This window comes from Lithobates pipiens, unplaced genomic scaffold (assembly GCF_037356315.1).
Source record: "Lithobates pipiens isolate NorthernLeopardFrog02 unplaced genomic scaffold, aLitPip1_a1.2 Scaffold_3, whole genome shotgun sequence".
Lineage (NCBI taxonomy): Eukaryota > Metazoa > Chordata > Amphibia > Anura > Ranidae > Lithobates > Lithobates pipiens.
The window spans coordinates 249,703,449-249,847,627 of record NW_027507790.1 but is presented as its reverse complement, the minus strand read 5'-3'; the positions used below and the strand labels follow the sequence as shown (position 1 = coordinate 249,847,627).

Genomic DNA, 144,179 nt, shown 5'->3' with positions numbered 1-144,179 from the left:
TTACCTACCTGACCCCCTCTAGCCCCCCGCCATGTAAGACGCTACCACTCCCTTACCTGACCACCACTCCCCCACCCTCAACATGTATGCCAGGCTCTGCGGCCCCTCTTGGGGGCTAGGGATGGTCATGGTGGGTGTTGGTGGGTAGAACAGAGGGAGATCAGGGAACATCGGTTCACCCATCATCCCTCTGGGGACTGAACCCACAAGTGGCAAAATGTAAAAGGTCAACTTATACTAAATCCATAAAATAAACTTCAATGGAAAATCGTAATACCATTGACATCAATGCAAAATCACATCCTATTGACTTCAATGCAAAAACGCCCCCTATTGACTTTGATGCAAAATCAAAATCCCTTTGCCTTCAATGCAAAATCACCCCTTATTGATTTCAATGCAAAATCACATCCCATTGACTTCAATGTGAAATTGTGTCCATTGACATCAATGCAAAATCAGGTCCATTGACTTCAATGCAAAAAAATGAGCCCTGTTGACTTTAATGCAAAATTATGTCCCATTGGACATCGATGCCAAATCGCCCCTTATTGACTTTAATGAAAAATCTCATCCCATTGACTTGAATGTGAAATTGTGTCCCTTGACATCAATGCAAAATCGGGTCCATTGACTTCAATGCAAAAAAAGCACCATATTGACTTTAATGCAATATCATGTCCCATTGACTTCAATGCCAAATTGCGTCCTATTGACTAATGCAAAACCATGCCCCATTGGACATCAATGCCAAATCGCCCCTTATTGACTTTAATGAAAAATCACGTCCCATTGACTTAAATTTGAAATTGTGTCCATTGACTTAAATGCAAAATCGGGTCCATTGACTTGAATGCAAAAAAAGCGCCCTATTGACTTTAACCACTTCGCGCCCAGGCCAATTCGGACATTTCTCTCCTACATGTAAAATTCCAAATTTTTTTGCTAGAAAATTACATAGAACCCCCAAACATTATATATGTTTTTTTTAGCAAAGACCCTGGAGAATACAATGGTGGTCGTTGCAACTTTTTATCTTGCACGGTATTTGCACAGCAAATTTTTGAACACGTTTTTTTCAGAAAAAAAACAGTTTCATGCTTAAAAAAAAAAAACAGTAAAGTTAGCTCAATGTTTTTACATAATGTGAAAGAGGAGGATACGCCGAGTAAATAAATACCCAACATGTCACGCTTCAAAATTGCACGCACTCGTGGAATGGTGCCAAACTTTGGTATTTAAAAATCCCCATAGGCGACGCTTTAAATTTTTTTTACTGGTTACATGTAATGTAAATGTAAAGTCCACAGCTACAAATACAGTAGCTGGTGACTTTTAATCTATGGACACTTACCTGTCCAGTTAGGCCGCAATGTCTTTTCAGATCAGCTGTTGACTGTTTCAGGACCAGTATCAGAAACTGGCATTGAATCCATTTGGATTCATGGTCATATCCCTAATGTGCATGCGCAAATCGTGATGCACTCTCCAAATATCATGGGGGCAAAGAAGGAGGGAGGTTCTAATGTTTGACGTACCAAACCTCGGCTATGACAGATGGAAGTGGAAATATTTACCTGTCAAAAAACAGTTGTGGGAAGGCAGATAAGTGTAGCTATAACTCCAATTGGAGCCTTGCAACTTCACAGCTAGTTCCCCAATATGCATGCTTGAAGCCTGTTGCGCTTTGACAATGGAAATGTTGCATGTAAAGGAGGAGGGGGGAGACAAACCTATTGGATAGACCCAGGGCAGAACTTACCATTGGGCTTGAATGGGCTCCAGTCCATGGGCCCCACCCAATAGGGGGCCCCGCCAAGATACATAGCCGAGTGTACCCGGCTCGGCTCCGCTCACAGTTACTGGGCATGACTGTGAGCCGAGCCGAGTACACTTGACTACTCTCGGCTCCGTTCGGGACTGCGAGAGGACCCGAGAGCCGCCGAGATACACAGGACTCTGTATCTTGGCAGCGCCATTTTTAAACTTCGAGACTGCAATGACAAGCCTGCAAATGACAAGGCTGCAATGACACTGGACAAGGCTGCAGATGGATGGGCAAGGCTGCAGATGGACACTGATAAGGCTGCATTGATGGGCATTTAAATGTAATTTTTTTCCTTCCTAAACGTGGGGTGTGTGTTATACGCCGATAAATATGGTAATGTATAGAAGGTAGGGCCCGAAAGTGACTCAAGCCCAGGGGCCCCCACCACCCTAAGTCCTGCCCTGGATAGACCATTTCTCGTACCAATGTTGACTGTGAAGTGTGCTCAAGGAAGTAAGACAGTTAATCCGTTGTTCAATTTAAATAGCCCTCATTTTATTGGCGTAGGCATCTAAGGGATGGGGTAGGTGACAGGAGGAGGACATTGGAAAGGGGTGGTTATTTTCTGACGGCATTCCTGTAGGCATTACAAGTGCAATTTCTAAGTGTGTGTGCCTCCATAAAGAATTTTAAAATTGACAATGCTCTTGAAAAGTAGAAAATATCTTTTAATGTAAAAAAAAATGTATTAAAGAGGAAGTAAATGCTAAAAAAAAAACACACCCTGTAAGGCAAAGGCATAATGAGCTAGTATGCATAGCATACTAGCTCATTATGAATAACTTACCTGAGAACGAAGCCCCCGAAGCAGTCCTCCGTCTTCATGTCCGCCGCTGACATGGATTCCGGAGTGACTTCTGGGTCTCGCTGCTCCGGCGCTGTGATTCACCGGAGCAGCGATGACGTCACTCCCGCGCATGTGCACGGGTACCGACACTTGCGGCATATCGCCGCGATCTGCAGCCTGCCCAGTGCGCCTGCGCTGCTGTCTACAGCGCATGCGCCGTAGACAGCGGTGGCTGTCTTCCGGTAAATATCTCCGTATAGGTTTAGGAGATATTTCTTGGACCTACAGGTAAGCCTTAATCTAGGCTTACCTGTAGGTCAAAGTTGGTTGTAATGGTTTACAACCACTTTAAAGCATGGTGCAATACTGCCTCAGATTGAAGTTGAAACCCCCTCTGTTAGCAACTACGTGGGAGGAGAGTGTAAGCATTATTAGAAATAGCTTGAGGTATCATGAAGTGTAACATGTGTAATTATAAAATGAAATAAAAAACGAACCATGATGAATTACTATCAAACATTATTTATTTAAATAATAAAACAAACAAAAAACAAGCCATCTTTATTTAAATCAATTTTTGCCAAACAAGAATAAATATTAAATGAAAATTCTTAATAAAATGTATTTTATTTATTAACCTATAAAGGATAAATATGTAAAGAAAATATTTTTTGGTTTATGCCACAGAGACAAATGTTGCTTGAGGAACTATGGTCACAATATCCAGAGCCAGAAAACGATCCAGCATTTCCATGTAATCCATTACAAAAGATTTTCATGCTGCAATCAACATAAACTCAAGAGGAAGGTGAAACAGAACATCTTGGGAATACGAAATGGTTCAAGTGCAGAAAATGCATTCCAATGCAATATCCAATATTACTGATAATCTATAAAATAAAAAATAAATAAAAAAAGAGTGATGTGTTGGCAGTGTATAAAAAAAATAAAAATTGTTATCAGCTGGTATGGCGACATTCCTAGACTCCAGTACAGGTGTCCTAATATTAAAAATCAACAGCTGTAGTCTGTGTAGCTGCTGGCATTTACATTTCAGAAAAAGGTGGGCAGACCTCCGCTTTAACAAAATTAAAAGTTCCAATATATAGGGAATTATTTTTTATGCAACTGTAATCATTTTTTTTTTTTTAAGACGATTGCGGAAGACAGCTTATAGAACATTTACTGCATGGATCTATGGCTATTTGGGAAAGGGAAACTGGAGAGTCATCCCATCTTGTGCTGTTAATGCAGTACAAAACACTTTCCGGATCACAAGGATTCATATGTCGGATTCATGTATTCAAATGCTTATGAAGCCTCACAACTGGCCTTAGAGTAACATTAAATTTAAATTATTTTATATAATTTGTTTTACATTATGTTAAAAATGTTATAAAAAAAATAAAATAGTAAACTGAATGAGAATATTTATACCTTTTTTCATGTTTGATTTTATACTTAAAAGGTTGTTAGATACCACAAACCAAAAATGGATATCCTAGTTTAATATATATATATGTGTATATATATATATATATATATATATATATATATATATATATATATATATATAATTATTATTATTATTATTATTATTTTTTAATTATTTTTCAATCTTAATTCTCTAAAAAAAAACTTTTTTTTTTGAAGAGTTTAAATATAAAAGACAAAAGACAGAATTTGTGTGTGTGTGTGTGTGTATATATATGTATATATGTATATATATATATATATATATATATATATATATATATATATATATATATATATATATATATATATATATGTATTGTAGCAGATCGTCCCAGAGAGAGCCAGGAAAAGTCCTGTTCGGGGTTTATACCTCTCCCAGGCTCCTCTCGTACACGTTCAGAAATCTGTGATCCATGATCCAGTTCGGATCTTGATCCTCTTCCCCAGGCTAATTTAAGCTCACCTGAGCAGACAGCCTTTGCTCTCTGCCTGGGACATACACACACAGTTGGTCTATGAAGAGAGTAAGGTTGGTAAAAGCTGTTAAACAGTTTTTGTAGAGACTGACAAGCTCTAGGCTTGTTCAGCCTGGTAGTGAGGGCCTGCAAATTGTATAGTTAGAGCCGGGACACGGCTAGGATTTGTGTTTTTCTATTTTGTCCTTTATTTTGTTTTCTGGAACACTGTACAGCACTTGTATTTGGACTTGTATATAACACAAATAAACACAGCACTGTTTGTCACTTCATCTCTGGATTTGGTATCTGTGCCTGAGAAAACTGCTCATCCCAGGGAGCTTTGTACCTGCTACCTGTCCCCCAGGTTACATATGGTGGAGGCTGCGACCAGCTGTAGTAAGTTACTACTTAAAAGGCCAGTACCTAGAGTGACTAAACGTGGAGGAAATCCTAAAACAATTGATGATATCCAACGCTGCACAACAACAAGCAAACGCTGCACAGCAGAAAACAAACGCTGAACTACGGCAAGCCAATGCTGCACAACAGCAAGCCAATGCTGCACAGCAGAAAGCTAATGCTATCGCACAGGAGCAGTTGCAGAGGCTGTTTGAACAGCTAGCCACTGATGCAAAAGCGGATAGGAAAATCTTGGCTGAGGTTGTAGAGATGCTAGCACAGTGGTCACCTGCTAAAGTTTATGATGTTGGAGATAAGCCCTCGGTTATCCATGTGGGTCGCTTTCTTTCTAAGATGACTGCAGATGATGATCCAGAGGCCTTTCTGCTAACGTTTGAACGGACCGCTAGGGAAGGTTGGCCTAAAACCCAGTGGGCAGGTCTGGTTGCTCCCTTGCTTTCTGGAGAATTGCAGAAGGCTTACTATGATTTGGAATCAGCAGAAGCGGGAGACTATGAAAAGGTCAAACAGGAACTTGGCACGACTTGGTGTCACTTTGGCAGTTCGAGCACAGCGGGTCCACAGCTGGTTCTTTCAAGGGGAGAAGCCCCCAAGATTGCAGATGTTCAACCTAATTCACCTGGTGAGGAAATGGCTACAGCCGGAGTCCCTCTCTGGGCCACAAATAGTGGAGCGTGTGGTCATGGACCGGTTCCTGAGGTCACTACCAATTCCCCTGCAGAAGTGGGTGAGTCAAGGAGACCCCCAAATCGGCGGACAACCTCGTGGAACTCGTTGAAAGGTTCTTTGGTGCAGAAAACCTGGTCACCACCCCTACAACTGCGCGGACTTTCCACCCAAAGCCACGGTCTCCCCAGGCAACTGGTAAGACTGTTCCAGGGGAAGTGGGTGGTAAAGATGGCAAGTAGGGGGAGGAATTTTGTTGCCAGGACTGAAGTTTGGCGTCCCAAACAAGGGAAGCCATTGCCTGTCAGCAAACCAAACTGGGGAAACGTCAGGTGTTTTCGTTGCCAAGAACTGGGACATGTTGCAGCAAATTGTCCATTGACAGATGAACCGATGCAGTGCGATTTTTTTATTTATTTTTTTGCATTAGGAGACAGTCTATGTTTGCAGCTGTTTCATGCACTGCAGCACCAAATATGGGAAAACCAATGTGCCAAATGTCTGTTAATGATAAGCCTGTTACAGCCTTGCTGGACTCTGGAAGTCTAGTGACTTTGGTTACAGCTGAAATGATTGAACCTGTGAATTGTCATGCAAAAAAAATTGCTGTGACCTGTATTCATGGGGATACTGAAAGGTTATGTTAAGCATCCATCTTGTTTCTGCCAGCCATCCTAATATTGTGTACAGAAAGTGTTGCGCTAAAGAAAAATGTGAGAGATGTGTTGAATAATGACTAAATAACACACTCATTTGTATATAAAAATAACCAACATCCAAAACAAAATGAGATATATACAAAAATATATATAAAAATGCGAGAAAAAGATGTGAAGAAGTCCTTTGTTAAAAGGTCATAATAGTTGTGCTCGCCCTTGGTGCAGACAAAAGAATATTGAAATGTTCATTTCATCCATGATATATTTGATCCAGAGAAGAACACCCTGGTGCAGACACCACACGAAAAAGAAGGATGTAAGCTTACCGACTCCCAATGACCCCTATAAGCATACGCTCCAGGGGTCGGAAACGCTTTCCAATTGTATCGATAGAAGATCATCCAATCAGGAAAGATGGGCTTTAGATATTGATGCTAACTGCTCTCTCGTTCAAGCTGGATTGGACACGGAAGCAATACTCCCAGAAAGATCGCACCCTCATTCATGGGATCATAGTGGACAAGAAGAAATGGGGCCACATAGCATAATTCCGTATAGTAAATAAATTTAATGAAGTAAAATCACACTTACATTGGAGAAGTGAGAAAAGCGCTTTTACAGATAATAAGCAGCAGTAGAGTCCTCCCGACACGCGTTTCGTCTCATTTAGACATCGTCTGGGGTGTCACTTCACTGCTGCACAACTTACTTTTATACTTGTGATGATTGAAATCCCCTCCCGGTGTCACTACAGGCCACTTCCGGTTTGAGTCCCAAAATGGCCGCCCCGCGTGCGTTCCAAGCCTCATAATCAAACCCAGGAAGTGAATAACCCAATTAGTAACAAAATCTAATTGTAGGTTTGACCTCAAAAAAAGAGAAATGAAAATAGAAAGGGGGGGCCATTGGTGACTGAGTGACCTATATTTTGGAGAAGCCACATTTGTAATCTAACTACCATATTGAGCTTATTCCGTACAATAACGAGCAGAGGAAACTACATGGTGTTGTTATTGTAATGACCCGGAAGTGACGCGGGCAATAGTCCGACGTCACTTCCGTTTGGTACAGTCAAAGAGTACTGGCAAAGTGCGATGTAAACACATGTGTGGGCAACGTCGCGGCGTCATTTCCGCTTCCGGTCTCTCGGAGCGCAAACAATCCGTCATGGAATGCAAATCAACCCGGGAGGTGGGACCTATAACAACTCGAGCCAGAAGAGGCATATTATAGGCATGTTAGAATTGTTTCCACTCAATGTGCGCCGGGAGGCGCAACCACGTAACCCAGGCCAGGAAAAATAAATAGCCAAGTTCGCGTCACTTCATTTATCATCGTGGAATACAACTTATGATGCCTAAACAAAAGGTTGCCATACATTGTAAGATAAGCTATGAGATTTCCATGTAGGATGCAAAGTGGGAGCATATATCCTCACATGCATCCACATATGTGCATAAACATGAGAACTCAATAGCTATATCTATCTAAAATAAAATAAAGCACCTTTTTAAATTTCAATACATCGAAAAATCAAATAAAAATAAAAATAAAAAAATAAAAAAGATCCACCGATCTTTGCTCATAAAAAGGAAGCATAGACAGCCTGAGCTATAATTTGTATGAAAAAAATCGAACCTATATTGGTGTTTATATATATATATATAAACGTTCTTTATAATCATAAAACTCCATATTAACCTCTCAAGGCCAGGAATACTTGCCTGTCTTGAATATAACCCATTTCATTTAAATACAGAACAAAATCATTTTTGTAGCCTGTGTTAACAGGGAAATACAAAACAAAATCAATTTTTGTAGCCTGTATTGACAGGGAAAGGAGGTCAACCATCCATAAAAACAATATACAAACAAAGTAGCAAAAAACTTAAAATATAAGAGAACCAAATATACAAGAAAACGTTATAATGGCTCCAGAACCAAAAAATGTATAACTCCGTCAGTAAAGAAAAAATTTTTTAGACAAGAAAAAGAAAAGATTTTTTATCTCATAGTTATTCTTGACATAACGTCATGATTCATTGATGAACGCATTAATGTCCCATTCTACGTTCAAACCGAACGGAAAATGGGTACGGAGCTCATGAATCCAATAAGTCTCTAAACGGGACACTCCCCTCATCAGAGCACCACCCCTCCAAGGGGGCACATATTTGTCTATGGCCACAAATTGGGTTCCTGTTAAATTGCTGTTATGGAATTCCCTATAGTGTCCAGGGACTGTGTGCTTAGAAATCCTCCCTTTAACTAGGGAAATGTGTTCACCCACTCTTACCGAAAACGTCCTTGTGGTACGCCCCACATACTGTTTACCACATGGACAAGTTATAAGGTATACAACATAACGAGTATTACATGTACAAAAAGTTTTTATCCTATATATCTTATTTGTTGTGGTTGATTTAAATTCAGTAACTTTATGTCTGCCCAGTATATTATATTGGCAGACTGTACACTTTTTGCAAGGGAAATAACCAGTCAAGTCATAAAAAAAAGATGGACGGGTAGGCGGATCAATAATATTTGGCGCAATCGTACTTTGTAAGGACGGGGCTTCCCTATATAGCACCTTCGCTCTCTCTGGTAATCGAGGGCCCAATATTATATCATTTTTGAGTATATCCCAATGTTTGTTTACTATGGCCTTAATTTGTTTATGTTGTATTGAAAAAGAAGTTAGCATGGCCCATTTGAAGCTATCATTCTGTTCCCTTGGAGGTTTCACTACAAGGAGTGAATTTCTATCCACCTGAGTCACCCTATCTATTTCAGCCTCTAGGCCTTCAACCTTGTAGCCCTTGTCTACAAACCTCTGTTTAAGAACTTCTGCTTGTACCTTAAAAGAGTCAGTTTGGGTGCAGTTCCTACGGAGCCTCAAAAACTGGCTTCGTGGAACGGAACACAGCCACGATTGGTGATGACAGCTATCTAGGGGGATAAAACTATTGCGATCCGTGGGCTTAAAATAAGTTTCAAATTCACATTTTGTATTGCCCAACTTGATCACCAGATCCCAAAAATTAATTTTGGTAGTACTCATTTCATAGGACAATTCAATGCCCCTATCATTGTTATTTAAATGCTGAAAAAATTATTGTAATGAAAATGAGGAACCACTCCATAGGAGGAGGATGTCGTCTATATAACGTGCCCAGAAAACTAATGAAGGATTCTGTTGGGCATGGACGGCATCCTCCTGCCACTTGGCCATAAAGAGGTTTGCCAAACTAGGTACGAACTTAGCACCCATGGCTACACCTCTCTGTTGAAGGAAATATGTCCATCAAACCAAAAGTAATTGTGTTTAGTGGCAAATTCTAGGAGTTCCACAATATAATCGCACTGGGGGTCCGTCAAAGTGTGTTCCTGATTTAAAAAGTGACACACCGCTTCGATGCCTCTCTCGTGTGGTATACATGTATACAGTGATGACACATCAGCATTTGCGATAATAAAGTGGTCCTGAAGCTGAATATTCTCTAATTTCCTTATTGTGTCGCCAGTGTCCTTGAGATATGATGGAGTGCCCTTAACCAGTGGCTGTAAATAGAAATCTATATAACGCCCAATTCACAAAGTAATTGAATTGATTCCACTGACTATGGGTCTCCCAGGTGGATTGGTTAAATTTTTGTGTATTTTTGGTAAGTAGTAAATCGTGGGTATTCGTGGGGCTGTGGGTACAAGGTAGGATTTTTCTTTATTATTTATAAAACCCATTTCATGGCCCTTACTAACGAGCTCTTTAAGATGTTTTTTTATACATATTTGTAGGATTATTCTGAAGTTTTTTATAAGTACCGGGTTCATCTAGAATTCTAAACATCTCAGTTTTATATTGTTCTCTGTCAAGAATGACGATGCCGGGGGAATGGCCTGGACCGGCATGGCGTGAGGAGCATTGTGTGTGAGCTCCGCTGGATTGATATCCGTTTACTCCTATCCTGAGGCTATTTCTGCTTTAATTTGGGTTGCTACAAGCCCCTGATGGTGCATCTCCCCCCTCCTCCTCCGCCGCGCCTGACCCTGATGCTAGAGTCTTGGAAGCTATCCTGGACTGTAAGAGTGCTCTCATGGGGAAAATAGAAGAGGTGAAGGTGGATGTATCTCTCCTCCGGCAGGATATGCAGAAGCTGCATATCCGAGACGGAGACCCGAATTAGCCGCGTGGAAGACGAGCTGCCCCCGCTCCAGACAGTCACCGAGCGATTGCAGCACCAGCTCTCCACGGTCCTGGCGAAACAGGACGATATGGAGAACCGCTTAAGGAGGTGCAACCTACGCTTTGTCGGCCTACCCGAGGGGGAGGAGGGCAACGATCCTCCCGCATTTCTTGAACAACTGCTGACCACCTCCTTTGGCCGTGCGGAGTTCTCTTCGTCCTTTGCGGTGGAAAGGGCCCATCGCATGCCCGCAAAGCCTCCCCCCCAGGACCTTCATTGCAAAACTTTAGAATTTTCGGGACAGAGATGCTATCCTGAGATTGGTGAGATTGAAGGGCAACATCCCCTACCACAACACTGAGCTCAAGGTTTTCCCGGATTTCTCGGCCGAGGTTCAAAAGAAGAGGGCACTCTTCACTGAAGCTAAGCGCCAACTGCGCATACATCACTACTCATATGCCATGCTTTTTCCGGCCCGGCTCCAAGTTGCGGGAGAGGACAGGGCCCACTTCTTTGATACCCCGGAGGCGGTGCTCGGATGGCTGGAGAGCAGGGCGGCACCGGCGCGAGAGGCAGCCTAAACATTCGTGATGCTGTTGGGCATCGTGACAACCAGTTTGATGGGGAAACCGGGGTATGAGGCAGTTTGGTTCCTGTTTCCCGGACTACACCGGCAGACTGTCCTCTGGCAAGGTACTGTACTTTTTTACCACCCCGTCGCCCACGGTGGCGAGATGACCTAGTCCGGATGTTTTCCCTGCTGATGGACTGGCGGCCTCCCCCCCTGATCCCATCCTACACCCCTGTTCTGCTTCCCCGATCCTCTTAATCCTGGATGTATTGTGCCTGCTTATGACAATTGAATGTTGGTCAGTGTATATGTGTGACAGTGGGCTGGGTAATCTGTTGTTTTTTTCTGTGTTGTGGGTGGCGGGAGGGGGTGCTGACTTCTCTCTCCTAGTATATTTTTGAGATCTCTGCAATGAGTAGTTTGAAATGCCTTACTTGGAATGTTAGGGGGATCAGGGCAAAACAGAAACGCAGTGCAGTTCTGACCTATCTTAAAGCTCAGAGGGCAGATATAGTGGTCCTGGTGGAGACCCACCTTACTGGCCACCTGATGCTGACGCTTAAGAAACCCTGGGTGGGTTGGGTGTACCAGGCCCCGTTCTCTGCTAACTCCAGGGGAGTAGCGTTGCTGGTGTCCAAATCTGTGCAATTTTTACTTCTCCTGCTTAAATCAGATCCCGAGGGGAGGTTTCTTTTTTTACATGCCCGGATTAATGGTAAAGAACTTCTTCTTTTGGCTATATATATACCCCCTTCCTTCCAATTCACTGTCCTAAATGAGGGCTTAGCGTTTATGTCCCAATTCCTCACTGTCCCGGCGGTGTGGCTGGGGGACTTCAACAATGTTGCACACAGGGATCTAGACAGACTTGTGTTGACTCCCCCACCCACGCTGTCACCGGGGCTTACAAGGTTTAGTAGGTTCTTCCTGGAGCTTGCTCTGGTGGATACCTGGCGATATAGTTTCCCCACGGGCAAGCAATACTCCTGTTTTTCGGCGTCGCATTCTACTATCGGATCGATTTTATTTTTATTTCCCGCTCCCTCCTCCCCTATTTGGGGGAGGTAGGGTTCAATCCACGAGTACTTTCGGACCATGCCCTGTATTGGGTCGTGTTGCGCCTTCCGGGCCCTCCGAAGTCCTATTCTTGGAAACTGAATCCTTTTTGGTTGGGAGTAACCCCTGGACTGGAGGACGCGGGGTCGGAATGGGAACTATTTTTCAATGCGAATCGCGGTACGGCCCCTTTTGCGTTGGTCTGAGACTCGTTCAAAGCTCATGCTCGACTGTTCATGGCCCAACAAATTTTGCAATATCGCAGGTCGTCTGCTGGGGCATTACTTCGGGTGGAGCACCAACTGTCTGTCGCTGAACAGGAGTTTGTTAGAGACCCGTCCCCGAGTAAGGCTGACTTTCTCAGGCTGCAATCCAGGGTGGTGAACGGCTTGCATATTGAGAAAGCAGAGCGAAATATATTCCATATCAAGCAAAGGGTGTATGAGTGCGGGGAGCGGGCTGGTCGCTTGTTGGCCTACCTGGCGCACATGGACCAATGGCTCCCCACGGTGGTCTCCTTGCGTGGCTCTGATGGAGTGATGATCTCCGATCCTGACGCGGTAGCTGAGGAGTTCAGGGCATTTTATGCCTCGTTGTACTCCTCGGTAGCCACCGATGCTGGAGACGGGGTGGATGGGCTTCTCGGAACTCTTGATTTACCCTCGCTTACCACCGACAATATCGCGGAGGGGATGTCCCAACTGAACGTGTCCAAAGCCCCTGGTTCGGATGGGCTCCCCCTCGAATTTTACCTTAAATATGCTGACACCCTGACCCCTAGGCTGCAAGAACTGTTTTCTCACATATTTGAGTCAGAATCTCTTCCTCCCTCAATGTGTGAGGCTTACATAGTTCTTATCCCCAAACCCGGGAAAAATCTGGAACTCCCCGAGTCTTATAGGCCTATTTCCCTGCTTCAGTTAGACATCAAGATCCTGGCCAAGGTCCTGGCTATCCGTCTGAATACGGTTATCCTAGACCTTATCCATCCCGACCAGACGGGGTTCATGCCATCCAAAAACATGGCTTACAATTTGCGGAGGCTCCACATGAACCTGCAGGCGCAGCACGACCTGGTGGGGGCTAGAGCGGTGGTGTCTGTGGACGCAGCCAAAGCGTTCGATTCAGTGGAGTGGCGGTATTTTTGGAGTTGTCTACGGCGCTTTGGCTTCGGACCCCGTTTTATTAAGTGGATTCGCCTTTTGTATAGCGGCCCTTGTGCCAGGATCTTGGTTAATGGGCGGGTATCGCCCCCCCCCTTCCTCTTTCTCGGGGTACTAGGCAGGGCTGTCCCTTATCCCCACTGTTGTATGCTATAGCGGTGGAGCCACTTGCGGCGGCCCTTAGGGGGCACTCCGGTATCAGGGGGCTTGAGTGTGGCAGCCTGGAGGAGAGGATCAGCCTGTATGCGGATGATATGCTGTTGTATTTGGCGGATACAGGCCCCTCCCTCCGGGCGGCTCTTGAGACAATCCAATTATTTGGAGCACACTCAGGGCTTAAAATTAACTGGGAGAAATCCCAAATTTTTCCCGTTGATCTGAGTGCCCCCTCTGAAATTGAGGCCTCTGCTCCCCTCCTACGGGTTAGTAAGATAAAGTACTTGGGCATCTCTGTCACCAGGTCCCCAGAGGACTATATAAGACTAAATATAGATCCCTTGGTAGCTACCATGAAAGCCAAAATTAAGGCGTGGGCTAAGCTCCCATTGGGCGTTATGGGCCGAATAAACCTGGTGAAAATGGTTATTTTACCAGGGTTTTTGTACGCGTTTTGGCACTCCCCTGTTTATTTGCCCCTGAGGCTGTTTAAATTCATAGAAGCCCTGCTAAACTCCTTTATTTGGGGCTTGCAGCGGCACAAACTATCGTGGCAAGCATTGAAATGCCCTGGGGATCTGGGAGGGGCGGCCCTGCCGGATTTTGCCCTGTACTACCTGGCGGCCCAGGTGTCCCACTTCTACCACTTGGACAAACATGACAAAGACAGATATTTGACATTTATTTGCCCTAAGCGTGGATACTCGATCACCCATCCCTTCCAACTGCTATTTAGAGACCATGCTTCAGCGGAGTTTCGGGGGAATCGCAGAGGACTGCTTTACGCACACTGCAGGATTTGGGAGGTGGTTGGGAAAAGGTTGACGCTTCCTGAGACCCACTCCCACACCCCGCTTTGGGATAATCCCGGCATAGGCGAATTGCGGCTGCTTCCTGGCTACTCGATATGGCTCACGCATGGGATTGAGTATCTCTCTGACTTATATCGAGAACGGGTGCTGAAATCATTTCAGGAGCTCAAGGAGGAATTTGCTCTCCCGAACTCCATGCACTACAGGTACCTCCAACTTCGCCATGCTCTTCAGGCACAATTCGGGCAATCCCCACCCAGGGTACGTAGTCTGGCAGTAGTGGATGTGCTCTTGGGGCAGGACCCACGCAAATTGATATCTAGTATATACAACCTTCTGATTAGACCCCCAGCGATTGCATTGACAGAGGACCTTAGAGGGAGATAGATAGAGGATGTGGGGGAGCTTGAGGATGATGAATGGGAAGAAGCCCTGGACAATGGCAAAAAAGTCTCACCCAAACTCTCGGATCGTTTCACCCACCTGAATATTCTACATAGAACCTACTTGACACCGACACGCATTGCCAAATATAAACCTGACTACAGCCCCCTTTGCCCCAGATGCGGCAGCTCACAAAGCTCCTTTTTCCATATCCTGTGGTCTTGCCCGGTGATCCAGTGTTACTGGTCTCACATTGTCAGATTTATTTACAACAAAATGGGATCGCCTCTGATGCTACGCCCCAAACAATGCCTTCTGGGAGTTTTTCCCGATCCGGATTCGGACAAGTACCACAAGATATTTTTGCACGAATCTCTATTTATGGTTAGGTTACTGGTGGCGAGAAAGTGGCTACAAGTCCAGCCCCCCACGCCTCAGGAGTGGGTGGCTGCGATTAATAATGTACTCCCATATAAGAAAGAACTTTATGCCCATAGGGGTTGTCAGTCTAAATACGCTAAAGTTTGGGACGCATGGTTGAATGATGCCGCCACGTGTAATGAGCTTCCCTCGTAGGAGCTAGGTGATCCAGAATAATTGAGCCAGAGGGGGTCGGGACTGCACTGTGAAATGATGGCACTGCAATCATGGGCGTCCGCAGCAGGGGGCAAGGGGGGTCAAGTGCCCCCCCCTGGAATCCCCAAGGTGTTGCCACTGCCGCTGCCATGCTGCATTATTTTTTTTTCTGAGTCCGCTCTCTCCTGTGTATCACAGCGCTGGATGGCTGTGTTCGGCGGCCGCTCTGTAACACAGTCCCGCCCCCCCAGACCATCTCGTGTGATAGTAGAGAGAATCAACGCTCCGCCTATCACATGAGCCGGTCTGGGGGGGGGCAGGACTGTGTTACAGAGCGGCCGCCGAACACAGCCATCCAGCGCTGTGATACACAGGAGTAGATGCCCATGATCCGTGCTACAGTGCCTGGATAGGAGGATCGAGGGGGGGAGGGGGGCTGCAGTGCTCTCCTCCACCACCGCACTCTCCTGCCCCCCCCCCTGCTCTTCTCTTCCACCACCGCACTCTCCTGACCCCCGTGCTCTCCTCCACCACCACACTCTCCTGACCCCCCCCCCAGTGCTCTCCCCCACCACCGCACTCTCCTGCCCCCCCCCCCGCTCTTCTCTTCCACCACCGCACTCTCCTGACCCCCGTGCTCTCCTCCACCACCACACTCTCCTGACCCCCCCCCCCCCAGTGCTCTCTTCCACCACTGCACTCTCCTGCCCCCCCCAGTGCGCTCCTCCACCACCGCACTCTCCTGCCCCCCCTGTGCTCTTCTCTTCCACCACCGCACTCTCCTGACCCCCGTGCTCTCCTCCACCACCACACTCTCCTGACCCCCCCCAGTGCTCTCCTCCACCACCGCACTCTCCTGCCCCCCCCCGCTCTTCTCTTCCACCACCGCACTCTCCTGACCCCCGTGCTCTCCTCCACCACCACACTCTCCTGACCCCCCCCCCCCCCCAGTGCTCTCTTCCACCACTGCACTCTCCTGCCCCCCCCAGTGCGCTCCTCCACCACCGCACTCTCCTGCCCCCCCCCCTGCTCTTCTCTTCCACCACCGCACTCTCCTGACCCCCGTGCTCTCCTCCACCACCACACTCTCCTGACCCCCCCCCAGTGCTCTCCTCCACCACCGCACTCTCCTGCCCCCCCCCCGCTCTTCTCTTCCACCACCGCACTCTCCTGACCCCCGTGCTCTCCTCCACCACCACACTCTCCTGACCCCCCCCCCCAGTGCTCTCTTCCACCACTGCACTCTCCTGCCCCCCCCCCAGTGCGCTCCTCCACCACCGCACTCTCCTGCCCCCCCCCAGTGCTCCTCTCCTCCACCCCCGCAATCTCCTGCCCCCCGTGCTCTCCTCCACCACCGCACTCTCCTGCCCCCCGTGCTCTCCTCCACCACCACACTCTCCTGCCCCCCCGTGCTCTCTTCCACCACCGCACTCTCCTGCCCCCCCCCCCGCTCTTCTCTTCCACCACCGCACTCTCCTGACCCCCCCAGTGCTCCTCTCATCCACCACCGCACTCTCCTGCCCCCCCAGTGCTCCTCTCCTCCACCACCACACTCTCCTGCCCCCCCAGTGCTCCTCTCCTCCACCACCACACTCTCCTGCCCCCCCAGTCCTCCTCTCATCCACCACCGCACTCTCCTGCCCCCCCAGTGCTCCTCTCCTCCACCACCGCACTCCCCTGCCCCCCGTGCTCTCTTCCACCACCGCACTCTCCTGCCCCCCCTCCCAGTGCTCTTCTCTTCCACCACGCACTCTCCTGCCCCCCCAATGCTCTCCTCCACCACTGCACTCTCCTGCCCCCCCAGTGCTCTCCTCCACCACCGCACTCTCCTGCCCCCCCAGTGCTCTTCTCTTTCACCACCGCACTCTCCTGCCCCCCCAGTGCTCTCCTCCACCACTGCACTCTCCTGCCCCCCGTGCTCTCCTCCACCACTGCACTCTCCTGCCCCCCGTGCTCTCCTCCACCACCACACTCTCCTGCCCCCCCCAGTGCTCTCCTCCACCACCGCACTCTCCTGCCCCCCGTGCTCTCCTCCACCACCGCACTCTCCTGCCCCCCGTGCTCTCCTCCACCACCGCACTCTCCTGCCCCCCCAGTGCTCTTCTCTTCCACCACCGCACTCTCCTGCCCCCCCAGTGCTCTCCTCCACCACTGCACTCTCCTGCCCCCCCATGCTCTCCTCCACCACCGCACTCTCCTGCCCCCCCCCCAGTGCTCTTCTCTTCCACCACCGCACTCTCCTGCCCCCCCAGTGCTCTCCTCCACCACCGCACTCTCCTGCCCCCCCCCCAGTGCTCTCCTCCACCACCGCACTCTCCTGCCCCCCCCCCCCCCAGTGCTCTCCTCCACCACCGCACTCTCCTGCCCCCCCCAGTGCTCTCCTCCACCACCGCACTCTCCTGCCCCCATGCTCTCTTCCACCACTGTGCTCTCTTCCACCACCGCACTCTCCTGCCCCCCCAGTGCTCTTCTCTTCCACCACTGCACTCTCCTGCCCCCCCAGTGCTCTCCTCCACCACCGCACTCTCCTTCCCCCCCAGTGGTCTCCTCCACCACCACACTCTCCTGCCACCCCCTCCAGTGCTCTCCTCCACCACCACACTCTCCTGCCACCCCCTCCAGTGCTCTCCTCCACCACCACACTCTCCTGCCACCCCCTCCAGTGCTCTCCTCCACCACCACACTCTCCTGCCTCCCCCCTGTGCTCTTCTCCACCGCCACGCTCTCCTGCCCCCCCCCCCAGTGGTCTCCATCACCACCACACTCTCCTGCCACCCCCTCCAGTGCTCTCCTCCACCACCACACTCTCCTTCCCCCCCCCACAGTGCTCTCCTCCACCACCACCACACTCTCCTGCCCCCCCCCAGTTTTCTCCTCCCCTGTTCTTGCTGCTCTCCAGCTCTCCCCATCCTTCTCTAGCCACCATCCCCAGTGCTCTCCGCCCCTGTTCCCCCCAGTGCTCTCCCCCCCGTGCCCTCCACTCCCCCCAGTGCTCTCCCCCAGTGCTCTCCTCTCTCCCCCTGTTCTTTCCCCTCCAGTGCTCTCCCCTCAGTGCTCCCCCCTCCCCCCAATGCTCCCCCCCTGTTCTTTCCCCCCCCAGTGTTCTTCAGCTCTCTCCATCACTCTCTAGCCCCCCACCCCAGTGCTCTCCAGCCCTCCTTACTCCCCACCCCTGTTCTATCTGCCCCCCTGGTGCTCTCCAGCCCCCCCCCCAGTGCTCTCTACCCTCCGTGCTCTCCAGTCCCCCGTCCTTTTTGGCTCCCCCTTAGCACCCTCCACTCCCCACCCCTGTACTCTCCTCTCCTCCTGCATTTTGCGCCCACCCATGTGCTCTCCACCCCCCATAGTGCTCTCCAGTCCCCCGTGCTTTCCACCCCTGTTCTTTCTGGCCCCCACTGGTGCTCTCAAGCTCCCCCCCATTGCTCTCCACTCACCCCTGCTCTTTGTTCCCCCCCCCCCAGTGCTCTTCACCACCCCACACTCTTAGCCCCCCCAGTGCTTTCAGCCTACCGTGCTCTCTACCCCTGTTCTTGTTGGCCCCCCCAGTGCTCTCAAGTTCCCCCCCAAGCGCTCTCCGCTCCCCACCCCTGTGATCTCCACTCCCCCTTACTCTTTTCCCCCACCCATGTGTTCTCCAACCCCACCAGTACTCTTTGCTCCCCCTTCTCTCCAACTCTTTGCTCCCCCTTCTCTCCAACTCCCACTCAGTGCTCTCCACTTCACTCCACTTGCCCAGGACCAGAGGGCAGGCAGACTGGGGCCAGAAAATGAGGACGGCTGAAGGTGCAGGTGGCCAGGGACCACTCGATCTCACAGCAGACAGATCCTCTGGAAGGAGCACCGTCCCCATCCAAAACGAGAACAGACCCTGCCTGCTGCTGGCCGTCATGGATATCCTGCTGGCATGCAAGGTACTGTACCGAGCATAAACAACACACCTTCCCACAGACAGGGACTGCAGACTGGGACATGGGGCACAGGAGGGGCTGCAATGATGTGCACAGTGAGACTGCATTCACGGCACAGTAAAGCTGCATTTTATAGACACGGTGAGGCTGCATTTGATGGACACAGTGAGGCTGCATTTGATGGACACAGTGAGGCTGCATTTGGTGGGCACAGTGAGGCTGCATTTGATGGGCACAGTGAGGCTGCATTTGATGGGCACAGTGAGGCTGCATTTGATGGGCACAGTGAGGCTGCATTTGGTGGGCACAGTGAGGCTGAATTTTATGGGCACTGGTGAGGCTGCATTGAGCTCTTGCATCAAGTCTGCAGTCTCTGTCCATCTCCTGTAGCATGTCTGAAGTCTCTGAGGGAGTCTGGAGAGGAGTCAAAAGTGGGAGCACCGCCGGGATGGGGGTCATGGGAGAAGTCAGATTTGTGTGGACTGTGGATAGAAGACTATAGGATAAGACCTCCAAGCTGGAGCCGACTGACTGAGCCCTGCACAGTGCACCTGAGAGGAGGTCAGTGAAAGCACCGCCAGGCCAGTCGGGGGTCACTGATGTAAGGGGGGAGTGAATACGATAATGTACGGGGCACTGATATAAAGGGTTTCCTCCTTATATTAGTAACCCACCCCCCTTACCTTAGAGTATTCTTTCTGCAGAAGGTGGTTCCCCCCCCCACGTTCAGAGTTTCTGGGGTCCCCCTTGATGATTGATCACTTACCACTATTAACTGGAATTTGAATATATATATATATATATAAAGCCCTATGTGATTTCATATTTATATCTAATACTCTCTTCATCAAATGTGCTTTAAAATGCATGGTTTTTCCCTTTCATGAACAAGAAAATAATGACGTTATGCTGTTGGGCTGGTATAATAATGCTGTTGGGCTGGTATAATAATGCTGTGAGGCTGGTATGAAATTTTTTCCAGGGCTGGTTTTTGAAAGCATGGGCATCCGCAAGGTTACTCAGGTGGCTGCGTACCATGCCCATATAGCCTAGAGAATGTACATCTTTTTACATTGCAATACATCTGTTGTGGCCATATTTTTATCTTGATGAAAACAGCCTATACAGTGACAGTATGAGATCAAAATATGGCCACCACAGATGTATTGCAATGTAAAAAGATGTACATTCTCTAGGCTATATGGGCATGGAACACAGCCGCCAGAGTCACTTCCAATACAAAGTGAAGATGAATTATCTGTTATATAACACATATGTATTACCAGTGTAAAGATTTTCATGAGATTGTCGAAAAGGGGCGGAGCATGAGTGGCCTTGAAATGATGCCCCCCCTTGGAAAAAGTTCTGCGGACGCCCATGACTGCAATGTACATTTGCTTGGTAGAATTGGAGGTCCCCTGATGTAATGCTCCCCTAGTTTAACCTTGTGGACTTGCTTCCCCTGCTATGTTTTTTATTCGTTTTTCTTTTTTTTACTCGTGTTGATATATTGGGGACCCGCGCCCCCCTGCCACACAGCATGTATTCTCCTTAATTTTCTCGCTGTCATAATCTCTGTACTAACCATTGTCTGTACATCCTTTTTCGTTGTTTTCAATAAACCACCACGTTATTTGTAAAAAAAAAGAATGACGATGCCACCGCCTTTATCGGCAGGACGTACAACAATGTCTTTTCAGTCACATAAAGACCTGTAACCATTCCTAGAAAAAGGAAATCGATGTTTTTGTTTTACTGGTAACTTGTCTAAGTCTTTAAGGACCAAGTCCCTAAAAGTCTTGACTGCAGGAGCTATGGGTACTGGAGGTGTAAATAGGGACGAATTCGCCAATCCAGAGTGGACGGTTCCCGAAGTCATAGCTCGGTAATCAGTCCGAAATGGATTTGTAATTAAATACCTTTGAATATTGACCTTACGTATGAATTTGTGCATATCAATTAGACATGTGCAAAAGGAAAAAATTTGTTTAGTTTCGTTTCGTTTTAATTCGTTAATTCATTAATTTCGTTTAGTTATATTCGTTAACTTCCTTAAATTCATTTTCGGATTTCGTTTAGTTTTCTACCGAATTCGAAAAATCGGCCACATCCGAAATTATTTCAACATGATTCGACATTATTTCAACTGCATTCGAAATGTTTTCAACATGATTCAACATTATTTCAACCGCATTCGAAAATATTTTGTGACCCGACTTTAGGGCCATGTATCTCGGGGTCACTTGGTGCTAGAAACTCCAAATTTGGATATTTGGTAGTGCTAGTACTATTGTGTTTGCATACCAAATTTGGGGTTTCTAGCTATAAGTGACCCCAAGATATGTGGCCCCAAAATCGGGTCGCAAAATGCCATTCTCTGCTCTAATAACTAACATTTTGCGACCCGATTTTGGGGCCACGTATCTCGGGGTCACTTATAGCTAGAAACCCCAAATGTGGTATGCAAACACAATAATACTAGCACTACAACATATCCAAATTTTAAGTGTCTAGCACCAAGTGACCCCGAGATACATGGCCCTAAAGTCGGGTCACAAAATATTTTCGAATGTGGTTGAAATAATGTCGAATGCAGTTGAAATAATTTCGAATGCAGTTGAAATAATTTCGAATGCGGTTGAAATAATTTCGAATGCGGTTGAAATAATTTTGAATTATGTCGAATTCATTCTAATTCATTCGTTATATTTCTTTCGTATTTGTTGTAATTTGTTATTTTTTTATTCGGACATTCGGATGCATCCGAATGTCCGAAAGATGCAAAATTCGGCCGAATTTCGATTAGTTACGAAACAAATTGCACAAGCCTAATATCAATGAACGTATTGAATTTGTCCAACTTATTTGGGGGGGCATATTTCAAGCCCTTATTCAAAACGGACATTTCCTCAGAGGAGAAGGTCTTAGTGCTTAGATTAAAAACATCTTGTTCTCCTACAGCCTTTTTCTTTTTCCTCCTCTGTATTCGCCTTCCCCCCGGCACCCTCTCTTGGGTCTTGGCCCCACTTTCTTGTATATGGGTCCTTGTGAAAACCCTGATTGTCATAGTTGTTATGTTGGCTTTGCGTATATGGGGGAATAGTATATTCATTGTATGCGGCCTCTGTGTCCCGTATGTCCCTAAGTGGGGCAAATCTGTTCTGTGTGTATACAGTATTAGTATTGTAGTATTGAGGGCCCCCTGGTTGAGGATGTGAATAAGCTCCATCTCTTGCTGAAGGGGCATGATAGGTGGAGTTATCATACTCCCTTTGTGGAGCATTGTGAGTATGTCCTCTCTGTTGACCCCTCCCACCCCTCTTCCCTCTGAAGTTACCTTTTCCTCTCTGGGGGTTCTGGGGGGTACGGGGGCTGGAATATTGATTTCTTTGATATGGAGTATGGGGAGTCCTCTCAGGACCTCTTTGTACTGCCTCACTATATAATAGAGGAGGCCTGATATCCATAGGGGCAGGGAGACCAGATGAAGAGGCTCCCTGTGAATCCATATTGTTCTCTGTACATGTTTGAGAGGTATTTTGGAATGACTTCTGCCATCCAAATACTAAACCAATTTTATAATCATTAACATCCCTTGAGTATTTATTTTGTTTTTTATATTTCTGTTCCCTGTCCTTTCTCCAAATGGCTCTGTAGATTGGATGAGAGGGACAGATACTCAGGGGAATTCTTATGTATGACCAGTTTCTCTTTGATCTCCTTGATTTCCCTATCCAGAACAGCCAACTGGCTGTTCTTTTTATCGATAAGGAATTTCAAGAGATCAACTCCTGTGTCGTTAAAATACTTGAACCAGGAGTCTAAATCCTGTTCCCCTTGCTGCGGATATACATCCCATCTTAGGCTACGTGGGACCATATGCTCAGCAATGTATTGCTGGAGAAACACTAGGTCCCACTGTAGATGTAGTTCGGTGGTCATAATATTTTTCAATCTCATAAACAGCCCACCTATCTCAGTGTGAGAACCCATTGCTATAAAAACACCATCCGTGTTCACCTTATGTGTAGCGCAGTATTCAAAAATATCCATTTTCAAATGGTATGTGTAACAAAAGATTGCCGCAATGTGTATGCAAAAACCAAAACAAATGCAAGAATAAACAAAAAACACTGCGCTATCCTAACATGAAGGAGCAGCAAACACACTAAATTGGATAAATTCAGTTCAGCTCGTAAGTGTACAGAAAGTGTTGCGCTAAAGGAAAATGTGAGAGATGTGTTGAATAATGACTAAATAACACACTCATTTGTATATAAAAATAACCAACATCCAAAACAAAATGAGATATATACAAAATATATATAAAAATGCGAGAAAAAGATGTGAAGAAGTCCTTTATTAAAAGGTCATAATAGTTGTGCCTGCCCTTGGTGCAGACAAAAGAATATTGAAATGTTAATTTCATCCGTGATATAATTGATCCAGAGAAGAACACCCTGGTGCAGACACCACACGAAAAAGAAGGATGTAAGCTTACCGACTCCCAATGACCCCTATAAGCATACGCTCCAGGGGTCGGAAACGCTTTCCAATTGTATCGATAGAAGATCATCCAATCAGGAAAGATGGGCTTTAGATATTGATGCTAACTGCTCTCTCGTTCAAGCTGGATTGGACACGGAAGCAATACTCCCAGAAAGATCGCACCCTCATTCATGGGATCATAGTGGACAAGAAGAAATGGGGCCACATAGCATAATTCCGTATAGTAAATAAATTTAATGAAGTAAAATCACACTTACATTGGAGAAGTGAGAAAAGCGCTTTTACAGATAATAAGCAGCAGTAGAGTCCTCCCGACGCGTTTCGTCTCATTTAGACATCGTCTGGGGTGTCACTCCACTGCTTGTTTGGACCACCAGGAATCACAATTAGAGCCATCTTAATATTCACAAACTTCCATTTTACAATATGTACAGTTTGAACACCCCTTTAACTTCTCAGATAACTGTCTCAACATGAGATTCTTCTAACTCATTTGTTCTCACACACTTATCTAAAACTTTCACACATTTTCTCAGCATTCCTTTAGCTACTGGAGAAATCATGTACTGTCTCTTATCTTTTTCTCATATTATTTTAGCCAGCTTAGAACAAAGAACAATAGCATTTTGTCTTGACCAGCTGTAATCGTCTTGATGTCTACTGCGGATGTCTTGTTCTGTGTGACGTGAAATTTACTATATCAATCACTTTGTGATAACTCAATACAATTAGTTCTCGAAGGACGCCATGGTGTGTGTGTAGTTTTATTTGTCCTTTGAGAATTGATTCCAGATATATCTGAATTCATACAATACATTGGATCTAAGGTCTGAGAGGTTGAAGGGACCACCCTAGACACAGGATTAACCCTTTCAGCACTGGGGGCTTGTCCCGGGATGGATGTTTATTTACCCTTAACCGAATTGGAAAGCTACTTTTAACTGATTCGGTAAGTTGATTCTATTCTTATTGAGTGAAATTGACTTGCCGGGGTCCGGGTGTCAGGTGTGTGACTTGGCTTCCATCCCACAGAGATTGCTGTTGGGTTATAGAACCTCTCATAAGTATAGATAAGTTGACCGGTCATGACCTTAGGGGTCGTATAGTGTTTTGGGGACACTTGGAAAGGTTTTGGTGACCTTAGAAGAAAAGGTTTTGGTGACCTTAGAAGAAAAGGTTTTGGTGACCTTAGAAGAAAAGGTTTTGGTGACCTTAGAAAAATTTAAAGAGTACTCTAGAGTTTTAGTTCTGTTCGGGACAGAACTGGTGACTGATGATCAATGTATTGTGTAAACTTGTGTAGGATTGTATAACTGCTTTGCTTTAAAAGTATCACGCTGAATGAATTGCGCTGAGTGTGTATACTGTATGTGGACTGCTTTTTTGTTTCCAGAACCAAAAGGCATACTTGGTGAGTAGTATTCCCGGAGGTTATAAAGTTACAATTTGGGTAAAGCTATTTTGGGAAAGGTAAACAAATTAATGTACATTGCAAGTTAAATTCATAGGTGGTTTAAATTTGTCTGAAACAAAACAGCAGCTCCATGAGCAAGATTGTGTGTTTATTGTATGTCCGAAATACTCTTGAACTTGTTCCAAATTTATTCTGTTAAAGACTTGAAGTGATTGTAGCTGTATTAGTATAAAAAAGTATCACGGACAGTACTGATATTTTTTGTTACAGGAATCTAAGTTGAGGTATTGTCTAATTGTCTGATTCACACCGTTGTCTGATTGTATGCAACACTAGGTGGCAGTCAAGCACGTTAAATTGTTTTGTTTTCATAGGAAAATCAAATGGAGCAATACCTAGTTAACCCTTGGGTGGATCATATGGCAGAATGGACAGAAAGCCAGTTTGGGTATTCTGACAACTTTGGATCCATTATTGATCCAGACTTTCCTGAGTAATCTCAAACCCCATTTAGTGGTCCCAGTCAAACAAATGATTACTGAATGGTCAACACTTTCTAGAACTGGCTTTGGCAAAGCTCTTTCACAGAAAGATGCAGCAGGTTGTTTTGATATACCAAAGCCGTCGCCTGTCTCCACACAACATTTCCAAGGGAATACGAAGGGGAACTTTAGAGGCAGAGGAAATTTTTAGATTCAGCAGATTTAAAGGCAGAAATGGAAGAGGGACGAGTCGCTCTACAAACAATGGATGTTTCAATTGCGGTGCTGAGGATCATTGGGTGAGTTAGTGTCCTCACCCCACCGCTCCTCAGACTCCCGATTCCAGCTGTGTCCCTAACCAGACACAACAACCACAGACATCCATCCAACAAGGTCCAACATTTCCAATCAAATGGGGAAATCAACAACAATGATGGGGCCCGGAGGGTAGTGTCCCAGCTTTTCCTTTTGTCTCAGATGATTTCACTGACAGTCTAATGGTTGTTATTTCAATAAATGGGAGACTCCTCCCCTATCTCGTTGATAGCGGGGCCACTAGGAATACTATTTGTGAAGATCATTTCAGAGGCAAGTGGGAACCAGCGGAACCCTCTTTGGGAATTAATGGAATACTGACAAAAACATATAGGACCCCACCCCTACCGATAGAAGATGATGAAGGGTACACCATATGCACACATTCTTTTAGGATAATACCAAGGTGTCCTGTAAATTTGTTGGGAAGAGACTTGTTTGGACCACTAGGAATCACAATTAGAACCATCTCAGAAGGAGGTCTAGACATTTCCTCAGATAAAATCACTATAGTAGCATGCAAACCAGGTTTATTGATGCTGTCACAACAAAATAGTGAAGAAGATTTTGAGGATATAGACCCCCAGGTCTGGTCTACATCAGATCTGGATGTAGGACTTGTTTCATGCACACCATACAAGGCCACTCTCAAAGAAGGTGCATTTCCTATCTATCACAAACAGTATCCACTCTCTAAAGAAAAGATGGATGGCATGGTGAAAACGTTTATGCAGGATGGAATCCTGGAGGAAATTATTTCTCCATACAACACACCTGTTAACCCTGTAAAGAAGCCAGATGGCTCCTTCAGATTTGTACAGGACTTGAGGGCCATAAATGACCTCATAGTCCCAATAGCACCCATTGTACCTGATGTTCCATCACTACTGTCCTCCATTCCAGCAACAGCTAAATGTTTTACTGTAATTTGATTTAAAGAATGCTTTTTTTCTCTGTCCTTGTAGACAAGGAGACAAGGCCACTCTTTGCTTTTACTGTGTCGATTAACCAACACAATCGCCAGTTTACCTGGTGTAGAATGCCCCAGGGTTACATAGACTCACCTGTGGTCTATTCTATAGTACTCCAAGCCACCCTCAGGCCTTGGACTGCCTCTCATGGTTCTGTACTGTTGCAATATGTTGATGATCTTTTGATTTGTAGTTCTTCAGAGGAGGAGTGCCGAGCTGATAGCCTATCCTTATTGAAATGGTTACATACGTGTGGTCACAAAGTGTCTAAGAAAAAATTACAATGGTGTAAACAGGAGGCTGAGTACCTAGGGTTTGTGCTGTCTCCGGGAGTTAGGAAAGTCAGTCACAAAAGAACTGTTGCTATAGTGGGTCTGCCCCGCCCACTTACCAAGAAAGACCTGCTAACCTTTCTTGGAATGATTGATTACTGCTGCCAATGGATACCTGACTGTTCTTTTTTTGACAATATATTGAGACAAGCAACCCTCTCTGAAATGTCTGATATTGTAAAATGGTCTGATGAAATGTTAAATGCTTTTACCATGTTGAAAAGTGCAATGGTTACCAGCCCGAGCCTCGGCCTCCCTGATTTTGGCAAAATGTTTCACTTGTTTGCTAGGGAAAATTGCAGAACCATGGCAGGAGTACTGGCCCAGGAACATGGTGGGAGACTGCGCCCTGTAGCTTTTTTCTCAAAGGTGGTTCCAGTACAGGTGCAAGGCATGCCTGCTTGTCTCAGAGCGTTGGCTTCTTGTTCTATGGTTGTAGAGTTGGCAGCACCATTTACCTTGGGCCATAACACTACTTTACACACCTCACACAACGTTACCACACTCCTCAAAACTTTACATACTCAGCATATGTCAATACAAAGATTGAGTGGGTATGAAGTCATCCTCCTGTCCAATCCAAACCTGAAAATAAAAAGTTTAAACATAAACTCTGGCCCAGCTCCAATTTTGAATGCCTTATTAGGTCTTAAAGGAAAACAGGATGACTTACCACCACCTCATGACTGTACACAATCAATACATCAGGACACTTCACCTAGAGCAGATATACTTTCAGTACCAATTCCTACTGCATAAACAGTTTTTGTTGATGGCTCTTGCAGCAGACCAAGTGATAATGTCTATCATGCAGGATATGCTGTTGTCCAAATGCCAGATACTGTCCTCGAGGCCAATCCAATACCCTATCAGTCTGCACAAGCTGCTGAATTGATAGCATTAACCCTTGCATGCCAGCTGTTTGCAGGAAAAGAGGTAAACATTTACACCGATTCCAGGTATGCTCATGGTGTGGTCTGGGACCATGGTGTAATATGGCTTCGCAGAGGATATGTGGCAGCAGATGGAAAGAGCATCTCACACTCTGACCTAGTCACAGCATTACTAGATGCAATTCAGTTGCCTTCAAAACTAGCTATCATGCACTGTAAGGCACTGAGGCAGCAGGCAGGTAAAATCACCTGGTTGTATCCAGGATGGAAAATATGTATGCCCTAGATTCAGGCTTTATGCAGACTTGTACAACTAGAGGGGAGTGCTGGGAGTCCTATAGGGGAAGAGTTAAGGAGCCCAGCTGAAGTAAGTGGGCTCATTAAGACCTCTACAAAAAACCCCAGCATGCTTAGGGAGATGCTCCATCCTGGAACCAGTTTTGTGTTTGTATAGACTGGGGAGTGTGACACCTGTTCTGTGTGGTGAGTTAACGCCTGTGTGGCAAACCTCTACAACAGAGACAGAGACAGGGACTGGTGCAGCACAAGGCTGCACTCAGTTGTTAGACAGGGAATCTATGTGTGTAATTAGAGGTCAAGCTGACCAGGATTTATTTTCATGTTTTTTTTTTTTTTTTGTTTGGCTGTTATATTTTTCACTGCATGTAGCACAGGCATGTCCAAAGTCCGGCCCACGGGCCAATCGCGGCCGCGGCCCGGTTTTGAACGGCCCGCCTGGTTATTTGGACATACATATCTTTTGCGGCCCCCGACGATCTCCCAGCGCCGGGGCCACAAAAGATATATATGCTTCGGAAGGTACAGGGAGGACAGGACCGAGCGCCGTACACAGGAGAATTTCCTGTTTATGGGCGGCCTCTGTAATAGGAAGTCCTTCTCCTGCACTGCCATTGGACGACTGTTCTGTCCATCAAAGGAGGCAGGACTTTCTATTAAAGAAGCCGCCGTGTAAACAGGAGATTCTCCTTTGGCACTTGTCAGTGCATTCCTGGCAATGGTGCTGTGTTCCTGGCAATGGTACTGTGTTCCTGGCAATGCTGCTGTGTTCCTGGCAATGGTGCTGCGTTCCTGGCAATGGTGCTGCGTTCCTGGCAATGGTGCAGCATTCCTGGCAATGGTGCTGTGTTCCTGGCAATGGTGCTGCATTCCTGGCAATGGTGAGGCATTCCTGGCAATGGTGAGGCATTCCTGGCAATGGTGCTGCATTCCTGGCAATGGTGAGGCATTCCTGGCAATGGTGCTGCATTCCTGGCAATGGTGCTGCATTCCTGGCAGTGGTTCTGCGTTCCTGGCAATGGTGAGGCATTCCTGGCAATGGTGAGGCATTCCTGGCAATGGTGCTGCGTCCCTGGCAATGGTGCTGCGTCCCTGGCAATGGGGAGGCATTCCTGGCTATGATGGGGCATTCCTGGCTATAATGGGGCATTCCTGGCTATGATGGGGCATTCCTTGCTATGGTGGGGCATTCCTTGCTATGGTGGGGGCATTCCTTGCTATGGTGGGGGCATTCCTTGCTATGGTGGGGGCATTCCTTGCTATGGTGGGGGCATTCCTGGCTATGGTGGGGGAATTCCTGGCTATGGTGGGGGCATTCCTGGCTATGGTGGGGCATTCCTTGCTATGGTGGGGGCATTCCTGGCTATGCTGGTGGCATTCTTGGCTATGGTGAGTGCATTCCTGGCAATGGTGGGTGTGTTCCTGGCAATGGTGAGGCTACATTCCTAGCAATGGTGAGGCTACATTCCTGGCAATGGTGAGGCTACATTCTTGGCAATGGTGGGTCTGCAGATGTGCACTGATTAGGCTGCACTGACCATTATTTTGCTTCACAGTTCTTTATTTAAACATTTTTTTTTTCCTGAAACTTCCCTCTTAAAGTGAAGGTGCGTGTTATACGCCAATTAATACAGTATGTACAAATACACCAAAGCTCATCTCTTCTCACACACAGCCACAAAGGCAAGAGAATTATTGTTGGGCAGTGTATTAGTGCTCGACCGAATTTTAACGGTTCAAAGAATGTCAGGCAAAATGGTCGGCCCTTGCGCATGTTCACTTCATCAAATCCGGCCCTCTTTGAAAAAAGTTTGGACACCCCTGATGTAGCATAAATAAACTGCACCTTTTGATTTTTTCCACCTACAACGCTGTCTGCTGTGCCTGATTTTGTGTTGTGAACCCATCCAGGGGGTCACACACACCCGCTGCCAAGCTAACCCCTCACAGGCACATACAGGCCAAATGACTGATAAAGCCAAAGGTAATGCACTAGCTGACAGAATAGCTAAAGAAGCTGCATCTACACAAAAGGCAGACATTCAAATGCCCATGCTAACACCTCAGCCATGTTCCCTGAAAGAGACACATTGGCTCACAGAACTGCAGGCTTTTGCCACCCCTGATGATATTGTGCAATGGAACTGTGATGGGATGGTACAAAAGGATCCTACAACAGGATTAATCTGCAAAGAGGGGAAGTTGTGTATTCCTGTTGCTAGCGCCCCCCTGTTCATTGCACAATACCATTTTACAATATGTACAGTTTGAACACCCCTTTAATTTCTCAGATAACTGTCTCAACATGAGATTCTTCTAACTCATTTGTTCTCACACACTTATATAAAACTTTCACACATTTTCTCAGCATTCCTTTAGCTACTGGAGAAATCATGTACTGTCTCTTATCTTTTTCACATATTATTTTAGCCAGCTTAGAACAAAGAACAATAGCGTTTTGTCTTGACCAGCTGTAATCGTCTTGATGTCTACTGCGGATGTCTTATTCTGTGTGACGTGAAATTTACTATATCAATCACCTTGTGATAACTCAATACAATTAGTTCTCAAAGGACGCCATGGTGTGTGTGTGGTTTTATTTGTCCTTTGATAATTGATTCCAGATATATCTGAATTTATACAATACATTGGATCTAAGGTCTGAGAGGTTGAAGGGACCACCCTAGACACAGGATTAACCCTTTCAGATACCAGGAAGTACCCTATAACCACTGTTCGGTTTAAAACTGCCTTAGGTACGGTGACCCATCAGGTTGGACTTGTCCCCAATTTGGTGCACAGGGCCATCATTGGTAGGGACTTCCCTAAGTTTTGGGAACTGTGGGATCGTCCCGACCCGGTCGCAGTGCCTGACTCAGTGGCAGAACCAGAACTCCTGGCCACTACTGACAAGGTGGGTACAGGGGATTCCTCTCAGGGCTCCCCGGGTTTTCCTCTATCGGTTATGGCAGGAGAACTGGAGGAGTCTGAGGAAGTCCCCACCACCAGTAGAGCTGGACAGCCGTCTGCTGAATCCGAGCCTACGTTGGAGTTTGCTGACCTTAATGTGCAGAAAGAAAATTTTGGTACTGAGCAAAGAAAAGACCAGACCCTTGCCCGGGCCTGGGAAAATGTAACAGTGATTAATGAGGTACCTGTCGAACCAGGGGACAGGCCCTGTTTTCCTTATTTCAGCAGCAATGAGGATTTATTGTATTGTGTATGTAAAATGAATGATGAAGTGGTTGAACAGTTGGTAGTCCCTAAGCCTTACAGACGGGTGGTGTTGGAACTTGCCCATGGGCACTTGCTAGGAGGCCATTTAGGGGTTGAAAAAACGACTGGAAGGGTGTTGCGTAGGTTTTACTGGCCCGGGTACAGAAAGATATTGAGAATTATTGTCAATCCTGTCCTGTGTCAGATCTCAGCCCCACTACCCCACTTCCGAAGTCCTCTAGTGCCATTACCTATTATCGAAGTCCCCTTTGAGAGGATTGCCATGGACCTTGTGGGTCCACTCCCCAAGTCTGCCCGGGGTCACCAGCATATCCTAGTAATCATGGATTATGCTACCCGTTACCCTGAAGCGGTTCCCTTACGCACCGCATCTGCTAAAAACGTTGCCAAAGAGCTGTTCATGGTGTTCAGTCGGGTGGGCATCCCTAAAGAAGTCCTTACAGACCAGGGCACCCCATTTATGTCGCGAATAACTAGGGAGCTCTGCAAGTTGTTTAAGGTGACACAGTTGCGAACCTCAGTGTACCATCCTCAATCAGATGGCTTGGTGGAATGCTTCAATAAGACGTTAAAGAGCATGATAAAAAAGGTTGTGGACAAGGATGGGAAAAACTGGGACTTCCTGATACCATACTTGATGTTTGCCATCAGGGAGGTTCCCCAGTCCTCTACGGGGTACTCTCCATTTGAGTTGCTTTATGGGAGACACCCTCGGGGACTTTTAGACATAGCCAAAGAAACTTGGGAGGGAGAGCAGACACCCCATAAAAGTGTCATTGAGCACATCGCTCAAATGCAGGAGAGGATTGCAGCAATCATGCCAATGGTAAAAGAACACTTACTACAGGCCTAGGCAGCCCAACAGAGAATATACAACAGGGGGGCCAGACTCCGGGTTTTCGCACCTAGTGACAGGGTCTTGGTGTTGGTTCCTACTGTTGAGAGCAAGTTCCTGGCTAAGTGGCAGGGTCCCTTCGAAGTAATTGAAAGAGTTGGGGAAGTCAACTACAAGGTGTATCGACCAGGAAAAAGGAAGCCCGAGCAGGTTTACCATGTAAACCTGTTAAAGCCCTGGAAGGATAGACTGGCGTTAACTGCGAGGTCCATCCCGGTAACGCCTAAGGGTACTGAGTCCCCTCTGATCCCTGAGGTCACAATTCCAGATACCTTGTCATGTTCCCATAAACAGGAAGCTAGAGAGTTCCTGATAAGAAATAGAGAGAAATTTTCAGAGTTACCTGGCATGACTTCAGCAGTTCAGCATGATATTGTTACTGAACCTGGGATACGTGTCAAGCTCAAACCATACAAAATTCCTGAAGTGAGGAGAAAAGATATCAGCAATGAAGTTAAAAGAATGTTGGCGCTAGATGTTATTGAGGAATCCAATAGTGACTGGTCTAGCCCCATCGTGTTAGTCCCAAAACCGGATGGCACTTGGAGGTTCTGTAATGACTTCAGGAAGTTTAATGCAGTGACAAAGTTTGACACATACCCAATGCCCAGAGTAGACGAACTTATAGACCAACTTGGCAAAGCTCTCTATATTACCACTTTGGACTTGACAAAAGGGTATTGGCAAATACCCCTGACTGGTAGCGCCAAAGAGAAGACTGCATTTGTGACCCCGGAGGGTTCATTTCAATATAAAAAAATGCCTTTTGGGTTGTAAAATGCCCCCACGACATTTCAGAGGGCCATGGACCCCACCGACGATATGCAGCGGCCTATTTAGATGACATAGTGGTATATAGCACTGACTGGGAGTCTCACTTGCCTCGTGTCCAGGCTGGCCTTGATTCCCTCTTCAAAGAAGGTTTTACGGCAAATCCAAAAAAATGTGCCATTGGTCCAGAAGAAGCCAAGTATTTGAGCTACACTATTGGCCGTGGTGTCATAAAACCTCAAGTGAGTAAAATAAAAGCAATCCAGGACTGGCCACGTCCTGCAAACAAGAAGCAGGTCAGGGCCTTTCTTGGCATTGCGGGGTATTATAGAAGATTTATTCCAAATTTTGCAACCATAGCTGCCCCTCTGACAGACCTGACGAAAGGTAAAGACTCTTTAATGGTGAAATAGTGCTCAATAGCAGAGGAGTCTTTCCAAGTCCTGAAGAAGGCTCTTTGTACACAGCCAGTTCTGTACTCCCCCCGATTTCTCTAAAGATTTTTTGGTTCAGACGGATGCGTCTGATGTTGGTATCGGGGCAGTACTATCGCAGGTACACAATGGGGAAGAACACCCTGTGGTATACCTAAGCAGGAAGCTCAATGACCATGAGAAAAAGTATGCAGTCATTGAAAAGGAATGTTTAGCCATAAAGTGGGCCGTGGATGCACTCAGATACTATTTGTTAGGGCACCAGTTTGAGTTAGTAACTGACCATGCTCCCCCTGAAATGGATGGCCCAAAAGAAGGAGACTAATAGACGGGTGAACCAGTGGTTTTTGGCTCTACAGGATTACTCCTTCACCGTAAAAAACACAGGCCAGGTGTTGAGATGGGGAATGTAGATGCCCTGTCCCGTGTTCACTCCTGTTGGGCCACAGGTGTTCCAACCCTGGGGTTGAAACAAGGGGGGAGGATATGTAGCAGAGCGTCCCAGAGAGAGCCAGGAAAAGTCCTGTTCGGGGTTTATACCTCTCCCAGGCTCCTCTCATACACGTTCAGAAATCTGTGATCCATGATCCAGTTCGTATCTTGGTCCTCTTCTCCAGGCTAATTTAAGCTCACCTGCGCAGACAGCCTTTGCTCTCTGCCTGGGACATACACACACAGTTGGTCTGTGAAAAGAGTAAGGTTGGTAAAAGCTGTCAGTTTTTTTTTTTTTTTTTTTATATTTTATTTAGTGGTATGCGACATACAATGCATAGGTAACTTCACACAAAATGAAATATAAACAATTACAAACATGTGATCACATAGCATGGGTATCTGGGCCAACGGTAAAGATTCAGAAGAAAATAATACATGTGCACCATTGTGAACACGGCAAGAACCCGAATACCCAGGATGTGTAAAAATGAAGATTCAATACCTCGGGTTCCCCCAGCACCCAAAGTACTATAGGTATGAGCCCCGATACCCTTGGAGAATTTTAGTATCTATATATAGGGGAAGAGTATTGCACAGTGGTTAGTTAGGGTCGGGACATACCGATGTTTTTCTTTTTTTTGTGGGGAGGGTTAAAATGGGAGATAGAGAGACTAAAAGAGAAAAGGAGAAAAGAGATTAGTTTTGGGATGGAAATTGTTGAGAGGGGAGAAAAGAGAATTAGGGGGAATTTGGATAGAGTGGGGGGGTGGGACTTCCCCCCAGGGAGCAAGGGACATCTCCGGCCCGCTAGTCCGTTCGATGTTCATGGTTTGGAGCAATAGCCACTGGCAATCGTAAGGAGCGTGCTATGTCTCGCGGAGGTATTCTTCCGAAAAGTGAAACTGGGTCCAATAGAACCACCTGTTCCCATGTTCCTCCATTTTATCCCGAATTGTGGCAGTCAGGTCTTCCATTCGCTCAATGTCGTTCACCCTCGCGAACCACTGGGCCACTGTGGGAGCGGATTGCTGCTTCCACTGACTTGGAATGCAGGCTCTAGCAGCATTGAGGAGGTGTTTAAGTAGGGATTTGTGGTAGTGCTTTTTTGACGTGGGAGTGAGATTAAGGAGTACGGCTGCAGGATCATTGGTCAGTGATATGTCTGTGAACTTGTGGATAAGTCGTAGAACAGGCTGCCAGAAAGTCTGTATTTGTGGGCACTCCCAGAAAATGTGGAGAATAGTGCCTGCTTGTTGCTCACAACGCCAGCAACGGTCAGATTGACCGGGGAATATTTTGGCCAGCACAGACGGCGTGCGATACCAACGTGTGATCAACTTGTATGAAATGTCCTGGTATTTGCTGCAGAGTGATGATTTGTGGGCAAAAAAGAACATACGTTCCTTCTGCGGAGTGGTAAATGTAGTTCGTAGGTCTCTTTCCCATTTGGCTAAAAAGGGAGGATCTGTGGAGGATTGTGTGTGCGTCAGGATTTGGTAGGACCTAGAGAGGGTACCACGAATAGGGCCATTGTCCAGGCAAAGTTCTTCAAAAGGATGGCGTTGTCTAGGGAAGAGCGAGTGTTTGGGTAAGGAACCGAGAAAGTGGGCGAGCTGTCTGACTCTCCAACTATCCAACGTAATGGGTGCCTGCTCTAACCTTATGGTCCCTGTGGGTATCCATCCTGTGGGTCTTAGAAATTGGGCCGCTCGTATAAGCCCTTTTGTTGCCTGCCTGGTGAAAGCTGGATCAGACAGGCCAGGAGGAAATCCTGGATTACCAATGATTGGGGTCATGGGGGATGGAAAGTTAGTCAAGTGGGAAAGATGAAAAAATTGTTCCATCTCGGCGAGCGAGGGGCCGAGTAGCGGATGAGAAGTCACACTGGGCTCCAATGACCTGCCCGCCCAGGGCAGACCAGCCAATGGAGCCCGTGCCATCTCCCGCTCCAGTGAGACCCAAAGCTTCAATTCCCTGTGTCGGCACCAGTCGACCACCCGTGTCATGTGCGTCGCTGTGTAATAAAGAGCAGGGTCTGGGAAGCCAATACCTCCCCTCAGCTTCGACCGAAGCAGCATCGCCCGACCAATACGCGGGTGTTTGCCACGCCAGACGAACTTAATAAAAATGGAACGAACCGCATGAAAGAAAGTCTGGGGTATCTTGATGGGTAGGGCTTGTAGCAAATATAGGAGTCGTGGCATTGCGTTCATCTTCAATACGTTACAACAGCCGAACCATGAAAGGGCAAGGGGATCCCATCTTTTAAGGTCCGCGGTGAGCGTCGTCAAGAGAGGTTGAAAATTCAGGGAGAAAATTTCCTTGAGGTCTGCCGGTATTCTGGTGCTCAGGTACTGTATAGATTGGGTAGCCCACTTAAACGGGGAAAAAAGGTTGCAAACCTATCAACGTACGGTCCGATATGGAAACATTTAGGGCTTCTGACTTTTGAAGATTGACTTTAAATTTGGATAAAGTACCATATTGTTTTAATTCTTGTAGCAACGAGGGCAAGGATGTTATAGGTTTTGTGATATAGAATAAGAGATCGTCTGCGTACGCTGCTACTTTGTGATGGTAGTGGTCCGACTGGACACCACTGACATTCGGGTTGTCCTTTATGTGGCGAAGAAATGGCTCAAGTGAGAGAACAAATAGGAGAGGGGAAAGTGGGCAGCCCTGCCTGGTACCGTTGGAGATCGCAAAAGATTCAGAGTCGATCCCGTTCACCCTGACCGTAGCTGTAGGGCTAGAATAGAGAGCAGCAATCCAGTCCAATATTGATTTAGGCAGTCCGAACGACCGTAGCGTTTCCTGGAGAAACACCCAGTCTACCCTGTCGAACGCCTTTTCGGCGTCAGTGGACAGGAGTAAGAGTGGGGTGTCGGATCTCTTCGCTTTCTCTATAATGTTAAGTGTCCTGATCGTGTTGTCTCTCGCTTCACGGGACTGTATAAAACCCACCTGTTCAAGAGCAACCAGGCGCTGCATAAAAACGTTGAGCCTGGTGGCAATGATTTTCGTGAGAAGTTTGATGTCGCAGTTTAAAAGAGAAATGGGCCTGTAGCTGGCACACAACAACGGGTCCTTTTCAGGCTTAGGGAGAACCGAGATAGACGCTCGCAGCATGTCAGGAGGAACTTAATTTCCCTCCAGAATGGCGTTAAAGGCTGTGATGAATTGGGGGGCTAAAGACGTCTGAAAGGTTTTGTAATACATGAGCGTAAAGCCATCGGGCCCCGGAGCCTTCCCCCGGTTGTGTGTCCGCTATGGCAGCTGTTCTTCCACGTGGAGAGGTTGGGATAGTAGTTCCTGGTCGACCTCAGTGAGCATAGGGAGCTTGGCCTCTCGGAGATATTTCTGAATATTGGAAATATAGGAGCCCGAAGGGTTTGCTGCCTGTGCCGGGTCTAAACTTGTAAAGCTTTGAGTAGAAATCTCAAAAGGCAGCTGCAAGGTTTGGAGAGGCATGTATCTTGGTCTCTGCAGGGGTCAAGAGAGCAGGAATGTACGATTGTGCCCGTTTGACCCTCAACGCATTGGCCAGCAGGCGACCACACTTATCTCCGTACTCATAGAACGAACAGCGTGCCTTCAGCAGGACATGTTTGGCCTTATAGAGAGAATGTTCTCTAATTGCCTCTCTAGTCTGGAGCATCTCTGCTTCCAGTGTGGGGTCGGGTCGCACTTTATGTCGCTGTTCCTGACCATGGAGTTTCGTTAAGAGATCCGTCAAAGTTTTGGCGCGGCGTTGCTTGGCTGCATGGCCAAGTTTAATAAAGATCCCCCTGATGTAGCATTTGTGTGCTGCCCAGACAGAGAGGGGGTTAGACACGGAGCCGGAATAATTCGCAAAGAAGTTACGCAGTATTGCGCTGATCTCAGCCGCTGTGTCGGGGTCCTTAAGGAGTGTTTCGTTCAGGCGCCACAGTGGCGTCCCTGGGTATGCGTGTGGTAGTGTCAGTTCCAGGAGAACCAGTGCATGATCAGAAAGCGTTATCTGACCAATCTCTGCTTTAGAAGCTAAAAGGAATGGTAGAGTGTTGAATTAGGAAAAAAATCGATCCTGGAGTAAGAACCGTGGGTAGGAGAGTAAAAAGAAAAATCCCATTCTCGTGGGTGGAAAATTCTCCAAATATCCACCAGCTGGTGACCATGGAGCAAGTCCTTAAGAGTCCGCCTTGCGCTTTGGGTTAAGGAGGATGAATGGACCGAAAAGTCTTTAGCGGGGTAAGGTAAGATTAAAGTCCCCTCCCAGAATGAGGGTGCCCTCACAGAATGTCTCCAGTGTTGTTAGGAAAGTTCCCAAGACCTGCGCCTGGTTCGTATTGGGTAGGTAGTAGTTTGCAAGGGTGAACGTGTGAGAATCAATTCTGCCCTTCAGGAGCAGAAATCTGCCCTCGGGATCTCGGAGTTCATCTAAGAACTGCCAGTGTAAAGATTTGGATAGTAGAATGCTTGTCCCTTTGGATTTAGAGGAGGTAGATGGACTATGGTAGACCACCGGAAAGTGCCTGTCCGTTAGCCTTGGAACTTTGTCAGCCCGAAAATGCGTCTCCTGGAGAAAGACTATGTGCGCTCTATGTCTCCAGAGTTTGGACAAGCAGCTGGATTGCTTTTCAGGAGAATTTAGTCCTTTAATGTTCCATGAAAGGAACTTAAGAGCCATGCAGGCAGAGTTCCCGCTCCCTGGGTGGGGGGTGGGGAGTGAAGGGGAAGGGGGGAGAGGGGTGAGTGAGAGGAGAGGATAGGGAGGAAGCTAGATAGCGACCAAAAGCTGGGGGAAAGAGGGAATCAGGAGAAAGGATGGGGACTAGCAAGAGGTGGTACTCCATGGAGGAGAGCTACTGCCACCAGGGCAGAGTGTTCCTAATGTGGGAGGTGGTGAGGCACAGTTAAACACGGAGCCCCGGCCATTGGGACCCCCGCAGCAACTGCAGAAAAAGAACAACATAACAATACAACAGCACCAACATGGAAGATATTACGTTTAACTGAAATCCCAATTAGGGAAACCAAATATAACACATAGAAATTAGAGAGTGGACAACAGAACATCTAACCAGTAGTAGTTATCAAAGGCATCAATTTCAGCCCTAACCCACCCAGTATCCCAAGGAAGACATGGGTAAAAATATGAGAGTTAACCATCTGGCTAACATCTCCCACTGGACAACCCATCGACCAACATCAAATTCCCTATTTTTATGCTCCACCCGGGGCCCCTCCCACCTCCTGGCCCTCCCTGTGAAGAGACCCCGCCCCCCCTGTTAGGGAGCAAGGGGCGTCCCCCCAGGGGAGGCCTCCCGTAGATGGCCAGCACTGGTGTTCGCAATGCCCGCCGAGGAGACTAGTAGGCCCCCCAAAAGGCTGAGGAATCACCCCGATGCGCCCAGAATTGTGGGGGAGGGTGAGAAAAGAAAAGAAAAAAAAAAGCGGGGGAGCATGAGCCATCTACCCCCACTCCTATGGCCTCTCCCCCGATCCTGAGTGAACATAGGGTATTATACTGAGTTGGGTGGTCCAGCGGGGCGGCCCGGCAGGAGAAAACAAAGAACAGGAAAAAAAAACATGCTTGCCTCGGAGTAGTCCTGGTTCCTATGGGTAATCCGCGAGCCACAGCGAAAATGTCTATAACACTGTCTGTCCCTTTAGTCAAAAGGAGGCACCCGATTACCTGGTTCCACGAACTCAGAGGGCCGGTCCACAGGGGTCTCTTTGCGGCCCTCTTTGCGTGCGACGGCCGGACCTGGCTCCACGTTGCCCTCCGACCGAGGGACGGCGTTGTGTGTTCAGTTGAGTGTTCACTAGAAGCCAATTGGGAACAGCAACCGGGTCCATTTCAGCGAAGATGAACAGGTGTGGGAGCTCTGATGGATGTCACAGGGCGAAGGTCTCAGTCCCCTTGTGTACGATTAGGTGGAATGGGTGGCCCCACTTGTACGAGAGACCTTTCTCGCTGATGCCGTCTAAAACAGGTTTTAGCGTTCGCCTCATCAACAGGGTTCTCCGAGAGATATCTGGGAGCAGGTGGACAGCAGCGCCATCAAACTCCAAAACTCCCACCCGCCATGCCTGTCTCAGGATTTCTTCCTTGAGATTAAAGGAGTGCAAGCAACATAGGACATCCCTGGGCCTATCAGGTAAGTTAGGGTGAGGACCAAGAGTTCTGAGTACGCGGTCCAGGGTAATAGCTGTGTCTTGCAGACGGTCTAAATACCGGTTGAAGACGGCGGTTACCGTCGAACTGAGGCCAGATTGTGGGATAGACTCTGGGATACCCCTCAGGCGGATATTCTGTCTGCGACTACGGTTTTCTAAATCGTCAATAAGCAATTGTAGTTGAAGATATTGATCACTTATTACCATCTGTGAGGCTTGGATTTCTTGTACACTTTGGGATAACGCTCCCTGCTCCTGTTCCACTACTGTGACCCGTGTGTCTATGGCTGCGACTTCCTGCTTAATGGCCTGCAGCTCCCCCCTCATGGCCCCCTCCATTCTAGTGGCCAGGGTTTCAAATTCATTCCTGGTGGGGAGTTGTTGCAAAAGAGCCCAGAGCTTGTGTGTGGGATCAGCCTGCAATGTAGCCTCCAACTGCTGGTTATGTGCTTCATATGTACTCACTGTGTCCTGCAGCCTTGGGATCTCTGTAAGACCAGAATCAGGGAGGGATGTACTGGCACAAGGAGAAGCATGTCCCAATCCAAACAGCCCTTCCTCCAGGTCGGGTGATGTGGCCAGTGATCTCGGAAGGCAGGGAGATAGATCGCTGAGGGGAGAGCAGGGTGGCATTGTAAGATCATCTTCTTGCTGTTGCCTGCCACTCAGGATCGCCATCTCCCTTACCTTGAGCCACTAGTGTTTTCTTTAACAAACTTGTTTCTCTATTTTGTTGTTATTTATGTCCTTTTAGAGAAATAAATTAAATTTGAAGTGAACAAATTGTTGGTCCAAGTTTTGTTCAGGGAAACTAAGGCCGCGTACACACGAGAGGATTGTCCGTCCAACTTAGTCCGCTGAAACGTGTTTCAGCGGACAGTCCGCTCGTGTGTGGGCTTCAGCGGACTTTTTCAGCGGACAGTCTGGCGGACTAAGTCTTTCGGAATTTCCGTAATATTGTCCGTCCAACTTTGGTTTCAGCGGACAGTCCGCTCGTGAGTAGGCAAGTTGGACGGACTAAGTATGGCGTATGCTCAGAAAGGATTTACACGGCCGAAGGTTGCATTGCAGTGTATTGGACGTTGTATTTCTAGTCCCGTCGTACGTGCTGTACACGTCATCGCGCAAGCTTTCAGCGGACTGTCTGTTCATCTTGTGTGGTCAAGTCCGTTCATTCAAAAGTAGGACGGACTGTCTGTCGGATTGTCTGACGGACTTAGTTGGACGGACAATCCTCTCGTGTGTACGCGGCCTAAGACTTTATTTTAGTTCCAATTTTAAAAATGGGAAAAAAATAAAAATATTGAGTATCCACTAATCAGAATATCCAAATATTAGTTGTATTTAAATTCAAATTTTATTATATTTAATGTGAAGCGGAGAGAGAGAGTGAGAGGAAGGAAAGAGAGTGAGAGGGAGAGGGGGAGAGCAAGGAGAGAGAGGGTGAAAGCAAGGAGAGGGGGAGAGCAAGGAGAGAGAGAGGGGGGAGAGCAAGGAGAGAGAGAGAGGGGGGGGAGAGGAAGGAGAGAGGGGGAGAGGAAGGAGAGAGGGTGAGAGGAAAGAGAGAGAGAGGAGAGAGAGAGAGGGGGGGAGAGCAAGGAGAGAGAGAGAGGGGGGGAGCAAGGAGAGAGAGGGGGGGAGAGCAAGGAGTGAGAAGGGGGGGAGAGCAAGGAGTGAGAAGGGGGGAGAAGGAGAGAGGAGGAGAAGGAGAGAGAGAAAGGAGAGAGAGAGAGGGGGAGAGAGAGGGGGGAGAGGAGAGAGAGGGGGAAGGAGAGAGAGAGGGGGGCAAGGGGAGGGAGAGAGAGGGGAAAGGAGAAAGGGGAAGGGGGGGGAGAGAGAAAGGAGAGAGAGGGGAAAGGAGAGAGGGGAAGGAGGGAGAGAGGGGAAGGAGGGAGAGAGAGGAAGGAGGGAGAGAGAGGAAGGAGGGAGAGAGAGGAAGGAGAGAGAGGGGAAGGAGAGAGAGGGGAAGGAGAGAGAGGGGAAGGAGAGAGAGGGGAAGGAGAGAGAGGGGAAGGAGAGAGCGAGAGAGGGGAATGAGAGAGAGCGAGAGAGAGGGGAAGGATAGAGAGAGAGAGGGGAAGGAGAGAGAGAGAGAGAGAGGGGAAGGAGAGAGAGAGGGGAAGGAGAGAGAAAGGGGAAGGAGAGAGAAAGGAGAGAGCATTTCTCGTGGTCATCTTCCAGGACGGCACACCTGAGAGATAACTGGTTCACCTGACAGGAAACACAATCAACACAAGAGGTTAAAAGGCCCCTTCCTTCCCCCTGCACTTCAGTTCTTGATTGTGTTTCCCGGCAACGAAACGTTTGTTATTTTTTTGTCAGACCTGAAGCTGATAGCGTACGGTCCCCCCCCGGGAGCTGGATGCCAAAGTCAGGGAGGGCTGCGGGTCCAGCCTGGGGGCTGGGGGTAGCCCCTTCTCAGGGGGGGAACCCCAAATGCCCGGTGGTATCTCCAGTAAAGAGCCTCCCGGGTACAGCAATGTTGCCCGGATCTCTTGTGGGTATATGCCTCCTTCCCTTACCTTCCAACCAAAAATGGGTATTTGGGTGATGAAGGAACCGGAGGGTCAGTAGGAGTCCAGGGCCGCCGGAGGGGGTGTCATTTTTGTCTGATGGCGTCATTTGGAAGGCTAGAAACACTCCTAGGCAGGAGTGGGTACTCTGGACGGGTGGAGCAAAATGGCGCCGTTGCTATTTCCGTTTCCAGGTAGCATCCCTTCCGTTTCCGGTCCACTCCAAAATGCCGGATCCGGAGACACTAGAGGCCAACGGGGGCTACTTCTGGCGGCGGGACTCCAGTAAAATGGCGCCAAACGGTGTCCTGGCCATAAAAATCCAGTGGAGCCAGGCGGAGGTCCCACAGGCCACTCTCACCTCCTGGATCCTCTCAATCAGGGCTTCTTGTAGAATGTTTGTGATGACGTACTGGAGCATGGGCGAAAAGCGTCAACATAATTTCCAGTCTACAGTCTAGCCATTGACGCCATTTCCTGTATAGCAATTCTTGTAGATTGGAACCAGCTGAAGTCAGGATGGAAAGTAAGGAGGACATAGTGGTAGCTGCATCCCAGGAGGGGACCACTCTTTAGTAGGGGGTGGGTTAAGAGGGGAGTCTTACCCACACCCCTTGGGGGGAGGGAGAGCAGGAGGAAGAATACAGCCTGCTAAAGTAAGTGCTGTCTTGTCTTTTGTCTCCTTAGAACCCAGTGGACCTGCTCAAGGGGCCCACAAAGACAAAGGCAAACACCGCCCTCCCCCTAGAGCAAAAAGGTGTGGGAATTGTAATGAAAGGCTCCCACTAGTTTACACAAAACCTTTTTGTTATAGATGCATCATTAAAGTGTCGGGTAAGGAAACCTCACAGGTTATGAGGGACTTCCTTGCAGTCCAGTCAGAGATGCTGACTACGATCCAATCCCTGAAGACATTTATTGCATCTAAAGAAGAGCCTAGCACTAGTGGCAGAAAAGTTCTGTCCTCTAGGGAGGGTACTTCATCTCTAGGGGGTACGTCTGACAGAAGTCAGATATCTTGGAGACCTCCCTTTTCTATCACTTCTGGAGTAGAGGAGTTTGAGGACCCGGAGGGGTCAGAGGAAAGCTCTTTGGAAGAGGGGGAAAACTCAGACTCTGTAAGCCAGGACAGTCCTAGACTTAGGCATCTCTTTCCTGTTGAAGGCATGGGACAGTTACTCAATGCAATCTATGCCTCTGAGGACATCCCGGAGCCCCCAGTACAGGTATCAGCCCGGGATAAGATGTATAAGGGGTTAGGGAAGCCTCGGTCCAGGGTTTTTCCAGTGCATCAAACCCTTAAGGAAGTGATTCTGAGGGAGTGGAAGGAACCGGATAGGAAGGTCCTTAAACTTAAAACCTGGAAAAGAAGGTTTCCATTTAGGGAAGAAGAAGAGAAGTTTTTCAAGACCCCAAAGTTAGATGCGGCCCTTTCCCAGGTCTCTAAGAAATACGATTTGTCCTTTGATGATTCGGGGAGTATTAAAGACCAAATGGATAGAAGGGCCGAGGCGCTTCTGTGTAGAGCATGGGATGCCAATGCGGCAGCCTTGGCTCCCGCTTTGGCATCTACTTGCGTAGCTAGAAATGTCAACGCATGGCTTGACAGGCTCTCGGGCCACGTCTCCAGAGGAAATAATTTCAAGGAAGTTATGGATTCTCTAGAAGTAATAAACAGGGCTGTAGCATATTTATCCGATGCGACAGTGGAAGTGCTTAGGACCACGGCGATCTGGGTCGAATCCTGGCAAGGGGACCATATGTCCAAGTCACGATTCTGCGGGTTACCCTTTGAAGGCTCCCAGCTTTTTGGTCCTGGACTGGATCAGCTCCTGTCACGTTCGGCAAAGAAAAGGAAGAAGTTCCCGGTTAAAGCCAAAAGAGAGAAGGGCAGAAAGTTTTTTGTGCCCCTACTAATCAGGGCCAATTTAGGGCCAGAAAGGACACAAACAAAAGGTGCGGGAAAGGAAAGAGCAGGCCACCCTTCTGTCTGCTCTTTCCTGGACCTAAGGACACCAACAAACAGTCAAAGTGATGCCAGCGTCAGGGTAGGAGGGAGACTTTCTCGATTTGTCTCTCAGTGGAGAGAGATCTCAGAAAGCCCCTACATCCTACAGATTTTGGCAGAGGGATATTGTATGGAACTTCTCTCCCCTCCCCCTCAGAATTTTACTCTGACACATCTCCCCAAAGATCCGCTGAGAGCAGCAGGATTGTTGGACAATTTGCAGGGATTGGCGGACCAGTAGGGGATCGTCCCCGTTCCACCGGACAAGCTCTTCCACGGGTTTTACTCCCATGTATTTACAGTCCAGAAACCTTCAGGGAAATGTCACCTGCTATTAAATCTCAGGAAACTGAACATGTTTCTGCGACAGAAGAGCTTCCAGATGGAAAGTATTTATATTGTGCGCAAGCATCTACTGAAGGATACCTTCATGACCACAGTAGATCTGAGGGACACATACCTCCACGTGCCGATTGCCCGGGAGTAAGGTTGAGCCGAACACCTCCCGGTTCGGTTCGCACCAGAACATGCGAACAGACCTAAACTTCGTGTGAACTTTAGAACCCTATTAAAGTATATGGGACTCGAACTTTCAAAATCTAAAGTGCTCATTTTAAAGGCTAATATGCAAGTTACTATCCTAAAAAGTGTTTGGGGACCTGAATCCTGCTCCAGGGGACATGGATCAATGCAAAAAAAAGTTTTAAAAACGGCCGTTTTTTCAGGGGCAATGATCCACAATGGAAGGGTCCCCCTCTGTATGGCTATTCGAGATACTTGATCCAACGGGTGCATATATGCACATAAAACGATCAGAGATCCAGGGCTATAAAAAGGGGGAAAAAATCCAAATTGACTGACATTGGTAAAATCCAAGAGTTTTATTTTATGGCATGACAACATATAGCAACAAGAACATATAAAAAGTGCTTAAAACATAAAAATAGCAGCCGGCCAGCTCAAACAGTCAGCTCGCCCGTGCAGCTACAAAGACTAGCCTACTCAAGGTGCAAGCTGATTCTGATAGCACCTTGGTGGCCCAAGAGGACTTGGTTTGCTACTCTGAGAAACGGGTCGGTTGCTCCTCCTTTTCCTCTCCCAATCAGGCAGGATCTCCTTCGGCAGGGGCCAGTCGTTCACCCCAATCCGGGGTCCTACAATTTTACTGCTGGAGGTCCTACCCTAAGGTAGGCCTTGAACTTCTTGTCCATCCTCTCAGGTGTGCTGTCCTGGAAGATGACTAGAGAAAATTGACAGTTGCTTACCGGTAACTGCTTTTCTGGGATATCTTCCACTCTTCCACTACACACTGTGTATTTGTGTGTGTGTATATACTCTGTTATATTTTGTTATATTGAAATATATTGTACTGTCGTCCTATGTTGGGATGACAGCACAATTACTGTAACCACCTACTGAAATATTTTACAGTAAACAATATTTCTGGTTAAGTACTATCCAGTTGTGTGGCGTACTGTTTTCACCACCAGGTGGAGCCAGCGGATCCTGAGGGTACAATACAGGCACTTTGCATGGTTGTATATTGTACTGTATTACATTCAGGGCAGCTGTTAGAAATCATGGGGCCCCGTACAGTCTACCTGACGGGGCCCCCTTCAACCACCCCTGGCCCCACCCCTGACCCTGGCTTGAAACAAAATGCAGGTTTGTTGCCATTTACATATGCATGTGGAGCCAATGCATGCATTTTCAATTAATAAGCACGAAGTGGGGGGCAGTTTAAAATGATTTTAAATTGTATTTTATTACAAATAATAATACAATTCTTACACTGTATCTTTACATTACTTGTGATAGTATGGGCCATGACAAGTCCTCTTTATGGAGAGATATGAGGTCTTTTAGACCCCATATCTGTCCTCTGGCCTCCAAAGCATCTGATCAAACTAAGATCAGTTTGATTAGATACTTGTTCAAGCCAGTGATGACTTCTTTACATAACCGGCAGTGACAACATCCTTGTCACTTCCGGTTTCTGACGTCACACAGTGGGAAGAAAAATATCCATCCCTCTCACTGTGTCCCCGGAACCGGATGCTACTGGTCACATCTTAAAAGCAGTAAAGGTGGTGATGGGACCCCCTTCTACTGCCTGTAAAAGTAATCCAGTGGCTTCTTAGCTTCTTGTGCAGAATTGCTGGGACTAAAAAAAATGATATCTTGATCATTGCTGTAGTGATGACCAAGATATCATCCTTCTATCCCAGCGATTTACTGGTACGTTGCTGGCAGGGCTGTCTTTAAGGCAGGGCAAAAGGGGCAGCTGCCCTGGGCCCTGTCATTGTTGTGGGGCCCAAGGCAGTTGCCTCACACTTGCCAACTATCCCAGTTTAAATTCCCTTGTACATTGACGGTTTAGTCCTGTGCTGTGTCCCAATATCTCAGTGTGAAGTGCTGCTACTAATGCTGCTCAGCCCTGCCCTATTGTTGTGTACAGATGACTCGCCTGCAGAACCCTGTGTTTACATGTAAATAACCGGCATTCATATGTAAATAGCTGTGGCTGGGGGCATGGATATGTAAATAAAGGCAGGATTCATATGTATGAACCAGCTATGAGTAAGCTTTAGTGCAAAACGCGTCAGTTGTTAGCATCTTTTGCTGTGATGTCATTTGCTGTGTTCCTAAATATTATTTGAATAAAGCATCGTTTTAGCTTTGGAGTGAGGCCGTCCAGAGTTCTGTCATTATCGGCATTCATATATATATATCATGCTCCCCTGCAGTGAGATGATGTGCTGTAACCTCTATCAACCAATCAGTGTGCAGTATTACTGTACAGTAATCTCTAGCAACAAATTAACAAGCAGAAATAATTTGCTGTAATCTAATCAGTGAGTCGTAATGTGTGCTGTAACCTCTAGCAACCAGTCAGTAAGCAGTAATAATACACTGTAAACGCTGGCAACCAATCGCAACTGCTGCCTGATCTGATACAGTAAGTGATTTTAAGTTTGGCTGCTATTTATTGTATGCCCCAGAGCAGGTGGAGAGTGAAATTGCATGGGGGGGGGGGGGGGGGCCAAGAAATTTTTTGCCCAGGGTCCAGTCAACATTAAAGACGGCCTTGGCTATCCCCTAGGCTGAGATAGGTGTAGTTTGTGTGTGTGTTTGGGGGGAGGGGGGGTTATGTGTGTGTGTGTTTTTTTGTTTTTTTTATCTATTATTTTCTAATATTGTTATATCTGTTCTTTGTATTTAGCTTTTGTATCTTATATATATATACATATATATATATATATATATATATATATATATATATATACATATATATATATATATATATATATATATATATATATATATATTTTTTTTATTTTTTATTTTTATTCTTCATTGCAATTATTTTGTTTGAGTATTATGATTATTCTATTATTGTGATCAGTGTTGATATAACCATCCTGTAGGGCATTGATTACTCAGCTCCAGATCACTATTCGATGTGGCCTTCATTAGGTTGGGGTCCATATTTTGGCCATATGGGGGTGATCTGGTAGAGTGCTTTCCTCCGACCTGACCCCGTCGATTTATCGCCAGCCGCCTTCCCTTTTCCCCTCCGGCCGGTCTGCCCTATTTTTTTTTTAGGGGGTCATACGAACACCCGGGCACCGATTAGGTATTATACCTCGGTGCCCATTTTGGCTGCTACTGTGCCTCCCCACGGTTAGATTTTCCATCCTAAGGTTGGGGAGTACCTTCCTACAATTTATACCACTCAGTCACATCTATCCATTCTTGACGCTCTCCCTGAGCCATTGCTGAGGGATTTCCTTGAGTCAGCAGCGATCGTGCATCGCTGGCCGAACTCAAGCTCCTCCTTCTATAATCTGGCTTCATGGGAATTGTAGTTTATTCTCACCTTTTCATCCTCGGGCGCATGCGCGTTGCTTCCTGTGTTGTCCGCATCAAGCCGGTGACGTCAGACGCCAGCTCGATGGAGGGCGGATACTTAAGGCAAGCTGTATTTAGTCCCTTTTCACAGACACAACCGGAGGGTTATTTATGTGCTGCCATTCATTGAATATTGGTAAGCTGTTTTTTTGTATCTACTGCATCCTGTGTATATTAATCATTTTAGTATTACACCTGGTTTTCCTATCTTCATTACGGATGAACTATCTGCAGTTCAGAGTGGACCTGGGGGGACGATTGATTTCTCCAGGTTCCACTTGTTAGTAAGCATCTACTGTACTTTTCTCTTTCCCCATAGTGTCACAGTGTTTGGTTTATATCCCCTAGGACGCCTGTGCCCCACTCGTTCTGTGCTGTGCGATACAGATGGGTGTCTGACTTCAAATAAATTCACTGATTGTTTTTATTGAGTAAGTATATTTTCTCTCCTTGTATCTCCGAATTTGTCAACCCTTTTTGTCGCCTGATCCTAATAAGTCATTAATTATTTGCCCCTTTTTACTTCAGTAATTGATGGAGGCTCTATGCCCAGTTAGGTTTTTAATTCATGTATTGAATTAAACCTTTATATTTTACTTTTGTGGGTGAATTAGCCATATAAAGCTTATTAAGACAATACCTTTGTCCCTTTTATTATAATATATTTTTCTCTGTTTTTAGCTTGACCTTTACTTCCCTCTATGCCCCCCTGTTTGGCGACTTGCCCGTATTTTTGGGGGTTTGAATGGCGGACTTATTATATCTCTGAGGGTCCTTTTATCGCTGGGGTTTTGGCTGAGGGTGAGCGCTCACTGTTAAAGTTGGTTTTTCAATGTTTTATCTCTGAATAATATATTTTCGTGTGCTTTATTTTTTGTATTCTCTGATGATATCTGTAATGCACTCATATTCTTCCTTTTGATATATCTATTAGCTTGCACATCCCCTGAGGAAGCCACCGGCGAAACATGTCGGGATAATGTGCACAGACCATCTCTGCCATAGATTCTCTGGACCCCATTGTTACTAAATAAGCTTTTGTATTCGCTTTTATTCTATGTATTTCAATAAATTTGTTTTTGCTTAATAAATACGATATTGCTTTTTGTATATATATAAAAAAAAAAAAGCTATCTTTGAGTCTCTGTAAGCACCGTGAAAATCCCATATTTCTCCTTCTGTACTGTTCAAGTGTTTTTTCTCTGGGATGTGGTGCAAAATTAGTATGGGTGTTTCCTGGTAATTGGACCAATCATAATTTAGGTTTTTAAAGTAGTTTATTAGACAGCTCCGGGGGTCTTCTTTCGACTTCAGGGGTCTTCTCGCCGGGCTCCTCCGCTATCTTCTGCTCTTTTGCTAGCAGAGGAGCCCGGCTTTCTCCTTCGTCGTCATCGCCGTCCGGTGGTGTTCTTCCGACTTCTCCACGCTTTCCGGCCTCTTCGGTTCTTCTGCCGGGCTCCTCCGCTATCTTCTTCCAGCTCTTTTACTAGCTTTGGCCCGGTCTTCTCGTTCATCGTCGTCGCTGTCGCCACCGCCTTCTTCTTCTTCCGATGTTGACACGACGCTCTCTTTCGCTGTAATGACAGGGACGCATTGCACGGTGACATATATAGGCAGAGCGGGGTCTACAGGTGATGTCACATGGTGACCCCACCCCTTATGATGTCACAGTCCCGGGGGATGCTGGGACATAAGGGGTGGGTTCACCATGTGACATCGCCCGGTGACCCCGCCCCTTATGCCTATATAAGTCGCTGCGCAGCGCATTCCCGGCATTATAGCAAGAGAGAGCGTCGTGTCAACATCGGAAGAAGAGGAGAAGAAGAAGGCAGTAGCGACAGCAAGGACAACGACCGAGAAGACCGGGCCAACGCTAGTAAAAGAGCTGGAAGAAGATAGCGGAGGAGCCCGGCAGAAGAACCGAAGAGAGGGAGAATAGGCCGGAAAGCTCTGAGAAGTCGGAAGAAGACCCCCGGATGGCGACGAAGGAGAAAGTCGGGCTCCTCCGCTAGCAAAAGAGCAGAAGATAGCGGAGGAGCCTGGCGAGAAGACCCCCAAAGTCAGGAGAAGACAACCGGAGCTGTCTAATAATAAACTACTTTAAAAACCTCTGTAGTGTGTTTTTTTTTTATTGACACATTTTCCCTCAGGTGAATGGGTAGGGGTACGATTTACCCCATACCCATTCACATAGGGTGGGGGGCTGGGATCTGGGGGCCCCCTTATTAAAGGGGGGCTCCCGGATTCCAGTAAGCCCCCCGCCTGCAGACCCTGACAACCAACGTCCAGGGTTGTTGGGAAGAGGCCCTTGTCCTCATCAACATGGAGACAAGCTGCTTTGGGGTGGGGGGGGCGCAGGGGCCCCCTCTCCAAAGCACTCCCCAATGTTGCGTTTCAGGAGGAGGGGGTGCTAGCTCGTCCCCACCCCCTTTCCTGACGGGCCGGGCTGCATGCTCGTATATGGGTCTGATATGGACTTTGGGGGGACCCCTAAGCCGTTTTTCCCGGCGTAGAAGTTACCCTTAAAACCCATACCAGGTGACGGGGCTCGCAAGGTGTCAATCTCACCGATTTAAAAGCAGCGACATTGACTTCCTTCACTAGTCCTGTCGTATCTGAAGTCACGTTCAAAATGAATGGACTTTAGTTAGTGTGTGGGCTAGTCTGGTCATTTGGAACGTCTGGCGGACTAGCACACAAACGGGCAGATTATCCTCCAGAAATCAGAATCTGGTGGACAATTTTGAGTCAAGTCTTCTTTCAAAGTCCACCGGACTTTTGGGAACAAAAAGGTCAGCCGGAGCCCACACACGGGCGAATAGGTCCCTCGGATGGTCCGATCGTGTGTACGTGGCATAACTGACAACTATAAAAATTCACAAAGGATACATTTTGTTTTTTATTTTTCTTTAGTAGATTGCAAAAGTTTTTCAAAAACATACATTTTGCATAACTTATTCCGCCGTGAGCATTGTATATTTTTACATAGGAAGTCCAGTATCTCTTTCCAGCTGTGTTCCTGGGCTCTGCAGTGTGGGAGAAGCTCTCCTCCCCAAGTGAGTGGAAGTGGAAAGAATGGAGATTGGGACACAGGGCAAAAGGGGGAACCAGGGGGCTCTAGAAGATGGCCTGCTCCAGGGTAACTTTGTAAATACACGTCTTTCTTGCTGTATTTGTGTGCTCTGGCTAATGCTTCCTTGGCAAAAAATAAGCTTTCATAATTCTGGTCATTTTCACCCACAATGAAGAGAATAGGACCTCTGGCCTTCTCTACCGGAAAGATGGAATCCTGGTGTTCAGGCTTTCTTGGATCTGCCATTGCACGGGAAAGGTTGAGGGTCCCTCTGTCTGTGAAAATCAATTTTTCTGTTTGATATGGAATTCCAGGAATGGAGAGATCACCATGGGTGAGAGTGTTGCCATTGACAGCATTGGTTCCATTAATACAGACAGTAGCAGCCACCTGGGGCAAATAAGTTCCCATTGCCAAGCCCATCTCAGCCCCTTTGCATATAGCGATTACTCCAACTCCTTTTCCAGAAACCTAAGGCAATAATGGGTACATGAAGAAATACAAGACAATTAGAATATGACAGACCCCGTTTTACAAGTTTAAGTACTAAATAAAGAATTTAAAAAAGTTTAGGTAGCTAGCACTTTGGAGTTCTTGGTTCAACATTTCATAAATGGAGATCAAATATGTTAAGCCTCAAGATTGCGTAAGTCCGTAAAACAGCAAAAAAAACAAACGGTACCAAAAAATTAACATAGGTGATGTTTAAAGCTCATCAGTTTAGAGTTAACAGCAAATGATGGCCCTAGAATTTTCACTCTCATCCTAGTATTCGTTCCTTTATTTTTGTACATTGTGTACATCCAACCGTATGTGCACGTACATGGGGGTGCAGGTTGGTAAATATTAAATGTGCAAAAGAGGTTGGAAGGGGATTAGCACAGTGCTTACAGATAATAATAGAAATCATACATACAGTGCTGTGCAAAAGAATTTGCCCCCTTAGTAATTTTTTTAAATTTTTTTGCATATTTCTCACACTTTTTAATATTACACAAAGATAACCTGAGTCAACTCAAGATGCAGTTTTTAAATTATTATTTAATTTAAGGAAAACAAGCTGTTCAAACCTGCCTGGCCCTATGTGAAAAAGTAATTTCCCCCTCCCATGCTGAATCATGAATGAACTGTGATTAACCACAATTTTTTGGACAGTTGAGTTAAATTTTACTTGCCATACCCAGGCCTGATTACTGCCAGACCTGTTGAATCAAGAAATCACATAAATAGAAGCTGTCTAACAAAGTGATGCACACTAACAGATCACCAAAAGCCAAACATCAGGCCACAATCTAAAAAAAAAAAATCAAGAACAGATTAGAAAGTAATGTACATGTATCGGTCTAGGAAAGGTTTCAAATCCATTTCTAAGGCTTTGGAACTCCAGTGAACCACAGGAAGAGCCATTATCCACAAATGGAGGTCATTTGGAAGAGTGGTGAACCTTCCCAGGAGTGTCCAGCCTACAAAAATGATTCCAAGAGCATGACAACGACTCATCCAGAAGGTCATAAAAGAAACCAGAACAACATCTAAAGAACTGCAGGCCTCACACTGAAACATGATCAGTGTTCATGGTTCAACAATAAGAAAAGAGACTGAGCAAAAATGGCATCCATGGGAAAGTTCCAAAGGTCAAAGCCACTGCTGACCAAAAAGAACACAAAGGCTCATCTCACATTTACCAAAACTCATCTTGATAAGAGTTTTAGGCAAATATTCTGTGGACTGATGAGACAAAAATGTAACTTTTTGGAAGGTGAGTGCCCCATTACATCTGGCATAAAACTAATACAGCATTTCATAACAAGAACATCATACCAACAGTCAGACATGGTGATGGTAGCATGATGGTCTGGGGCTGCTTTTAAGCTTCAGGACCTGGACAACTTACCATAATTGATGGAACCATGAATTCTGAGCTCTACCAGAAAATCCTAAAGGAGAATGTCCGGCCATCAGTTTGGGACCTCAAGCTCAAATGTACTTGGGTTATGCAGCAGGACAATTATCCGAAACACAACAGCAAATCCACCTCCAAATGGTTGAAATTGCAAAATGTAGGTTTTGGAGCGGCCTAGTCAATGCCGGACTTAAATCCAATTGAGATGCTTTATCATGACTTTACACAGGTCATTCATGCTAGAAAACCCTCCAATGTGTCTGAATTAAAACAATTCTGCAAAGAAGAGTGGGCTAAAATTGCTCCACAGCAACGTGAAAGACTCATTGCCAGTTATCGCAAACCTTCATTGCAGTTGGTGCCACCACGGGTGGCACGACCAGTTATTAGGTTTAGGGGCAATTACTTTTTCACATAAAGACAGGCAGGTCTGGACAGCTTTTTTGCCTTAATAAATTAAACCATCATTTAAAAACTGCATTTTGTATTTACTCAGGTTATCTTTGTGTAAGGCTCGATTCACACCTAAACCGGCCACGGATCACACAGCTAGGCTGTCCATCCCTGTTCTCCATTTCACAGATGAATCAGGGCCGAATCGTTGCCTGAATTTGGCCCTGAAATGGAGGCAGAGATGCAGCCGCAGTCGTCCCGGAGACACATGAACCAGCTCCATAGCGAGCCGGTCACATTCTCCTGTTATGCGAATGAATATTAGTTGGGACCTTAGATTGTAAACTCCTTGAGGGCAAGGACTGATGTGAATGTATAATATAAATGTAAAGCGCTGTGTAAACTGACAGCGCTACATAAGTACCTGTAATAAATAAAAATAAATCTCATACATAAGTGCATTTATCTTATTTATATGACACATACACAGTCACACTCACTCCAAGTCCACATGCTAATTGCAATGGGTATATAATAAAAAGGCACAAAACAGGTGCACAGAATCATTGCAGCAGTGTGTGTCGCTGATCAAGTGTGATTCTTCATTCGATCTCTTCATTCTTTTTGAACATCTTCAACATAAAACAAAGTCTAGCTAAAAACCCTCCTTCCTGCTGTGGACGGAGACATTATTTAGATATGCAGTTACCATGGTGCTGCACATGATTGGTATTCAGTATCGGAATGAGGAGTAACTGAGGGTAGGGATGTACCGATATATCAGTCGCCGAAAAAACCACCAAAAAAAGCTTGTGATTTTAACCCGATTATCATTGCCGTGTGACTCAAAGAAACGCAGATGCATTTTAGATGCATTTTTGCTGCGTTTTCAATGGTGGATTCCGTTACACCACAATGGAAGCGCAACGGACAAGTGTGAAAACATACATAGAATTTAAAGGGATGCGCTTTTTTTTTTTATTGCAAAAATGTTTTGAAAATGAAAAATGAAATGAAAAAGATGATTATTATACAATTACATATATAAAAAATAAATATATATATATATATATATATATTATACAGGACACCAAGGTTGGGTCCTGGACGGGTGCTATGTGGCGCCTATATTCGGGAATCATGGTAGGCCTCAGGGGGTCACCCAAAAATGGGTGACAAATTCCGGGGATAGTTTCGGGAGAAGACTGATTCGTGGTCCTCTCTATATTTTAAGAGAGATAGTTGGGACCCGGAATTTGGGAGGCTCTGAAGTGACATTTGGGTGGGAAAGAGCCTCCCTCCTTGACCACAGGGATTCGGCCCACAGGGGGTTAATGGCCTCCAGGAAGACAGACAGCCTATAAGACAGGAAGCAGTAGAGAGGTGGTGGTGAGGAGGAGAAGGAGATGAACACCTGTCTGAGGAGCTGTCTGGCTGTGTTGTTATATTTGCTGTTTTGCTGTTTTGGAGGCTGCAAAAAGATCTCTGCAAGGACTCTAAAGAAACTTTTTGGTGAAAACCTGTCTACAGAACTGTAGGTGCTTTTCTTTTCGTATTTGTGCTGAAGATAAGCGGACTTTAATTTAAGTTTTTTATATGCTGAAGAAAAGCTTTATTTTTGATTTAAATATAAATAAATATATTTTGGTTTCACCTTATAACGGTTTATGCACTTAATCCTGCGGAGCTAGTATCCCCAAACTTCACAACTGGTGCAGAATGCGGGCAAAAGTGCATTTGCAGCCGCAAAAAACGTTTAAAAGAGACTGTGTACAAATTGCATGTCTTGGATGAAGCCAGCTCAGACGCTGCAAGCAACAGGCAAAGACATGGAGGAGGTCATCAGGGCTTTGGCACAAGCCACCGTGACCCAGCAGCAAGCCACTGTGACCCAGCAGCAAGCTTCAGCAGACGCAAACCGTCGCCATGAGGAAGTGATGGCTCAGCAGCAGAAGGCCCTGGCACAGGCCATAGCTGCACAACAGGAAAGCACACGGCTGCTAGCCGCCCAGTTTACTGCTCAGCAGGAGTCCACTCAAGCACAGGTGGCTGCCTTGTAGGAGGCAGTACAGCGGCTGGCTCAGGGACGTGAACAAACGGCTGTCGCCGCTGGCAACCAGGTGTCCGTGAGGGCCAGCCATTTTTTACAAAAACTAACGCCCAGTGATGATGTAGAGACCTTTCTCACCACCTTTGAGAAGATAGCGGAGAGAGAGGGGTGGCCTCGTGACCAATGGGCCGGCATTATATCCCCTTTCCTCACCGGTGACCCGCAAAAGGCCTATTTTGACCTCCCAGCGGAACATATCAGCAACTATGAGCTTCTGAAGGCAGAGATCCTGGCCCGCCTAGGAGTGACCACAGCTGTCCGGGCTCAGAGGGTGCATCGCTGGCGGTACAAACCTGACCGACCACCCAGGTCGCAAATGCATGAACTGGTTTAGCTGGTTAAAAAATGGCTGCAGCCAGAATAACTGTCAGGCCCACAGATAAGAAACGAATAGTGATGGACTGGTACCTGCGGTCCCTGCCAGATGACCTACAGCGCTGGGTAAGCCATGGAGACCCCGCAACCGCTGACCAGCTGGTGGAGTTGGTTGAAAGGTACACCATCATGGTGGAGGACCTGCTTGGGCCTGCCAGGCGTAGGGAACCCACACCAAGGGCAACCAGACCAGCCATAGCACCTAGGAGAGAAGCCCTGCCAGATGCTGGGATCCGCAAAACCGCATCATCTGCTACAGAACCTCGAAGGGTGGTTCCTGTCCCAAGAACAGGAGACCTACAGTGTTGGTGATGTCGGTCCTGGGGGATGCCCACTTCAGGAGGAGCCTATGGACTGCGGGACTGGACTGCGGGATTGGTCGGAGAAGCTCCTTCTACGTGCAAAGAGTCTGCACCACTCACCTGGATCCAATTGCAGGACAGTTTGAGTGTGAAGTGTGGGTGAACCACCTTCCTGCCAGGGCGCTACTGGACTCTGGTAGCATGGTAACATTGGTACATGACAGGGTAATTGGGAGACTTGGGAGACTATGGAGACCATACCTCAGTGACCCAAGAGGTCAGGGTAGTGAGAAGTCTAATACATGACATTATAGTGGGACGGGACTGTCCACTATTTTTCGAACTGTGGAGCCAGGTACAGATGGGGCTGCCAGGACAGCCAGGAGAGTCTGAGGAACCTGGGCCTGAAACCCCCACAACCCACCCCACTGATACAGAGATACCCATTATTGATAATGATACTGAAGAGAATATTAAGTTGAAGGATGTATCTGTTTCAGATTGCAAAACCGAGTTAAACTCTGAGGGGGGGGGGGGGAAGTCTCCCCGTTACAGGTTATGCTGGGGGAGGATGACAAGGAGCTCTCCCCATTGCAGTCACCGGTTGAGGAAAGTGAAGGGGAAACATCCTCAAGGCCGGTACACCCAGATCTAGATGTACCCAGGGGTGCGTTTGGCACCGCCCAGCTGCGGGATCCTACCTTGGTCAATGCCCGAGAGCAGGTTACTGTTGTGGATGGGGTCCCACAAATGCCAGGAGCAGATCAGAGGTTTCCTCATTTTGCTTTAAAGGAGGACTTGGTTTATCGAGTGGCTGAAAGCCGTGGGGAAACTATAGAGCAGTTGCTGGCTCCCTAACCGTATAGGCGGATTCTACTCGATCTAGCCCACAATGATGCACTGGGAGGACACTTGGGGGCAGAGAAAACAGAGGCCAGGATAACCGACCGGTTTTACTGGCCAGGGGTGAAGGTTGAGGTTAAAAGATATTGTGCATCTTGTCCCGTTTGCCAGTTAACTGCCCCAGTGCCCCACTATAGAAGCCCTCTGGTACCCTTGCCAATTATTGAGGTTCCATTCGAATGGATCTCGTGGGACCCCTGGTAAAATCGGCAAGGGGGCACCAGTATATATTAGTCATCCTAGACTATGCAACCAGGTACCCAGAAGCAGTTCCTTTAGAGCCATTGCCCGGGAACTATTTCAAATGTTTTCGCGAACTGGTTTTCCCAAAGAGATATTAACAGACCAGGGCACCCCTTTTATGTCAAAGGTGATGGCGGACCTGTGCAAACTGTTTCAAATTAAGCAGTTGCGGACGTCCGTCTATCACCCGCAGACCGATGGCCTAGTGGAGAGGTTTAATAAAACTTTATAGACCATGCTAAAAAGAGTCGTCCAGAAGGACGGGAAGGATTGGGATATGTTACTCCCTGCCCTTTTGTTTGCCATCCGGGAGGTTCCACAAGCGTCCACGGGCTTCTCCCCATTTGAGCTAGTGTATGGGCGACGGCCTCTGGGGTTGCTGGATCTGGTAAAGGAAACGTGGGAAAGTGAGTCCTCACCACACAAAACCATAATAAAGCATATCTCTCAAATGCGAGAGAGGGTGGCTAAGGTGATGCCGCTGGTGAGGGAGCACATGCAGAGGGCTCAGGAAGCCCAAAGAAGGGTGTATAACCGGTCTGCGAAAGTCAGACAGTTTCAAGTAGGAGACCGGGTGGCTGTCCTAATACTCACAGTGGAGAGCAAGTTCTTGGCCAAGTGGCAAGGTCTGTTTGAGATGGTGGAAAAAGTGGGGGAGGTAAACTACAAGGTATACCAGCCAGGGAAAAGGAAACCATACCAGATCTACCACGTGAATTTGTTGAAACCCTCGAGAGACAGAGACCAGGTATCCGCGGTGGTAGCGGTACAGTCAGGAGACCATGCAGGGATCGACCTGGTGCAGGTGGCTGCTACCTTAACTAGACCCCAAACCCAGCAAGCAAAGGAGTTTCTTCAAAGAAATAGGGACATGTTTTCAGGGTTGCCAGGACTCACCAATGTCAGCGAGCATGACATTGTAACTGACCCCAAGGTAAAAGTTTGGTTAAAGCCTTACCGTATCCCAGAAGCTCATAGAGTGGCAGTGTCTGAAGAGGTCAAAAGAATGCTCAAGCTTGATGTCATCGAGGAATCGCAGAGCGAGTGGTCGAGTCCAATCATGTTGGTACCCAAACCCAACGGCACTCTTGGCTTCTGCAATGATTTTAGAAAACTGAATCAAATCTCCAAGTTTGATGCTTATCCCATGCCACGGGTAGATGAGCTCATTGAGAGGTTGGGGCCTGCCAGGTATATTACCACGCTGCACCTCACGAAAGGGTACTGGCAGATTCCCCTGACCAAGGAAGCTAGGGAGAAAATGGCCTTCTCTACCCCAGAAGGCCACTTCCAGTACAAACGAATGCCGCTTGGTTTACACTCTGCCCCCGCTACGTTCCAAAGGGCCATGGACAAAACTTTGCGTCCACATCATCGGTACGCTTCGGTTTATTTGGATGACATCGTCATATTCAGCCCTGATTGGGAGTCACATCTTCCCCGAGTTCAGGCAGTCGTAGACTCCCTGAGAAGAGCAGGATTCACCATAAATCCAGAAAAATGTGCAGTTGGGGTGGAGGAAGCCAAGTACCTAGGGTACATTGTGGGTAGAGGGCTGGTAAAGCCCCAAATGAGTAAGGTAAAAGCCATACAGGACTGGCCCCGTCTCCTAACCAAGAAGCAGGTCAGGGCGTTTTTGGGCATAGTTGGCTACTACCGGAGTTTTATCCCCAACTTTGCCACCATTGCTGCTCCCTTGAATGACCTGACCAAAGGCAGAAAGTCGGTGATGATAAAATGGAATAAGGATGCCGAAAAAGCTTTTCAGAAGCTTAAGACGGCATTGTGCCAGGATCCGGTGCTTGTGGCTCCAGACTTTAATAAGGATTTTGTGGTACAGACAGATGCTTCAAATGAGGGGTTAGGAGCAGTCCTGTCGCAGGTAATCAAGGGGGAAGAGCACCCTGCAGTTTTCCTAAGTAGAAAGCTGACGGCAGCGGAGAAAAACTACGCGGTGGTAGAGCGGGAGTGCCTTGTCATTAAGTGGGCCTTGGACTACTTGCGGTATTTCCTCCTAGGCAGAAGGTTTCGCCTGGTATCCGACCACGCCCCGCTGACCTGGATGAGGAAAAATAAACACAAGAATGCCAGAGTAACGAGGTGGTTCCTGTCTATCCAGGAGTTCAATTTTGTGGTGGAGCACAGACCCGGGAGACTACATCAGAATGCCGATGCCCTCTGCCGGGTCCACTATATGGTGTCAAATGGTGCCTCCAACACCTCCGCGTTTAGGCAGAGGGGGGGATATGTACAGGACACCAAGGTTAGGTCCTGGACGGGTGCTATGTGGCGCCTATATTCGGGATGTGGTCCCTTTAAGGGAATCATGGTAGGCCTCAGGGGGTCACCCAAAAATGGATGACAAATTCCGGGGAAAGTTTCGGGAGAAGACTGATTCGCGGTCCTCTCTATATTTTAAGAGAGATAGTTGGGACCCGGAATTTGGGAGGCTCTGAAGTGACATTTGGGTGGGAAAGAGCCTCCCTCCCTGACCATAGGGATTCGGCCCACAGGGGGTTAACGGCCTCCAGGAAGACAGACAGCCTACAAGACAGAAAGCAGTAGAGAGGTAGTGGTGAGGAGGAGAAGGAGATGAACACCTGTCTGAGGAGCTGTCTGGCTGTGTTGTTGTATTTGCTGTTTTGTTGCTTTGGAGGCTGCAAAAAGATCTCTGCAAGGACTCTAAAGAAACTTTTTGGCGAAGACCTGTCTACAAAACTGTAGGTGCTTTTCTTTTCGTATTAGTTGTGCTGAAGATAAGCGGACTTTAATTTACGTTTTTTATATGCTGAAGAAAAGCTTTATTTTTGATTTAATTATAAATAAATATATTTTGGTTTCACCTTATAACGGTTTATGCACTTAATCCCGTACTGTATATTTTTTTCAAACCGGCGCCATTGGCAGCCGAGTAAACGGGAAGTGACGTCATGACGTCGCTTCCGTGCTTACTATTAGGAGACTGGAATGAAGCCGCTTACGGCTTCATTCCAGTCCCTGCCCAGCAGCCGGAGGCATCGGATCGTGAATCAGTGCTCCCGATTGAGCGGGAGCACCGGTAACAGCGGCGGGAGTGGGGGACGTCCCCTCCCGCTCCTCCGGCATAACAGCCGAGCGGCTTTTAGCTGCATCGGTTGTTATGGCTGGATAGCCAATCGCCGCTGTGAAAAACTGTACCAGGATGATGCCTGCAGGTGCGGGCATCATCCCGGTATAACCTCCGGAAGCCGAGTACGCACATCTGCATACGCTCTGCGGGAAGGGGTTAATTACAACCCAGCACTTCCACCTAGTAACATTGGGAAACGCCCTATGCTTCTGTGGTTTAAAAAAAATATAAATCTGCTGACAGAACCCCCCCTCCCCTTCCCCTCACCCCTTGTAGAGGTGTATAGTACGTTCACCTTACTTTGTGTTGGTTATTCGGGTCCCTAGCAGGGCCTGAGAACGCAGAGGGGCACGTCCGCAAGGTCACGTGCCACTGTGTATGGATGTAACGTACACACACACACACACACACACACACACACCACTCGCCGCATAGCTTAGGGGAAGTGCTGAGGATGCCAATCAGGTTCCACCTGAGGCTTTATATCACAGACACTCTCATTTCAGAAAGACTTTAACTGAAGAGAGGCAGTCTGTCACACTAAGACACCAGAGCACTGGGCACGTAAGGGTGTAAACAGGCATTTCCAGACAGGAAAAACTATTGTTACTTAGTAGCAAAAGAACTGTTATTTTGTGTGTACCTCTGCTTATGCTTTGCACTGTCTCTTCCAGACCTACCGTAAAGGTACCTAAGGTGTCACCCCCAGGCGCTGGGAATCCCAGTTATGCCTCCATACTGTCTTCCTCTTCGGAGAGATCAGACATGGCAAGCCAGTGTGAGTCAGTGGAAGCTAGCGGTGGTGCAACTGCTTCACACACTTCAGCCCCTGTAGAGGTGACGGAAGATGCATTTTCCTCTGCTTAGGCTTAGAAGGAAGATTATCGCATCCTCCATCCAGTGTATAGGAAGCGTCCTAGATCCCCCTCCCCCACCTTAGACCATTTACAGTCAGTGGAGGGTCCAAGAGAATTATGGGGACAGGATGGGGTATTGCCCTCAGATGATCGGGAGGAAAGACATGCGATTATTTCTCTGGGGAGGAAACAATACTTGAAGTTCCCAAGGATCCCTACTTTACAATCTGAAGTACAGAGGCTTGCAAAGATGGTGCGCTCTACTTGCATGCTACCCCTAACAGAGTTAGTTGAAGGGCCGGTCTCTTCCTTGGGTTCTTTGAAGCCTTTACAGCCTTTGCATGCGTTTCCCGTCCACGTATTACTAAAAAAGCTTATTTATACTGAATGGGATAATCCGGATAAGCATTTTTTCCCTTCCAAAGAGACTCGCAAAGCTCTATCCTATGGAAGAAAGATTCACTAAAAGACGCTGCAATTTCCAATGTTAAAAAAAGAAATTTTTTTTTTTACCCAGTGGACAATGCGCTTATGCTTAAGCACTTGCCGCCCGCCATATAGCAAAATGACGGTGGCAAAGTGGTTTTTAATATCCTGACCGGATGTCATATGACGTGATCAGGATATTAAGCCACTGCGCGCCCCCGGGGGTGCGCATCACGGCGATCGTTGTTGCGGTGTGTCAGTCTGACAGAGACTCTTTACCATGTGATCAGCCGTGTCCAATCACAGTGTAACTAGGAAGAGAACTCTGTCAGACACGAGTAGAGGAGAGCCGATCCGCTGCTCCTCTGATGGGGGGGGTCTGTGCTGATCGATTATCAGCACAGCCCCCCCGAGGATGCCCTCACTGGACCACCAGGGACGCCACCAGACCACCAGGGATGCCCAGCACCAGGTATACCCCCCTAGACCACCTATCAGTACCTATTTGTGACACCTATCAGTGTCTGTGTCGCCTATCAATGCCACTTCATTGATGCCACATCATTGGTGCCCATCAGTGCCAGTCACTGCGGCCAAGTCAGTGCCCATCAGTGAAGGAGAAAACGTACTTATTTACAAATTTTTGTAACTGAAACAAAAAAAAAATTTCAACATTTTTCGGCCTTTTTTTATTTGTTTAGCATAAAATAAAAATTCCAGAGGTGATCAAATACCACCAAAAGAAAGCTCTATTTGTGGGAACAAAATGATAAAAATTTAGCTTGGGTACAGTGTAGCATGACCGCGCAATTGTCATTCAATTTGTCTGGGCAGGAAGGTGTATAAGTGCCCGGTATTGAAGGGGTTAAAGATCCAACAGATAAGAAGTTGGAAGGTCTGTTAAAATCCTTTTTTTCTTAGCAGGTACTGTTGCTCAGCCTGCAATTGCAGCTATAGGCATCTGTCAGTCCTTAAAGGACCAGTTCACAGATGCTCTCAGATGAGCTCCCTGCACAACAAGCACAGGAACTGGCTGAGCTACCTAAAGCATTATGCTTTGCTGTAGACGCTATGAAGGATTCTATTCACCAGGCATCACGCCTTGCGTTTGTACTTGTACATATGCGAAGGACCCTTTGGTAAAAGAACCTTCTTCTAACTAGTTTCCCCTTTAAGGGAGAACGATTATTTGACCATAGTTTGGATAAATACATTCAAACAATTTCCAGCGGAAATAGTACTCCTTTGCCAGTCAAAAGAAAATATAAGCGTCTTTCATTTAAACTGTTCGGCCTCTGCCATCAGACCAGGCATAAAGGAAGACCTGGGGCTACAAGTCTGCAAAGCAGAATACAAGACCTCCTTATGAAGAGGCATCTCCCCTCACCAAGGTGGGGGGAAGACTTCCGATTTACTCAGAAGTCTGGCAAAGGGAGAATCAGGACAAATGGACTCTCTCCACAGTGTCTCTAGAATACAAGCTAGAGCTTTGAGAGTTTCCACCATCTCGTTTTCTGAGATCAAACGTTCCCAAGGATCCAGGGAAAAGGCAATCCCTGTTGCAAGCATTAGACCGATTATTGGCTCAAGGGGTGATCAGACAGATTCCCAAACAAGAGCAAGGTTTGAGGTTTTACTCAAACCTAATTACGGTGCCAAAGCCAAATGGGGATATCAGACCAAGTCTAGATCTACGTAATCTAAATCGGTTCCTGAAAATCCGCTCCATTTGCATGGAGTCAATCAAGTCAGTCGTTTCCATCCTGCAAGGAGAAAAACTTCTGGCGTCCATCGACATCAGAGATGCATAGCTGCATGTCCATATATTTCCTCCTCACCAGAGGTTTCTGTGGTTCAAAGTAGAACAGAAGCATTTTCAGTTAATAGCCTTGCCCTTCGGGCTTGCTACAGCACCTCGGGTATTCAATAATGTATTAGCCCCACCTAAGGGCACAGGGCATAACTGTCTTGGCTTACTTAGACGATCTATTGTTAATAGACAATTCAGTGGCTTGCTTGAAGCAAGGTGTAGCCATCACAAGCAGTTACCTGGAAGGTTTGGGTTGGATTCTCAACCTAAAGAAATCCTCCTTAAAGCCACTAAGAAGGCTGCTACTGCTAACAAAGTTACTTTGTTTTAATGTTAACCATAATTTTCTTAGCAGGTACGCCATTCAGTTGCAGCGTGGATTTATTTATCTTGACAGCAACAGCGTTTGCTCCCACGATACATAAAGCCGTGACTCCAACGCTGTAGGAGGTGATTTCACCACTACAGTTAAAAAAAAAAGAGAATATATGCCAGAGCATGGGGGCAGCAGGGGCGGAGGAGCGATTTTGCTCCTAATGCCGCATACATACGGTCGAAATTCCGACGGAGGGCTTGCCTGTGGAAAAGTTCGACCGTGTGTACGCGGCATAACTTTTTGCGGGAGGATGCCTCCATGCTTCGGCATATATATATTTTAGGCACAGGTTGCGTTAAAAAATGTTTTATTTTTTACTGGTTTTTTTTTGGTATTTGCTTTGCAGGTATGGTATGGTAAGGTTATACTGTAATGTTACTTTGTTTTAACGTTAACCATAATTTGCTTAGCAGGTACACCATTCAGTTGCAGCTCAGATTTATTTATCTTGACAGCAACAGCGTTTTCTCCCACGATACATAAAGCCATGACTCCAACGCTGTAGGAGGTGATTCCACCACTATAGTTTAAAAAAAAAAAAAAAGAGCATATATGCCGAAGCATGGGGGGCAGCAGGGGCGGAGGAGCGATTTTGTTCCTAATGCCGCGTACATACGGTCGAAATTCCAACGGAGGGCCTGCCCGTGGAAAAGTTTGACCGTGTGTATGTGGCATAACTTTTTTGTGGGTGGATGCCCCCATGCTTCGGCATATATAAATGGTGCATGTATGCCCATCATTAGAAGTGGGTGGATGAAGGGAGGGATTCTAATGGTGAGCATACCCACCGATCAATCTCTTTTTTTTTTCGTTCAGCCAACAGGCTGCATGAAAAAAAAATATTACAATATATGTCCAACAAGGACCAGCAACATACTGGTATGTTGCTGGACTTTGAATGGTTATACCAGAATGATGCCTGCGGGTTTAGGTATCATCTTGGTATCATTCTTGCTGAGAGGCATGTCGAGTCCATGGAATATTTTATATTTTGACACACGTTGTGGGAAAAATAATTTTATTTTATATTTTGCACAAAGTTGTCACTAAATGATATATTGCTCAAACATGCCATGGGCATATGTGGTATTACACCCCTGAATACATTCTGTTGTTTCTCCTGAGTATAGGGATACCACATGTGTGGGACTTTTTGGGAGCCAACTGCGTATGGGACCCAAAAAACCAAGCACCGACTTCATGCTTTCTAAGGGTGTACATTTTTTATTTCACTCCTCGCTGCCAATCACAGTTTCGGAGGCCATGGAATGCCCACATGGCACAAACCCCCTCCCAAATGACCCCATTTTGGAAAGTAGACACCCCAAGCTATTTGCTGAGAGGTATGGTGAGTATTTTGCAGATCTCACTTTGTCACAAAGTTTTGAAATTTGAAAAAAAATATGTTTTTTTCTTTACTTTCTTCGTTTTCAAAAAAAAAAAATGAGAGCTGTAAAATACTCAGCATGACTCTCAGCAAATAACTTGGGGTGTCTACTTTCCAAAATGGGGTAATTTGGGGGGGGGGGGGTTGTGCTATTTTGGCATTTTATGGCCTTCAAAACTGTAATAGGTAGTGAGGAGTGAAATAAAAAATGTGCGCCCTTAGAAATCCTGAAGGTGGTGATTGGTTTTCAGGGCCCCGTACGCAGCTAGGCTCCCAAAAAGTCCCACACATGTGGTATCCCTGTACTCAGGAGAAGCAACAAAATGTATTTTGGGGTGCAATTCCACAAATAACCATGGCATGTGTGAGCAATATATAATTTAGTGGCAACTTTTTGTAAAAAAAAAATTATTTTAATTTTTTGTCATTATTCAATCCCTTGGGACAAAAAAAAATATTCAATGGGCTCAACATGCCCCTCAGCAAATAGCTTGGGGTGTCTACTTTCCAAAATGGGGTCATTTGGGGGGGGGTTTGTGCCATGTTGGCATTTTATGGCCTTCAAAACTGTGACAGGTAGTGAGGAGTAAAGTAAAAAATGAATGCCCTTAGAAATCCTGAAGGCGGTGCTTGGATTTCGGGGTCCCGTACGCAGCTAGGCTCCCAAAAAGTCCCACACATGTGGTATCCCCATACTCAGGAGAAGCAGCAGAATGTATTTTGGGGTGTAATTTCACATATGCCTATAGCATGTGTGAGTAATATATCATTTAGTGACAACTTTGTGCAAAAAAAAAAAAGTTTGTAATATTCCCGCAACTTGTGGCAAAATATAAAATATTCCATGGACTCAACATGCCTCTCAGCAAATAGTTTGGGGTGTCTACTTTACAAAATGGGGTCATTTGGGGGGGGGGGGGTTGTGCTATTTTTGCATTTTATGGCCTTCGAAACTGTGATAAGTAGTGAGGAGTGAAATCAAAAATTTTCACCTTTAGAAATCCTGAAGGTGGTGATTGCTTTTCGGGGTCCCGTACGTGGCTAGGCTCCCAAAAAGTCCCACATATGTGGTATCCCCTTACTCAGGAGAAGTAGCAGAATATATTTTGGGGTGCAATTCCACATATAACCATGGCATGTGTGAGCAATATATCATTTAGTGACAATTTTTTTGTAAACATTTTTTTTTTTTTTTTTTTTTTGTCATTATTCAATCCCTTGGGACAAAAAAAAAATATTCAATGGGCTCAACATGCCTCTCAGCAATTTCCTTAGGGTGTCTACTTTCCAAAATGGGGTCATTTGGGGGGGGGGGGGGTTGTACTGCCCTGCCATTTTAGCACCTCAAGAAATGAGATAGGCAGTCCTAAATTAAAAGCTGTGTAAATTCCAGAAAATGTACTCTAGTTTGTAGACGCTATGACTTTTGCGCAAACCAATAAATATACGCTTATTGACATATTTTTTTACTAAAGACATGTGGCTGAATACATTTTGCCCTAAATGTATGTCTAAAATTGAGTTTATTCGATTTTTCTTATAACAAAAAGTAGAAAATATATTTTTTTCTCAAAATTTTCGGTCTTTTTCCATTTATATCGCAAAAAATAAAAATCGCAGAAGCAATCAAATACCATCAAAAGAAAGCTCTATTTGTGGGAAGAAAAGGACGCAAATTTGGTTTGGGTACAACATTGCATGACCGCGCAATTACCAGTTAAAGCAGTGCAGTGCGAAATTGTAAAAAAAAACTGTGGTCCTTACGCTGACAATTGGTCCGGGGCTTAAGTGGTTAAAGGACAGGAAGCAAAAGAAATCCCCAATGGAAATCAGATGTTAAATAAAAATGACAGGGGTTAAAATACTCTCATTCTGTTCAAAATAAAAGTAAAAGTTTTGCCTTTAGTTCTGTTGTAATTAATATCTTCTCCTGAGCTTCACTAAGAACTGTCAGATTAGACATGGGACAGCAGGCCGGAATTTTTTTTTCAATAACTTTTGAAATAAGACAAGAAGACAAGTGTTTGGATAATAATGGCCGCGGTTGTTTATTATTGGTTTCAAAATGTTGTACATAACTCATCAAAACTCATCCAATAAACTTAAAGCTAGCCCAGTCACTACGGCTCAGGCAGCAACACAAAATCCCCAAAAGGGGCATGTAGTACATATCACAACAAAACTCATCCAATAAACTTAAAGCTAACCTAGTCACTACGGCTCAGGTAGCACATATTTGAACACTATAATTAAAAGTCTCAATAACTTGTCCCCCTTTGCTGTTATAATTCAGTATTATTATTATTAAATATTTTTTATTTTATTATTATTATTATTTTTTTTTTTTTTTTTTTTTTTTTTTTTTTTTTTGCAAAGGTGACTTACCACATAACAACAACCGCGACAGAATAAATTAACATAACCATACAGAATTAAAATACAATTAAATACAAATTTATTTTATAGGGAGGGAGGGAGGGGAGAGAACACCACAGCTTTTCTTCTGAGGCGAATGAGCCCCCTCAGCGGAACCCCCTTTTTATAACCCCAAGAAAACTGGTTTAAACCAGTTCTTCCCGGGCTTTTCACATGTCATGAAGAGAGGTCACCTGTACCCCTCCTCAAAACATGTGACTAACAGCTGTTTCCCCCGCTGGCCACAGGCTCTGCGGGGGAACTTGAAACTGCTGATCCAGCCGCTCTCCTATGAGGAAAAGGGGGGGCAAGAAACTGCCCTCTCCCTTTTCCTGTCATGGGACAGCAGGCCGTAATTTTTTTTTCAATAACTTTTGAAATAAGACAAGAAGACAAGTGTTTGGATAATAATGGCCGCGGTTGTTTATTATTGGTTTCAAAATGTTGTACATAACTCATCAAAACTCATCCAATAAACTTAAAGCTAGCCAAGTCACTACGGCTCAGGCAGCAACACAAAATCCCCAAAAGGGCAGGAGGACCTAAGGCCAACTGCCCACAGAACCCCAACCCGCAGCCATCTCAACACAGTAACTTAAATTTACATTGAAAATATCCAAGCCAATATCAGACAGATGGATGCCATCCTGCCTGAAAAGGCCAGGGATACCCCCTTCCAGCTCAGTGTGCCTAAAGGATAGCATTCCCAAACTTGATAGCAACTTGGATACTGCCCTATTCACTCTCTTCCTGATTTTTCCAAAAGGACGTACAGAAGGATGAGAAAGCCAACTTATCCTCTGCACAATTTCTGAAAAACCACTACTGAATTGGGAAATGACAACTGTATCCTCTGTAAATCATCCCTAATCTGAAAAATAAGGTCTAAAGTTTTAAAGTAACCAATATCATTACCACCTAGATGAATAATTAAGATATCCGGAGAGGGAAAATGAAGAAGAAGCTGAGAAATAAAAGAATTTAGGTCTGACCATAACATTCCCTTCTTTCCACACCAAAAAATCTTAAATTTAGAAGCATCCAATCCTAAATTGCAAGTATAAACTCGCTGCTGAGCTCTCAAATTCGCCCAATAAATGAAGGCGTGTCCAATCATCCACTCAATGCGAGTGTTACCTGAAATAAATCATAGCATTGCGTTAGGACGAATATAAAGCAAGTACCTATCTGACTTCCATCTACCAATTCGCTTAATAGATCTAACATCAAAACCCAGTCTAGCGGCCTCTGTTGCTGCTCCAATCCGAAAAGAATGCGACGTCAAATGTTCTTGATCTAAATTTAAGGCCTGTAAACAGCTCCTAAAAACGCATAAGAACTGATATTTAGTAAGGGGTTGATTCATGAATAAAAAACTTGGAAAACCCCAAAGGCCTAATTGAATAATATTGACGTATTAGAGCCACCGGGCAAATGCTAGTACTCATACACATATCTAAAGTTAACCAATTACCTTTACCTACCTGATCCGTTTTGGATCTGCTAATTAAAATTTTTGATGAACTTTCAAAAATAACAACTTCAGACATGTGAATGTGAACCAGCTCAGATACCCTAAGCGCCGCAAAAAACATGACCGAAAAGGCTGCCCGAAAAAGAACCGATTCAAACTGAGAAAAACTAATTTTATCCGTCACGGAGCAAAGCTGACCCAGCACTAGAGGAGTGATGGGCTTCCTTGTATCAGGCCTAAAATTATTCCTTTTGTAACCTTTTAAAGCTTGTTTTATAGAGAAATACTGTATGCAAGACGGCATGTTATTTAGTTTCAAGAAAAAAGAAATTCCTGACAAAGTTTTATGTATGTATGACCAAGAATAAGTTTGTTCAAACAAAGAACCAAGAAACTTTAATAACAGTATTTCAGACACCGAACCCAACGGTTCACCTAACTTGTTTAAAAATTCTTGATACATAAACCAAGCAGACTGATATCCTGCCCAAGTAGAAGGTGCCAAAGAATTGATAATAGAGACAGAAATGGGCCTTAGACCAGGTCCCATAAATTGATTGGACAGGAGTGTCCCACTTGATCCGCCTCCGGAAATAGCTTGAAAAAACGCTCCATCTGTGAACGAGTCAACGCATCCGCCAAATCATTGTCCTTACCTGGTACATGTACAGCCTTCAACCATATATTCAAACTTAAGCATTTAAATATCAGGTATCTCAAAAGGACAATGACTGGCGGAGACTTAGATGTTAAACAATTAATAGCATACATCACTCCTTTATTATCTGTTCGTATCAAAATTCTTTTATTTTGGAAGAAAGCACCCCAAATTTCAAGTGCAACAATGATAGGAAATAGTTCCAAAACGACTATATTTTTAGTGTAACCCTTCATTACCCAAGAGACATGCCAGCGTTCAGCGCACCAATGCTTCTGCCAAATTGCGGCAAAGCCATGTGACCCTGCGGCATCAGTAAAGAGAAGGAAATCAGAATCAAAAATGAAATGCTTCTGCCACAAAGCCCTGCCATTGAAATGAGAAAGAAACTGCCACCAAACTAGCAAGTCCTCTTTCATATCACTGGATAAACGCACATGAGAAAAGGAGGACCTTAAACCTGGAAAATACCCTACCCACTGGCATGACCCTTGAAGCAAACGCCAGAAGGCCCAAAAGAGACTGTATCTCTTTCAAGCAGGCTTTTTTCTTCCTTACCAGTTTTAACAATAAAGAGCAAATTTTTTCAATTTTTTCTTCAGGTAACCTAAACTCCATTAATTCAGTATCAACAATAATACCTAGAAATTCCAGACAAGTGGAAGGCCATATAGTCTTCTCATGAGCCAATGGGATACCAAAATGGTTGCAAACCTCAAAAATGTCTGTAATAAGTTAGTACAAATAAAAGAATCCTGAGGGCCTTAAAATAAAAAATCGTCTAGATAATGAATTAAAAATTGAGACCCGGAAATGGCAAAAACTACCCACTCTAAAAATGAAGAGAAAGACTCAAAATAAAAACCAGACAAGGAACATAGGTAAACATTTATCAAAATAAAAGTTACCATTAAAAAAAAACCAAGGGAATTAAAAGATGAAGGATTAATGGGAAGTAAGCGAAAAGCTGACTTGACATCCGTTTTAGCTAAAATAGCTCCCTTCCCCAATATTCTCAATTTAACTAAAGCATCTTCAAAAGAAGCATATGAAACAGATGACATGCTCTCATCAATTTGGTCATTAAGGGAATCTCCTTTAGGAAAAGATAAGTGATGAATTAGTCTAAAAGAATTCTTTTCCTTTTTGGGCACTACACCCAAAGGGTAAATCCTGAAATTTTTAAACGGAGGGAAAGAAAAGGGGCCCGCCACCCTTCCTTCTGAGATTTCAAAATTAACCTTATCTAATACTACCTGGGGAAATTCAGATACCGATTTCAAATTCTTAACTAAAGTACAACCTTGACCCTGAAAGGAAGGCAATAAAAAACCATCCCTAAAACCTTCAATGAGAAGATGCGCTTTCAACTTGTCTGGATACACCTGAAGCCACGGGAGCATTTTAGCTATACTCACTGGTGTGTGTGCTTTTTGAAAAATTTCCAGCTTGCAAATTTGCTGCTGACATTTTTTTGAAACATTTTGAAACTGAGTGCGCTCCAGCACAAAAGGCGCATTCATGCTTGTATTTACATGAATTGGGCCATTTACACTGACTATCATTGAAGTTGAAACAAATTCCTCTTTTGTAACCGGACATGTGTTGAACTGTTGGTGCTGAAACCGGCCTAGCCACTGTTGGCCTCTGTGGCAGAAAAAAAAATTCAGCCAAAGGCCCACATCCTTAGCTCCCCAGTGCAATCTGGGATGAACTGATAATTTCTGACGAAAAGCTTCATCATAATTAAACCACGCCACTCCACCAAAATTTTTATATGCCTCAATTATAATATCTAAATGCTGAAATAAACCCGTACTTTTCTCAGGTGATTTTTCACAAAGCACACTTGCAAAAATACAAAATGCTTGCAACCAATTATTGAGGTTTTTTGCTATAGGTCTGCGTCTATCATCATCCTCTTTCTTCTCTGACTTATTAATGAAATCTTTAGCGGAAGGGAGAAGAGACAAAATATCCAAAAATTCCCCTCGCCAAATTTTTTCTTTAACAACTGGAGATAAATGATAACCTAACGGAGAAATATCACAGGGCATGGATCCTTTAACCACTTGAGATCCGCGCTATAGTAAAATGACGTGTATAGCGCGGATCTCAATTTTCAGGACTACGTCTATTGACGTCGTCCCCTTTAAGAGTTCCCCGCGCGCTCCCGGGAGCGCGCATCGGGGAAAATCTGTGTTGGCCGTGTCCGCTGGACACAGCCAATCACAGATCGCTGTAAACGGCCAATCACAGCGGCCGTTTACAGCGCGATCGCCTCCTCCAATGGGTGATGATCTCAAATGTAAACAAATGAGATCATCACCCATTGCCAAACGTGTCTCCTCACACAGCGATAGCGTGTGAGGAGACCGAATGTGCCTTGTGAGTGTAAAATTGTCAGTAAACAGATAAAAAACCCACCTGTGCCCAGATCTACCCTGCCAGTGCCCTGCCAGTGCCCAGATCTACCCTGCCAGTGCCCTGCCAGTGCCCAGATCTACCCTGCCAGTGCCCACCTGTGCCCGCCTGTGCCCGCCTGTGCCCGCCTGTGCCCACCTGTGCCCACCTGTGCCCACCTGTGCCCACCTGTGCCCACCTGTGCACCGCCAGTGCTCCATCTGTGCACCGCCAGTGCCCGCCAGTGCCCCGCCAGTGCCCGCCAGTGCCCACCAGTGCCAGCCAGTGCCAATCGGTGCCCATCTGTACCAATCGGTGCCCATCTGTGCCTCAGCAGTGCCCATCTGTGCCGCCTAAGCAGTGCCCATCTGTGCCGCCTCAGCAGTGCCCATCTGTGCCGCCTAAGCAGTGCCCATCTGTGCCGCCTAAGCAGTGCCCATCTGTGCCCATCTGCTGCCTTATCAGTGCACATCCGTGCAATAAATCAGTGCACATCTGTGCCGACCTATCAGTGCCCATCTGCCGACTCAGCAGTGCCCATCTGTGCCGACTCAGCAGTGCCCATCTGTGCCGCCTCAGCAGTGCCCATCTGCCGCCTCAGCAGTGCCCATCTGCCGCCTCAGCAGTGCCCATCTGCCACCTCAGCAGTGCACATCCGTGCAATAAATCAGTGCACATCTGTGCCGACCCATCAGTGCCCATCTGCCGCCTCAGCAGTGCCCATCTGTGCCGCCTCAGCAGTGCCCATCTGTGCCGCCTCAGCAGTGCCCATCTGTGCCGCCTCAGCAGTGCCCATCTGCCGCCTCAGCAGTGCCCATCTGCCGCCTCATCAGTGCACATCCGTGCAACAAATCTGCACATCTGTGCAATAAATCAGTGCACATCTGTGCCGACCCATCAGTGTCCATTTGTGCCACCTCAAAAGTGCCCATCTGTGCCACCTCAAAAACGCCCATCTGTGCCACCTCATCAGTGCCCATCAGTGCTACAATGGCTAAACGCGTCTTTTCCGCTGAGGAGGCGTACCAAATTATTTCCGCGGCCGACGAGAGCAACGGGGAGCTCTCCTCTTCCGATTCCTTTTCGGATTCGGATTCTGAAGCCGACGTAACTTATGAGCCAGTCCTCAGCAGTGAAACACTGACTGATGAATCCGAGGAGGAAGATATCCGGCCCATCAAGCGAAGGCGTTCTAGTGAGGCAGTGCCGTCCACCAGCACCGCAGTGCCGTCCACCAGCACCGCAATGCCGTCCACCAGCACCGCAGTGCCCCAGCAAGAAAGGCCAAGTACCAGTGGGGTGTCATCTCAGCCCCAAAGGGTTAGGAGCCATGCTGGCCTTCCCTATGCCCTTCAGAACCCCTTGTGGCTTCCTCCTAATTCAGGAGAGGCCAATGTTCCCCCTTTCACCGCCCAGCCAGGAGTCCAGGTGGACACGGAGAATTTTAGCCCCATCGATTTTTTTAATTTAATTTTTACGGAGGACATGTTGGCGTCAATTGTGGCCCAGTGCAACCTGTATGCACAACAATGTATTTTTCAAAATCCAACCTCCTATTATGCCCGTCCCTACGAATGGAGAGACCTAACGGTGGAGGAGTTCAAGCTTTTTTTAGGCCTCACATTTAATATGGGACTCAACAAAAAAAAACAATTACGTACCTACTGGTCAACCCACCCCCTCCACCACTCACCGCTCTTCTCCGCGGTAATGCCCAGACACAGATATCAGATGATCCTGAGGTTCTTACATTTCAGTGACAATTCCCAATGCCTTCCACGAAATGATCCAAATTTTGACCGCCTTTACAAAATTCGACCAATACTAAATTATTTTTCAGAAATATTCCCCAAATTGTTTACCCCGGACCAACACATATGTGTGGATGAGTCCCTTATTAAATTTAGTGGCAGGCTTGGGATGAAGCAATTTATGCCCAGCAAAAGGGCCCGCTATGGGGTGAAGGTCTACAAATTATGTGACCGAGCCACAGGGTACACATATTCCTTCAAGGTGTACGAAGGGAAGGACACCCAGCTACAGCCCCCTAATTGTCCGGATTATTTGGGATCCAGCGGAAAAATTGTTTGGGACCTCATATACCCCCTACTGGATAAAGGCTACCACCTCTATGTAGACAACTTCTACACATCTCTGCCCCTGTTCCACAACCTTCACCGGAAGAAGACGCCAGCATGTGGCACTGTAAAAAAGAACCGGAAGGGCTTTCCTCAAAGTCTGGTGAACAAGAAGCTGCGGAAAGGAGAAACCGCAAGTCTAAGAAACAAGGAGGTTCTGGCAGTGAAGTGGAGGGACAGAAGAGATGTGTACATGTTATCTTCTATCCACAACGATACCTTCGTAGAAATCCCCAGAAGGAATGGCCCCGTAAAGAAACCCAAATGTATTTCAGAGTATAATTTGTTCATGGGAGGAGTCGACTTCAACGACCAAATGATGGAACCATATCTGGTCTCAAGACGGACATATCATTGGTACAAAAAAGTAGTAATTTATTTTTTTCAATTGGCCATTTACAATTCATATGTAATTTACAGCAACGCCACCCAAAACCCCAAACGTTTCTTTGGCTACCAGGAGGAAGTTTTCACAGCCCTTTTATTCCCAAACGGCCCACTAGAAAATATCCGATCAGACGTTGTTAGTCGACTCTCCGAGCGCCACTTTCCGGATAAAATTCCCCCCACACCAGCAGGCAAAAGACGCCAAAAAAGATGTAAGGTGTGTACCAAAGCAGGAGTCAGAAAAGACACATCTTATTATTGTGCACAATGTCCTTCCCAACCAGGCCTCTGTATAGGCGACTGTTTTCGGCGTTACCATACTTCAATAAATTTTTAGTGAAGTATGGTAAACATAATCCTCAGTTCCTGCCTTCATACACCTTCACACCCCTTATGCCACTGCCTGCTCTGTAACGGACCCTGGCTTGTTATTTGACCACTCTTATGCCTGCCGATTCTGTACATACCGCTGCCTGATCTGGAACTGACCCTGGACTGTTATTCGACCACGCTTCTGCCTAACGATTCTGTACATACCTCTGCCTCATCTGGAACTGACCCTGGACTGTTATTCGACCATGCTTCTGTCTAACGATTCTGTATATATCTCTGCCTGATCTGGAACTGACCTTGGACTGTTTGACCACGATATTTGCCTGCCTCTTGGACTGATCTTGTATTCTGCAACTGGACTAGTGGGATTCAACACGGGGTCTCACATATGTGAGGGGCTCCAGTATAGTTTTTCTGGAAGAAGAAAACAATTTTCTTTGTTTTCTTATTCCTAGATTAGGGTCTGGAGACTCGGAGGCTTCAAAGAGATTTGGGAGGGAGAAGCCTCTACCCCTATCCCCATTCTGTCCTGAACGAGGCTCTACTTTTGTCTGCTGCCTGTAGGACTTACTGCCATCATGCCGCACTGACCACACCACAAGGACCTGCCTACTACCAGGACCAATATTTTTGGCACTGCTGACATCTCTGCACTAACCCTGGACTGTAATATGGACAGTATCCCTGCCTGCTGCCTGAAAAACTGTGTTCGCTGTTGCTGACCAAGTCCCTGCCTGCTGCCTGGACCAGTGATATCCTCCTGTGGACAACTGCGCTTCTAAAACCACAGGTAATCTTTTCTTTACCCTTTGCTCAGCATAATGTATTTGGGGGTGTAATTCTTGGTATGTGCAGGCTATGTGTCCCTGGAACGCCGACGGTGTTTCTTGCATGTTGCGCCTCTGTATTTGGTCAGGCTGTGTAAAAGTCTCACACATGTGGTATCGTTATACTCAGGAGGAGTAGTAGAACGTATTTTGGGGTGTTATTTTTGCTATGTAAATGCTATGCGTTGGAAATATCTTATAAACGGACAACTTTGTGTAAAAAAAAATGCGTTTTCATTTTTTTCCACATTTTCCGAAAACTTCTGGAAAAAAATGAACCATTGAAAAGACTCATTATGCCTCATAGATTATACGTTGGGGTGTTAGCTTTCCAAAATGGGGTCATTTTCTGGACGTTTCCATTGCCCTGGTGTTCCAGGGCCTTCAAAACTGTAATAGGTGATTGAGAAATGAAATGTGTAATTTATGCTCTTAGAATGCCTGAAGGTGCTACTTCAAAATTAGGCCTCTGTATGTGGTCAGGCTGTGTAAAAGTCTCACACATTTGGTATCGTTATACTCAGGAGGAGTAGTAGAACGTATTTTGGGGTGTTATTTTTGCTATGTAAATGCTATGCGTTGGAAATATCTTATAAACGGACAACTTTGTGTAAAAAAAAATGCGTTTTCATTTTTTTCCACATTTTCCGAAAACTTCTGGAAAAAAATGAACCATTGAAAAGACTCATTATGCCTCATAGATTATACGTTGGGGTGTTAGCTTTCCAAAATGGGGTCATTTTCTGGACGTTTCCATTGCCCTGGTGTTCCAGGGCCTTCAAAACTGTAATAGGTGATTGAGAAATGAAATGTGTAATTTATGCTCTTAGAATGCCTGAAGGTGCTACTTCAAAATTAGGCCTCTGTATGTGGTCAGGCTGTGTAAAAGTCTCACACATTTGGTATCGTTATACTCAGGAGGAGTAGTAGAACGTATTTTGGGGTGTTATTTTTGCTATGTAAATGCTATGCGTTGGAAATATCTTATAAACGGACAACTTTGTGTAAAAAAAAATGCGTTTTCATTTTTTTCCACATTTTCCGAAAACTTCTGGAAAAAAATGAACCATTGAAAAGACTCATTATGCCTCATAGATTATACGTTGGGGTGTTAGCTTTCCAAAATGGGGTCATTTTCTGGACGTTTCCATTGCCCTGGTGTTCCAGGGCCTTCAAAACTGTAATAGGTGATTGAGAAATGAAATGTGTAATTTATGCTCTTAGAATGCCTGAAGGTGCTACTTCAAAATTAGGCCTCTGTATGTGGTCAGGCTGTGTAAAAGTCTCACACATTTGGTATCGTTATACTCAGGAGGAGTAGTAGAACGTATTTTGGGGTGTTATTTTTGCTATGTAAATGCTATGCGTTGGAAATATCTTATAAACGGACAACTTTGTGTAAAAAAAAATGCGTTTTCATTTTTTTCCACATTTTCCGAAAACTTCTGGAAAAAAATGAACCATTGAAAAGACTCATTATGCCTCATAGATTATACGTTGGGGTGTTAGCTTTCCAAAATGGGGTCATTTTCTGGACGTTTCCATTGCCCTGGTGTTCCAGGGCCTTCAAAACTGTAATAGGTGGTTGAGAAATGAAATGTGTAATTTATGCTCCTAGAATGCCTGAAGGTGCTACTTCAAAATTAGGCCTCTGTATGTGGTCAGGCTGTGTAAAAGTCTCACACATTTGGTATCGTTATACTCAGGAGGAGTAGTAGAACGTATTTTGGGGTGTTATTTTTGCTATGTAAATGCTATGCGTTGGAAATATCTTATAAACGGACAACTTTGTGTAAAAAAAAATGCGTTTTCATTTTTTTCCACATTTTCCGAAAACTTCTGGAAAAAAATGAACCATTGAAAAGACTCATTATGCCTCATAGATTATACGTTGGGGTGTTAGCTTTCCAAAATGGGGTCATTTTCTGGACGTTTCCATTGCCCTGGTGTTCCAGGGCCTTCAAAACTGTAATAGGTGATTGAGAAATGAAATGTGTAATTTATGCTCTTAGAATGCCTGAAGGTGCTACTTCAAAATTAGGCCTCTGTATGTGGTCAGGCTGTGTAAAAGTCTCACACATGTGGTATCGTTATACTCAGGAGGAGTAGTAGAACGTATTTTGGGGTGTTATTTTTGCTATGTAAATGCTATGCGTTGGAAATATCTTATAAACGGACAACTTTGTGTAAAAAAAAATGCGTTTTCATTTTTTTCCACATTTTCCGAAAACTTCTGGAAAAAAATGAACCATTGAAAAGACTCATTATGCCTCATAGATTATACGTTGGGGTGTTAGCTTTCCAAAATGGGGTCATTTTCTGGACGTTTCCATTGCCCTGGTGTTCCAGGGCCTTCAAAACTGTAATAGGTGATTGAGAAATGAAATGTGTAATTTATGCTCTTAGAATGCCTGAAGGTGCTACTTCAAAATTAGGCCTCTGTATGTGGTCAGGCTGTGTAAAAGTCTCACACATTTGGTATCGTTATACTCAGGAGGAGTAGTAGAACGTATTTTGGGGTGTTATTTTTGCTATGTAAATGCTATGCGTTGGAAATATCTTATAAACGGACAACTTTGTGTAAAAAAAAATGCGTTTTCATTTTTTTCCACATTTTCCGAAAACTTCTGGAAAAAAATGAACCATTGAAAAGACTCATTATGCCTCATAGATTATACGTTGGGGTGTTAGCTTTCCAAAATGGGGTCATTTTCTGGACGTTTCCATTGCCCTGGTGTTCCAGGGCCTTCAAAACTGTAATAGGTGGTTGAGAAATGAAATGTGTAATTTATGCTCCTAGAATGCCTGAAGGTGCTACTTCAAAATTAGGCCTCTGTATGTGGTCAGGCTGTGTAAAAGTCTCACACATGTGGTATCGTTATACTCAGGAGGAGTAGAAGAATGTATTTTGGGGTGTTATTTGTGGTATGCACATTCCGTGTGGGAGAAATAAGCTATTACAATGAAAATTTTGTGAAAAAAAAAAAAAAAAATCGTCATTTTGCAAAGAATTATGGGAAAAAATGACAACTTAAAATAACTAACCATGCCTCTTACTAAATACATTGGAATGTCTACTTTCCAAAAAGGGGTCATTTGGGGGGCATTTGTACTTTCCTGGCTTGTTAGGGTCTCAAGAATGGAGATAGGCCTTAGTACATCAGATGTGATCTTTTTTTGCAAATCTTTATGATTTGCACCATAGCTTGTAGACTCTATAAATTTCACACAGATCATATAATATGCAAAAATTTGGGTTATTTTTACCAAAGATGTGTAGTAGTATAAATTGTGGCCAAAATTTATGAAGAAAAATTGCTAATTTGCTAAATTTTGTCACAGAAACGAAGAAAAATTCATTTTTTTTCAAAATTTTCGGTCTTTTTTCATTTATAGCGCAGAAAATAAAAAACCGAGAGGTGATCAAATACCACCAAAAGAAAGCTCTATTGGTATGAAGAAAAGGACAAAAAAATCATTTGGTTACAGTGTTGCATGACTGAGTAATTGTCATTCAAAATGTGAGAGCACTGAAAGCTGAAAATTGGTCTGGGACTGAGGGGGGTTTAAGTGCCCAGTAAGCAAGTGGTTAAACAAATTTCTGTCAAGTTCTGTGAACTAGCATTGCTATAAGAAATATTACTAAATTGTTCTAAATGAATTGGTAAATCCTGGGCGCCATTAGCATTAACGCCACTAGGTGGCGACCAAACTCCCATAGCTGAAACATCAGAAGCTAAAACATTATTAATAGCTGGCTGACAAATCGACTTTTTACTGGCTAATTCCTTAGACACCTTTGTTAATAAATCCACAACCCTATTCAATAAAACATTAACAGAAGGATCAGTCATACCTGTATTACCTTGTTGTAAAGCAGGCTCACTATCAGGCCCTGCTTCACTGATATTCAGCATTGACGGTTGCCTAGGAGATGCTTGACGCTGAGGAGAGGGAGACCACTCCCTCAGAGAGGTTGCTCCGCCTCCCGTACCGCCTTCGACCCTGCCCACCGCTTCAGCCAATGGAGCTCTTCTGCTCATCTGGCCGCTCCGCCTACCCGCTCCAAGCCTTCCCCTGCCCGCCTGCCCTCTGCTATGGTCCTGAGAAGGACCAGCTCTTTTGTGTGCAGCAGGGCGCGTCGGGGTAGGAGAATAGCTCCGGCGGGGGTTGCGCTTTCATTTCGCCGCCCCATTCGACCGACCTGGGGCGGCACTTCCTTGTTGACGCCTCCTCCACACCTTCGGCATCCTCTTCACCCCGCAGCGACATCTCCCTGGCTTCCACCGCTGGCCGCTCTCTTCCTCTCTCCTCCGGACCTGGATAGCTGACAGGCGGTGTAGCTCCCACCGGAGCCTCTTGACACGCTGCGCGGGGTAATTCTGAGCACTGGCGAATCCAGGCTTCTCCGCTGTCCTCTCCCGCCCGCTCTATCAGTCGCCGAAGAAGGCTCATCTTCTGGCCACAGAGGAGGCTGTTTGTTCAGGGAATATTCCCAGAGAGAACACCACAGCTTTTCTTCTGAGGCGAATGAGCCCCCTCAGCGGAACCCCCTTTTTATAACCCCAAGAAAACTGGTTTAAACCAGTTCTTCCCGGGCTTTTCACATGTCATGAAGAGAGGTCACCTGTACCCCTCCTCAAAACATTTGACTAACAGCTGTTTCCCCCGCTGGCCACAGGCTCTGCGGGGGAACTTGAAACTGCTGATCCAGCCGCTCTCCCATGAGGAAAAGGGGGGGCAAGAAACTGCCCTCTCCCTTTTCCTGTCAATCTCCACTAAGCAGTACTGAATTCAGCATAAGCAGTGCTAACTAATACTATGGTAAATTTTACATTCACATGGGCATACCTATCCGTACACTTGTACGAAGAGTCCTCTTCGCCCTGCATGGGATGCACAGGTGTTACTTGCAAATCCATGCAGGCAGCCAGCCGCACAGATCTCCAAACACATTCATGCAGATCTGAAGCAAGGATGTACACTTCAGGATGGGCTTGGAGATCCCTGCAGCCTTTTTATTACTTGAGTAAACTGTCTGCATGGAACACCTGTGGTTCCATGTGGGTGTAGACAACCCTTCGCACAGATGTATGGATAGGTATGCCTGTGTGAACGAGGCAATAAAAATCAACCTAAGCACTTGTAAAGAGCTCTCTTGTTGTAAGTGTTTATTAAATGCCTTTTAATCCTGCCAGTTTCTGCTCATTCTGGGGCCTTCCTTAGGCCGTGCAGGAGCACTGTCCCCCTTCCACGTCTATGACAGGCAGCTGTGCTTTCATTCAAACTGCAGCTATTATGACCATTTTGGGTACATGCACAAAGATGTTTGACGTATTTCCCAAATGGCGAAGTAAAAATAAAAAAGGAAAGGCCCCCCCCCCCAACACACACACAAGTAAACGTATGCCTCGTACCCCCGAGTTCTATAAATGATTTCCATTGATTTGTGTTTCTTCGTTTTTTTGTTTTTTTTATTTATAAACATTTTTTTTATCATTTTGAGTATACACTTTCATTCAGAGAAGAACTCCTCCCCCCGCACTTTGCTAATTTACACAGCTTTTTAAAAACATTAAGGCACACATTAAGCAATTTTTTTGCCTGGCATGTCTGCCCGAGCGCTCCGTTCCCGAGACACGAATGGCCGATAACCCGGGTCTTGACTGAAAACCTACCTACATTTGTTACAGGTGCCTTTCTAATACCCCTGGGCATCTTTTTAGATGATGTACAGCGGAAGGAACGCTAAACTGAAGGCAGGGAAAGCACAAGATTCTCTGACTAAATCCATTTTAAAAATGGCAGTACTGCTCTCCTCACAAACTCACTCACAGAAACTGCTGCAGTCTCCTGCTTCCACACAGAGTCAGAATAAAATACAGCGATTATTTCTTATTCCCTACAACAGGCTTCACCTAATTCTGAACTAAATTTGAGAGGGTCCTACATAAATTCCTTCAGAATACATCAGACACTATTACAGAAAAATTAACTAGAGAAATTTGTGAGGTAGGACGGCACACCTCCATTCTAGAACAGGGAACTGATGAACGTGATACCACAATATCTAACCATGCTGATGAATTGGAATACCTCAGGGAAGAATATTCTTCCCTCCAAAACCGCCTTTTTTTGTCCAAGGGACACGGCCAACACAGAACTTCCCGATGCACGCCCATGGGGGCGCGCAGAGGGGAAGTAAAAAGGAGGACATCCAGGGACGTCCTCCCGGCAGTTGGCGTCTGCGCTGTAGCCGCCTTTTGGCTATAGTGCAGGCGCGGAGTGGTTAAACCGTGTATCAGAGGTGTTTGTATAAGTAAAGCATCTCACTTCCATAAACAAAAGAGACAGCTTCACAAGAAGTTAGAAAACACATTCTATGACGCTTCGGAGAAATTCCAATCTGATCCATCCCCGTCAACAAAGTTACAATATGACAAAACGCGTTTAGAACTTGATCTACTTCTGACGGAATCAGCGGAAAAGATTCTCCGAAAATCTGAACACACTTTCTACATTTAGGCTAATAAACCTGATACTTTTCTAACCCTTGTATTACAGAAGAAAACTTACAGTCCAAAACCAACAAGATTGAAATTGACAAAAGATAACTATACTAGTAACCCAATTAAAATTCTGCATGAATTCCAAAAGAGACTAACTGAACTTTATAAAGATTCCCATGACTTTGATCAAACTAGACTAAATAACCTCCTATCCTCAATTAACTTACTTTCATTTTCTAATTCTCAACAAGAATCTCTATATAAACCTATTACCGAACTAGAAATACAAACCGCAATAAAATCATTAAAACTACGCAAACGTCCAGGTATTGATGGTTTTTCAGCCACTTATAAAAGACTTGCTAATTTATTGTCACCGCTTAGGGTTGATGCCTTTAATTCCCTTATTGGTCACTCCTTCCGTCCAGAATCCCTTATGGACTCAATTTCTATGATACCAAAACCAAATGCAGACGATACTTCTTGGTCCAATTATAGACCAATATCAATACTTGTATATAAAATATTATAGGTACACTAATACAACAAAACCAAACTGGATTTATTCCTTCCAGACAAGTAGGATATAACATACGTCGGGCTGCAATATTAGCCCACATAGCCCATACTCGAAACAGCCCAACTTGCTTCCTTTCACTAGGTATTAAAAAGGCATTCGATTCCTTGTCCTGGCCCTATTTAAATTCAATTCTCCATAAATGGGGATTCGGAACACACTTTCTAAGATTTCTGCCCTATATCAAGAGCCAAAGGCCTTTATATCATTCTGGATTCCGCTCAGACTTTTTTACTATTGAAAGATGAACACGTCAGGGATGTCCCTTATCCCCACTCATTTTCGCTTTATTAATAGAAACCCTAGCCCAAGGTATCTGATCTAATACTGATATCAGAGCTTTGGAACTTGGAAGCAATCATAAAATATGTCTATTTGCAGACAATGTCCTAATTTTCCTCACTAAACCCCTTTTATCAGCACTGATTCTTCTTAATATCTTGGCCGAATTTGGACACCTATCTGGCCTCAAAGTTAATGCACAAAAATCCAAGGCACTAAACGTATCATTATCGCCTGAACTTCAATTACAACTACATAGCTCTCTCCCATGTACCTGGTCAATGACTCAGATCACCTATTTAGGTAGCAATCTCACAGCTAATCCAAGTGATCTTTATATGTCTAACTATTAGGGGTGCAACGGATCAAAAAACTCACGGATCGGATCGTTCCTCGGATCAGAGTCATGGATCGGATCATTTTTCGGATCAGCAAATAATAATTGAATTTGCAAAAACCTAAACCTGTGAAAATGCCACCACCATATAATCCCCACTGCAATATACATCTCCCCCACTGTAATATCCACGTCATCTCCCCCAATGTAATATTGGCTGAGCATGGATGGGTATGGCTGGGTATTGGCAGGGTAAGTATTGCAGAGTATTGGCAGGGTAAGAATTGCAGAGTATTGGCAGGGTAAGAATTGCAGAGTATTGGCAGGGTAAGAATTGCAGAGTATTGGCAGGGTACGTATTGCAGAGTATGTATTGCAGAGTATTGGCAGGGTAAGTATTGCAGAGTATTGGCAGGGTATTTATTGCAGAGTATTGGCAGGGTAAGTGTTGCAGAGTATTGGCAGGGTAAGTATTGCAGAGTATTGGCAGGGTATTGCTGGGATGGCTGTGGCTGCCATCCGATGTCTCCCCTCCACTGTACAGATCATTACAGAGAGGGGAGAGAGAAACCGGTGTCATCATGACGCCGGTTTGTTTACAGGTGATCGCCACAGAGCGATCACATTGTAAACGCTGATGGGTGTACCAAGATGGCCGCCGCTCCGGAACTAGGCCGAAGCCGCAGCCTTTCCCAAGGCCGAGACCGCGGAGCGCGCCGTGTGCTGATCCCAGCGGGGTGTCCCGTTCGGATCGCGGAAAGGTGCCGATCCGCTGCACCCCTAGAATTGGATGCTGTGAAACCCCCGTTCAGTTTGCATAGGTGTGAACCCAGTATAATAATACATTTTTTTTGATGATCTTAGTCATTTAAGTGTGACAAATATGCAAAAAAAAATTTAAATCAGAAAGGGGCAAATACTTTTTTACAGCATTGTATATAAAAATATATAAATTTATTATGGACATGATTAAAAATCAAACATAACAATTCATTGAGTTTTGTTGAACATCTCCATTATGGTGGTCATATAAGAAGGGTTCCAGTTGAACAAAGATTAGATATTCGTATGATATCCTGACATGTTTCGCCTTATGGCTTCATCATGGGATATACGAATCAACCAATGAATACACGAAACACCCCAAAGCCCCCAGGTAGGTCACCACCAGAGGAAAGACCACTGAGAGAAGGAGGCACCGCGCAGCCAGAGAAAACACACCAGGACCAGGTTAAAAGAAAATGTATTTAGAGCGTATATAGGAGGGCGCCTGTATGTAGAACTACATGTTTCCAGTGGAGATGAGTTAAATAATTCTGGCAAGCAAACAGATATTGTTCACAAGTTGCCCTCATGATTCGTATATGCCCTGATGAAGCTATAAGACGAAACATGTCAGGATGTCATACGAATGTCAAATCTTTGTTCAGCTGGAACCCTTCTTATATGACCACCATAATAGAGATGTTCAAAAAAACTTGACTAATTGTTATTTTCATAATAAATGTATATATTTTTATAGATGTATGGTTTCCATTATTACCTGTAAGCACCGTGATAATCCCGTTCCAACCTCTTTTGCACATTTGATTTATTGGGATGAGGTGCTAGATTAGATACCAGGTGTCTACATTAGTCGGATATAATTTTACAAACGTTGTTAAATATTGTTTGGGGTGTTTTTGAGCAAACAGTGTTTTACTAAAATTTAATTTTTTTTCACTCATTCTTAACTTAATGCTATCACAAGGAGGCTGACCCTGTGTTATAACATAGTGCAGATGACAGGTTCCCTTTAGGGTGATATCATGGGTCTATTATACCCCCTAATGCCACTTCTGCAATCTGTTGAAGCTGATCAAGTACAGACTGTGCTTGATCAGATTCTTTCTTCGTTCCTGTCTAGCACAGGGTTTGACAGCCTTTATTTACACTATATTGTCAAAATGATTGAGACAGAGAGGAGATAGAGACGCTCTGGTGGAGGTGGATTGCTGGTCAGAAGGATGATAGTGATGAGGTAGCACTTCTGGCAGCACTTTGGTTAGAGGAGAAACAACTCTGAAGATATAAAAAAGGGGGAAAAAAAGGCAAATCTAAGTGCAGAAGTGCATTTGTGAGGTCAGGCACTGATTTGGATGAGAAGCCTGGCTCACAGTCCCCACTCTAATTTATCCCAAAGGTGTTCTATCGGGTTGAGGTCAGGACTCTGTGCAGGCCAGTCAAGTTCCTCCACTCCAAACTCGCTCATCCATGTCTTTATGGACTTGCTTTGTACACTGGTGCGCAATCATGTAGGAACAGGAAGGGGCCGTCCCTAAACTGTTCCCACAAGGTCGGGAGCATGAAATTATCCAAAATGTCTTGGTATGCTGACGCCTTAAGAGATCCCTTCATTGGAACTAAGGGGCCAAGCACAAACCATGAAAAACAACCCCACACTATAATCCCTCCTTTACCAAATTATTTGGACCAGTGCACAAAGCAAGGTCCATAAAGACATGGGTGAGTGAGTTTGTGGTGGAGGAACTCAACTGGCCTGTCCTGACCTTAACCCAATAGAACATTTTTGAATTAGAGCGGAGACTGCGAGCCAGGCCTTCACGTCCACATCAGTGCCTGACCTCACAAATGCACTTCTAAAAGAATGGTCAAACATTCCTAAACCTTGTGGACAGCCTTCCCAGAAGAATTGAAGCTGTTATAGCTGCAAAGGGTGGGCCAACTTGATATCGAACCAGTAAAGTCAGGTATCCCAATACTTTTGACAGTATAGTGTAGTTAAACTGGTCCAGCTTGGCCCAGTGTAAGTATGTATATGCGCCAGTGATCTCTACTTGCTTCTGGGTCCCTTGATGAATTGCTGGAATGATAAACACAGGAGGTCCACTGCTTAGTAAGGCTGGGTTTGTACTGTATATCTGTGGTGTGGTTTACATTTCGGTGTCCTGTATGGTTCTGTTCACCAGTTCAGGTGCACATATTTCCCTGAATTTGCACCTGAACTGGACCCAAAAATGCACAGGACCCTTTTCAAAACCGCACTGCAGCCGCTCCAGATATGTATGAACCGGCTTCATTGAAAGCCAGTCACTTTCACGTGTTATGTAAATTGGATGCAGTTAAAAATGCATCCAATTGGCATATACAGTATGTGAACCCAGCCTAAGGGTGGAATTCGGAGAATGATTTGCATTTTCTCAATGCATGCAAAAGTGTTTTGATTGGACGAGGTAGAGAACATATAAGCTCCTCTTGGTCAAAGAATACAAGTTATGAGCACTGTCCAAATTTGAGACATTTGGGAATTATGAATTTCTCATCAAACATTAAGTATGTAGATCTCATCTCTAAAACTTACTTTTGGGTGGTTACACAGAAATTGCGCAGCCTCCTCAAAGTATTTCAAATCCACATCTCCTAGAAAGTTTGGCAGATCTTCATAGGCAAAATAGGCCAAGGCAAGGGAAGCAAACCCACGGCTTGCCAGGAGGCCGCTTCTAAACTCCAGGAGACCTCCGACACCGCCAAACATGTCAATGACTCCGGGGAAAGGGCCTTCTCCTGTAAAGCAAGAGGACATGTCTTAATACCCTCTGTCAGATGTTCACCTCTCTCTTTGTTCTGGTGACCATTTTCATGAAATAGGAAGTAAGCCCTGGTGGCTTTTACTTCCTTTTTTGTTCCCTGCAACGCAAAAGCATAATGTGCTAGTATGCATACTAACACATTATGTGACACTTACCTGCAAATGAAGCCCGCGCTGTCCTTGCTGAAGGCCACTTCTATGTTTGCCCCTCTTCCTTCCAGGGCTCTGTGCATGGCTGGAGTTGCGCGACGTTACCCCGCAGCCACCAGTCATGGCACTCACTAGTGAAGAAGAGCCCATTTCTTCACAGCGCATGCGGTGATGATGTCATCGGCACAGTACAAAGTAAATATCTCCTAAATGGCGCATGTTTAGGAGATATATACAGTACCTATAAGTAAGCCTTATTATAGGTTTACCTATAGGTACAACTTGAAAATGGAGGTTTACAACCTCTTTAAGTAGGTGAGGGTAAATCCCCCAAAAAATGAGGTGTCACCAGAAGAAGAAATGGGGACACTAATTGGAATATTCCCATCATTTTGGGAGATTTCCCCTAACTTCCTTTTATGTACAGCAGGGCTCGACAAAACCCGGGCGCCAGGTCGCATTTGCGACTAGAATTAGCGACCTGGCACCTGGGGCTGCACAGCTGGGGGTATCTCGTCTCCGTGGACCCCCCTGGCGTGACCGCGTCGGGCCGTTCCGCCAGTGGCTGGTAATTGAGGCCTTCTGCGGTCCTATGATTCCTTCTGGAATCTGGTGCCGTCTTGTGGTGGCCATTGGTATGACAACCAGCAATGCTAATGGAGCTTCCCCTACCTCTTTTCATTGCCTGCCTATCTCCTTCCCTTTATTTAGAACCCCTAAACATTATATACATTTTTTATTCTAACACCCTAGAGAATAAAATGGTGGTCGTTGCAATACTGTCCGCAGTTTCTTATTTTAACTTTTATTTTGATTTTTTTTCACTGTTCTTTTAAAAAAAAATTGTGTCACTTTTATTCCTATTACAAGGAATGTAAAAATCCCTTGTAATAGAAAAAAGCATGTCAGGTCCTCTTAAATATGAGATCTGGGGTCAGAGAGACCTCAGATCTCATATTTACACTAAAATGCAATTTAAAAAAAAAATGTCATTTGAAAAAAATAAATAAATAAAATGTCCCTCTAAGAGCTATGGGCAATGACTTGGAGACAGGTGGTGGTGGGGGGGGGGGTGGATCTTCCCCTCACTCGTCTCCATGTCAGGCCAGGGACAGGTCCAGATCGCCATTACGGACCTGGTTCCTAACTTTTTTAGCTGGCTCCTAGATTCCAAGCAAATTTGTCAAGCCCTGATGTACAGAATTTGGGTCAGGACATGAAGTGGAACACAGTCACACCTCCAGATATTTATTATCTCTCGCAGAGATCACAGGACTGGCCTTTATATACATTTTTTCTCCAGAAGAATGGTGCCATTTTTTGTTCAGGAATAGTCCAAGGTCAGCATCTATTCCCTGGAACTAGATGCAGGCTCCTGCCCCATACACACAGTCGGATTTTCCGACGGAAAATGTGAAAATCGGAAATCTTGTGAATGCGAATCTTTACTTACAAGTGCCCAGGACAGTTGCACATTTTCAAGCTTTCTCTGGACATGGTCCATTGAGGGAGACAATCCTTCTCCTGACCAGATACTTTTTTAGCGAGGTCCTAAAGCCAATTTTCAGGAGATCCATCCAGGCTCTCAACCCTAACAGCCCGTTCACACCTGAACGTTTTGTAGCCCTACGCCTGAAGCTACAAAACGCTGGAGGGGAAAAAATCCATTATTCTCAATGGAGATGGTTCACATCTCCACTCCATGTCGCCTGAAGCCCTACGCCTGAAGCTCAAACAAGTTCCGGACCCTTTTTTGTCGCGCGAATTGGGCTGATTTGGGCGTTTTCATTCCCATAGAAACTAATGGAAACGCTCGATTCGAGCGTTTAGCGCGACAACGAGCGTTTCTACGGGCGGTTTGACGCTGTATCTGCTCAAGAAAAAATAAGCAGATGAAAAATATTTTTCCTATTGGCTGAAAAAAAAAAGCCGAAGTTAAAAAACGCTCGTTGTCGCGCGTTGTAGTGTGACAAAACGCTCGTTGTCGCGTGTTGTAGTGTGACAAAACGCTCGTTGTCGCGCGACAAAACGCCGGTAAAAACGTTCAAACACGCTACGCTCAGGTGTGAATGCAGCCTAACAGCTCTTAATGCTCAAAAACAGCTACACAGTCCATTGATTACCTCTGGGCAGGAGCCTCCGAGGCTCTGGAACCCTCCTGGGGAGAAGAAACAATCTCTCTAGGGCTTCAGACTATTTATCAGCTCCCCAGGCACCTGCTGGACACTCCTCTCCAGGCTGGTCATTTGAATCTCCCTTCCTATTTCCTGGAAGCTTCTTCCAGTGGTAAGGGGAAGTAATTAAACGCCCAGCCTGTGAAACCCTGAACAGACCAGAGCAAACAATCACAGCTCCCTTGACTACACAAGAAGCCAAAAATGTCATTTGCCTAGCATTCTACGCTACGAGGGTGCTACACCTTTTGTAGAATTACAATTCTGAGCACACTATAATTTCATTGGTGTTAGCATAGGTAATGATGTCACTAGTGGCAAATAACCGCCCTTGCCATTAGCCTCTACTGGGCACTGGGGGGTGCTGAGGTGCCTGTCAGAACTGGGTACCAGTGCATTAGGAAGGGTACACGTATTTTTGGTGAACCCTTTTCAATGGGCACAGTAGTGATGTAGGGGCCAGTGGAAGGAACTACAATGTGCAGTGGTTGACAAGGCACCAGACATTCCTAGAAGAATAACGGATGTTAAATATTCTTCAGCCAGCCTAGCTCTTCAACAGTGTGAAGATCAGTGGCATAGGTAGTGGGATAGGCAAGTATTAATTCCTTTCTTATTAGGCAGGACGTTTTTTTTGTAAAGTAACAGAAGTTGCTCTAGTTAATTATTAGTATGCCTGGCTATATGAGGAAGAGTGCTAAGAAATCCAATACCTCCCCCTTGTGGCCACTTGTGAGTAGAACAATAATAGTTTCTGGACAAACACTTGCGACATGTAATCGACATTTGCTCACAGATTTCCAATGCAGGATACAGTGCCTTAACAAGAGCACAAAGTGGATAAAAATTAAAAGTTACAAATTTTGACCACTAGAAATATGAGAATAAGGGTATGAAATATGCATAAAACAGAATTCCAGACAAAAATAATAAGATACAAATAAATAACCTATTAAAGGATAAAATAAGATAACCAACTTTTGCTGCAATATTCACCTCCAGAGATTTTTTCTGATTTTTCTGCAATCTGATGGCCAGCATCATTTAACCCACTTCCTCTTAACCAAAGTCATCCTTTACCCATCCCAGCATATTACTGAGTTATAGTAAAAGTAGAAGCAGCACAATGATGAGCTCATCTCTATGTCATTCTGCTCTCTCTTCAGAGGCAGCTCATTAGGCAGTTGCCTAAGGCCTCGCACTCACAAGGGCCTTGCGGCCGCCTAATTTGCTTAACGCATTACCCCAGTTTGGAGGGATAGGAGGACTTTAAACCTGCTGCTGCTCCTTTAACCTAATCTATTCACTCTGCTGTCTCTGGTGTAAAGGAGAACTCTGCAGACCCCGATGTAAGGGGGGATGTTGTGGACATTGATGTAAAGGAGAACTCTGGTGTAAGAGGTTCTCTGGTCACCAGAGCCCCCCCACATCACAATTAGCAGAGTTACAAAGGAAGGGAAACTCTGCAGACTCTGAGGTAAGAAGGAACTCTGGAAAATCTGATGTAAGGGGGGCTCTGGTGACCAGAGAACTTCTTACACCAGAGTTCCCCTTTACACCAGAGTCCACAACATTCCCTTTTACATCAGGGTCTGCAGAGTTCCCCTTTACATCAAGGTCTGCAGAGTTCCCCTTTACATCAAGGTCTGCAGAGTTCCCCTTTACATCAAGGTCCACAGAGTTACCCTTTACATCAGGTCCTGCAGTGTTCCTGCTTGAACTGTAAGGCAAACCGTGCAAACTTTGATGTACTGTAAAGGGGAACTCTGGGAATACTGGAGTATTCTAATGTAAGGGCAGGAAGGGGGCCGGCCGTAGAACATGCAAACAGGTCCTGGGAGTAAAGGGCCCCGGGCTTGGGTCGGGGGCCCTTCATGGTTTATTACATCGGGCCCTGAAGGTTCTAGTTACGCCTCTGCAGCGTGACATTATTTTAGAGGTGACAGCACACCTTAACGCTGCCGTTCACAGGCAGCGTTCAAAGCCCTGTCACACCCACCTCTCACATAACCTAAGACTTTTAGAGCTCTGGAGCTTATTTTTTCCATTATGGGAGTGAGTGGGGCCTCGTGTCTAAGTTTGGCCTAAGGCCTCACAAAGCCCAGCGGCTATAGGTAGTAGATTGATCACGCATAGGCAGACCACCCACCAGAAGCTCATCTCTTGAGCAATGTTTGATTAATGATATGTATATTCTCCACATTTGTTTGCTAAAATATTGACCAAGTAGGTATGTCTATACAATAAAAGGTAGACCACCATACTGACCTGAAGCAAACTAACACCAATCAATCAGGAAATCCTACATTCTTAAGAATGTTCATGTTTAGAAACAGTTGATATCAGACTTTGCTTACCTTGTGGGAGGAAGAGAGCTCCCCGGATTCGTCCTTCTCTGATCTGCACTCTCTCAACGCGAGGACTGGAGTACCATCTTTCTACAATTTTACTGGCAATAGGAGGGTCTTCTGGTGATGAACTGATTTCCATCCGACAGTAGAGCTCCACATGAACATAGAAAGGACTGTCCATTATATTACGTTTTACCAACCTAAGAAATGGAGTAACTGGCTTCAGAGCCCAGAAGAGTCCCATTGGATGAACTCCATGGAAGTCTCCACCAGTGGCCGGTGTACGCTCTAGATCCACATTTCCATCATCATCAGTTCTATAGAAGGCTCTGGAGTGAAAGATTTCCCCCTTCTCATCTTCCAGCCATGCTCTTAGTGTGATTAGCTCTTGTGGTGGGAGGCCCCAAGCTTGAATCTTTACCGGCTCATCCGCAAGTGCCACTTCTGGTGTGACTGTGAGACCAATCATGGCTGAAGGTCTATAAAAGAATAAAACTTTATTAAAAGGCGGTCTTAGCTAGTGAAGAAGGCTCTGGGTTACTGAATACAGTATGAAGTACAATGATAGTTTGCAATCTCTGATGAAATATTACTCCCACCGGCAGCTAAAAAGAGGAATGTTATAGAAGCAAGTTGGCCAACAATTGTTAAAGCAGAGGGAAAAAAAATGAAAAGTCAGCAGCTACAAATACTGTACCTGCAGACTTTTAACATAAGGACATTTACCTATCCAGGGAGCCCGAAATGTCGACACCCCAAACCGAACCATCCATTGGCTTTGGGTGCAGTCGCCAGCACTGCAAGTAAGGGAAACCAGCAGTGAAGCTTTCAGGCTTCACAGCTGGTTTCCTACTGCGCATGCACAAGTTACGCCACGCTTTCTGAAAGGTCCCGTCATCTTCTGGCACACACACCTGTCCCAGAAGCCAACGGGGGCGGGGAAGGAGGAGGGCTGGATAAAACTGTGAAAGTGGCGTACGTTGCCATGGCGACATGGGGCAGAAGTCTAAAAGAACACATGTCAAAAAAGTACAAAAAAGAAAAAACGGTCAGTCGGATTTTAGGCCAACAGTCTGTCATCACACAATCCCCTGCCAACAATTGTACCGTGTGTACGAGGCTTAACGGTATCCTTGTGTGGAGAACCAGCACCTTGAAGGATCATCTGTGCTGTGTAGTGACAGAATTACTTTCAAGTAACTCACCTAATTTCTCTTAATATCCTCTCTAGTATTGCCTTAGCAGCCAATAGAAAAAAGGAAAAAGTAAAGAAGGAAATTAAAGGCAAAAAAGTAAAATTGTATACAGAGTTTTCACAGCTGCTGCCTAGAGATTGCTAGATACCTCTGACATGAGAGGGATATTTTTTTTAAATTTATTCTAGAGAAAACAGCAGCCTGTATACACAGATAATGTTAGATGAGATAACAAAAGCAATTGGTCAATTTAAAGCCGAGCCCCAATCACAACTTTATTTTTGCATAGTGCTTCGTTGATCGCATCTGATGCACCGCATTTTGGGGTATTAAGTTAAAGCAGGGGTCTCAAACTGGCGGCCCTCTAGCTGTTGCGAAAACTACAAGTCCCATTATGCCTCTGCCTTTGTCAGTCTTGCAATGCCTCATGGGACTTGTAGTTTTGCAACAGCTGGATTAATTCCTTTATGTGAAATCCCTGGTGATCCTGCCAGTCCCTCTGCTTGGGGGAACACAGCATTGTCAGTTCTCTAGCTATTCTGGGAACTCAGTGTACTCTCCTCCAATGATCAGACTTGTCCTGACATGACCCCTGCTGCACAGCCAATCACTGGGAAGCTCAGTGTGTTGCCGTTTCTTCTCCCCCCAGCTCTTAGGCTGCATCCACACTTTAGCTTTTTTAATCAAAGGCAGATATGCCCAAGATTTGAAAGCGCCGATGTTTGAATGACAAATCGCAGGGCTCGCATTTGAGATTGGTCTGCCGCGATTGTCGCACAATAAATTGCCCTGCGATCGCGGCAACCGGCATCGCGGTAAGCATGTCGGCCAAAAAAAGTTCATGAGATATCATTCAGATTTCCTCTTTTAGAGCCAGCAATTCCCTTCACCATAAGAACAATCATAGTGTCTGAATGTTCAGCTGCTTGATCATTCTTATAGGCCCTCCCTCCGGATCGTCTCCCGGCTCGCCCCTGCGATCGCCAACTGGACCGGTGCTGGATGTTGACCATAGAGATTTCCGGCGGGCCTGATGGTCCCCGGAGTCTCTATGATCGTTCGGAGACCGGGCGCGATGTTATGTTATCATGCTCTGCCTCTGCATTTGAAAAAAATGCTGCTGTCTCGGCTGGGAAGCCAGGCTTTTTAATTTTTTTTTTTTATTTCAGGCTTTCCAGCCTAGAGGTGAGATGTGGGGACTTATAGCCCCCAGATCTCACTGTAAAGAGGACCTGTCGTGCCATATTCCTATTACAAGGGATGTTTACATTCCTTGTAATAGGAATAAAAGTGATCAAAAAAAAAAAAAAAAATGTAAAAAGAAAGCATCAAACTAGAAAAATAAAAGTAAAATTAACAATAAAAAATAAATATGTAAAGCGCCCCTTTCCCTGCGTGCTCGCTTGCAGAAGCGAACACATACGTAAGTCCCGCCCACATATGTAAACAACGTTCAAACCACACATGTGAGGTATCGCCGCGAACATTAGAGGGAGAACAATTATTTTAGCACTAGACCTCCTCTGTAACTCAAAACATATAACCTGTAAAAAAAATTGAAAGCGTCACCTATGGGGATTTTTAAGCACTGAGGTTTGGCGCCATTCATGAGTGTGTGCAATTTTGAAGCGTGACAGGTTAGGTATCTATTTACTCGGCGTAACATTATCTTTCATATTATGAGAAACAATTGGGCTAACTTTACTTTTTTTTTTTTTTTTATGCATGAAACTTTTTTATTTTTTTCCAAAAATAACGCGTTTGAAAATTTCTGCGCAAATACCGTGCGAGATAAAAAGTTGCAAAAACCGCCATTTTATTCTCTAAGGTCTATGCTAAATAAAACATATATAATGTTTGGGGGTTCTGTGTAATTTTCTATCCAAAAAATGATGATTTTTACATGTAGGAGAGAAATGTCAGAATTGGACTGGTAGGCAAGTGGTTAAACCGAATGGGTTGTTTTACAAGGTGATCGCTTAAAATGAAGGATGTGCTCAGCCGCGTACGTGCAGAGCCCGCCAGGACCCGCCACTGTGCTAATCATAAGCAGTGACACATTTCTCGATCTCTGCAGCCGCGTTTCGGGAAAATGTCTCACTGCTTGCGATTAGCGGTGTGCAGTGCCGACATCCTGGCGGGCTCTGCACGTGCGGGTTGCGAACACGCCTGAGCTTATGCTTATTTACAATCACTTTAACATAGCTGGGCATTATGTGTAAGAAAGACTAAGTTAGACTTACCGGTGACGGTATTTCTAAGAGCCTTTCAGGACAACCCCGGAGAGAGTGTAGCTCCACCTTGTCATTAGGAAACACATGCCCACTTTAAAAACACCTCCTCTTCCTCCATGGCTTCAGTTATTGTGGCCTTCCGACACTGGAAAACAAAGCACAGAAAGCACAACACCATGGTAGAACTTAATACATTTACCAAGCATAACCTAGGGAGGGAAGTAACGGTTGTCCTGAAAGGCTCTTAGAAATACCGTCACCGGTAAGTCTAACTTAGTCTTTCTCAAATCGCCTTTCAGGACAACCCCGGAGAGGATAACCGAGAAACTTACCCTAGGGCGGGACTACTGCCTGCAGTACCTTCCTGCCGAAGGCCTGATCTGCCGCAGACAGTAGATCTAACCGGTAGTGCCGGAGAAATGTCGAATAACTGGACCAAGTGGCAGCCTTGCAGATTTGTTCAGGCGTTGCACCGGCCCTTTCAGCCCAGGAAACTGCCGTGGATCTAGTAGAGTGAGCAGCAATACCTGAGGGAGGTATTTCTCCTTTTGCTTTATAGGCTTCTGTTATAGCCAGCTTAAGCCACCTACCCAGCGTACTCTTAGAAGCTTTCTCCCCCTTGCGTGATCCAGAAAATATCACAAAAAGGGCGTTTGATCTTCTAAAATCTTTAGTCATATCCAGAAACTGCAATAGACACCTTCTCACATCCAATGTGTGAAAAACTTCCTCTCCTGCATTCGCTGGGGTTGCAGAGAATGTAGGTAGCACTATTTCCTGCGATCGATGAAAAGCTGAGGATACCTTTGGTAGGAATGCTGGATCCGTCCTCAGTACCACCCTATCCTGATAAACTCTAAGGAAGGGTTCTGTAATAGCTAGAGCTTGGAGCTCGCCGACTCTCCTGGCCGAGGTGATGGCCACCAAAAAGATTGTTTTTAAAACCACCTTCTGTAAAGAAGCTTCTTGTAAGGGTTCAAACAGTGCTTCCGAGAGACCCTGTAAAACTGTAGACAAATCCCAACTGGGAAAGTCTTTAAGGGCTACTGGTCTACTTTGAGCAAGAGCCCTGAAAAATCTAGAAATTAAAGTTTCTTTAGATAAAGTATTATCAAAGAAAACTGATAAGGCAGCCACCTGAGTCTTCAGGGTACTGGCTGCGAGACCCTTCTCCATTCCTTCATGGAGAAACTCCAAGACGGACACCGTGCTCTTGACCTTGAGCTCTCTAGAACTACACCAGGAGTTGAACTTCTTCCAGACTTTCATGTAAATTGCCTGTGTAACTGCCTTCCTGCTAGAGAGCAGGGTCTTTACTACTTTATCTGAGAGACCTTTGGCTTTTAAGAGGTCCTCCTCAGAAACCAGGTGGTTAGCTGTAGAAGTTCCACCTCTGGATGATTTACTGTCCCCTGGGATAACAAATCTTTTCTGAGTGGTAACCTCCATGGGGGCTTCGAGGCTAGGTTTCGAAGACCAGCGAACCAAGGCCTTTTTGGCCAAAAAGGAGTGACTAGTATTAAGTCCGTCCCTTCTTCCCTGAATTTCCTCAGCACTAGTGGAATTAGAGGAAAGGGGGGAAAGGCGTAGCACAGCTGGTAGTGCCAGGGGTGAGCAAATGCATCCAACCCTATTGCTGCATCTCCTCGGTGAAGAGAAAAGAATCTGTCCACCTTTGAGTTCTGCTGGCTGGCAAAAAGGTCTACCTGTGGAACCCCCCAAGCCTCGGAGATCATCAGGAACACTTCCTGATTCAGGCTCCATTCTGCCTCTAGCAATTTGCGCCTGCATAGGAGGTCCGCAAACAAATTCTGAGAGCCCTTCAGATGCACTGCCGATAGTGAGGCTGTGTTCTGCTCTGCCCAGGCTAACAACAGATTGGCCAACTCCATCAAGCTCCTGCTCCTGGTTCCCCCTTGCTTCATAATGTAGGTAACCGCTGTTGTGTTGTCTGACAACACCTGGACATGGTGACCTCTCAAATTCTGCTGAAAGGCCACCAAACCCAGAAAGATCGCCTTCAACTCCCTCCAGTTGGATGATCTTTGAGCTTCCTGCTTGGACCAGACCCCCTGAGATGTCTGACCATCCAGGTGGGCCCCCCAGCCCCAGGCACTTGCGTCTGTGGTAAGACGCTTGTCCACAGGAAAGGTCCACACCAGGCCCCTTGAGAGGTTTGCCTGGTCTCTCCACCACCAAAGAGCCCTTTTCGTCCTTGACGAAATTTTTAACTGCTTTTCCAAAGGATCCTGATAGGACCAGCTTGACAGAACCTCCCTCTGAAGGGGTCTGGAATGGAACCTGGCCCACTGAACAGCCGGGATTGCTGCCGTAAGCAGGCCCAGAACTGCCATAGCCGTCCTGACTGACACTGCCTGGTTGCTCTGTATCCGCTGTACAGCTAGCTGCAACTTTTCCTGTTTTTCCAGCGGCAGGAAAACTTTCTGGAGAATCGAATTTAACGTATACCCCAGAAATTTCATTTCCTGTGAAGGGGTCAGGTTCGACTTCTCTAGATTTAGAAGCCACCCCAGGCCCTCGAGGTGAGACTGGGCCCTCTGGAGATTGACTAGGACCTGCTCCCTGGAGTCCGCAAAAAACAAAAGGTCGTCCAGATAAGGGACGACTGGAATCCCCTTCAACTTCAGGGGCTCCAAAGCCTCTGCCATAATCTTTGTAAAGACCCTGGGAGAGGACGAGAGTGCGAATGGCAGAGCCCTGAATTGGAGGTGCCATACCGAACTCCCCACCTTCAATGCCAGGCGCAGGAACTGCTGCGATGCCTGATGAATGGGTATATGAAGGTAGGCATCCCTTAGATCCAGGGATGCCATGAAGCATTCTGGGGTCAACAACTTTGTGATGGAAAAAATTGTATCCATCCTGAAATGTTTGTACCGAATGAACCTGTTCAGAACTTTCAGATTCAGGATTAAACGGTACTTCCCTGAGGGTTTTTTCACCAGAAAAATATGCGAGTAAAAACCCCTGCCCTGCTGGTTTACTGGGACTTGAATCAGAACCTCTTGCTGTATCAGCTCCTGTAATAAAAGCTTCATTGCAGAGGCCTTCTCCTGATCCCTTGGCAATGTTGTCACATAAAACCTGCTCGGGGGTGGTTCTGAAAATTCCAACCTGTACCCCTGATCGACAATGCTCTTTACGAACAGATTTGGAGACAGCCTGTCCCATTGTTCGCGAAAAGCCGTCAGTCTCCCCCTTACTGGGGAGAGATTGTCACTTGCTCTTGGGGGACTGCTCTGGGGGAGATCTAAAGAGGACTCCACCCCTGCCTTTGCCCTTCTGCAAACCCCATCTGCTCTTGCGATCCTGGTCTTTTTTATGGGACTGCTGAAAAGCACGAAAATTCTTTTTGGCAACCTGCTTTTTCTTAGCTGGAAAAGCCTTCTTTTTATCGGCTGTCCTATCCAGCACCGACTCTAAATCGGGTCCAAACAGCAAGTCACACAGTTTGACCTTAGAAGCCGTGTCCCCAGACCATGTTTTCAGCCAAACTGCTCTCCTGGCTGAATTTACAAGAGCCGAAGACTTGCGGCCAGTTTAAATGATTCTGCTGATGCATCCGCCATATATTTGACTGCATTCAGGATCAGTGGAAAGGACTCTAAGAGATCCTTGCAGGGTGTCCCCGCTTCAATATGGCTCTTCAGCTTCTCTACCCAACATTCCAGGTTCCTGGCCACTACCGTAGCTGCCATAGCTGGCTTTAGACTGACTGACGCAGCATCCCAAGCCTTTTTAAGGATGGAGTCAGCTTTTTTGTCCATTGGGTCTTTAAGGATCCCCATATCCTCAAAGGCTAGATCCGTTCGTCTGGATACCTGCGAGAAAGCTGCATCGTCTCTGGGTTTTTTGTTCCAAACCTCTGAGTCTTTATCTTCGAAGGGAAACCTTCTCTTGAGAGCTTTAGAGAAGAAAGGGGCTTTTTTTGGGTCCTTCCACTCCTTTCTCACCGAATCTGAGAGGACCCTGTGGACTGGAAAAACTCTCCGTTTTGTTTCGTCCAACCCCTGGTACATTTTGTCATGAATTGACAGCTGTACTTTATCTTCTTGAATTTCTAGAGTAGTGTAGATTGCTTTAAGAATGTCATCTACTTCCTCTAGTGATAGCTTGTATTTAGAGCCCCTGCCATCTTCTTCCTCTTCCTCCTCCTCCTCCTCAGAATCCCTGAAGGAGATGAGAGTACTACCCCCTTCGTCTCCAGAATCCTCGGTCTCCACCTGTCTGGACGACGACGCCCTGGGGCTGGGCGGCAAGTTCTGAGGCTCGGTCTGTGCGGGAGGGTTTTGTATCAGGATGGACCTGACTGAACTCAAGGAGTTTGTCAGCTCTTTAACCGAAGAAAACAAATCCTTATATTGCTGGGATGTTTCCTCTTCCACCAATTCTCTGATACAATTTCTGCACATTGCCTTCTGCCACGAATCTCTGAGGGGGGTCTTGCAAGAAGGACATTTTCTCTGACCTGGTCTAGCTTTTCCTAGTGATTTTTCCTGAAACGACATGCAGGCTTAACTCGCTAAAAGCTCTCAACAACCAGTCGCTTAACACCAAGCTAGTGCAGAGACCCACCACCAAACAGACCACTAGTGAGACCCCAGAACTAGGCTGCAAAGGGTCAGAGCGAAGTCACCTCTGACCTGCAGCGACAGGCCCCCAAGATGGGGGGAACAGACAAAGACATAGCCCAACAGTGAAGCAGAGGGTGCCACTGCACCTTACATACCTGGGCTGGACCGGTGCTAGGGGCGCCTGTCTCCGCCATAGCTGGCTTACATTCCTCCATTTCTGAGTAAGGCAGCTATACACAAACAGCTCCGTAATTTTTTTTAATTTTCCCGGCCGCCGCGTCATCAGGGCCGGCCGGAAGCGGAAGCACACGGTCACCTGACCCGCCCCATGATCCCTGCGTTCCAGGCGCTTGAACCACAGCGTCATGCCCCCTCAGAGCGCCCGCGCGTCACTGTAAACGACGCTGTCGCCGCCCGGGACCCGACGCCGAAAACTGAGCCACGCCGCTGACCTGCAGCGACCTCCGCCAGCGACAGAGCCCTCCCTGCGCTAATCCAGCGGACACCGGGCACCCGACGCTGGCACTCCGAGGGTCCTTACTCCCGTGAGATGGCGAGACCAGGAGCTCCAGGAGTCCTCCCCCACTGGAGATGCTGCTGGGGGTCAAAAGAAACAAACAACCGGTACGTGAGGTAAGCCTTACTCCCCTACAGAGAGTGTAGCTCTCCCCTGGTTCAGGCACATGCTTCCTCCATGGAGGAAACACAATAACTGAAGCCATGGAGGAAGAGGAGGTGTTTTTAAAGTGGGCATGTGTTTCCTAATGACAAGGTGGAGCTACACTCTCTCCGGGGTGGTCCGAAAAGGCGATTTGAGAAATGAATGCATCCAAAATAGGTATCGGTAATCGGTACCGGGGAGTACTTGAGATAAAGTATTAAAAAAACGCAGCCCTAAAAAATAAATCCACCCCTGCAAAGAAAGTATTGAATACTTACCTGCCTGGAGGACAGGGGCGAAGCTACTGTAATTGTAGAGGCTGGGAAGAATGCAAGGAAAGGGCAGGATTGCAGAGGGGTGACATGCCAACACATGTTCATTATGTAACAAAGGTGTGCGTCTTCATTTCATATGCTCTAACGCCCCTTTCAGCCCTGGTTCACACCGAGCTGTGGGAATGAAGCTGTGCGAGTTCAGCTGAATGTCAATGGAAATTGCACCCCAAAATCGCAAAAACAGTAGTGCAGAAACTACTTTCCTGTGACTCCTCCTCCACAACCTGATAGGACTGGTTAGCTATAAGATTTGAAGAGGAGTCCACTGTTGCATTCTCCCTTTTTTCCTCACCTGAATGGATTATCGTTAGTTCAATCGGTTAGCAATATGGAACCCCTTACCGCATCACCCCAGCTAGGTTCAGCCTCTCCTACCTGGAAGCCCTGGCCGTACAGTCTCTAAATGAGCTATAACGCACGGGTCCCCACTCTGATGGTCTCAGGGGCAGAGAAAAATATTACATTTGTCACAAAAAGCCTTAAAAAGGTTTTTTTTTTACTTTGCAGCAGTCACCCTTCTATCTACTTTCGGTTTTTCACTCCTCTTTTCCTAAATCCACTGATCCCTTTTTCTTTACTTAGATTGCTATCATACCTTTCTTTTCTCCTTTTCACTCTTTCTCCTTTTTTTTTCTTATTCTGCTTCCTCCGCGCATGTTGAGCCCTGTAGTCCTACGGCGGGCTGCCCCCTACATCATGGCGGCCGCGTTAGGACGCTCGGCGCTCAGGAAGTGACACTGGCTCTGTTTCCCCCATTTGCCAGTATGCAAGATGACGCAGGGCGGTGCGGGCAGCCAGGGCACATGCGCGGCGATGACGTCATCCCCTCGGCGACGGCGGTTTATTTAAAAATAGCCTTTTCCCCATTTTGCTGCTGCTTGTGATTTCTACATCACTCTCCATCCTGGTTTGATCACACAGCCTGCTGCCTTTCAAGACAAGTCTGCCCTAGCCTCTGGTAAGTCTGATTCTCTACTTAGACTATGCCAGCACCTGCTGCTCGTACGCTGCATTTGCTCTCATGCTGAAACCTCTGATGAATGAATGAATGAATGAAAGAAATACTTGTATAGCACACAATGCGAACTGAATCGCCTCTAGGTATCATAGGTATACTCTATTCTGCGCTATAGAGACCGCTGCTACTGCAGACCATCCAAGAACTACAAGGTAAGGGGGCGTATGGATTCGGTAAGTATTGAAGACAGGGGCGTACCTAGAGCGTTTGGCACCCGGGGCGGATCCTACATCTGACACCCCCCCCCCCCAACTTTTAAATGAAAAACCACCCACAATTTTCCATTTTCTCAAGAATATTCATTGTATACAGCACGCGCCTGGATTCTGCACCCTGTATATAACACATATCTGCATTCTGCACCCTGTATACAGCACATATCTGCATTCAGCACCCTGTATACAGCATGCGCCTGCATTCTGCACCCTGTATATAGCTAGGGTTGCCACCTGTCCCAGATTCACCCGGACAGTTTGGGTTTGGAATCTTGTGTCTGGGTTTCAGTCGGCCTGAAACCCAGACACATTATTTAGACTGGGCTGTGGCTGCCCAAGTAACTGAGATACAGTGGAACCTTGGATTATGAGCATAATCCGCTCCAGGAGAATGCTTGTATTTCAAAGCACTCCCCATAGAAGTCAATGGAAACAAAGATAATTTGTTCTACATTGACTTCTATTGCATGCAATACCGCATGTGGTCAGAGGTGGGGGGGGGGGGGGGGTCGCTGAAAATACTTGGGGACAGCTCGGCTGAACTCGGAAAGGCTCGGAAACACTCGGGAACTCAGTATTTCCAAGTGGCTCTGAGCGGTTCAGAACTGTTCCAAGTGTCACTGGTGCCCCCCGCACCTCTGGCGAAATGCGGTACTGCACACCCCATTAGCTTGAATTCTCCTAGTTTTGCGAGACAACGCTCGCAAACCGAGTCAGAATGAAAAAAAAAAAAAACCCCTGCTAAAAATGACTATATCTACAACAAAAGTTGCTCGTCTTTCAAAATGCTCGTTAACTGCATTACTCGTTAACCAAGGTTCCACTGTAGTCACCCAAAAATCTGTTTCCTATTCGGGAGCTGCAGGCCGCTGTCTGGGGGGGGGCAGGTTTGGCATCACGGGGGGGGCATGATGTCACAAAGGGCACAAAGACCAGCACAAGGGTAACACAATTCTGCAGGCTGCAGCCTCTTCTTACATCAATCCCCCCTCTGCTCACCACCTCGGGCTCTCAGTCTCGGCTAGGGAGGACTCTGGATTCACTCTGTGGAAGCAGCCGCCCCAGCGGAGAGAGATGACAGACACACACAGGCAGCAACAGTGGTGGGTGGAGTTATTAGGAGTGAATACAGTCACTCACTGAACAGTCTGGAACAGTCCATTGCGGCCACGGTGCTGGGGGGTGTTATAAAAAAAAACTAAAGTGAAAATGAGCAACCAGAGACAGCAGGGATGCTCTTGAGATGATCTGACGGTGTCACCCCGACTCAGGTGCAGAACGCACCCCCATAGCAAAGCCACTCGGCCACTGACAACCCTACAAAAAATGTGTGGCACCCGGGGCGGACCGCACCGCCCGCCCCCCTATTGGTACTCCCCTGATTGAAGAGGAGAAAAGCTAGCACTGCCATTAATACCTCTCATTTTGGTAGTTCTGGCAGGTCATCGGGGTCCCGTCACTGCAGAGACTCATCGTCCTCTCACCAGCATCAAAAGGAACACCATACCCGACCTGCGGTTAATACCTTCTGGGTTTGCGGAGCACAAGCGCTACCGAATAAACTTGTGTGCCAAATCTGAAAGAAGCATCTCGCGACAAGGAATCAGATGCAAGGGAGGCGTCCAACATAATAAGAGAATCAGTTAAAGAGTACATTTTGCAGGTGGCGGCATATGAACCAATTAGATGATATAATTCAGCCTCAACTTCATACGCCCCTCAAGATCCAGACGATTCCCCAGAGGAAGATGAACCTTTGGCCCCTACCGTATTCGATTTTGCATTGCTAGACCCCTTTGCAAAATCAGTTAAAGAGGCGATCAGTTGGGAGGAGGAGAAGGACGCCCCTCCTAAATTACAGAAGTATTTTCCTAACCTGAAAAAAGATCCTGAAGTTTTCCCTTTTATCGAAGAGCTTAAATAGCTTATAAGAGACGAGTGGCAAAAGCCAGAAAAAAAATCCGGACTAAATAATAGATTAGCCAAGCTCTATCCACTAAAAGAGCCAACAGTGAACCTTCTTATCTCTGCCCCTGTGGTGGATTCCTCACTGACTACTAGCACGACACGTAACTTTTCCAATAGAAGATGCCGTGACATTTAAAGATGTAATGGACCGTAAGATCGATCTCGATCTTAAGAAAGCCTATTCAGCAGCAGGTGGGGCTTGCATGCCAGCGGTCACTCTGGCCGCGGTTGGTAGAGCCATTACCTGCTGGACATCCAGTGTGGAAAAGTTAATGCTGGAAGCAGCAGACCAAGAAAAAATGATATCAGCTCTGCAGGAACTTCGTGGCAGAGGCGGTGGTGGATATGATAAGATCTTCAGCGAGAGCGATGCTGGCTTCAGTAACCTCTAGGAGAGCGCTGTGGCTGAAGCCTTGGATCGCTGACGCAACCTCTAAATCCAGTTGGTACAAGATACCCTATGATGGTACCAATCTTTTCGGTCCAAAATTAGATTCCACAATATCAGGTCACAGGGGGAAAAAATCGGGTCTTATACCGTCGGACAGAAGACCCAAACAACAAAAACATCCACCCTTCAGACGTCATTTCCCCGAGGTATCTGGGCGCAAGATCTTATAGACCCGGGAAGGAGTTCAAACCGAATTGGCGAAACACACAGCCTTCCTTCGTGAGAGTTCAAAAATCAAAGGCAGTCAACCCAGGAGACCAACAGAAATCTTTTTGATGCCATGCATACCCAGCCCACAATTGTAGGAGCAAGGCTGAGGCTATTTGCCCAGGTATGGATAGACCGAATAAAAGACCCCTGGACGATATCTACCATTGAAGAGGGTCACAGATGGAAGTTCAAACACAAACCACCAAAAAATCATTACAGATCCTCAAGACTAACATCCTCGCGCCTGAAACAGAATCTTCTAGTCAAGTACATCACGGAATTACTACAGAAGCAGGCCACGGGAGCAGAGAGGCAAAGGCTTTTACTCCCCTCTAAACAAGGCATTTCCCTGTTCTGCCTTGTGACATGACAGAGATCTACTGCTCCCTGTCATCGGGAACAGTGATCGCTGTCATGTCAGTGGTAGCCCATCCTCCCCACAGTTAGAATCACTCCCTAGGACACACTTAACCCCTTGATCGCCCCCTAGTGTTTAACCCCTTCACTGCCAGTGTCATTTACTCAGTAATCAGTGCATTTTTATAGTACTGATCGCTGTATAAATGCCAATGATCCCAAAATAGTGTCAAAAGTGTCTGATGTGTCCACCATAATGTTCCAGTCACAAAAAACAAAACAAAAAAAAAAAAACGCTGATCGCCGTCATTACTAATGTAGCGGATGACATTTTGGACAAAGTGTCATTCGATTGTAAATTTAGTTTTTGCCTCTGAACGGTAATGGGGTTCTGAGGATTAATTATGTAGGTCAACTTTGACATCAGTTTGGCTGGGCTTTTAAGTTGAACTGAACTGTTGCCGGTGCATGGACACTGGCCAAGAATGACGGGGTCGTTGGGCCCCTGAGACTTTTATAGGCAGGCGGCAACAGAGTGTGTTCTTGGGGGAAGTCATGGACATTGTGAAATAAGTGACATACAGAGGATGTTCGGGACCACCCAAGGGTCTCAAAGTCACTGCGGAAGATATCTTTCACATGGAAAATGTTGAATGGATTTCAGGGCTGTTTGTTGCATTGGAGCTATGGTCGACACATCTATAGTGACAAAGTTGTGATATGCAGGCCCGATAAAGGGAGTGCCATTTATTTCATCACCACCATTGATACACAAGGACCTAACTTTGCCTGATACGAGGTTTTATTGGTGAACTGTTCCTAGAGTCAAGTCTTTGGAAAATTTTGCAGAAAAGAAAAAGAGTTTCTTTGTGTCTTAAGTTTTTTCCAGTGTTTTCTGCAAGTTTCAAGAACTCTGGGGTAGTTAGGTAGGTGGTTACTACAGGAAGATGCACGTCAAGTTCTACAGGCTTTTTAGCCCACCGTGCTCTGTTTATTGAGAGACTTGTAGTTACAGCAGCTCTGACCACCAGGTGGCGTGAGTCGGCAAGAAATGAGCAGTAATAGGCAAGAACTTCTTCTCTCACAAGTCTTAGAAAATGTTAGAGAGAAATTTCATGTGTCCATGAAGGAGGAAGTTCCATTGTATTAACAATGGAATTTTGCCCTTCAAGGCAAAATGTATAGTGTACAGTGTTGTCTTTTGTATTGTGTTTTCTTTCAGGATGCACTGAGATCGACTGTCAAGCTCATCGGATGTTGGGTGGGTTTAGTCAGTTAGCTGGGTGGTACATGTACAGCATTGAATGTGTTATTGTGAAAAACGTTAATGTTTAAATATGTTTTCCTTTCCTTCCTTTCCCCAACCCCCATGCATAGTTTTTTTTGATAGGATAGGATTTCTGCTCTGGTTGTTGCCTAGACGATGGGGACATTGTCTAAATAACTGGGGGGGGGGGGGGGGGGATGTGTACCGGATGACATTTTTGACAAAGTGTCATTCGATTGTAAATTTAGTTTTTCCCTCAGAACGGTAATGGGGTTCTGAGGGTTAATTATGTAGGTTAACTTTGACATCCGTTTGGCTGGGCTGTGTTAGAGTTCTGCCTGGTCATGTGTACAGTGAGGTGCACATGACAGGCCAGAACCAGGCCTGGTTGGACGTTTTGGGTATCGGCTTTCTCTGAGCCAATCAGTGGGTGCGCCTGGCCCCGCTGGGGAGTCTGGGGAGGGGTAATTAAGATGTTGAGGTCACATGTTACGGGTGGTTTGTTTGTGAGGCCCTAGTGGTCTGTTCCTGATTTCTGGACCAGGGTAGCCCCGCAAGGGGTCCCGGTCACGGGAGTGTTTGACGCTCCGCAACATGCTTCGGTTGGTTAACTCCATTAGACCCGCCTGGTCTGGGGTAGGGATCTATCTGTTCCCGAGTCTTGGAACCGGCTGGTCCAACGCGCAGTAACTGAGGGAGGATTCAAGGTGACAGGGTGTGCTCTCAGCTTGGAGGGGCACCACAGCTCATGAAAGTGACCGGGAAGGACTCTTCAGAGGACTGTCAACAAGCTGGCATCCTGGGAAGTGCCTGGTTACTGAGTTGGGAAGGACATTGACGAATCCACGCTTTTTCCAGTACTATCAAGGAGACAGAGAACGTTGCAGGTACTGAGGAAAAGGTTCCTGTTCACTTTCAGTTACAACTTATTCAAGTTCAGATATTTTACAAGTTCTGAATCAAAGTGCTGACTGCCGTAATCTCTGGATAGAGATTTGTTCAGCCTTGAAGCACCCAGCTGCGAGTGGCTACTCTCTGGGTGGTATTAGAGACTTTGTTATGTCTGCAATTCAAGGTGTCTGAGTTCTTCACCCTTGCCCTCTGTTCCCATACAAGACTGTGTTGTTGGATGTTACCCCTGCAAATAAAAAAAACTTTCAAAAGGACTTTATTGGTGTCAGCATCCAAAGTTGTTGGGTATCAACCCTGGGAACCCCTAGATGTGGAAGAACAAGCCAAGCGCCGGTAACCGGTAAGCCCAAAGAGTTAAGGCCGCCCCACTAATAAAAAAATAAATAATAAAAATGCCATAAAACTATCCCCTGTTTTGCAGACGCTATAACTTAGGCACACACCAATCAATATATGCTTATTGTGATATTTTTTTTTTTTTTACCAAAAATATGTATAAGAATACATATCGGCCTAAACTGAGGAAAAAAATTGTTTTTTTTATATATTTTTGGGGGATATTTATTATAGCAAAAAGTAAAAAATATTGTTTTGTTTTTTTAAATTGTCGCTCTTTTTTTGTTTATAGCGCAAAAAATAAAAACCGCAAAGGTGATCAAATACCACCAAAAGAAAGCTCTATTTGTGGGGGGAAAAAGGACAAAAATTTTCTTTGGGTGCAACATTGCATGACTGCGCAATTGTCAGCTGAAGCGACGCAGTGCCGAATCGCAAAAAAATGCTCTGGGCAGGAAGGGGGTAAAATCTTCCGGGGCTGAAGTGGTTAAAATGTTTTTTTTTACATTTATTTCTAAGAGTGTGTGTATATATTATGCATACTGTACGTGTTTGAGCTTTGGAGTGCACACCCTATGTAATTAGTTACATGGTAGCAAGGCCTTTGGTTGCAGCATTTACGAGCCATGCCCGTAGAGTTATGTATGCAGAGAAGGCTACACACTAGGGAAGCAGGGTTGCCAACCTCCCAAAGCATTTTTTTACTGACAAAACATGGCAAATTTACTGGCGAAGCACCTTTTTTACTGGCAAAATTGAGAAATTACAGAACTCCTATTGAAAGCTAACACAGTACATTTTTTGAACAGTATAAACATATGGAAACACTGACACTACTTATATAACAAAGCAATTTGCTTGATTTACACTTAAAAAGTCAACACAGCATGAAATGATCAGCCCCTGAGATTTACTGGCAGTTGTAAAATGAATCGCAGATTTTTACAAACTGTGAGTAAACTTACTAGTGGTTGGCAACCCTGATAGGAAGTATACTGGCAGTCATAGTAAACACACTGCTTTCCAGATTAAATAAAAATAAAACCTCACCTGACCTTTCTGATGATTTACATTCGATCCGAGGGCCGCAGTGGAAATCTTTCTATTGCTCAGCCTGCAACCAGTGACACAGAGCCGCAGAATCCTGACACTGTGTCCTGGGTTCCCGGAGAGATGGAATTCTTCCAGCTGCAAGAAGTGGAGACGAGAAGGGCGGAGTGACAACATAGGCCAGGGATTGTATTTAAAGGGAACCCGTCACTTAAATGATTAGAACACCTGAACAATGCCAAACACAACAGTTTACCCAAAACGTTTCTAAATCAGGGAGATCTGCAAATAACCATTTACTGTGGATTGTTGAAAAAAAGCTACTACAAAAAAAGCTGCTTAACCACTTGCGCAGCACTTTCACCCCCCTCCCGCCCAGGCCAATTTTCAGCTTCCAGCGCTGTCACACTTTAAATTACATTTTTTAACATTTTTTTTTTCACACAAATAGAGCTTTCTTTAACCACTTTCAGACCGGACCATATTGCTGGCTTAAGACCAGACCCCTTTTTGCGATTCGGCACTGCATCGCTTTAACTGACAATTGCGCGGTCGTGCAACGTGGTTCCCAAACGAAATTGACGTCCTTTTTTTTCCCCACAAATAGAGCTTTCTTTTGGTGGTATTTGATCACCCCTGCGGTTTTTATATTTTGCGATATAAACAAAAATAGAGCGACAATTTTGAAAAAAACACATTATTTTTTACTTTTTGTTATAATAAATATCCCCCAAAAATAACAGATTTTTTTCTCAGTTTAGGCCGATATGTATTCTTCTACATATTTTTGGTAAAAAAATCGCAATAAGCTATTATTGATTGGTTTGCGCAAAAGTTATAGCGTTTACAAAATAGGGGATAGTTTTATGGCATTTTTATTAATATTTTTTTTTACTAGTAATGGCGGCGATCAGCGATTTTTATTGTGACTGCGACATTATGACACATCGGACATTTTTGGGACCATTGTCATTTATACAGCAATCAGTGCTATACAAATGCACTGATTCCCATGTAAATGAAACTAGCAGTGAAGGGGTTAACCAGGGGGTGGCAGTGTAGGGGTTAAGTGTTCCTAGGGGAGTGTTACTAACTGTGGGGGGCGTGGCTCTGTGTTAGTGAACACTGATCTCTGCTCCAATCACATGGAGAAGAGATAAGTGTCCCTTGTTACTAGGCAGAACGGGGAGATACTGTTTACAACGGCATCTCCCTGTTCAGCCTCCCCGTGAGACGATCGCGGGTACCCCCGTGGCGATCGAGTCCATGGGACCTGGGGCCGGACTCATGGTGTCCGGACCGGCACGCGATGGCAGAGCGGCATATAGAAATGGACGTACCTGTACACCAATATGCCTGCCTGTGCCATTCTGCCAACGTACATCATTGTGCGCCGGTCGGGAAGTGGTTAAAGCGTGAGTAAATCCCGCTGACTTTTTTTTTTTTTACACCTGTTAGGGAAAATCCATAATGAGCTAATATGCACCGCATACTAGCTCATTATGAAATGCTTACCTTAGAACGAGACGCCAGCATCTCACTCAGACCACGCCGAGGGAGCTGACATGTTCCCTTGGCGTGTCTTCCGGGTATCGCAGCTCCGGCGCTGTGATCACTCCCACGCATATATATATATATATACAGAGCTTTTTTTCTTGGAGAATAGGTGCAGGAACTCCCCCCCCCCCTGTCTGAGTCACCCCTTGTCTCTGCCCCTCTCATGCCTTGATTCCATCCCCTACCCACCTACCAGTACTGCCCCTTTTTGAGAATACAGAACCAAGTATCATTTTGTGGTGCTAAATCATTTGTATGGAACATGTTAATGATAAAAAGAAAAGCAGTAAATATAGATCCCTGCAGCCAGCTACAATAAAATCCCAGCAATAGATCCCCACACAATAGACTCCCCCAGAAACAATGGACTCCAACAACAACAACAACAGATTCCCTGTAGCAACAGTGAACCACCGACAACAAAATATCACACTCAGTAACAAAATATCCACCCAAGCAACATTAGATCCCCCCAGTAGCAACAACAGATCTCCCAGCAGCTAGCATCAATAGATCCTCCAGAAGCCAGTAAAAATAGACCTCTCCCTCAACAGTAGATCCCTTCCAGCACTATAAGACCCCCCAGCAACAATAGATTCCCCTTCAGCAACAATAGACCCTCACACAAAATCAGATCCCCACCAGTGACAATAGAACGCCCCCTGTCAACATCAACAGATCCTCCAGCACACCCCAAAACCCCATGCTATTACATACATTCAGTGCTGAAGGTGCCAAAACTGCGTTTCTCCATGTTCCCGCTGAAAAAAAGCCCCATTATATGTATATTTCCCAGGTATGGAAAACGCACTTCATTTGACTGCTGTCTCTACAGATCTACAAACTAACAAACAGCACTAAACTGATGGCCAGATTTTAAAAAGCAGTGAATCTGACATTCCAGCTGCATTATGTTTAACTGCTTGCCGCCCGCTGTCCATCATATGACAGCCAGGCAGCACGGCTCTCGTTCTAGGAGGGCATCATATGATCGTGTGCGCACATTCCTGTACCTTCGGTGCCGGCGTTTCACGGAGACACCGCACGCCACGGAGGGGGGTGAGAAGCCATTGGGCATGGCTGTTTACCACGTGATCGGCCGTGATGAAGTCACAGCCGATCACAGATGGTACCACCCCACTGTGCACGGCGCATGCGCGCTGCGCGTGCACGGCGCATGCGCACTGCGCGTGCACGTCGGTGGCGGTGTGTTCCCAGGAACACTGCTTGTCACCTACGATGGTAAACGGTGGCTGTTTACCACGTGATCACCTGTGATCCTTTCACAACCGATCACTAAATGTAAACACAGAGCAGTAACTAGCGGTTACCAGCTCTGCTCTCCTTACACACCATTTACAGTGTGAGGAGAGAAGAGCCAGGAGCAGTGAGTTACCGATCTGTGTCTGTATTGTACTGCACCAAGCACAACACTTGTCCCATCGCCCCCCCCCCCCCCCCATTGTCATCTGTCATCCAACAGTCACCACAGTCACCCCATAAAGTGCACCTGTCACATAAGAGACGGCCATCAATGACTGTCAGTGGTGCATCTGTCACCCATTAGCCATTACCCGTCACCCATCAGTAACTGTCAGCCATCACCCATTGACCGTCTGCTGTCACCCGTCAGTGACCGTCAGCCATCACCCGTCAGCCATCACCCGTCAGCCATCACCCGTCAGCCATCACCCGTCACCCATCAGTGATGTCAGCCATTACCAGTCACCCATCAGTGACCGTCAGCCATCACCTGTCACCTATTACCCATTGACCGTCTGCTGTCACACGTCAGTGACCATCAGCCATCACCTGTCAGCCATCACCCGTCACCCATCAGCGACGACAGCCATTACATGTCACCCATCAGTGACCATCAGCGGTGCACCCATCACTCATCAGTGACCGTGGCCTGTCATTCGTCTGTAACCCTCATTCGTCAGTGACCATCACCCGTCACCGTCCGTGGCCTGTCCCCCATCAGTGACCATTGCCTGTCACACCGTCATCACCTATCAGTGAACATCGCCTGTCACCCATCGCACAGCCCATCAGTGACCGTCACTTGCCACCTGTCACACAGCCATCAGCGTCATGTCCAAAAGAGTTTACAACAGTGAGGAGGCGTTCCAGATCCTCTCCATGACTGCTTAGAGCTACGGGGAGTTCTCATCAGATTCCAATTCTGATTCCGAATCAAATTCGGAATTTGAACGGATTGAATATATTGAATCAGCAAATGATTCGGAGGAAGAATGGGTCCCTCCTAAAAGGGCATGGCACTCTGGAAACCAGGATTATATTCGCAGGCCCAGTACCAGCACTGCCACCAGCGATGGGCTTTGGGAACAAATGCCCAGTACCAGCGCTGCCGTCGGTGATAGGCCCCAGAAACAAATGCCCAGTACCAGCGCTGCCACCAGCGATAGGCCCCAGAAACAAATGCCCAGACCCAGTACCAGTGCTGCCACATCACGCCTGAGAACCAGCACAGGGAATTCAAATCCCCCAACTACTGGAGTGTCACGTCCCCCAAGAGCCAGTGCCTTTACATACATGCCAGAGGGTCTTGCCAACCCAACATGGCTGCCATCTGACTCAGGATCACCAATTATTCCCCCTGTCACAGCACAGCCAGGTGTGCAGGCCAACACCCAACATTATTCAGAGATTGATTGCTTTCTTCTGTTTTTGCCCCACAATTTGCTGCAATTCATTGTGGACCAGACAAATTTATATGCCCAGCAGTATATTGCCAATAACCCCCAATCATCATATGCCTGTCTGTTTGAGTGGAGAGATCTGAATTTGGAGGAGTTTAAATTGTTTATGGGCCTCACTCTAAACATGGGGCTTACAAAAAAAAATGAAGGACATGCCTATTGGTCCACCAACCCCATCCACAACATGCCCATTTATTCTGCCGTAATGGCCAGGTCCTGATACGAAATTATGCACTTTCTTCATTTTTGTGACAACACCCAGTGTCCTCCCCACAATCATCCAAATTATGACAAATCATATAAACTTCCCCCACTGATAAATTTCTTTTCCCAACAATTTGCAGAACTCTATGTCCCCGATCAGAATATATGTGCCGATGAGTTCCTGGTACCCTTTTCAGGCCGGCTACGAATAAAGCAATATCCAAATTTTTGACTATTTTGACCTACATGGGCACAACTGGAAAGATTGTATGGGACCTGGCATACCCACTTCTGAACAAAAGATATCACATATACCTTAACAACTTCTACACCAGCCTGCCCCTTTTCAAACACTTATACATCACAAAAACCCTGGCTTGCTGAACCTCCAGAAAAAATATTTTTGACTATGCCTCTGCCTACCGTTTGGACTGCTTCCACGTTAACTGACCCTGGCCTGTTTTTTGACTATGCCTCTGCCTACCGTTTGGACTGCTTCCATGTGAACGGACCCTGGCCTGTTTTGTGACTATGCCTCTGGCCTACCCTTTGGACTGCCTCCACGTGAACTGACCCTGGCCTCTTTTATCAACTACGCTACTGCCCACCGCTAGGACTGCTTGCACATGATCTGAAATATTTTATGGACTATGCTTTTGCCTACCACTTGGACTGATCTGTTGCCCTGCTACTGGAATAAAGCAAGAATCCCAACCATGACACTACCTGACTGGAGTTTGCATGTTCTCCCTGTGCCTGCGTGGGTTTCCTCCGGGTACTCTGGTTTCCTCCCACACTCCAAAGACATACAGGTAGGTTAATTGGCTTCTGTCCAAAATTGGCTTTAGTATATGAATGGGGACCTTGGATTGTGGGCTCCTTGAGGGTAGGGACCGATGTGAGTGTGTGATGTACAGGGATAGGGACAATTGTAGACACTCACTCAGGTTGAACTGGATGGACTGGTGTCTTTATTCAACCTTACTAACTATGTAACTATGTGACTATGTAATATATTCCTGGCAAAGGGGCCAGATATAGAGTAAAATTATACAAGCTCTGTCAGAGAGTCACGGGATATCTGTATGCGTTCCGCATATATGAAGGAAAAAATTTCCAGCTCCAGCTCCCTGAGTTCCCAGCGTACATGGGCACAACTGGAAAAATTGTATGAGACCTGGCATACCCACTTCTGAACAAAGGATATCACATTTACCATGACAACTTCTACACCAGCCTGCCCCTTTTCAAACACTTATACATCGCAAAAACCCTGGCCTGCGGAACCTCCAGAAAAAATAGGAAGGGCTTCCCATAATCTCTAGCAAACAAAAATCTGCTTGAGGTGGCAGGATAAAAGGGACGTGCACATGATGTCCAGCACCCATGACGACACTAAAATTGAGATTCAAAGAAGACGAGGTCCCATTGAAAAGCAAGTATGTGTCCAAGATTATAATCTCTACATGGGGGGTGGATTTCAATGATCAAATGATTCAGCCCTATTTGTCGATAAGGAGGTCCCGATTTTGGTACAAGAAGGTAGAAATTTATCTCATCCGTTTGGCCGTTTATAATTCCCATGTAGTCTACACCAAATCCACAGAAAGCCCCGCCCCCTTCCTAAAATTCATAGAAGAAGGTGTCATGTCCCTCATCTATCACCAAAGACCCCCAGAAGACCTTCGCTCTGAGGCTGTTTGCCGACTTCATGAGCGCCACTTCCCCTTCAACATTCCACCATCTGAAGCAGGCCGAAGGCGGAAAAAGAAAATGTTGCGTGTCCACCAAAACAGGATTTTGAAAAAATCCCAGCTACCATTGTCCCTCCCAACCTGGTCTTTGCATTGGTGAAGGCTTCCAACTTCATCATACATCCCTAAAATATTAGCCCATATTTTTAACCATTTCCCCATTTTCATCATCTGTGCTGACCATTTTCCATGCTTCCCCAAATAACCATGCCACTGCCTTCCACGTGAACTGACCCTGGCCTGTTTTTTCACTATGCCTCTGCCTACCGTCCGTTTGGACTGCTTCCACGTGAACTGACCTGGCCTGTTTTTTGACTATGCCTCTGCCTACCGTTTGGACTGCTTCCACGTGAACTGACCCTGGCCTGTTTTTTGACTATGCCTCTGCCTACCGTTTGGACTGCTTCCACGTGAACTGACCCTGGCCTGTTTTTTGACTATGCCTCTGCCTACCGTTTGGACTGCTTCCATGTGAACTGACCCTGGCCTGTTTTGTGACTATGCCTCTGGCCTACCGTTTGGACTGCCTCCACGCGAATTGACCCTGGCCTGTTTTATCAACTACATTACTGCCCACCACTTGGACTGCTTGCACGTGAACTGACCCTAGCCTATTTTATCGACTATGCTTTTGCCTACCACTTGGACTGATCTGTTGCCCTGCTACTGTAGTACACAGGGGTCTCATATGTGAGGGGCTCGAGAATTGTTTCTCCTGATGGAGAAATTTTTTTTTTTCGTTTTCTCCAGGTTTCGGAATTTCCAGATTAGGGTCTGGAGTGCGGAGGCTTCATTGAGATTTGGTTGGGTCAAAGCCTCTAGCCCTGTGCCCCATGCCCTGATTGCGGCCCTCAGCCTGCTGCTGACTTAATGCCATCATGCCTCTGCCTGCTGCATGAACGGACCACCTCGCTACCTGGACTATGCAAATAATTTGCTGCAGCAAGAAGCAGTATGTTTATGAAGGGCTGGAGAGCGGTACAATGAGTGTCTACAGGTAACAATGTACCAGGACTAGGGATGAGCCGAACACCCCCCGGTTCGGTTCGCACCAGAACTTGCGAACGACCCCCGCGTTCGGTACGAACGTTAGAACCCCATTGAAGTCTATGGGACTCGAACGTTCGAATTGGAAAGTGCTCATTTTAACGGCTAATATGCAAGATAGTGTCCTAAAAAGGGTTTGGCGACCTGCCTCCTGCCTCAGGGGACATGGGTCACTGCAAAAAAAAGTTTTAAAAACTACCGTTTTGGCGGGAGCACTGATTTTAATGACGATTAAAGTGAAAAAAAAAAAGTGAAATATTCCTTTAAATATGGTGCCTGCGGGGTGTCTGTAGTATGCCTGTGAAGTGCCACGTGTTTCCCGTGTTTAGAACAGTCCCTGCACAAAATGACATTAAACGGAAATAACACCATTTAAAACTGCTTGCGTTTTTAATGTTATATCTGGTTCCTGCAATATGGTTGAAAATCATTGAGAAACATGGCATGGGTAGCCCTCCCTGCCCATTACCAGCCTATTTGGGTCTTGTACGCATATTAAGGGGAACCCCGTACCCATATTAAAAAAAGGAAATGCGTGTGGCCCCCAGGCCCTATATACTCAGAACAGCAGTATACAGGCGGTGCAAACAAGACAGGGACTGTGTAGGTTTGTTGTGTTAAGTTGAATCTGTTTGTCATTTTCAACCGGTACATTTTTAAAGTGTAGCTCCAGTCAAAAAAACTATCTTTAAGCTTTTTGGAAAACATAGGGAAGGGTTATCACCCCTGTATAATTTGTTTTGTCGTCCATCTTTTTTCATCTCACTTGCTGCTGTCTCCTTGCGTTTGCAAGTAGGAGATGTTTGTAAGTTGGATGTTTGAAAGTAGGGGCCTGCCCTATATTATAGCGGTATGTACTGGGTACAGAGCACGCAGACAGCACGCACTATCTCCTAACACTACTGACTGCAAGCTCTATTATTAACCACTTGTTAGCCCAATGTTTGCATAAAGTGAAAGATGAAGTTATGCTGAGTAAATAGATATCAAACATGTCACTCTTCAAAATTGCACATGCCCGTGGAATGGCGCCAAACGTCGCTACTTAAAAAATCCCCATAGGCGACGCTTTAATTTTTTTTTTACTGGTTACATGTTTTGAGTTGCAGAGGAGGTCTAGGACTAGAATTATTGCTCTCGCTCTAACATTCTCGGCGATACCTCACATGTGTGGCACATGCGAGCACATGGGGACATGGGCGCTTTAATTTTTATTTTATTTTTTTATTGTTCATTTTACTTTATTTATTTTAGTTTGACATTTTTTTTCCCAAAAATATATTTTTGATCACTTTTATTCCTATTACAAGAAATGTAAACATCCCTTGTAATAGGAATATGGGGTGACAGGTCCTCTTTACAGTGAAATCTGGGGGGTCAATATGACCCCACATCTCACCTCTAGGCTGGGAAGCCTGAAATAAAAAATAAAAAAAAGATTCTGGCTTTGATCGTACTGGCGAGTTGGTAGAAGCACCGGAGGGCGGTGAGGGGTGGGGGGCGTCTATGGCTGGGTATTTCAGGGTATCACCGAGTATGGCTGGGTATCTCTGAGTATGGCTGGGTATGGCAATTTATGGCAGGGTATCACAGAGTATTGGCGGGGTATTGGCGGGGTACTACAGAGTAATAGCAGGGTACTGCACTGCAGAGTAATGGCAGGGTACTGCACTGCAGAGTAATGGCGGGGTACTGCACTGCAGAGTAATGGCGGGGTACTGCACTGCAGAGTAATGGCGGGGTACTGCAGAGTAATGGCGGGGTACTGCACTGCAGAGTAATGGCAGGGTACTGCACTGCAGAGTAATGGCGGGGTACTGCACTGCAGAGTAATGGCGGGGTACTACAGAGTAATGGCAGGGTACTGCACTGCAGAGTAATGGCAGGGTACTGCACTGCAGAGTAATGGCGGGGTACTGCACTGCAGAGTAATGGCGGGGTACTGCAGAGTAATGACGGGGTACTGCAGAGTAATGGCAGGGTACTGCAGAGTATGCACTGGTATTGCAGAGTATTGGCAGGGAATTGAGGGGTTAAATTCGGTGAGCAGCGATGTGGGCACTGCAGATGCAGCCCACATCGCTGCTGACACCGATCTCTTTCCCCTCCGCTGTACCGATCGGTACAGAAAGGGGAGGGAGGAACAGGCGTCATAACATGACGCCGGTTTGTTTCCAAGTGATCACTCCGTCATTTGACGGAGCAATCACGTGGTAAACGCCCGCTATGAGCGGCCGTTTACCGTGATGCGCCGGGTCCTATGGACCCGGCGGTCACGGATGCTCTCGAGTGCGCACACCTCGGGGCACGCGAGAGCAGAATTCTGGAAGGCCGTTAATTAACGGCCTCTCTGAGTTAAACAACCGCCCTGAAGCCGTTAATCGGCAATGGGCAGTTGTTAAGTGGTTAAAGCTAGATCACTAGCTATATAGGTGAGGTGAATATAGTGGTGTATACTGCAGTCAGGGCACAGACAACAACCACTACACAGCAGCAAGATAGGAAATCAGCCAAAAACGATTGGTGTGTACTGTGTTGAAGGTACACAGAACACCCACTGCTTCAGATGCAAAGTAACACACTACAGGAGGCCGCCTTAAAGGCGGCCTTATATAGTGTGGGGCGTGCACTACACAGCCTGAGCTATGATTGGCCACAGGCAGGATGCCTGTGGCCAATCATGGCTCTCCTCGCTGCCGGCGCTGCGATTGGCCAAGCATGCGGGGTCACAGTGCATGCTTGGCCAATCATCGGGCAGCAATGCACTGCGCCAACGCAGTGCATTGTGGTCCGCGCGCGCGTCACTCGAATTTTGACGCGAACGGCCAAAACGTTCGGAATTCGCCGAACGGCCAATGTTCGAGTCGAACGTACGTTGTACGCCAATATGCCTGCCCGTGCCATTCTTTCGACGTACATCGTACATTGGCGTGGATTTCAATGATCAAATGATTCAGCCCTATTTGTCGATAAGGAGGTCCCGATTTTGGTACAAGAAGGTAGAAATTTATCTCATCCGTTTGGCCGTTTATAATTCCCATGTAGTCTACACCAAATCCACAGAAAGCCCCGCCCCCTTCCTAAAATTCATAGAAGAAGGTGCCATGTCCCTCATCTATCACCAAAGACCCCCAGAAGACCTTCGCTCTGAGGCTGTTTGCCGACTTCATGAGCGCCACTTCCCCTTCAACATTCCACCATCTGAAGCAGGCCGAAGGCGGAAAAAGAAAATGTTGCGTGTCCACCAAAACAGGATTTTGAAAAAATCCCAGCTACCATTGTCCCTCCCAACCTGGTCTTTGCATTGGTGAAGGCTTCCAACTTCATCATACATCCCTAAAATATTAGCCCATATTTTTAACCATTTCCCCATTTTCATCATCTGTGCTGACCATTTTCCATGCTTCCCCAAATAACCATGCCACTGCCTTCCACGTGAACTGACCCTGGCCTGTTTTTTCACTATGCCTCTGCCTACCGTCCGTTTGGACTGCTTCCACGTGAACTGACCTGGCCTGTTTTTTGACTATGCCTCTGCCTACCGTTTGGACTGCTTCCACGTGAACTGACCCTGGCCTGTTTTTTGACTATGCCTCTGCCTACCGTTTGGACTGCTTCCACGTGAACTGACCCTGGCCTGTTTTTTGACTATGCCTCTGCCTACCGTTTGGACTGCTTCCATGTGAACTGACCCTGGCCTGTTTTGTGACTATGCCTCTGGCCTACCGTTTGGACTGCCTCCACGCGAATTGACCCTGGCCTGTTTTATCAACTACATTACTGCCCACCGCTTGGACTGCTTGCACGTGAACTGACCCTGGCCTATTTTATCGACTATGCTTTTGCCTACCACTTGGACTGATCTGTTGCCCTGCTACTGTAGTACACAGGGGTCTCATATGTGAGGGGCTCGAGAATTGTTTTTCCTGATGGAGAAATTTTTTTTTTTCGTTTTCTCCAGGTTTCGGAATTTCCAGATTAGGGTCTGGAGTGCGGAGGCTTCATTGAGATTTGGTTGGGTCAAAGCCTCTACCCCTGTGCCCCATGCCCTGATTGCGGCCCTCAGCCTGCTGCTGACTTAATGCCATCATGCCTCTGCCTGCTGCATGAACGGACCACCTCGCTACCTGGACTATGCAAATAATTTGCTGCAGCAAGAAGCAGTATGTTTATGAAGGGCTGGAGAGCGGTACAATGAGTGTCTACAGGTAACAATGTACCAGGACTAGGGATGAGCCGAACACCCCCCGGTTCGGTTCGCACCAGAACTTGCGAACGACCCCCGCGTTCGGTACGAACGTTAGAACCCCATTGAAGTCTATGGGACTCGAACGTTCGAATTGGAAAGTGCTCATTTTAACGGCTAATATGCAAGATAGTGTCCTAAAAAGGGTTTGGCGACCTGCCTCCTGCCTCAGGGGACATGGGTCACTGCAAAAAAAAGTTTTAAAAACTACCGTTTTGGCGGGAGCACTGATTTTAATGACGATTAAAGTGAAAAAAAAAAAGTGAAATATTCCTTTAAATATGGTGCCTGCGGGGTGTCTGTAGTATGCCTGTGAAGTGCCACGTGTTTCCCGTGTTTAGAACAGTCCCTGCACAAAATGACATTAAACGGAAATAACACCATTTAAAACTGCTTGCGGTTTTAATGTTATATCTGGTTCCTGCAATATGGTTGAAAATCATTGAGAAACATGGCATGGGTAGCCCTCCCTGCCCATTACCAGCCTATTTGGGTCTTGTACGCATATTAAGGGGAACCCCGTACCCATATTAAAAAAAGGAAATGCGTGTGGCCCCCAGGCCCTATATACTCAGAACAGCAGTATACAGGCGGTGCAAACAAGACAGGGACTGTGTAGGTTTGTTGTGTTAAGTTGAATCTGTTTGTCATTTTCAACCGGTACATTTTTAAAGTGTAGCTCCAGTCAAAAAAACTATCTTTAAGCTTTTTGGAAAACATAGGGAAGGGTTATCACCCCTGTATAATTTGTTTTGTCGTCCATCTTTTTTCATCTCACTTGCTGCTGTCTCCTTGCGTTTGCAAGTAGGAGATGTTTGTAAGTTGGATGTTTGAAAGTAGGGGCCTGCCCTATATTATAGCGGTATGTACTGGGTACAGAGCACGCAGACAGCACGCACTATCTCCTAACACTACTGACTGCAAGCTCTATTATTAACCACTTGTTAGCCCAATGTTTGCATAAAGTGAAAGATGAAGTTATGCTGAGTAAATAGATATCAAACATGTCACTCTTCAAAATTGCACATGCCCGTGGAATGGCGCCAAACGTCGCTACTTAAAAAATCCCCATAGGCGACGCTTTAATTTTTTTTTTACTGGTTACATGTTTTGAGTTGCAGAGGAGGTCTAGGACTAGAATTATTGCTCTCGCTCTAACATTCTCGGCGATACCTCACATGTGTGGCACATGCGAGCACATGGGGACATGGGCGCTTTAATTTTTATTTTATTTTTTTATTGTTCATTTTACTTTATTTATTTTAGTTTGACATTTTTTTTCCCAAAAATATATTTTTGATCACTTTTATTCCTATTACAAGAAATGTAAACATCCCTTGTAATAGGAATATGGGGTGACAGGTCCTCTTTACAGTGAAATCTGGGGGGTCAATATGACCCCACATCTCACCTCTAGGCTGGGAAGCCTGAAATAAAAAATAAAAAAAAGATTCTGGCTTTGATCGTACTGGCGAGTTGGTAGAAGCACCGGAGGGCGGTGAGGGGTGGGGGGCGTCTATGGCTGGGTATTTCAGGGTATCACCGAGTATGGCTGGGTATCTCTGAGTATGGCTGGGTATGGCAATTTATGGCAGGGTATTACAGAGTATTGGCGGGGTATTGGCGGGGTACTACAGAGTAATAGCAGGGTACTGCACTGCAGAGTAATGGCAGGGTACTGCACTGCAGAGTAATGGCGGGGTACTGTACTGCAGAGTAATGGCGGGGTACTGCACTGCAGAGTAATGGCGGGGTACTGCAGAGTAATGGCGGGGTACTGCACTGCAGAGTAATGGCAGGGTACTGCACTGCAGAGTAATGGCGGGGTACTGCACTGCAGAGTAATGGCGGGGTACTACAGAGTAATGGCAGGGTACTGCACTGCAGAGTAATGGCAGGGTACTGCACTGCAGAGTAATGGCGGGGTACTGCACTGCAGAGTAATGGCGGGGTACTGCAGAGTAATGACGGGGTACTGCAGAGTAATGGCAGGGTACTGCAGAGTATGCACTGGTATTGCAGAGTATTGGCAGGGAATTGAGGGGTTAAATTCGGTGAGCAGCGATGTGGGCACTGCAGATGCAGCCCACATCGCTGCTGACACCGATCTCTTTCCCCTCCGCTGTACCGATCGGTACAGAAAGGGGAGGGAGGAACAGGCGTCATAACATGACGCCGGTTTGTTTCCAAGTGATCACTCCGTCATTTGACGGAGCAATCACGTGGTAAACGCCCGCTATGAGCGGCCGTTTACCGTGATGCGCCGGGTCCTATGGACCCGGCGGTCACGGATGCTCTCGAGTGCGCACACCTCGGGGCACGCGAGAGCAGAATTCTGGAAGGCCGTTAATTAACGGCCTCTCTGAGTTAAACAACCGCCCTGAAGCCGTTAATCGGCAATGGGCAGTTGTTAAGTGGTTAAAGCTAGATCACTAGCTATATAGGTGAGGTGAATATAGTGGTGTATACTGCAGTCAGGGCACAGACAACAACCACTACACAGCAGCAAGATAGGAAATCAGCCAAAAACGATTGGTGTGTACTGTGTTGAAGGTACACAGAACACCCACTGCTTCAGATGCAAAGTAACACACTACAGGAGGCCGCCTTAAAGGCGGCCTTATATAGTGTGGGGCGTGCACTACACAGCCTGAGCTATGATTGGCCACAGGCAGGATGCCTGTGGCCAATCATGGCTCTCCTCGCTGCCGGCGCTGCGATTGGCCAAGCATGCGGGGTCACAGTGCATGCTTGGCCAATCATCGGGCAGCAATGCACTGCGCCAACGCAGTGCATTGTGGTCCGCGCGCGCGTCACTCGAATTTTGACGCGAACGGCCAAAACGTTCGGAATTCGCCGAACGGCCAATGTTCGAGTCGAACGTACGTTGTACGCCAATATGCCTGCCCGTGCCATTCTTTCGACGTACATCGTACATTGGCGTGGATTTCAATGATCAAATGATTCAGCCCTATTTGTCGATAAGGAGGTCCCGATTTTGGTACAAGAAGGTAGAAATTTATCTCATCCGTTTGGCCGTTTATAATTCCCATGTAGTCTACACCAAATCCACAGAAAGCCCCGCCCCCTTCCTAAAATTCATAGAAGAAGGTGCCATGTCCCTCATCTATCACCAAAGACCCCCAGAAGACCTTCGCTCTGAGGCTGTTTGCCGACTTCATGAGCGCCACTTCCCCTTCAACATTCCACCATCTGAAGCAGGCCGAAGGCGGAAAAAGAAAATGTTGCGTGTCCACCAAAACAGGATTTTGAAAAAATCCCAGCTACCATTGTCCCTCCCAACCTGGTCTTTGCATTGGTGAAGGCTTCCAACTTCATCATACATCCCTAAAATATTAGCCCATATTTTTAACCATTTCCCCATTTTCATCATCTGTGCTGACCATTTTCCATGCTTCCCCAAATAACCATGCCACTGCCTTCCACGTGAACTGACCCTGGCCTGTTTTTTCACTATGCCTCTGCCTACCGTCCGTTTGGACTGCTTCCACGTGAACTGACCTGGCCTGTTTTTTGACTATGCCTCTGCCTACCGTTTGGACTGCTTCCACGTGAACTGACCCTGGCCTGTTTTTTGACTATGCCTCTGCCTACCGTTTGGACTGCTTCCACGTGAACTGACCCTGGCCTGTTTTTTGACTATGCCTCTGCCTACCGTTTGGACTGCTTCCATGTGAACTGACCCTGGCCTGTTTTGTGACTATGCCTCTGGCCTACCGTTTGGACTGCCTCCACGCGAATTGACCCTGGCCTGTTTTATCAACTACATTACTGCCCACCGCTTGGACTGCTTGCACGTGAACTGACCCTGGCCTATTTTATCGACTATGCTTTTGCCTACCACTTGGACTGATCTGTTGCCCTGCTACTGTAGTACACAGGGGTCTCATATGTGAGGGGCTCGAGAATTGTTTTTCCTGATGGAGAAATTTTTTTTTTTCGTTTTCTCCAGGTTTCGGAATTTCCAGATTAGGGTCTGGAGTGCGGAGGCTTCATTGAGATTTGGTTGGGTCAAAGCCTCTACCCCTGTGCCCCATGCCCTGATTGCGGCCCTCAGCCTGCTGCTGACTTAATGCCATCATGCCTCTGCCTGCTGCATGAACGGACCACCTCGCTACCTGGACTATGCAAATAATTTGCTGCAGCAAGAAGCAGTATGTTTATGAAGGGCTGGAGAGCGGTACAATGAGTGTCTACAGGTAACAATGTACCAGGACTAGGGATGAGCCGAACACCCCCCGGTTCGGTTCGCACCAGAACTTGCGAACGACCCCCGCGTTCGGTACGAACGTTAGAACCCCATTGAAGTCTATGGGACTCGAACGTTCGAATTGGAAAGTGCTCATTTTAACGGCTAATATGCAAGATAGTGTCCTAAAAAGGGTTTGGCGACCTGCCTCCTGCCTCAGGGGACATGGGTCACTGCAAAAAAAAGTTTTAAAAACTACCGTTTTGGCGGGAGCACTGATTTTAATGACGATTAAAGTGAAAAAAAAAAAGTGAAATATTCCTTTAAATATGGTGCCTGCGGGGTGTCTGTAGTATGCCTGTGAAGTGCCACGTGTTTCCCGTGTTTAGAACAGTCCCTGCACAAAATGACATTAAACGGAAATAACACCATTTAAAACTGCTTGCGGTTTTAATGTTATATCTGGTTCCTGCAATATGGTTGAAAATCATTGAGAAACATGGCATGGGTAGCCCTCCCTGCCCATTACCAGCCTATTTGGGTCTTGTACGCATATTAAGGGGAACCCCGTACCCATATTAAAAAAAGGAAATGCGTGTGGCCCCCAGGCCCTATATACTCAGAACAGCAGTATACAGGCGGTGCAAACAAGACAGGGACTGTGTAGGTTTGTTGTGTTAAGTTGAATCTGTTTGTCATTTTCAACCGGTACATTTTTAAAGTGTAGCTCCAGTCAAAAAAACTATCTTTAAGCTTTTTGGAAAACATAGGGAAGGGTTATCACCCCTGTATAATTTGTTTTGTCGTCCATCTTTTTTCATCTCACTTGCTGCTGTCTCCTTGCGTTTGCAAGTAGGAGATGTTTGTAAGTTGGATGTTTGAAAGTAGGGGCCTGCCCTATATTATAGCGGTATGTACTGGGTACAGAGCACGCAGACAGCACGCACTATCTCCTAACACTACTGACTGCAAGCTCTATTATTAACCACTTGTTAGCCCAATGTTTGCATAAAGTGAAAGATGAAGTTATGCTGAGTAAATAGATATCAAACATGTCACTCTTCAAAATTGCACATGCCCGTGGAATGGCGCCAAACGTCGCTACTTAAAAAATCCCCATAGGCGACGCTTTAATTTTTTTTTTACTGGTTACATGTTTTGAGTTGCAGAGGAGGTCTAGGACTAGAATTATTGCTCTCGCTCTAACATTCTCGGCGATACCTCACATGTGTGGCACATGCGAGCACATGGGGACATGGGCGCTTTAATTTTTATTTTATTTTTTTATTGTTCATTTTACTTTATTTATTTTAGTTTGACATTTTTTTTCCCAAAAATATATTTTTGATCACTTTTATTCCTATTACAAGAAATGTAAACATCCCTTGTAATAGGAATATGGGGTGACAGGTCCTCTTTACAGTGAAATCTGGGGGGTCAATATGACCCCACATCTCACCTCTAGGCTGGGAAGCCTGAAATAAAAAATAAAAAAAAGATTCTGGCTTTGATCGTACTGGCGAGTTGGTAGAAGCACCGGAGGGCGGTGAGGGGTGGGGGGCGTCTATGGCTGGGTATTTCAGGGTATCACCGAGTATGGCTGGGTATCTCTGAGTATGGCTGGGTATGGCAATTTATGGCAGGGTATTACAGAGTATTGGCGGGGTATTGGCGGGGTACTACAGAGTAATAGCAGGGTACTGCACTGCAGAGTAATGGCAGGGTACTGCACTGCAGAGTAATGGCGGGGTACTGTACTGCAGAGTAATGGCGGGGTACTGCACTGCAGAGTAATGGCGGGGTACTGCAGAGTAATGGCGGGGTACTGCACTGCAGAGTAATGGCAGGGTACTGCACTGCAGAGTAATGGCGGGGTACTGCACTGCAGAGTAATGGCGGGGTACTACAGAGTAATGGCAGGGTACTGCACTGCAGAGTAATGGCAGGGTACTGCACTGCAGAGTAATGGCGGGGTACTGCACTGCAGAGTAATGGCGGGGTACTGCAGAGTAATGACGGGGTACTGCAGAGTAATGGCAGGGTACTGCAGAGTATGCACTGGTATTGCAGAGTATTGGCAGGGAATTGAGGGGTTAAATTCGGTGAGCAGCGATGTGGGCACTGCAGATGCAGCCCACATCGCTGCTGACACCGATCTCTTTCCCCTCCGCTGTACCGATCGGTACAGAAAGGGGAGGGAGGAACAGGCGTCATAACATGACGCCGGTTTGTTTCCAAGTGATCACTCCGTCATTTGACGGAGCAATCACGTGGTAAACGCCCGCTATGAGCGGCCGTTTACCGTGATGCGCCGGGTCCTATGGACCCGGCGGTCACGGATGCTCTCGAGTGCGCACACCTCGGGGCACGCGAGAGCAGAATTCTGGAAGGCCGTTAATTAACGGCCTCTCTGAGTTAAACAACCGCCCTGAAGCCGTTAATCGGCAATGGGCAGTTGTTAAGTGGTTAAAGCTAGATCACTAGCTATATAGGTGAGGTGAATATAGTGGTGTATACTGCAGTCAGGGCACAGACAACAACCACTACACAGCAGCAAGATAGGAAATCAGCCAAAAACGATTGGTGTGTACTGTGTTGAAGGTACACAGAACACCCACTGCTTCAGATTCAAAGTAACACACTACAGGAGGCCGCCTTAAAGGCGGCCTTATATAGTGTGGGGCGTGCACTACACAGCCTGAGCTATGATTGGCCACAGGCAGGATGCCTGTGGCCAATCATGGCTCTCCTCGCTGCCGGCGCTGCGATTGGCCAAGCATGCGGGGTCACAGTGCATGCTTGGCCAATCATCGGGCAGCAATGCACTGCGCCAACGCAGTGCATTGTGGTCCGCGCGCGCGTCACTCGAATTTTGACGCGAACGGCCAAAACGTTCGGAATTCGCCGAACGGCCGAACGGCCAATGTTCGAGTCGAACGTACGTTGTACGCCAATATGCCTGCCCGTGCCATTCTTTCGACGTACATCGTACATTGGCGTGGATTTCAATGATCAAATGATTCAGCCCTATTTGTCGATAAGGAGGTCCCGATTTTGGTACAAGAAGGTAGAAATTTATCTCATCCGTTTGGCCGTTTATAATTCCCATGTAGTCTACACCAAATCCACAGAAAGCCCCGCCCCCTTCCTAAAATTCATAGAAGAAGGTGTCATGTCCCTCATCTATCACCAAAGACCCCCAGAAGACCTTCGCTCTGAGGCTGTTTGCCGACTTCATGAGCGCCACTTCCCCTTCAACATTCCACCATCTGAAGCAGGCCGAAGGCGGAAAAAGAAAATGTTGCGTGTCCACCAAAACAGGATTTTGAAAAAATCCCAGCTACCATTGTCCCTCCCAACCTGGTCTTTGCATTGGTGAAGGCTTCCAACTTCATCATACATCCCTAAAATATTAGCCCATATTTTTAACCATTTCCCCATTTTCATCATCTGTGCTGACCATTTTCCATGCTTCCCCAAATAACCATGCCACTGCCTTCCACGTGAACTGACCCTGGCCTGTTTTTTCACTATGCCTCTGCCTACCGTCCGTTTGGACTGCTTCCACGTGAACTGACCTGGCCTGTTTTTTGACTATGCCTCTGCCTACCGTTTGGACTGCTTCCACGTGAACTGACCCTGGCCTGTTTTTTGACTATGCCTCTGCCTACCGTTTGGACTGCTTCCACGTGAACTGACCCTGGCCTGTTTTTTGACTATGCCTCTGCCTACCGTTTGGACTGCTTCCATGTGAACTGACCCTGTCCTGTTTTGTGACTATGCCTCTGGCCTACCGTTTGGACTGCCTCCACGCGAATTGACCCTGGCCTGTTTTATCAACTACATTACTGCCCACCGCTTGGACTGCTTGCACGTGAACTGACCCTGGCCTATTTTATCGACTATGCTTTTGCCTACCACTTGGACTGATCTGTTGCCCTGCTACTGTAGTACACAGGGGTCTCATATGTGAGGGGCTCGAGAATTGTTTTTCCTGATGGAGAAATTTTTTTTTTTCGTTTTCTCCAGGTTTCGGAATTTCCAGATTAGGGTCTGGAGTGCGGAGGCTTCATTGAGATTTGGTTGGGTCAAAGCCTCTACCCCTGTGCCCCATGCCCTGATTGCGGCCCTCAGCCTGCTGCTGACTTAATGCCATCATGCCTCTGCCTGCTGCATGAACGGACCACCTCGCTACCTGGACTATGCAAATAATTTGCTGCAGCAAGAAGCAGTATGTTTATGAAGGGCTGGAGAGCGGTACAATGAGTGTCTACAGGTAACAATGTACCAGGACTAGGGATGAGCCGAACACCCCCCGGTTCGGTTCGCACCAGAACTTGCGAACGACCCCCGCGTTCGATACGAACGTTAGAACCCCATTGAAGTCTATGGGACTCGAACGTTCGAATTGGAAAGTGCTCATTTTAACGGCTAATATGCAAGATAGTGTCCTAAAAAGGGTTTGGCGACCTGCCTCCTGCCTCAGGGGACATGGGTCACTGCAAAAAAAAGTTTTAAAAACTACCGTTTTGGCGGGAGCACTGATTTTAATGACGATTAAAGTAAAAAAAAAAAAGTGAAATATTCCTTTAAATATGGTGCCTGCGGGGTGTCTGTAGTATGCCTGTGAAGTGCCACGTGTTTCCCGTGTTTAGAACAGTCCCTGCACAAAATGACATTAAACGGAAATAACACCATTTAAAACTGCTTGCGGTTTTAATGTTATATCTGGTTCCTGCAATATGGTTGAAAATCATTGAGAAACATGGCATGGGTAGCCCTCCCTGCCCATTACCAGCCTATTTGGGTCTTGTACGCATATTAAGGGGAACCCCGTACCCATATTAAAAAAAGGAAATGCGTGTGGCCCCCAGGCCCTATATACTCAGAACAGCAGTATACAGGCGGTGCAAACAAGACAGGGACTGTGTAGGTTTGTTGTGTTAAGTTGAATCTGTTTGTCATTTTCAACCGGTACATTTTTAAAGTGTAGCTCCAGTCAAAAAAACTATCTTTAAGCTTTTTGGAAAACATAGGGAAGGGTTATCACCCCTGTATAATTTGTTTTGTCGTCCATCTTTTTTCATCTCACTTGCTGCTGTCTCCTTGCGTTTGCAAGTAGGAGATGTTTGTAAGTTGGATGTTTGAAAGTAGGGGCCTGCCCTATATTATAGCGGTATGTACTGGGTACAGAGCACGCAGACAGCACGCACTATCTCCTAACACTACTGACTGCAAGCTCTATTATTAACCACTTGTTAGCCCAATGTTTGCATAAAGTGAAAGATGAAGTTATGCTGAGTAAATAGATATCAAACATGTCACTCTTCAAAATTGCACATGCCCGTGGAATGGCGCCAAACGTCGCTACTTAAAAAATCCCCATAGGCGACGCTTTAATTTTTTTTTTACTGGTTACATGTTTTGAGTTGCAGAGGAGGTCTAGGACTAGAATTATTGCTCTCGCTCTAACATTCTCGGCGATACCTCACATGTGTGGCACATGCGAGCACATGGGGACATGGGCGCTTTAATTTTTATTTTATTTTTTTATTGTTCATTTTACTTTATTTATTTTAGTTTGACATTTTTTTTCCCAAAAATATATTTTTGATCACTTTTATTCCTATTACAAGAAATGTAAACATCCCTTGTAATAGGAATATGGGGTGACAGGTCCTCTTTACAGTGAAATCTGGGGGGTCAATATGACCCCACATCTCACCTCTAGGCTGGGAAGCCTGAAATAAAAAATAAAAAAAAGATTCTGGCTTTGATCGTACTGGCGAGTTGGTAGAAGCACCGGAGGGCGGTGAGGGGTGGGGGGCGTCTATGGCTGGGTATTTCAGGGTATCACCGAGTATGGCTGGGTATCTCTGAGTATGGCTGGGTATGGCAATTTATGGCAGGGTATTACAGAGTATTGGCGGGGTATTGGCGGGGTACTACAGAGTAATAGCAGGGTACTGCACTGCAGAGTAATGGCAGGGTACTGCACTGCAGAGTAATGGCGGGGTACTGCACTGCAGAGTAATGGCGGGGTACTGCACTGCAGAGTAATGGCGGGGTACTGCAGAGTAATGGCGGGGTACTGCACTGCAGAGTAATGGCAGGGTACTGCACTGCAGAGTAATGGCGGGGTACTGCACTGCAGAGTAATGGCGGGGTACTACAGAGTAATGGCAGGGTACTGCACTGCAGAGTAATGGCAGGGTACTGCACTGCAGAGTAATGGCGGGGTACTGCACTGCAGAGTAATGGCGGGGTACTGCAGAGTAATGACGGGGTACTGCAGAGTAATGGCAGGGTACTGCAGAGTATGCACTGGTATTGCAGAGTATTGGCAGGGAATTGAGGGGTTAAATTCGGTGAGCAGCGATGTGGGCACTGCAGATGCAGCCCACATCGCTGCTGACACCGATCTCTTTCCCCTCCGCTGTACCGATCGGTACAGAAAGGGGAGGGAGGAACAGGCGTCATAACATGACGCCGGTTTGTTTCCAAGTGATCACTCCGTCATTTGACGGAGCAATCACGTGGTAAACGCCCGCTATGAGCGGCCGTTTACCGTGATGCGCCGGGTCCTATGGACCCGGCGGTCACGGATGCTCTCGAGTGCGCACACCTCGGGGCACGCGAGAGCAGAATTCTGGAAGGCCGTTAATTAACGGCCTCTCTGAGTTAAACAACCGCCCTGAAGCCGTTAATCGGCAATGGGCAGTTGTTAAGTGGTTAAAGCTAGATCACTAGCTATATAGGTGAGGTGAATATAGTGGTGTATACTGCAGTCAGGGCACAGACAACAACCACTACACAGCAGCAAGATAGGAAATCAGCCAAAAACGATTGGTGTGTACTGTGTTGAAGGTACACAGAACACCCACTGCTTCAGATGCAAAGTAACACACTACAGGAGGCCGCCTTAAAGGCGGCCTTATATAGTGTGGGGCGTGCACTACACAGCCTGAGCTATGATTGGCCACAGGCAGGATGCCTGTGGCCAATCATGGCTCTCCTCGCTGCCGGCGCTGCGATTGGCCAAGCATGCGGGGTCACAGTGCATGCTTGGCCAATCATCGGGCAGCAATGCACTGCGCCAACGCAGTGCATTGTGGTCCGCGCGCGCGTCACTCGAATTTTGACGCGAACGGCCAAAACGTTCGGAATTCGCCGAACGGCCGAACGGCCAATGTTCGAGTCGAACGTACGTTCGACTCGAACACGAAGCTCATCCCTAACCAGGACCAATATTATGGCTGTGCTGGCTGTCTCTGCCTGAACAATTTCTATAGACTGCGCTGTGCTGACAATATCCTTGTACTGACTATAGACAATATACCTGCCTGCTGGCTGGATAATTACTATTGCTGTCACTAAGCACATCCCTGCCTGCTGCCTGGACCAGTGCTCTCCTCTGTGGATATTACTAAAAGCACAGGTAATGCTTTTTATTTTTACCCTTTCCGCAGTCAAATTTATTTTGGATTGTAATTTTTGGTATGTACATGTGTTTTCATTTTTTTTCCATATTTTCCAAAAACTTCTGGAAAAAAATGAACTGTTCAAAATACTCATTATGCCTCATAGATTATACATTAGGGTATTAGCTTTCCAAAATTGGGTCCTGGTGCTCCATGGCCTTCAAAAATGTAACAGGTAGTTGAGAAATGAGATGTGTCATATATACTTGTAGAATGCCTAAAGGTGCTACTTCAATGTTGGGCCTTTGTATGTGGCCAGGCTGTGTAAAAGTCTCACACATGTGGTATCGCCATACTCAGGAAAAGTAGCAGAATGTATTTTGGGGTGTAATTTGTTGTATGCATATGCTGTGAGAGAAATAACCTGTTAATATGACAATTTGTTAAAAAAAAAAAAAAAAATCGTAATTTTGCAAAGAATTGTGGTAAAAAATTACAAGTTAAAAAAACTCACCATGCTACTTACTTAATACCTTGGAATGTCTACTTTCTAAAAGGGGGTAATTTGGGGGGTATTTGTACTTTCCTGACTTGTTAGTATCTCAAGAATTAAGATAGGCCTTCAGAACATCAGGTGTGATCAAATGTGATTAATTTTCAGTGATTGGCACCATAGTTTATAGACTCTATAACTTTCACAAAGACCAAATAATTTACACTTATTTGGGTTATTTTTAACAAAGATATGTAGCAATATAAATTTTGGCTAAAATTTATGAAGAAAAATTACTAATTTGCAAAATGTTATGACAGAAACAAAGAGAAATGCATTTTTTTCTCAAAATTTACGGATGTTTTTTATGTACAGCACAAAAAATAAAAAACCCACTAGTGATTAAATGCCACCAAAAGATATCTCTATTTGTGTGAAAAAAAGGACGCAAATTTCATATGGGTACAGTGTTGTATGACTAAGTAATTGTCAAAGTGTGAGAGCGCTGAAAGCTGAAAATTGGTCTGGGCAGGAAGGGGGTGTAATTGCACTGTATTGAGGTGGTTAATGAGTAGTGCCTAGTACACACATTCAGAAAATTGAATGAAAATGACCGCTTTAGGAGCAATCGTACGATAATCTGATTGTTAGTACACAGCTTTCAAGACAATTCATGCAAAATTATCTGAAGGGACAAACAGGAAAATTTTCTCATACGCTTTTGTTTAACCGGTTCCTGACCAGCGCACGACGATGTACGTCGAAAGAATGGCACGGGCAGGCATATTGGCGTACAGGTATGTCCAATATTCAATGCCGCCCTGCCATCGGGAGCGCGCCGCCGGCGGCGCGCTCCCGCGCTGGTCGGGACCCCCGTGAGTCCGGTCGCGGGACCCACGGACTCGATCGCCGCGGGCATCCCCGCAATCGTCTCACGGGACGGCTGAATGGAGGAAATGCCGTGTAAACAGCATTTCTCAATTCTGCCTAGCAACTAGTGACGCTGATCTCTGCTCCATGTGATTGGAGCAGAGATCAGTGTTCACTAAATGAAAGCCCAACCCCCCCACAGTTAGTAACACACCCCTAGGAACACTTAACCCCTACACTGCCACCCACTGGTTAACCCCTTCACTGCCAGTGTCATTTACACAGGAATCACTGCATTTATATAGCAGTGATTACTGTATAAATGACAATGGTCCCAAAAATGTGTCAAAAATGTCCGATGGGTCCCCCACAATGTCGCAGTCACAATAAAAATCGCTGATCGCCGCCATTACTAGTAAAAAAAAAAAATAATAAAAAATTATTAATAAAAATGCTATAAAACTATCCCTATTTTGTAAACGCTATAACTTTTGCGCAAACCAATCAATAATCGCTTATTGCGATTTTTTTTTACCAAAAATATGTAGAAGAATACGTATCGGCCTAAATTGAGGGAAAAAAATGTTTTTTTATATATTTTTGGGGGATATTTATTATAGCAAAAAGTAAAAAATAATGCGTTTTTTTCAAAATTGTCGCTCTATTTTTGTTTATAGCACAAAAAATAAAAACCGCAGGGGTGATCAAATACCACCAAAAGAAAGCTCTATTTGTGGGAAAAAAAGGACGTCAATTTTGTTTGGGAGCCAAGTCGCACGACCGCGCAATTGTCAGTTAAAACGACGCAGTGCCGAATCGCAAAAAGTGGTCTGGTCTTTGACCAGCAAAATGGTCCGGTCTGTAAGTGGATAATCAGTACAGTATTTGTCTGAAACAAATCAGAAACGCAGGACCACACATGCTCAGAAACGAAAGAATATATTACAATACAACAAATTACTTCCAAAGTTGTATTCTGTCATACAAGAATTTTCATAAGTTTAGTAACCTATTGGTTTTTATAACATGAGACTACTAGTATGCAAAAAACAAAAACGGACCATCGTCATGTGTATGCGACTTAACTCCGCTTGGGTCGAGAAGAAAACATTCCATTCTGGGTGATCTATGTACATTGCAAGTATTCTAACAAACTTTGTTGCAGGTTCCTACTGTACCTTTTTTTGTTATTCTGAAAAGAAAGACATTTATTCTTATGTGTCTTTTAGATACTAATTCTAAATGGGAGCGCCTTTTATTATTAATCAGCTGATGCACTTGTAGGGTCTGAATCCCTTTATAAATAAACCCTTTAAGGGTAAATGCATCGAAACTTAAATTTTTGTTGCAGGGGATGCCCAAAATCTGACTTGTATCTTAGTGCAGACTTCTGGTAAAATCAGTGAGCCAATCACAGAAGCAGGAAATTACATATCTGGGGGTGTTTTGTACACCATCTGTGTACAGCACGCCTCCAGGTAGCCATATTGCATTTTACAGAAAATGACCGCGGCTGCAATTTTAAAAGGAAAGGTAATTTTTAATAGAATTGAAAAATAATAAAATTGAATTGGAAATGTTTTATAGCAGAAAAAAGTAAAGAATTCTCTCTTCAAAAATTGTCACCTTTTTTTTTTATAGCGCAAAAAATAAAAACCGCAGAGGTGATCAAATACCCCCAAAAGAAAGCTCTATAAGTGGGGAATAAATAAAATAAAAAAAGACATCAATACAATGTCACACAACCGCGCAATTGTCAGTTAAAGCGGCACAGTGCCTTATTGCAAAAAATGTCCTGGTTAGGAAGTGGGTAAATCCTTCCGAGGCCAAAGTGGTTAAATACCTATGGATTGGTGAAAGTCACATTCACTGCTTTGAAAATATTCCCCCAAAAGTTTCAGGACTCGTTCACACCAGATCGTGGCTGCAAGAAGCCCATGTTCAATATGTTCATTCAATACACACTGCTTTTTGCAGTGCGTTAGCCTGCACCGGATCGCATGGTGTAAAAAACTACCAATGCGATCCGGTTGCAGCAAGTATACAAAAGTAGTGTATGCACTACTTTTGGTGCAATGCAGTGTGATTTGAACCCCTTCTCAAATTGCACTGCACTGAATCGCATGTGAACTGCGCTGCCCATTCCTGTACGATTCATAGTGTGAACCTAGGCTTAACCATGCAAAAGTCCCTGGAATGAATTCAAAAGGGGCAAGTATGACACTAATAAAAACATCAAATACAAAACCTCCAACTAACCTGCTTTGTGTGTGCGCCAATTCAGGAATACAATCGGCTGGAATCTGTGTGGAGAAGCAGAACATTGAGGGATTTACAACCTGCAGGGTAAAGGGCATGGTACGTTCTGTGCTTCCAAAGACAGGCAGGTACAAAGAGCAATCCACTGCACAGTTATGAAAGAGGAACTCCTGGAATGTAGTTAAATTAACAAGGTCTTTCAGACAGGTGGCCAGGGGACCGTATAAATAAGGTGGTTGAGCTGTGGTTTTCCGTCCACTAAAACTGTAACAATACAGCTAGACAGGGCTGTACACACGCTGCATGCTTGATTCATGGTAGTTTTAATTCAGGGGGAAAAAAAAAAAAAAGTTTGACAGGCCGCACTGCCTGTCAAAATTGCCAATTGAGTTCAATGGAGGCGTACTGCAATCACGAAGGAAACGCTCAGCTTGCAGTTGCTGCACAGCCACACAGTATAAAATTGCCACTTTCCAGCAGACGGAGGGAACGGATTCACATCTGTCTGTTTATAGCGGATCGGATGTCGACAGGTGTCAGACACATAACGTCCTATCAGACGAAACGCGTCACAGAGTATCTGGTGCTAATGTCACGCCATGATGCCGGGGTCCGCAGCAGTTTTTCATGTGCGTTTACTGGATTATTTTTTTTTTGCCGTTTTAACCATTTCGCTAATAAGTTTACTACACTATAAAAAAAAAATCTACTTGGGCTCCTTGTGAGCTTTATTTTCCCTTAGTTGCATTAGGCCTGGAGGGGGGCCAATGGAAGCGTACCACTGCACTGAGCCCTGAGAGATTTCCATATATACTTAAAGGCACACATGCTAGTGTAAAGGCAACCATTTGCTCTGGTGAGCTTTGCATTCACTCGATGTTGGTGGCAGGCCACTGAAGCAGTCTGATCAGTATCTCCATGATCACTGGAGTTGCTGTACCAAGCCCATTATTTTACTTCAATATATGTTTTTTTTGTTTTTTTGCACAATTCAGTTTTTATTGATATTTTTTGATCTTTATATGTTCTTTTGCATTAAGTCTCACTGAATTTTATTCACAATTCAGGACTGTCATTTTTTTCACTACATTTATAGGCTCTACACTATTGATATACATCACTGTTTTCTCCATAGAGGGCAATGGGTGGTCAATTCAAGGCCACCAAAAAATAAATAAAATAAAAGGAAGGACACACCAAACAACAACAACCACCACAACACACACTGATATGCGGACCAGAAAAGGGGTCTAACTCCTCTAGCAAAGACACAGTGTATCTTTTTCTTAATTCGAGAGGAGGAAGAGTATGCGGACAAGCTGTATAGTTACTGATCGCTATGTTAGTCAATCACAGGCTATACCAGCAATCATGTGATCTAAAGCTTTTTGGAGCTAAGGCTTTTTCTAAAAATGTGTTTACATTTCTGTCCATCTATGGCCAGCTTAGGTAGCAGCTCCATGCTATGCCTGTTTCGATTGTTCTGAAAACCAATGTACTGAGCAGAACAATTTGTTGAAACAAATAAAAACATACCAAAGAGTCTGGGTGCCTTCAAGCAATTTAAAGGCCTCGGCCTTTGGTTCACACCTGTCAGTACCTGGTCCAGTCTAAGATATCCAAATTTGTCCCCAACACATCACTGTCAGAGGCTGCACGGATCAAGGCACCCACCTCATGTGGTGGACTTGCCCAGCTGTTTTGTACAATTTTAAGGGCCAATATTTTTGGAAGGGTTTCAAAACTTCCTTGGTTCCACCATTTCTGGACCCAACCATAGTCCTTCTCAAATGCCCCAACTGAACAGCGCTCCAAGATAGTGTCCCTGTGGTACAGGACCCCAGCTGATTTAAAAATCACATGATCACTTCCACTCCTAACATATGCTGGAGGTGCACATAAGAAGTGGGCTCCAACCGATACATTTGGTGGAGCTGTCACCAGATTCCACCATTCTGTCAGAAACCATAGAACCTCATGTGCATATCAGATATTCAGGCCTGAAGTTGCCCTCGTCAATGATGCCTGGGTCCAACAGCAAAGGCATCCTGCAACACTGCCCATTGGCATCTCTTGTGCCTAGAAGAGCGTCCCTCTCTCCCCCCCCCCCTTCTTATGGTTATGCCTCAGTCATTTGTACGCCGTATGCCAATTATGTTGTATTTGCTAACAAGATACATTGAACATCAAAAAAAATTTTTTTTTTTTAAAATGCCCAACTGATATTACCACACACTTCACACTTACTATAAATCACAAATGCAACCAAAACTATATCCAAGACCTGAAAGTCCTAGTCTCTGCCAAACTGGCCGACATTTGGCCCCTGTGTACAGCAAGGGGCATGACCGAAAAACATCTGTTGATCAGCACTCATGATTTGGAGGGGTTCCCCTGGTAAAAAAAAAAAATAAAATTAAATAATGACTTGAGGGTTCTTCCCCACCCACCCACCGCAAATCCAGAGCCTTATCAGAGCATGCAGCCCAGGTCAGGAAAGGGAGTGGATGAGTGAGCGCCCCCCCCCCCCTCCTGTACCATACCAAGCAGCATGCCCTCAACATGCTCTGCCCCACAACCCTGGGCAGTGGACTTGGAATCTGGAAGCCCCCTTTAACAATGGAACCACCAGATCCAGAAAGGCTGAGGAGTTTTTTCTTTGATCTCAGCCTTTCCAGCCTGGAGTCTTATTGACACCACATCTCTCCATTAAGAGGACCTGTCATGCACCATTACCATTACAAGGTATGTTTACATTCCTTGTAATAGGAATAAATGCTCACATATGTAAACGGTGTTCAAATCACACATGAGGTATCGCAGTGTGTGTTAGAGCAACAATTCTAGTCATGCCTCTAACTAAACTTGTATAAAAAAAAAAAAAAAAAAAATATTTAAAAATCTCCATAGGCGATGCTTTATGTACTGAAGTTTGGTGCCATTTCACAAGTGTGCGCAATTTTAAAGCGTGACGTTAGGCATCTATTTACTTGGTGTATCATCAAGTTGTGTTAACGGTTTTGTTAATTCACTAAACTTTTTGGGGGAAAAAAAATAATATCACTGCACAAATACCATGTGACCGAAAGTTGCAACCACAGCCATTTTATTCCCTATGGTCTTTGCTAAAAAAAAAAAAAGAAATATTTGGGGGTTGAGTCATTTTCTAGAAAAAAAAAAAAATTGATATTTGATGTAGGAGCGAGGGGTGCTAGAATTGGCCTGGATGGGACGTGGTTAAAAATAAACATCCCTTGATGTAGAGTAGGGGTGTCCAAACCTTTTTTCAAAAAGGGCCAGATTTGATGAAGCGAACATGCTTGAGGGCCGACCATTTTGCCTGACATTCTTTAAACCATTAAAATTTGGTCTAAGTGTGTTGGTCCAAGCACTAATACACTGCCCAACAAGAATTCTCTTGCCTTTGTGTGGTGAAGAGATGAGCTCGGGTGTGTTATTTGGATATACGGTAGTTAAATCGGCTTATACCACTCCCCTTAACTTTAAAAAGGAAGTCTCAGTTCACCTGAAGGTTCTGGGAAAGGTTCTGAGCACGCGAGTCAACAGATATCTTCAGGCCCTCATTCACAGGGATCAGGTAGGCTTTGTGCCCGGTCGCCAGGCGGGGGACAGTGTCCGCAAGGTGGTCCATCTCCTTCATATACTTCGTCAGCGTAAAATACCAGGACTTTTGCTATCCCTAGATATTTATAAAGCGTTTGATTCGCTCTCCTGGGATTACCTTTACTTTGTTCTAACCAAATGGGGATTTGGACCACATTTTCTACAATGGATTCAGGCCCTCTATTCCGCACCGTCGGTGTCGGTGAAATATGCGGGCTTCCTTTCTGAACCTTTCCCGATACTCCGGGGGACTAGACAGGGATGCCCCCTGTCCCCGGCACTATTTATCCTGGCATTGGAGCCGCTGGCAGCTGCGATCAGGGCCTGTGGTGATATCTCGGGAATCCCTTACGCGGGCACTCAATACAAAGTGAACCTCTTTGCGGACAACGCCCTATTGACCCTGTCCAACCCGCTTATCTCCCTGCCCAACTTGCAAATAGTATTAGACCGATTCTCGGCCTTCTCGGGTCTTCAAATGAACCTCTCCAAGACCACAGCGATGAATGTTAACCTCCCTCTGGAACGGGTGCAGCGCCTTCGGGACCATTTTCCATACCGTTGGGCTTCCCACTCGATTGATTATTTAGGTGTCAAATTGACACAGTCTTATTCTTCCCTTTTCTCTGCCAATTATTATCCCCTGTTGCGAACGGTGTCCACCCTTATGCAAGCCTGGCAATTCCCCACACTCTCATGGGTAGGCAGGATCACGGCGGCGAAGATGACCATCCTTCCTAAAGTCCTTTATTATTTTCGTACTTTGCCTGTCCGGGAACCCCCTTTTTTTTCTTCGACTCCTGCAGAATAGGATCTCCAATTTATATGGGCGCGCAAACGCCCCAGGGTACCTAGAGCGACCCTTGACACCCATAGGCTCCAGGGAGGCTTGGGGGTCCATAACATCTCTAAATACTACACAGCGGCCCAGATCGCACTGTTGACTATGCTCCATGCAACCACGGATGTTCCTCTGTGGGTGCTCCTGGAGGTGCCTGGCTGTGACCCTTGTGCACTTCAGGCACTCCTCTGGCTCCCCAGAAATCTGCGCCCTCCCTCCCTCAGCCCCATGCTCCTACATAGTCTGCAGGTGTGGGACTCAGTTCGCTTTTCCAGCAATCTGATGTCCCCCTTTCTACCCCTACTTCCCATCACCCATAACCCTCTTTTCCCCCCGGGTCTGGAGGAGCCCCAGGCATTTTCCTGGTGGTCCTCTCATGGCTACCCACGAGTCCAAAATTTTCTTTCCTCACGCTTAATCCCCTCCTGGGAGAGTATCCAGGAAACAAAAGGGGCGCCGGCTAACGAGCATTATCACTTTAGCCAATTAAAGCACTGGATTGCAGCTTTGCGCCGCAGGTCCACCTACCCCTTCCAAAAAAACTTTTTTTGAACATTCATGCCAACACGCTCCAGGGTCCCCAGGCCTTATTTTAGCCATTTATGCCTCCCTGAATAGCCGTTCGCCATCAGCACCCCTCTCTTATATGACTCAATGGGAAAAGGACCTTCAGACCCCAGTAGACCCAGAGGACTGGAGCAGGGCCTGGAAAACAATCACCAAATGCTCGCTCAACACAAATACCCTGGAGGCTGCATATAAAGTAATGCTCCGATGGTACTGGGTACCTGCCCGCACAGCTCGGGCTTTCCCTGGGAGTATGGACAGATGCTTCCGCAACTGTGGACAGCGAGGATGTTATGCATACATGGTGGGCTTGCCCAAGGCTGGTGGGGTTCTGGTCTAGGATTTTTGGTTTGCTGCAGACACTTTTCCACCTAACCATCCGAAGGGACGCTAAGCTAGCTCTCCTACATTGCCCGGTACCTGGTTTGCGGGGCCCTCAACAGAAGTTGGCTACTTATCCATTTATGGCAGCCAAGCGGACCATTGCCCAAGCCTGGAAGTCCCAACGGGTAGATTTTCAAGGTGTTAAAACCCGCATGACTGCAATGTTACTTCAGGAACGTATGTCCAGTATTGTTCATGATTCTCATTCTAAATTTCTAAAAATCTGGGAGCCGTGGATCTCCTATGAGTTCCCCGCGCTCCAAGCTGCATGCCTGGGCTTGGTCTAACTCCTCTTGGCGAGGCACCCACACCCAAACCCGAACGTTCCCCCTCCTTCCTCCCCCCCCCCTCTTGTCTCTCTATGTTTTCTTCTTTTGTTGCCCATCTTTCTTCACCCTTCTTTGTAATCTCTACCATTGCTAACGAATTCTGCTGCCCCCCGTAGGAGGGGGTGGTGGAAGAAGGCTCTGCCCTCCGGAAACGACGAGGGAACGAGTTGCCAGGTTCTGGAACCAGTCTCGATACCATCCCCTACTCATATTCCCTCCTTTTCTTCTGTTTATTATAAGTATAATGTGATGGCTGGCCCTTTGGTTTCATATTCATGCTTTGTAGCCCCTGCGAGGGCGCACAAGGAGCAGATTGTAGTCTTGTTTATTCAACTTTTCAATAAAAAAAAATATATATTGAAACAGAAAAAGGAAGTCTCAGGAAAAAAATAAAAAAATTTAACATTTTAAATAAAGAACTGAAGCAAAATAAGGGTCAGTACCCATCAATGCAGCCCCCACCATATTGCCATGAATGTAGCCCGATTCATGTCCATTTTTGACGGCCTCTTTAAAGTCCCGCCTCCTATGATGGACAAAACAGTTATCCAATGGCAGCACAGGAGACGGGACTTCCTTTTTACACAGGAAGCTGTGTAAAACAGGAAATACTCCTGTATCCACAGCACTCGTCCCGCCCCCTCCATGGCAGCCAGCACATCTATCTTTTGTGGCCCCCCATCGCTTGGGGATTCGTTGGGGGCCACAAAAGATGCAAGTCAACATTACCAGGCGGGCTGTCCAAAACCAGAACCGGGCCGACTTTGGCTATGCCTGATGTAGAGACACGGTCAATCGCACAGCTGGTGAGAAAAAAATAAATAAATAAACTCCCATGGAAACCCATTTACAACCCCACACCAACACCCCAAACTCCGCACTCAAGGCTAACTGCCAACTGTCTACTCACTGTCTGATAGACAGCTCTTAAAAAGGGGTTGTAAAAGGTTAATTTTTTTTTATTTTCTACATAAGTTCCTTTAAGCTAGCGCATTGTTGGTTCACGTACCTTTTCCTTCGATTTCCCTTCTAAATGTTTTTTTTCCCCTTTGTCTGAATTTCTCACTTCCTGTTTCTCCTCAGTAAACTTCACACCATCATCCGAGCGGTGGTTAGTCAGCCTGAACAGCTTACTGAGGAGGAACAGGAAGTGAGAAATTCAAAGGAAAAAAAAAAAAAAAAAAAAAAAAAAAAAAAAAAAAAAAACACCCAACAAACATGTAGAAGGGAAATCGAAGGAAAAGATAAGTGAACCAACAATGCACTAGCTTAAAAAGGAACCAGATATGATTTTATTTTTAATAAAGGCTTTGTCCTCATTAAGTCACTGACCCAGCATGCACCGGTTGGTGATGTCACAAGGGGGCAGGGCCACCAGGTGGTCCTGCCCCTTACCTACTTAAGAACTATCGGCGGGGAGGAATGGGCAGTTGGTGGATAGTCTTCATATGTGAAAAAAAAAAAAAAAAAAAAAAAAAAAAAAAAAAAAACTTTCCCCGCCCCCTTCCCAGATATGAACTACATCCATAGGAAACCATGTTAAATAAACTGTAGTGCGTTTCTGCAAAAAGCATAGATATGAATGTAGGGCAAGGGCAAACTATAGAGGGATATGCCTTGCTCTGTGTTCATGCCCGACGTTTACAGACACTTTAAAGTACTGGAACTAGAGGACCAGTAGGGAAAATAAAACAAACAAAACAAACACATGTACATAAGTATGTAGTATTTTTATGAAATGTTTCAGAAATAGTTGCCCCACTTATTTTGAGAGTCATGACTTAACCACTTGCCGACCGCCGCACGACGATATACGTCGGCAGAATGGCACGGGCAGGCATATGGGCGTATATACAAGTCCCTGCCTGCCCGCGGGTGGGGGGCCCGATCGGGCCCCCCCCCCCCCCGGTGCCTGCGGCGGTCGGCATTCCTTCGAGAGCGATCCGGGATGAGGGGGCGGCCATTCATTCATGGCCACCCCCTCGCGATCGCTCTCGACGAATGGAAATCCTCCGTGACATCACTTCCTCTCCTGTAATGTAAACACAGGAGAGGAAGTGATGTATTCTCTCCTCGGTGCCGGAACGAAAAATACCGACACGGAGGAGAGAGGTTCGGTGAGTTGCACCAACACACCACACATACAGTAGAACATGCCAGGCACACTCACACCCCCCCCTTTACCCCCCGATCACCCCCCCAATTACCCCTGCCCCCCCAGTCACAGTGACACCAAATGCTTTTTTTTTTTTTTTTTTGCATTGGTGTCATTTGTGACTGTAATAACTGT

At 46.0% G+C, this 144,179-nt stretch overlaps 1 protein-coding gene across 4 annotated transcripts; it reads right to left on the bottom strand.

Annotated features, from left to right (window-relative positions):
• Positions 1-51,570: 51,570 nt before the first annotated feature.
• LOC143941080 (acyl-coenzyme A amino acid N-acyltransferase 1-like) lies at positions 51,571-136,271 on the bottom strand. Of its 4 annotated transcripts, none has more exons than XM_077463020.1 (5): positions 136,145-136,271; positions 109,361-109,588; positions 92,562-93,034; positions 87,653-87,855; positions 51,571-52,228 (listed from the first exon to the last, which is right to left on the bottom strand). In XM_077463020.1, the coding sequence occupies exons 3-5, from the start codon at positions 93,022-93,024 to the stop codon at positions 51,584-51,586; spliced, it is 1,311 nt and encodes a 436-aa protein (XP_077319146.1). In that variant the 5' UTR covers positions 93,025-93,034; positions 109,361-109,588; positions 136,145-136,271; the 3' UTR covers positions 51,571-51,583. The 4 variants fall into 4 exon arrangements, with proteins under 4 accessions (XP_077319146.1, XP_077319145.1, XP_077319144.1 ...); XM_077463019.1 differs by having other exon boundaries at positions 109,366-109,498; XM_077463018.1 differs by having other exon boundaries at positions 109,366-109,588; positions 136,145-136,270.
• Between the last annotated feature and the right edge of the window lie 7,908 nt (positions 136,272-144,179).

Bases quoted from the DNA above. Each gene is read 5' to 3' on its own strand.
- LOC143941080 (XM_077463017.1), bottom strand. From the start codon at position 136,242: ATGCCCTTTACCCTGCAGGTTGTAAATCCCTCAATGTTCTGCTTCTCC. The intron at 93,035-136,144 runs GTTAGTTGGAGG...ATTCTTTTATAG, and splicing joins TTGGCGCACACACAAAGCAG to ACCTTCAGCCATGATTGGTC. The intron at 87,856-92,561 runs GTAAGCAAAGTC...CTTGCTTTACAG, and splicing joins AGCTCTCTTCCTCCCACAAG to GAGAAGGCCCTTTCCCCGGA.